The sequence below is a fragment of the Synchiropus splendidus genome, chromosome 14 (genome assembly GCF_027744825.2).
Source record: "Synchiropus splendidus isolate RoL2022-P1 chromosome 14, RoL_Sspl_1.0, whole genome shotgun sequence".
In the NCBI taxonomy this organism is placed as follows: Eukaryota; Metazoa; Chordata; class Actinopteri; order Syngnathiformes; family Callionymidae; genus Synchiropus; species Synchiropus splendidus.
The window spans coordinates 7,393,617-7,512,422 of NC_071347.1; the positions used below are offsets into that span (position 1 = coordinate 7,393,617).

The 118,806-nt window shown below is 40.7% G+C and overlaps 2 protein-coding genes across 10 annotated transcripts; both read right to left on the reverse strand.

The window, feature by feature from the left end:
• Positions 1-11,529: 11,529 nt before the first annotated feature.
• On the reverse strand, positions 11,530-33,833 carry LOC128771076 (zinc finger protein aebp2-like). Of its 2 annotated transcripts, XM_053886205.1 has the most exons (9): positions 33,297-33,833; positions 32,453-32,663; positions 31,353-31,460; positions 31,019-31,205; positions 28,293-28,417; positions 24,475-24,542; positions 15,648-15,761; positions 14,831-14,860; positions 11,530-13,407 (listed from the first exon to the last, which is right to left on the reverse strand). In XM_053886205.1, the coding sequence occupies exons 1-9, from the start codon at positions 33,779-33,781 to the stop codon at positions 13,401-13,403; spliced, it is 1,335 nt and encodes a 444-aa protein (XP_053742180.1). In that variant the 5' UTR covers positions 33,782-33,833; the 3' UTR covers positions 11,530-13,400. The 2 variants fall into 2 exon arrangements, with proteins under 2 accessions (XP_053742180.1, XP_053742181.1); XM_053886206.1 differs by lacking the exons at positions 11,530-13,407; positions 14,831-14,860; positions 15,648-15,761 and adding an exon at positions 18,949-22,611.
• A 334-nt stretch (positions 33,834-34,167) lies between these two features.
• LOC128770374 (pleckstrin homology domain-containing family A member 5-like) lies at positions 34,168-103,656 on the reverse strand. Of its 8 annotated transcripts, XM_053884751.1 has the most exons (29): positions 103,517-103,656; positions 103,333-103,409; positions 102,026-102,083; positions 65,926-66,009; positions 58,395-58,506; positions 58,211-58,315; positions 56,728-56,800; positions 55,638-55,738; positions 54,386-54,501; positions 53,122-53,607; positions 51,062-51,542; positions 50,883-50,966; positions 49,284-49,403; positions 47,874-47,927; positions 47,502-47,582; positions 44,442-44,504; positions 44,288-44,368; positions 42,166-42,315; positions 41,986-42,087; positions 41,687-41,845; positions 41,215-41,370; positions 40,815-40,929; positions 40,503-40,618; positions 37,938-38,153; positions 37,697-37,858; positions 37,387-37,520; positions 36,657-36,796; positions 35,962-36,061; positions 34,168-35,056 (listed from the first exon to the last, which is right to left on the reverse strand). In XM_053884751.1, the coding sequence occupies exons 1-28, from the start codon at positions 103,600-103,602 to the stop codon at positions 35,970-35,972; spliced, it is 3,804 nt and encodes a 1,267-aa protein (XP_053740726.1). In that variant the 5' UTR covers positions 103,603-103,656; the 3' UTR covers positions 34,168-35,056; positions 35,962-35,969. The 8 variants fall into 8 exon arrangements, with proteins under 8 accessions (XP_053740726.1, XP_053740719.1, XP_053740718.1 ...); XM_053884744.1 differs by lacking the exon at positions 41,215-41,370 and having other exon boundaries at positions 34,170-35,056; positions 53,122-53,604; XM_053884743.1 differs by lacking the exon at positions 41,215-41,370 and having other exon boundaries at positions 34,170-35,056.
• Positions 103,657-118,806: the final 15,150 nt, after the last annotated feature.

Sequence of the window (118,806 nt, forward strand, 5' to 3'; positions counted from 1 at the left end):
CTTGGTTAACTGAAATAAAATAAAATTATAGAATAATTATAAAATCATAAAATGAAGAACTAACAAAACTAATCAAAACGAAACAAAATTGTCCTTTGTTTTCATCTTTATTTATTTCAAAAAGAAGCATTTTGAAATGATCTGTTTCGCTCAGCACTGGTTTTGACAACAGCTGTCGGCCAGGTGCAGCATGTTGAGCCTGTGCTGTGGATGATGTGGAGCGTGATGGTGGCAGTTTATATATATATATATATATATTTTTTTTTTTTTTTAAATGTCTTTTGTTGAGAATTTCTTACTATTATTTGTATTTTTTACTATTATTTATGACTATTTTTGTGACCTATTTCAATCTTCAATCTTTTTCCAATAACCCATATTGAAGGAAAACAAAAACAAAGAACTGAAACTAAGACTAAAACAAATAGAAACTAAACTGACTAAAACGGGCCAATCTACCCTCAAAACTCATTTGAGTGAATTTCAAAGACAAAAAATTAAAAACTAAATAAAAAGGAAAACTAATGAAAAATCTATAATAACCTCGGATAAGACGCAGGAAAGCAAACAATGGCGTGTCAATGAAGAGTTCAGGTGTCCTTTTAAGAGCAGTTTTCTTTGAGGGTGTGTTCATCCACAGGACAGACGATAGAAAAGGTGCATTATTTAATTATTTATATTATTTAGTGGAGCTCTTGGAAGTAGGATCCAAGCTCTAATGGTAAGTCTATGCCTTACCTTTTGGAATGTCAACTTATTTTATTGAATTGAAATGAACATAGCAAAAAGAACAACCTTGCAATATCGCAGTCACGGTCATGGGACTCCTGCATTCTTCGTTCTCCGAAACAATAGAGCTTGCCGTCTTGTCTTGTCATTCACACAAGGAGAACCTTCCTTTGAGGTCATCCGCTTTGATGTTTTACTTTGAGGACCATCAGAGACAGATATCTGGGTCCATCCACCTCCAAAACCTATTGATCAACCTGAAGGGGAAGTGTGTAAAAACCATGTCTTGTTTCCATTTTGCCTCTGGCACCTGTGCTGGATCCTCTCATCTGTTCAGTACACAAACTCTCTTCTGTAAGATGCAACAGTTCCCGAACAGTAGCCAAACAGTTCTGACGCCTTTCCACCAGAAACACACAGAAAACTGTTTTATTTCTACAAATACGACTGATTCAATGGGGCAATACTGTGTTTCTGGAGGGAGAACCTTCAAACAGCATACTAGATACTGTAGACTGTGGTCTGTAGCTACAGTTAGCAGGAGACCATTCATTAGCATCAGTAAATCGATACCATTACGTATACTGTACATCCGCACGACGTGAAATTGAACAAATGAGGCAATATCAGTAATTTGGTTGCTCACCTGTCCAGGGAGAGAGATGCAGGCAGTGAATCCAGATTCAGAAAGAGAGGACCCCACCTCTCCAGGCGAGGCAGTGCCAATGTTTATGACCGTTTTGGCTTATTTCCGACACTTAGTTTGGCGTCTCTCCGACCCTGATTCTTTTCCCGCTTCTTTCCGTTCAACTGTAGCTGAAGCAAGCATGATGCCTGGAGGCCTGGACAAAAAATTGTGGGCCGGGGGAGCTTTTATTCAGTCTTGTTCAAAGCTGGATAACAGAGCCCAAGGGATGTGCAGAGGTAAAAAGAACATCCAACCTACCGTCATGAACTGCCCTTCCACAGCAGCACTAATGACACAACTTGGTTTCTCATCTCCCCAGAGTCATGTCATGCTGTAGAATCACACTGACATCTCCCAGTGGACTTTGGGAAAAAAAAAAAGTAACTTGCAAGCAAGGGGCAGCCCTTGCTCGACCCCAACCCTGGCATCACACACGTGAACTATCCACGAACGACTTATCCACGACGACGACTTACATCAAGCAGCTTTACCCCAGAAAGGTTTTGACCATCTGACCAAGTACTGACTCATCTCACGCCCAACTAAAACTACGACTGCCGACAAAGTTGCTGGTGGAGTCCATCCTCACCTCCTCTATCACCTCCTGGTACAGCAGCTCCACCTCCAGGGACAAGAGCAGACTGCAGCGCTTCGTGTGTTCTGCTGAGAAGGTGATCGGTTGCAGTCTGCCACCTCTTCATGACCTGGATGTCTTCAGAGCCCAGAGATGTGCAGGTCGGATCAGAGCCGACCCTTCTCACCCTGGACATGGACTGTTTGTTCCTCTTCCCTCTGGCAGGAGGCTACGGTCCATCCAGACCAGAACCTCCCGTCGCAGGAACAGCTTCTTCCACTCGTCCGTCAGACTGTTGAATTTGTGAACAGCCTTTGTTGTTTATCTTATTTTATTATTTATTTTATTGACAGCACTTTATTCCGAAGCACTTTCCTAGATGGTGGGATCCCCACTGACCATGGCAATAAATTTGATTCTGATTCTCATTCTGAACTTGTAAATCCCTCCCTACTATCTTGGACAATGACACCTCTGCAGCTCATCCTGTGCCCAGCTGCTCACTTGGCCTTTCACACTGACATGGTTCAGGTTCTGGAACTGGCGCCATTCTGGAGGTCTCTGCTTTCTATCGCACCATTCCACGTCCATGCTACTTTAAGTGGAACTAAAGCACAGGGCGCTGAAAAATCTCACTCAGGTAGAAGTAAACAGTAGGCAAAATCAGTCACAACTATAGTCTGGAAACGTTAGTTGCTTACTGAGACTACGCTACTGTTTTCATCCAATTATCAAGGATGCAACGACTTTCAATGAGGAGGTGGCTTAGACGGCGATCACGTCGGCTGCATCTGGGATGTAAACAAGTGTGCGTTTACTGGCCGATGTATTTTGCAGACATGGCTATCCTCCAAGTTCATGTAGATATCTCATGAGAGAGTGAATATTTCAATGAATTCAATTTCCAGGACTTCCTTCCTTCTCACAGAATACAACACACCCACAGATGATGTCACCGTTCGCTAACTGTGAACCAACTTTTCAGGTTCCCAACCAGTTATTTTGAAAATTCTGATCTGGAACTGGAACCGGCTAAGTCTCAGTGCGGCCAAGCTCTAAGACAGAATTGCTCTGCTTCTGTCATGAGCTTCCAATAGCTGCTCGCACCTGAATGTAGACCAGACCTGGGCCAAGTGCAGCCTGGGGGCCATATGTGGCCCTTTGCCTGTGTGTTTGCGGCCCTCGTGGGGTCAGGCTAAAACTATACAACTGATAAATTGTCATTTTCTGTCATTTTTTAAAATCCTGTTTCTGATTTAGGCAGTACTAGTGGAAATACAACACACTCATGACTAAATTTGATAGTATTTTCCTCAAAATTCGTTGAAATGAATTGCCTTTTTATATTCGACGTTTGGTCAATAGTTTTATTATGACTTCTCCTCTTTATAGGTCTCATGCCATATTTACACTTCTAAATATCCTTGCTTCCATGTGATATGGTTAATTTCGTCCTTGTTACTTAAGTCTTTTTTTCAGTCACGTTTCATAGATGGCCCCTCACAACAGTCACAGTTTAGAATGTGGCCGTTCAGGAAATGTAACTGCCCACCTCTGATCGAGACTCTGGTACTTGCCTACCTGCCTGCCAATGGATCAGGTCCAGTGTGCGTCTAGAGATGTGGTTGAACCTTTCATCCTGCCCAGTCACTCCATTCAGCTCCTCCTTCAGTGAGAAGACCATCTTGTTTACAGCATGTCCAACGGCTTGGCTCCCAAAAGGAGTCAAGACCAACTTTTAATATTCACACTATGTAATGAGGCTCCTCTCACGCCTAAAGCAGTAGGGGTTTCTCTATAAGAAGAGAGGGTGAAAAAAAAACGCAGCAGTGAGACCATATGAAGAGAGATCCAACGTCCATCCTCGCGGGACAACTGCAGTGGAAACAATTAACGGTGCAGATCTGCTCTATAGATTTATTATTTTTCTCTTAATTGAGGTAAAAGAAGCGCTGATGCGGTGAATGCTTAATGTTCCTCCACTAATTGGTTCTCCCCAGGGTGCAAGTTCTGAGTACAGAGAGCCTCCCTGACCATTTATTTCTGCATCTGTCATCACCACACAGCATGCTACAACAAGCGTCCACTGCCTGGACCCTCCGAAATGCTTCCATGCCTGAGTCATCACAACGGAGTCATTTCCGTGAAATATCAAGTAGAAACTTCTCCAAAAAGGTCTCTCACATCAAAAGCAACAGAGCAGCGAGAGTTGCCACAGTTACTTTAAGTTACTTAAAAAGTAACTTAGCTACTTTACAGGTTACTTGAATTCAAAAGTAGCTAAGTTAGATCACAAGTTACTTGTCAAGTTACATTTAGCAGCCGACTACAGCTCTCATTGCCTGAACAATGTCTTTAATGTCAGTTTTGAGGTTGGAGTTCTTGGGGATCCAGTGTTTATGGTCATTTTTTTTTAACACAATCTCAGTTATATGAATGTACAGTCAATGTTTGGCTTTGACAGACTCAAACCCAGTGGGGCGAAAACCACACACAAAAAGCAACAAGAAACAAACAAACAAAAAAAAAACAAAGTTATACATTGACATTTATATAATAAAATGCCCCACTATTTTTGTTATTACTTTACTTTCTTTTGCATTTTTTTAAACTACAAGGCAGAAGTTTAAGTCTCAGTGTGTCATGTCTCCTATTGGCCACCTGGAAACAGTAGTTGCATTTTAGTGGCTGCTGTAACTCGTCTCTACGCTCCGTCGCACCGAGGATCATTTATTTCTGACTTTCGAGAGAAAATGCCACATCAGTACATCACATCAGTACTGTTTCTTCCTGCACCAAAGAAAAAATAATCTATAAAAATCTAAATATCTATCATAAGTGTTTTTTTGATTTAGAAGATTTAAAAAAACTGGTACATAGTTTTTTGAGTCCGCACTTTCGACACATTTGCAAGCCTACTTTATTTCACTCTCTGTAAGCGGTGATTTCTGCGCGTCTGTGGACCCTGCAGGGTTAATAATAATCTATAGCAGACACTAATTCAGTTAGTAGTGGCTGTATTTTCAGCTAGAAACGTGCACCTCACTCCTCACGCCTCTGTTATTTACTGCAGTGTAGCCAGCAGCTTGACACGTGAGCTGCCCGTGTGTTGAAATCGTGACTGGTGTGTCCCGCACATGACGCCATGCACAAAGACGCTATTGTAGAAAGCAAATGGTAAAATTTTGCTTCCCGGCAATGGCAACAATAGTAACGCATGGCGACTGTGTTTTTTGTTTTTTGTTTTTTTGTCACTGGAGCATCTGCTGAGGCCTGCTGTGTGTGTGTGTCATGGAGGTTCTGGAATACCCGTGAATACCAGTGTTCCGGAACATGCTCGCTGTCCTACTGAGCCCCATATCAGTGAGATTTCAAATTCAAGGTATGCAATTATGTGGGACAACAATATTGGGAATTGAATCAAAATAAAATCAACATAAAGAAAAAAACACCATCTTCCAGGAGGGACCAGACCATAGAGTTGATCCAAGGCCAGGTAAGTGCATCCATGTATCGCAGAAGAGAACTGTATTGTCTCTGGAGGTAGTTGAGATAATATTGAAATATAAGTCAGCGCATAAGTGAATCATGCTGAAAAGTTCTTGTCATCAGTTGAAGACATTACAAGTGAAAAAGAAAACACCCCAACAAGCAGTGTTTCTCTTCGTCTCCGCACAGTTGCAGCTCCTCAAGTGTGGATGACACACTGTAGCGCTGATGAAAAACCATCATCTATAAATAAAAGCAGATCCCATTGTTCCCTTGCAGAGCCTGATGGAGGGAGTGGAGCGGCAGCAGCGAGGCACTGGGTGAATGGCCAAAGGGCCATTGGACAGAGTGGCAGAGCGACAGCAGTGAGTAAGTGTTTGGGAGGCACAATGACAGTGCCTGACATTAGCTCATTAATACAGGCCTCTCTATCGCTTGCAGGTCGGCGGTAATGGCTTACATAACCTCCACACACTGACTTCCCCTTCACAGGGCTGCCGGTACATTCACACAGCCTACTGGGACTCTATCAGACCACTTGTACTGGGGGAGCTGCCATGGGACATGATACATGGATGTGTTAGGTACCACACTGCACAATCTGGCCACGCAAGGCAGAAGAGAAGGGAAACTGGGTTAGGGTCACACATTCACTTGAAACATGAATAAAGTGAGGCTTTTAATCCTCACCTCATAAAGACATCTGGGGGAGATTATAGCGGCACTGTCCCTCACCTGGAGTCACCAAGGACTCCACGTCGTGCCTCAAGACCGTCATCCCAACATGTCGGCAGCACAGTCTTCCAGTGCGAGGTGAGACACAGACTTCCTGTCATGTAGAAAGTCCTAACGTTCAACAGCCGAGAAAGACAAGGCAATGAGAAGTTAGAGGTGGACGCAACTCAAAACAAAAAAAAAAGTGGCCACCTACAGCAATATCAAACCACAGACCACCAATACTATCCAAGCATGATTGGCAACCATTCACAAAACCAAGAATATCATCCATAAATCAAGCGCCAGCATGTATCTTCCGTCGACACTTGAAGGGCAGTTAAATATTTACTCTTCACCTGTTTCTCTTTTCCTTCCATTCTTTCCATTAATGGCCTCCTCAGGTATTCGTCAGCGATGTTAAGATTACATAAGGGATTCTCACTCTGCTGCTTTTATTCATTTATGGATTTTTTTTTCACGGAAGAGTGGTACTCCAGAAAAGTATACCTTGGTTACGTAATGCTAGTCAAGGCTATCTGAAAGTGCTATGAAGAAACAGACAAAACTTCTACATCACATGGGTTATTTGTATCTATCTATCTATCTATATATATATCTTATGAAACAGTATTGCAGGGTTGATGAAACCGTGTCATAATTTTCAGAGGCCACTAAAGTAGATGACACCCTTGGTTTAGAAATGATGTGAGGTTGAATCTAGTTGTTCAAGCCCAAACAGTTTATAGCAGACAGTGCCATCTGGTGGCCTCTGAAAATTAGGAGACAGTTTCATGAAACCTCATGTAGCCATCACTGGTTATTTGTATATGATACTTAGTTTGTCACAAACAAACCGAATGCCATACACAGTTTTTAAACAAAAAAGGAGGAAGATGATGTCAAGGTATCAAAACGGCAGCGTCAAAACACGCTAGAGAAAAGGGTCAATTCCTTATTTATGTTTTAGGCTCTTGTTGGTGTTCACTTATAAGCTCATGGGGGAGGCAAACCTTTTCTCTCCACTGAAACACCTACAAGGCTCAACATAGAGCGCACAAGTCACTTGATTGGAGTCACTGATGTCTTGTGAGAACGGGCTGGCTTTTGTGGAGGATGACACATGTAACACGCAAATCTGCCTTCGATACACTTGCTAGAAAAAGGTGAAGCTAAATGTGTTTTGTTTATGGGATGCATAAATCCAATTCATTTCCAACAGTCATCCTGACAAAAACACACACATTGATCATCCGCTACAATAACACCCTGCCCAGGTCAAGCTAATAACATGTCCAAGTCATTTCCTAACACTTCCTTATCTGATAAAGGAGAAAAACAACTTGAGAGGAGCAGATCATCTCGCTTATTCCTGAAGCAACGCGTCCATTCTTCACCCTGACAGCAGCACAGATCCAAATGGAAATGGGGGGATTTTATTCAGACGGCTGAAAAGCGTAACGGATGATTCAGGACCAGGTGGATCAGCAGACAGTCGCAGAGACCCAAGTTCGAGCCGAGAAGCAAAAGACATCCCTTTGAGTGTCACTCATGACAAATGAATGGACAAGTTTCCATCCAACTGTACAGAATGTTCTCGCACTGATCTGACAAACAGATTAATGCACATTGATGCTTCATCTGAAAATTACATCAGAGATCAGTCAGTGTTGAAATCAGTCACTTTTGGGCTGAAAAGCTCTCACCCAGATGGTCTCCATTAAACAATCTGCTCAAGAAAAAGAACCATCAACAAGGTTATGACTACTGAACGGTGAAGTAGGTCATCTAGTTGTCGCGATGGACCATCACTCATCCACAAGTTGACATGTTAAAGGCAGGAGTTTAAGCCACTTCGACTAGAGAAAGCGTTGGATGACTTGGTATCACAGAGCTGCAGCTGTTGTTGGCTTGTCTTGTTCTATGGCTTTCACAAGTGGTCTATAGAAGGATTAGAGGCGAAACAGTGACATGGTTGTGGGCTTAGTGATGCATGTGGGGAGCTGCTCTATGTCCAGTCCCACCGACAAGACACTGCAGCTCAAGTTGCTTGAAAACCAAACGCTAGTATATATATATATATATATATATATAAAATCGCAGTTAAATGGTATAAGAAAAAGCCACATTTTTCAATTTGAATGAACTTGGTATATGACTGAATCAAATGATGGACCCATACATACATTTAAACAACAAAATATTGTTTATTTTGCATCAGTTTGACAATAGAACAACAAATCACGATGGTGACTATATTCAAGTTTTTACATCACCTTATATAAACTAAAGCTCTTTTAGTGTCTTGAAAATATTTGTATAATAATTTCAATTTTTTAAGAGTTTCAAGTACATTCAGAGTAGTAGAAACACTGACCATTGTGAAGTGAAAGACATCCCTGAACAAAAGCAAACAGATGCTTTTGTTTGCTTTTGTTCAGGGATTCCTCCATGTTTGTTGTTGTTGTTATCATCTTAGCTGCCACGTGGCTTGTGCATCAGTGTGATCAGTGGAGCAGGAACTCCTGCACTTAGGTTCTGGGTTGTCTGGAGAGCAAAATGTTAAATAAAATAAAATAAAAATTAATTGTTTTGTTAAAATTATTTAATTGTAATAATGTTACAATACATTATATATGTACATACATATATATGTATGGCAACTGACAGCCCGGCCAGGGGCAGACAGAGAAGGGGCGCACCACTGAGGTAGATATGGGGTGTGGACACGGCGAGGAGGCAGCTCAGCGTTTCCTTCACGGCCTCACGGATCAGACAGGATTAGGCTCCAGAGGCCGCACTGCTGTCCACACTCCACATCGGACTGACAGTCAATCAATTCTTTAGCTACAGTTGAAAACACATGAGGTCACACGGTGGTCAAGATCAAGCTTTCCCGACTATCTCTCCACTGTATGTAATGAATGAGTAATAACAGCACATGTGTGTCCTGGATTTCATTATTTGTTACATTCATTCTTCTTCTGCTGTGTAATTGGATTATATTTCATCAGTGCAACTGGCAACTGTCCTGATCATACAGCGTTTTGCTCTTTGGCAATTATCATATTGAAGCTATTATAAAAGACAAATGCAGATGAGGAGCAGCAGGACGTCACTGACCCACTCTTGGAGCCACACTGCTGACATAACTCACTTTCTGTTGTGTTTGTCGTAGAAAACAGCCTGCAATGAATTAGTTCCGAGCTGTGAAGAAAACTGTGGGAATGTTGTTTGCTCTCCACTCACTCAACCGACTCTATTCAACTGTCTCGCACTCAGGAGAAAATGAAGAATGGTGAATATAATGACGCCAACAGTACACGCTTATCACTGAGAACATCCTGCACACTTTGGCGGAGAACGACTTTCTTCCATGCAAAACAGCACACTCTTCAGTGTCTCGAGATTTGCTGTGTCCAAGTGTGGCTCATACACAAATACATTTCACTTCATCTTTGATTAATATATTCATTTTGCATAAGGTCTTGAATCCACTCCATCTTTGAGTGCGAGTCGGCATCCTGAACAGACCTCAGGTCCCCGCACGGAAGAAAGCAGAAAACAGTGCTTCAGGTCTGAAGCTGGCTGACGCCAGGAGATTCATTTAAGAGCAAGGATGGGAACCGAGCCATGTTTTTAAACCAGAAACTAAATAGTCATTTCAACTGTAAATGACATTACAGGAACATTTACGCTAAAAATAGCCTTAACGGCCCACTGAATCGTATGAAGAGGGACAGCACGAGTTGATCTGAAAACATCCAATCATGTATCTGTCCCTGGCCGATCATGACTCGACTACAGACAAACAAGAAGAGCACTGTGACAGTGCAAACCTCCACCTAGAAATACGTGGAATACGATCAAAACAAAGTACCCTTTCACCAGGTGATGAAAGCGGCAAGGAGAGATGATCCAGTGGGTCACTTCAGGAAAAAAATGTGACCCATTCAGCTGCTGTGTTGTTTGAGGGTGGTGTATAGAATGAGTGACAACATGTACTGTAAGAAGCTGGAGGAAGAGTAGTGTTCCATGGGCCGAGGCTTTTGTTACAGATCATTAGGAAGAGGGCGGGATCATTTCATAATCTTTCAGCTTTACTACATTAAATGGCTCATTGACTAGAGTCAAAGTGTGTTTTTATATTCCTGTCCTGTTAAGGGCACAGTGAACAATGAGAACAAGTGCACCACAACAGTGCATGAAAGCTTTGAAAACTTTGTTTCAGTATCACAGTTTTTAATATAATTTTACTAGAGGAACCTCGACATATTGATATTTGCATTTGATACCGCCTCAGATGGTGTGACACACCCACGGATGGATCATTTGTCAAGGCACTACTGAGCAGGCAATGAGCAACCTTAAAACCATGCTGCATGAAAAACAATATTTTGCCACTACATTCACAGCTGAATTGAGTCATTTTCAAACAAAGTCAAAGAACAGTGAGCAGCAAATTAACTGATGATTCCTCCTGATCCTAGTCATCCCCATCATCATCTCCTGAGAATGTCTTTGAAGACAGTGAGTCAGGACATTTGTAGGTATCAAACAGATGAAATACTTACGACCACGGCCAGTGGATGCATTTTTTTTTTTTAATTCAATGTCTGGCACTGCAGCACGTAGCAGCCCAGCAACACGTACAACAGTTACGGCAGCACAGTATCCCAGCATCTCACTCTCACACAGTGATCTACCACTACAGAAGCACCTATAACCCTTGTGTCGGCTATTTTGAATGGCATTCGACTTACATCCAATCTGACTTACGACCGGTTGGTCGGAACCGATCCCGGTCGTAAGTCGGATGTTACTTGTCCTACTTCACACAGGCGGGGGAGTACACTTGTACCTTCTATCTGAGCACCATTTGTGGGCATGTTTATGTGAATATTTTAGGAGGAAACGGAGATTGAAAACTGCTGGTAGCGGAGCCTAGGGTGTTTGTAGTTATGGAGTTGGGGAGTAACAGAAAGCACGAGAGCCAATTAGATGGTATCAGATTCAGACACACTGGCGAAGACTGTACAGACGAACAGAAAGTGATGTCAGCGGAACGCATTACTAGTCCCTTTCCCAGGCCACATGGTGCATAGATGGATGCCAATAAAGACTTTGGGGACCCAACAAATCTGAAACGATCCTCCCGTAAGGGCTTGGACATAGTAGCTGGCCATGAGCCGACGTCCTCCATAGGTAGTGCTGGAGTTATTGAAGAGCAGGACAGAAGACCTCTTCCTGAACTCTGCTTCCCCTCTGGCATGTTCACCAACAGCTGAGACCGGTTGGGGTTTTGTCCCACTGGCTGAGTCATTAGCTCCTCCTCAGCACGCTTCCAAAGCTGCTCTGCTCATCGCTGCCAAAGAACTCCTCCAATTCATCCAAAGCAAACATAGGAACCTGAATATATGTTCCCACAAACGCACCGTTGTGCCAGGTTGACACCTCGCATCATCACCTGTACAAACATCCTTAGAACGAGGTTTCACCATTTTATTGCAAAGGAAAAAAGCAACTTTTAAGTGCGTCAACAGATTTGCATGTATCATCCAAGACAGGAAATAAACACTTGCTGTTAGCAGAAAAAGGTACAGTACATTGTTCAAAGTTGGAGTGTGAACACTTTGATTCTAGACAGTTTTGTGCAAGCAGGAATTTGACAGTACACACATTTAACAAAACACTTTGATAAACAGCACTGGTGTCAGCCACAATATAAACAGTGAGACATTTTTAGCATACTAGGCTGCAAACTATAACTTGAATTTGTGTATAAAAAGGTATACAGTATTATAAACACGTTGAAACATTTTCCATGTTTAAAATAGAACAAACCTCTGAGATTCCCATTCAAAACTGTTTACTGTGACCTCAGTTTATATATATATATATATATGTGAGTTGCAAAATGCGCCGTCACTCTGTTATTTAAATAACGTAACTTTTTCCCCTTGAAACATCGATACCCAATCCGAATATCCAGACTAAATGTGGATATTTATAATCTGTTTCTTTAAACAGCATAGTATCATGTGTTCTGACATCAACACACATTATTGGTGAGCTAGTTCAAACTTGAACTGGTATTTAAAGCTCTTGTGGGCCACGCTTATTAGTCCACAGGTGCCTCTCTGACCTTCTCAAAATCATCACCTGCATGACTCTGCCAGGGTGTGAGGCCATCCTGGGCCACAGTGTGTCCCATCAGGACAAGCCTGGAAACACTACCAACAGGGTTCAGTTATGACCCAGAGTTACTCATGTCAAGGTAACATAAAAAAAAAAAAAAACCCTAAAAATGGAAAGCACTGCTTTGCAAGTCGAGCTCATAGCTCAACCAGTGTCTGTTGCGTTGTTTTCTGATCCGTCCCTCCACTGTTCCATCAGTGTTAAACACAAACTCAGGACACCCATACTCTATATGTAGTAACAGCAACACCACCGTCACATTTGTACGTGTAAAACATGTCCGTGCCAAGTGCAAATTTAGAAAAGGAAAAAAAAAATACACATTTCACTGCATACTGATTGGACAAAACGGAGTTGGTTTGACCTTTAAAAACCCAATAAATTAAGGCTACACTCACTGGAAAAGATGTCAGTTAAGACATTCACAACAAGTTCTTCTTCTTCACCGTCAAGGTAAACATCATCACTGAAGGTTAGAACCCGTATGTGAAATGACATGACAGGCAGCCAGGTTCATAAATGTACAGTTCAAAATTTGTAAAGAGTGTGAAAGTCATATCGTAATTACAAGGATATTTTCTTAATAACCAAGCGCAGCCCATTAGCTAACAGTCAAAAGCACATATGCAAATACATGATATTCACATCGGAAACTGTTATATAGAAAGTATACACAGTAATCAACATTACAACACAATTGAACAACGTAGAAAAATAAGTTACAAATCTGCATAAATATACACAAACAGGTGAAAAATGTCTTTTCTTTCCTGATGGCGGTTGTTTTCGATTACTTTGAAATTAGCACCAAAAAAACAGTCCTGACCCCCACTTCTTAAGGTCTTCGTTTCAAATACTTTAATTGAGTGGAAAAGACGAGAAATTGTCCAAGTGTGACTTGACGTAATTGCCGCTTTACTACGAGACTAAATCAGTGGAGGAAGATGAGTGTCCCATCCAGACAAGACAAAGCCCCCGTGAGCAAGGATCAAGTCCGCTCTTGACTTCTTACAGGCTGAACAAAAAGACAGTAGGGGGGGAGTAAGAGAGAGAGAGAGAGAGAGAGAGACGGGGGGGAAGTTGACTTGTGTTACTAAAGAGACGGTAGCTGGAGAAACAGTCTTCATCTTAGATCAACAGACAGCTGATTTGAATTGCTTGGTTCATGTAAGATTAGGGCGGCGTCATAGAGTAATGGACAACATTCATAAATAACCTTTGTTTAAATCAAACAGCATGTGGTTTCAATGCTGTCAAAAAATGAAGCCACTGAGTAGCCTGGAATGGGGACACTGTCAGCGAGTTATCCGTGTCGCTGATGTTCCGCCACTGTTTAATTCTATTGATGTGACCATGTGATCAATGCGGCGCTGTGCACTGTTGAGTCTGTGTTCTGGAACAGCAGCTCATGTGAACTAAGAAGCACGTGGCCTTTAAAGTCAGGTTAATGATCAGGACGCGACCAGTGATGCTGTTCTGTGTGTACAAACGCAACTTCAGGACGTGCGCTGACAATAAAGGAGGCAGCAACTGCCTCATTAAGGCTTCTTCTTCTCATGTTAAAGCCCAGTATTCCTTCACATCTTCAGGAAGGAAACACGTCTACTCGGGGGCAGTTCTTTACATATTGTCTTGTTTTCACAAGGTTGTTTGGTTATAAAGCGATCGCATTATAATTTTAATGCAGGTAGCTCAGGCTCACTTTGACAAAGCCTTACAGACGACACAGACAAACACGTATACTTCCGTCTGTCTGAAGATTGTATGCATATTTGGGCAATTTACTTCAGACATGAAAGAAAATTCTTCTGGAAAAAACACATATAACACTAAGACAGATAACGTCCTTTCCGGTAAAATGATTAAATTCTCACTTGTTTCCAAAGTGAAATGTTTTTATTCAAGCAGGACACAGCTGCATCTCAGAGTTGAATCTTTCAGCAATGAGAAATGATGTAACATCACATTATCACGACATGATAATATGATCAGTGATTACTTTCACGAGGTAAATAGCCATCACTTTCAGTTTGATATTTCAGATATAAAACTTTTTTTCAGGACAGACATTTGATGTCACAATTTTTGATAACACTATTTTGGGATATGGACTGCATTTCCTTGCACAATCACTATCACTATCACATATTTTTAGCTGAAAAATAAACATTCACAGTTGTGCTATCATTCTGAGAGGCAGAAAGTGAAAGCACTTTTCTAGAAAAAAAAAAGAAATTCTCACGAGTGCATGAATTATGATTTGGCATCTGGGGGTATGGCGCCCCCCCGAAGCAGCCGCTTAGTTCATCTAATATAGGGCTCAGCTCTGACTGCCCTAATGTGCCTCTAGTGTTTTTTCGGTGGGAAACCCGGGCCTGAAATAAATTCTACGGGAAACACTGAATTTCATACACAGTCCTGATAAAACGTTTTCTCACCTCTGCCTCAGACGCTTTTGAGGAAGTGCTCTGAAATAAAAGAGGAACAGTTGTGAGGCAAAAACACAGAGGGCTTTTTGAAACAGTAAAAATAATCATAAAAAGCAAATCAGCGAGTTTCCATTGTGTCACCTACAGGCTTTCACGCACTAAAACAACCTTGTAATGAATTGGCTGACAGTGAGCTCCACCTCTAAAACCAAAGTCGAGCAGCACCCCAGGCAGTTACTGAACCTTCGAGTCCAATTAAAATCAAGCAATCTGTATGCCGCTTAGCTCGGCTGGGTGCGGGACCTCACCTATAAGCCGGCTGCACCTTCTTTAAGGAACCAGCTACAGGAGTCTACTAAAGCCTCTATATAAATAAAGTTGTCCCTTTTCTCACTACAAACTCAGTTTTATTGACATACAAAAGCTGTGATAAAATAGGACTTGGCTTGAAGGTCCAATTGAAGGCAGAAAAGGAAGCTATTTCTCTGTCAGTTAGTGTAGAGCAGGTTTCATTTTTTTCTGTCTGGGGCTGGTGCCATCTGGTGGTTTAAGAGTTTCACACAGACACAGGGTGGGACCCTGCACACAGGTCACTTATAAAAGTTCTGAGGTTCACATGCATGCAGACTTGTGCATATATTTTAGACGTGTACATACGAGACGCACAATTCCCGGTTAAATTTCATCAACAAATCAAGAAGATTTCCAAAAACTTGACTCACAAATAAACGCCACCATTAAGTAGCAGTCAGTTGACTAGCAAGTGCTGACACTGTAACTGACAGTTCCGTGTTTACACAACATGTGTGGGGCGTCTCACGCTCACCTATAGATGTTTGGGTCTAGCAGCATGGCCGTGTCCTGAGGTAACTGGGATAAGTGCACCACTTTGGTCTTCAGCTGAGAGCGCTCCGTTTCGTTGACCCACACATCAGGCAGTCTGGAAGAGAGGAAGTGAGCCCGTTTGGTTTGAGATCCAGTAAGAAACGGGGAATGAAAAAGAGGGGACGGAGCATTGCCAAGCGTGCAAAGATGAACAATGAGCTTCATTGATTCAAATGCACATGTTAACACCTTGCTCTGAGTACATTTCCATAAGCAGCGTGGCCTTGACAGAAGAGACACACGAGAACGTGTGGGTCTATGCACATGTTCAATCATGAAGTAGACAAAGCAAACTGTCTGCCGATGTTGGAAATGACCATGTAGCATTGCATTATGAAAGAAATAAGGCTTTTATCCAGGTAGGGTTTCTTGGCATCTTAACTCAATTGATCTCATATATGCAAGTATGTCTAGCCCCTTGTGCACAGACGCATAGCTGGGAAGTGCTGTGTTTGGTTAGCACATGTCTGAGTGGGTTTTAAAGTTTCATTTCCATATGTGCTGGTTCGGTCATGTGTGGTCCACAATAATGGATTCCTGTGCATTGGCAAAATTTGAATTCCACAGGGTCGACCCATGGACAGTCTCAGGTTATGTTTAAGACTCTTGTAAGGATGGAATTATACATCACATATCACCGAAATCACATGCAGCCAAAGACAGCCTTCAGGAATATTTCAATTGGATTACATTTCATTCAAGACATGAGTCCCACTGTTATGTCTGAAATTTTTAAACCCTCATCTTTTGCTTCAAAGCAACAAAATTATTTAAGATGGCTGTATATTATATATATATATATATATATATATATATATATATATATATATATATATATATATATATATATATATATATATATATAATTTCATATGTTTTTTATAGCGCCTCAGAGCTGACATGGTAAAATAAAAATGAAAGTGCGCGCACGATTAAGTAAATGGTTCCCACAGAAACAGTAAAACGTGCATTCGCTTTGGTAACACGAGGGAACGAAATACTAAGCTGCATTGTAGGTCACCTGGAGAGTATGTTTACAACATCTGAGTTTAATGACCAATAAATATGAAAATAAACATAGCAAACGAAAGGTCAGAGTGGTACTATCAGTGCATATTATTGATTTAATATTGTTCTCTTGTTCTTTTCATTATCTGCTTTTGTTCTAAACAAAGAAGGAGACTACTTTTAGCAAAATGTGGATTTTGGATGCATGTGGACGATAACTATTAGCAGTGCCTGAGTTCATGTGATCATCATCTGAAAGCGGAAACGGTAAAGGCAGAGCAGTTTCATGTCCCTTACGGTCCAACGTATTTCAAGAGGAAGCCTTACTATGTCAAACCCCAGTTGACGGCATGTCGATAAAGCCATTTGAATTTATATATATATATATATATATATATATATATATATATAGAAGATGCACAGGTTTTCATTGGGAGTGACTAGGAAAGACATTGGACAAAAGAGCCACGGGAGACCAGATTCAGGTGGTTTGGACTGAGTGACGGAGACGGAGTTGAAAGACAACCATTGACTTATGGATGTAAAAAAGAAGCCATGAAGGGGACAGGTATGACTAGGGAGGGTGGACAACATAGGTGAAGGTGGAGGACGTAGCCTTTCTAAAGAAGAAGAAAAAGTTAAAATTGATCATAATACCATTTTGTGATATTGTACTTTTAGACATTCAACTGCCGGTAAAATATTAAATCTATCTTCTGCAGTCGCACTTGTTTCCACATAGCAAGGTTTCTGGGAAGAAATTGTGGGGAGGATTTGCACAATTTTCAGCCTGCGTCCCACCATTTGAAAACAGGACCTGGCCAAGCACGAGAATGAAAATACAACTCTCCAAATCTCCAAATCATAATAAACTTGAGGAAAAACATCCTCACCTGATCCTTGAACAGAGAAAAACAAGAGAAGTACATGCTCAGGTCGCACTTATCAAGAGGCTGCACCTTACTGTACCTGCATCACCATTCCCCAGTGAATGACGGGGAGTGTGAAAGTCGAGGTGCAATAGAGAGAAACAAAGAGCTTAACAAATTGACTGTGCCTCCCCCTGCCTCCTCCCCCACCTCCCCTCGCCATCACTCCCCTCGTCACTACGTGCGTCATCGCAGGAGCCCCCAGAGACACGCACACACACACAAAAGCCAGCGAGCAAGCATTCACCGAGCCAAATCACTTATTCACACGCCTTATCTGCACATTCAGAGCAATGTGTGCAGGTAACGCTCCACAGGCGCCTCATTCAGCACATGTGGATGCCGGTCAACATCAGGGCTTAAAAACACTAGGGCCGGAAAAGGCTGAGGGAAAGAAAATGGGATAGAGGAAGGCGCTAGTTAATGTGAAATCTGTATTCCCTTTAATGGAAGAGAGACATGAAGGAGAATCTTGAGAGGACGCAGTGACGAGACGAAAAACAGATGCTTTCAAGCTGTGGAATCAAAGTTTGGATTTCTCTTGAGTTATTGTCCTCTGTGACGCAAGGCATCATTATTTAATACACACTTTGAAACCAAATGTGAGTGGAGAATCTTTACACAAAGAGTCACGAAGCACGTCACAACACCCAGCACGGTGCCACCGCACTACAGCAGGACACTGTGCCATGAAGGATGCGCAGAGGCGCAAACTTCAGAAACAAGTGCACACACATGCACACAATACCACAAGATCTGAAAGCAAAAATTGATTTTCAAAGCCCTAGACTTTCACAGTGAGCTGAATGAAGACAAATAGACTCGGTGTATTAGAGTCGGTCTCATAGAAGAGGTAATTTAGTTCTCGTGCTTGAACCAGAATGCAAGTCTGCATGAATGGAAAGCTGAGTGTTCCAGTCAAGACAGATTCAGTCCAGAAATGTAGTAGTTCAGAGGAGAAACTAGTTAATGAATCCTTTAACAAAAAGCATAAGTAGGTGTATTGATAATAGGCCTGGAATCAACCACAAAATTAGACTCTTTCTATTCCATCGCTCTCGCCACAAGAAGCTTGGGAAACTGGACCCAAAACGTCAAAAGTAGAAGACCATTTCATCAAAGGAGGACACAGCAAGGGACACATACCTATTCCACCACATTTTAAGCAATGAAATTACATTTTTCTTGTGTTTTCGAAACAGCATATAAGACTCAAGACACAAGTACATACATACATACATTTCATTTCTTTCCCTTCATAATGAGACATAATAAAATCATCAACTGCAAGCCTAATTCACAACAAAAAAAATAATAATAATAATAAATTGGCTCTGTCAATTAAGGGGGCGCAATGGTCATGCATATAAGGCTGCAACTACAAAATCTCTTTTAAATATATGATTTTAAATACAGCCAGCGAAGATTTGGATGTAGAGGTTTTGGAGGACAAAACAAAAAAAAAAAAAAAAAAAGCAAAGTGAAATTCTACCCTTCTGTTTTCCTGAGAAACAAAATGTTTTGGTAAGAGCGGACAGAAAAATAAATGAGGAGAATTAGAGATGAGTTACTTTAAACAGCAATGAAGTTAACTACAAAGGCGAATCCTAAATATCCACTTGACTACCAAAGCAAGTCATGGCCAGAAGCACAGATGACCCTTTCTATTTTTACTTCAGGCCACAGCAAAACGTGTCAAATTCGGTTAGTAACTTTTAAAAAAATAGTTGCGAAGTGTCAGGTCTTCAACCAGCATGATTCCACTGTGCGGAGGAGAGAGTGCGGCTGATTCAGTTCCTTGCAAAGGTCAGTGGCAGCAAACCCTGCCAAGGAAAAATACTGAGACTTCATGACTCCTGAATCACTTTTCTACTCAATTTCAGACTGGTGAACTAATGGTCACAGTTCAGTTAAGGAGTTTCTTATGGCTTGGAAAGTGTTGCGCAGTGATCGTCGTGTCATCCCAAATCTCAAGGGGACAAATCCCAATTTTAATATAAATGGAGTTCATATTAAGACACACATAGATAACCCACCCTCAGATGGTAAGCAACTTTTTATTCACACGATTATCAACTCCTGCTTGGAGCGAAGTGTTTACTGTCACAGGAATTATGTTTATTTTCATATCTCTGAGGAAAGTTTACTAACAAGGCATAGACAGAACTTTCACCGAAATAGTGATCCTGGATATAAGACTTTTATGCGTCAATATATTTCATTTCTTCAGGTTAAAAAAAATGGCTTTCCTGAGCAGGGTGGCTAGGGCTTTGTCTTAAATACGAGGTAATGTTATTAAACATCCTTCTGACAATGACTGAAACCACGAGTTATTCAAGTAGTATGTCCTGCTGAGAGACACTATAAAAGCTCTTATAAAAGCTAGTAAGGCTGTTCCATTCTCAGACTCCTCAGTGACATTTGGACATGTGAAATTGAATGTACGTAAAACACTCAAAACATTTCTTAACCATTTATTTAAAAACATGCCGTTTTGGTTTTCAGACTCACCCTCCATCACCACCCACAGCGTTCACCCCGATCTGTGGTTCACCATTTGTCAGTTAGTGATTAATCCAAATGGAGTTAATGAGTGTCAGGCAGAAAGTGACTGGCGGGCTTGAGTATTAATAAACATGTCTTCCCACATTCACCGGGCTAATAATTGATCTGGTGGGCGAGCAGCGGGCATGTTCACTGAGTTCCGCACTACAGATTGACCTTGGTGTGGGGAGTCGCAATGAATCGCAATGTTACATGTCTCAACAGGGAAATAGTAACAGGCCCACCAGAAGCTAGCCAAAATGCCTTTAGAAATAAAAAGACTGTGCCAGGGCGTTTGACGCGTCTGACAAGGCTTATGCAAATATTTCACATCCTAGTCCCTCAATAGGACCCGCAATTGGCTGCCCCAGCGGATTATTTATGGCTCCTGACCAGTTATCCCTCGACTGACAATAGTGCGCTGACAACATGATTTGACAAGCGCGTTTTAAATGACTTTAAATGACTCCTCGAAGGCCTATGTAAACAAATCAAATACCATCTGAAAGAAGAGAAGCCAACATCTACGATATGCACATGCATATTGAAGGTTAAAAAACAATGCAAAGTGCACACGTTTCAGCAATGAGTTCACTGAGAAGGAACAAGACAAACAGGGATGAGTGCTGCAGCATGATTTATTAAGTGTTTATTAAGGAGGGAAAATAGTTGGGAAACTATTTTATTTAAGTCAGAAGGCTAGTTTGGGATTTTTTTTTACATAGTTTTCACTAAAGTCTTGCTAAAATAAGACCATCAGGCTGCTCAACTCAAACTACCCAGACCCAGCTAAAAAGCCAGGCAAAAAAACAATACAAGTCCAGGGTGAAGGTTCATGATCGTAAATATGTAGACTGATTGACAGTTCACATTTCTCATCTCACTTTGTTTAGTCACAACATGAAGTGTTCTTAGCATGTTACAATGTTGAAAATTCCAGTTATGTCATTAGACTTTCTTTCAGTAAAACTGTTGAACAGTGATTGTATTGTTTGAATAACTGACATCCAAATGTACAGCACGCATTCACGCCAGCATTACTGAAAAAGATGACAAGTTCAAAGTTCAATGCTAAAGGAAAAGTGGACAGTGCAAATAAGCTAGACAAAGATGAAAGGGCAGACGTTTGGAGTAGTACATCATATCACCTGAAAACCTCAATTAACAGACTGTTGACTTGTTGAAAAAAGAAAAATTGTGGCCCTTTAACATGTGTACTTGAGTGCTTGTCGACTATATTACGAGGTGCACATGAAGTGGTTAGCAAGTAGAAAATATGATGCACAGTGATGGGTTAGGTGAGGCATCATGAAACAGTATTGCAGGTTGATCAAATGGTGTCCTCATTTTCAGAGGCCACCAGATGGCGCACTTGGTTTGAAAATGATGTGAGGTTTCATTGTAATAGCTGTTTCGAAACCTCAGCAACCCATCACTAGTGATGCGTATTTGGTTTCAGTATTATGTCATATGACACCTGAAAGGCCTGGTATCCAAAAGGGAGACCTCGCCCTGGAAGAGCACGTTGGGAGCACCTCACCAGGGGGAAGCATCAGGTCTAGTCACCCCACATAGCACATATTCTAGGCATTTTCCTCGCTAGACCAGGGTTTCAGCTGGTACAGAATCTCACCAGGATTAAGGAAGTGACTGGAGCAATTTTATCAAAGTTTGAATAAATACGACCCAAACCACTTTGCATCAATCCCCAAAATACAACCAACAAATTGATAAACAGAAAATAAATTCTGTTTCTTGCACTGGCCTATGTGCTCATGAGAGTATCTTGCCCGTCCCTTCATTGGAACTGGGCACTAACCGCCTGCTGTCATTTACTTGACTTGTTTTTCCTCACATATTTACCCACTATGTTTTCTAGTCTAACCATAAATCTCCATCCATGTCTCACTGTTAGTTCATGAGGGAAGACTCTCCGGATTAATTCGAAACTTCATTTTTCTCCCCCTCATTACTTCTCTAGGCGCCAGATTAAACTCCCACACACGGGGCAGGAAGGATACAGCAGAGGTGGATCAGAGAAGGAGGAAAGAAAGAAGAGGAGGATGGATGACAGGAAGAGGCATTGAAGTGTTCAGAACAAACATTCTACTTTTTTTTTTATTATTTTGTTAAAGTGAACGTCAACACGTCAGGATTCAAGCTTGTTTAACCACTTTGTTCACCATATCCTTTTTATCTTTCACCACACAGCCCAATCTCATGTACATTAACAGTGTGATGGACTTTCTCCCTCGTTGGTCCACATTCTTCTTGTTATTAGCATGTGGGCTTTACTCCGCTCCCTGAACACCATCAAGTCTGTGCACTCAAGCTCTAAAAATCTTTTCAGCAGAACCGCACTGAAGCATTCCAGACGACTCTTTGAAAGAGCTGGTACCAATGTTCACCTCCACTGAGCCACCACTGGTGAGTCCAAAGTGTGAAAAATGAATTGTGACAGAGATGAATTCTAATGTTCAAAGCACATTCTGCCTATTCTTTTAAAATACGGGTTCAAACTGAGGTTACTCCAAAATAGGTGTTGAACTGCAAAGGTGATGAGTCGGAAAATGGCACGACACATTATTGACACGTTTAGAGCTGAATGAAAGTCTCATAAACAGAAAATGGAATTGAAATGAAGCGGACCATATATAGGTGCATTTCTAAAAGGTCATTCCTAATGCCTTTAACACTTTGGTTGTTATCATGAGTTAGTTAACACGGACTCCTCATATTAGAACAGAACTGAACGACAGACTGCACACTGGAATAGCTTCAATCAAATGGGAAGATCAGAGACTGATGTGGTGCTTTGCTACCATTAACTAGGGCATGTACACATCCCTGCCTCTGAAATAGGAAGTACTGGTGTGATGCAGCAACTTGAAAAGTGTGTACAGAAGGTTGATGTACAGGCAACTGTGTCTAATTAACACTCCTTCATAAAAAAATAGTATAAAATATTACTTTTATAAATTAGATTTTTATCTTCAAATTTTCTATGAAAACAAAAAATATATATAATACAAAATATGCTCATAAATGCAGTGCTTTCTGTCTCATAGTCCCGCTACAAGTGGCCAGTATGTAAATATTTCACGGACATAGTTAAGTCTCGAGAGATTCACAAGTGCAATGTCTCATGTCGAATTAGATGTTTTTCAGTTGTCCTTTTGACAGAATAGTTGTTGCACGCAGCAAGGTTTTTCAATTTTTTGGCTCCTTGAAGAGGTATATAAAAACATGTCTGAATTAAAATGATTTTTTGGTTCATTTTTTCACATGTACACAGAAGGTCTCATTATTTCGATAACAAATTAATTGTCAATCCATGTGATCTGTATCGGGGATCGGCAGCAAAAATCCTGACACACACACACACACACACACACACATATATATGTATATATGTTTGTGTGTTTTTTTTCTTTGTCACTCGACTTAAATTGAGTTTCGGGTCCCCAGCAAATGAAATTACCAAACAGATAAACAGCATAAGCAACAACCAAACCAATGTATGCATACACTACATATCCGTACATAGACCATACTTGGCTGCAGGAATACACAGCACTAGTATGAAAGTGCAAGGACAACAGCAGGTTCATGCTAATACAGTCACTGATTAATTTATCTAGGTGCATTTGCTGTGTCCTTGTGTGCAGGCATCTGAGGTGGAGCCTGCATGCGATGAGAGTACAGATTAATGTTTGGGAGAAGGGGCGACACGGGGCAGTGAACTGACTTTTTAATGTTTGTTGCACTTGTATCGACAATTTAGATTCTGCATTTCTTTCATTGGGTAACATGAAAACTCAACAAAAAGCAAAAAAGACAACCCCGGAGATGTTGGCCTGAACCACTAACCACAACAAACCGTACTGTCCAGAGTACATCATGGTTACTCAATATTGAATTGAGTATTGTAATTAATTCATGAAATAAATTTTAACTAAATCAGAATATTGGGAATTGATAGCGCATGCGACACCTGATACGATGCCATATTTTGAATAAATTTCACTTCACACATGCCCAACATGTTCTATAACACCAGCACGTGAACATAGGAATAAAAAATGAAATCGAGAGTTACTGTATTTAGAGGAATTTGATTCATTTATATAGCGTCTGTATTTATTTTCGTGTATCGAAAGAGTTAACAGGACCCCACAAGGTTGCCTCTCACAGAATGAAAAAAAAAAGTCATAGATCAAGACAATTTTCCTTATTCGTTGATGCAATTATTATAAAGATGACGAGAAAAGAAAAGGATTCACTCACATGTCCTCAGGTGTCCAATGTAGAAGGACTTTCACTTTCCCTGTACCCTCTTTCCTCCGTGCCAGAACCTACACAGATAGACAGCAGGTTCAAAAACCAAAAAGTGCTTGTTTACTATACCCTAGTTTGATGCATGTATCAATGTACATTAATGTTCACTGGATAACAGGAAATATGAAATCTTAATTCTGCATGTAGTAGTGGCAGAAATGCTGCAATGGTGAGTGCAAATAAGCACAAAAAAACATTTGCAGACATCCAGGTTCAAGACCAATCCAACAATTCATAAAGCGAAAGTCTGAAAACACGGTCCGACATTTGCCTCAGGATAAACGCCTGCCCTTTCCAAGTGATTTTTTAAAACTTCACACTTAGAACTACTTCAGAAAAGAATGGAATAAGAGCCAGTAGTTCCGACCAAATCAAAGACCTTTGCACTATTTCAAGAGCACCGCATTTGCATAAAGTTGTTTTACAGTTCTTGCAACATGCGTGGAGGCCTCTGAGAAGAAGCTTCAAAAGCTGAACCCGAGTCTCGGAGATAATGAGGCTTCATGATTCAAACAACTCAAGTGATAAAGTAGGAGATCATTACCGTAATAAGCAGCGTAGCCTTCTTAATAATGCATGAAAGAGCAAAGTTAGACTTCTGTTTTCCGGCGAATCAAACGTACATGGAAGTGTAAGTCAAGCAAACATGTTTTTGGCAACACATTGAGAATTGCTCACAAACGTTGACAATGTTTTGGTGTGGAAGATGTGCTCTTCCTCCGTGCGCAGTCTCCACAATATAAACACAAATTACTGGAGAGTATCATCCTGAGACAGTATAACACGTCAGTGGACACATACACATGCTCTTTATTTGAATTGTATTTTTGTTAACTGTCATAACTTTCTGCTGTGAAAAATGCAGACTAGATTAGCCACAACACACAGAATCAAACATCCAAGTCTCTTTTGTTATGTGAAGTACAGTCGAGACAAAAACAGATTTCCTGGACGAGTTGGCTCCTGCTCTGCGTGACCAATCTATCATGCTGTGTTGGTTTATAGTAAAACTAGTCTGGAATTCACACAAATATTGTCTGCGGGGAAAGAGAGAGCTAGACAAATAACCAAGGGAGTCAAAAATAGCCACAGATATAACCTCTTGCGTCAATTGGCTCCGTTATGCTCAGAATGTCTATTTTTAGGATGTTGAATGAGCTCACATGAGAAGAACTTCTTACGCACATGAATATCTGAGATTATTTTTATGACTCCAGGGACCAGCTCAGGCATTGATGGAAAGTGGTTCGAGGACAAGAGGGAGGAGGCTCCGGTGTGACAAGAGACAGTCCTCTGCGTTTAACACTTTATGACCCCCCTCACCTTCCAGATTAGGGAACATGTCATCGATTCTAATACACGGAAAGACTTTTAATTGTCCTGTTAAATCCCCAAAACATGGAAATATAATCTCACACACCTCCTCATTTTATCATGCTAAACCTAAAAATCACTTGATGCCAATTGTTTAATTGACTTCCTTGTTCCAGTGTAACAACAGTAGAAGGTCTTCCCAGAACACAACCAAGCATCTTGAGAATTAAAACTCACCTTTATTATCTGGGATCATTTCACATTGTTCCATATTTCGTCCCACTTAGGAGGAATGATAATAATAGTTAATCTGGGGCTCCCTGCAACGCTGAACAGGACTAAGCAGTGGTTAACTGAAGATGCATGTACTGTATGTACAAGAATAATAATAGTCATTATCATCATAAAAACGTGACACAGCAGTGCAAAAGTGCAACGTAACAAACCAATTGTAGATACTATACTAATAATTCAAGTGCAAATGTGTAATTTGACACATCACTTGCTGTATGTCTTGTGCCACGCCACGCTGGTGGCGTCACCATCATTCGGTTGGGCTCAGACAATTAAGCAGCAGAATATCTAGAGGGAAGACTCTTGCGTGCCCTCTACTGAAAACCATATCCCTCTGGTGGATTTCGATCTCATTGATGTTGACCTACTGGTAGTTTCATTGACTGCAAAAAGTGGTGGATCAGGTGATCACCATCATCATCACCACCACCCACATGACATGAAGAAACCATGCTTTTCATTGGTAATGGCTTGGCCAATAGGAGTCCAGCAAATAAAATCAGTACTACCAGCAGTTGTTCATTTCAAACAGACCGAGAAATACAGTGGAGGAGGAGGGGGGTAACTTAATTGAGGTGCCTAATGCATGTCAAAGGGTCAAGCAGTTGATGACGCAGATAGGTGCAATAACAAAACTATCCCACAATAACAGCACTGAGTTGCTCTGGAGTGTCAGAGACCCGACTGGCGAAACACACCAGAACCCCTGCAGCTGCACTCAATGCAGGATGGGGAGGGAAGTTCCTCTCAGCTCTGACGCAGCACCCCAGTTCTTCTCAACCACAATCCTCCACAGTGATGAGAAAGAGGACCAAAGCAGCAGATCTCCCTCTGACTCTGACCCTCACTTAACCTCTTTTCCCTGTGCTATCTCTCATAGCTTTCTGAATGTTTGCCTGCATTTTCTAACCTCCTGAACTTGTCTGGCTGCTCCAAATATAAAGTTACCTCCCATAACCTCTTCCCAAGCTTTGAATTTGCAGCTCTCTCATCTGGAATTTCAAGACTTTTTCACACACTGCGTTTGGTCATATCTTTTTAATGCCTGATCCCACAGGCAAAACACTGAGATAGAATTAATGAAAATGTTGGACTCTGTTTTAAGTTTTAATGTTAAGCGACGTGAAACACAGATTTAATGTTTTAAGAAACAGCGGAAAAATATTTCAGCTGTGATGCAAAGAGGAAAATCTAAATATTCATAAATTGCAGCAGGAGATATGCTCAGAACCAAAAACAACCAAATAATAAGTGACTACTTGCCGACTGGCTGCATACTTTGGTGAAGATACAGCCATATGTTACACTCACCATTTGTGGTACATTCTGTCATGTAGGAAATAAAATGTGTTTTTGTTGCCATTTTAAAAGGGAATTGTCTTAAAGTGTAGAGACACCGCAATGAATGCGTGAATAAAAGAACCACCTCCTTCCATCAGCAAATCATCATTTCATTTTGAGGTGATGAACGAATGAATGAATCCATTAAAGAAAAAAAATGAATGAAACGTAAAAGGAGACACAGTGCCCTCTAGCGGCAATCCACGGAAACGCCACACAAATGCCTAAATTAGAACAGCTGCTTAACTCGGTTATGTAAAATTCGGGTAGTATGCGGAGTTGAAAAGTGTCCTATTTCACGGGGGAAAAAACAAAGGCTACGTTCAGCATCAAGGTGCTTAGTCACTGAAGGGCTCATCAATTATCGATCAAGCAGTGAGGCTCGAGGCTGCAAATGCAACACAAGTGAGAGGAAAAAAGAATCCAATTGTGTCTTCAGCGACGCATGATTGAGAAAATAAAAACAAGGCCAAGCCTCGAAGCGATTCACTAGGTTCAACTCAAGTGCACTGAGAGGAAAAAAAAAGTAGATCCAAGGCAGACTACGTCATACTGCCCCCTGCTGTCGATAAATAAAATGACGTCTGAAAAAAGCACAGATTTATTTGCTGTTAAATCACTCTGGTCTTCTGTGCGTTTCTGCTATCTACTTCAGTAATTTCATATAATTTCTTGCTAGACACATATAGGCATTCAGTGTTGGGAGAAAAGGAGGACAAATTATTCCTTAAACATGCATGAATTGTCTCCCCGAGTAGAAACAGATAAGATCAGTAGAGAACTGGGCGCACGGTGGGTCTACAAGTGCAAAGACTCACCGTGCTGTGAAAGACCACGCTGTGCCCGTTGCCCACTCCCTCAATGTGAGTGGCCAGGTTCAGGCAGATTGCCCGGTGCCGGATAGCGTCCATAGTTTGGGCATCAAAGAAGTCGTGGGGCCTCGCTGGAAGGAAAATGTAAGATCAAAAGGAGGAAGGTATAGTAACCAAAATAGAATCTATTATACCAAGCAGGAGTTTTCATTAATAAGTTGAGAAATGCAGCACCGCGAAAAAAAGAAGCTTAATCTTTGAGCATTTTGGCTGCCGTCTAACACGTTCATGGTATTCAGACTGAAACATCTTAAGTTGAATTTTCACATGAAAACATTTATCATCAGAATTCAAGTTAAGAACTATGGACAGGAATGAACACGTACTGCTGATGAAAAGATACAACAAAATATTCATTTAATCTAAAGCAAAAAAGGGATGCTGTGTCAGCACTGCTTAACAGTATCTCTCCACCAGGTCCACTCAGCAAAGCTTGCAACAGCGAAGTAAAGCCCAAGCATCCTTCCTCAACGAGTGTTCTTGCCTACTGGTCCAGGCAGTACAGAAAATAAAGCCTGGTTTATACAGGCAGCAGCATAGAGTATGGTTGCCTCAAAGATGAAGCCATGTGAAAGGACCAAACACGAGAGTCAACATGTGAATGGCTGCTTTCTGCGGCTGTGCTTTGCCTCCATGCCAACTCTATACTCTTACTTCCACAATGTTTAATTTTTATTTACATTGCTAGTAATTTCATTTGCACATGAAAAGGGAAACTTCAGGACCAACAAAATGTCCCTGGATTTGATAAAATCGAAACGAATTACCGTAGTTTCCGGACTATAAGCCGCTACTTTTTTCTCGCGGTCTGAACCCTGCAGCTTATAAAACGATGCAGCTAATACATTGATTTTTACAGGGATATTCCAATCAATCGGCCACCGATTATGAAAGGCTGAACTCGTTGTGATCTGTGAATGGCGACCACTGCCTGTCATTGCCGGTCACAAAATCCGATCACATGTGACAGCAGCCGTTCTGATGAGGCACCGGCCGCGGTTTGTGATGTGTCCGCTCCTCCCTCCCGACTCGCCACTCGCTTGGCAACGGCGTGTCTAATGCGGACGCTTTTTTCAGTCTGTCATGTCAAGTTTGCATCCTGCAGCACATGCACGTTAAAGGGCGTCAACGCCACGAATACGATATTTAAAACACCAGCACTTGACGGAGCACAGAGAGTTTTCTGGTGCTCATCAAAGTGAAACTGCAGGAACCAGCGGTCACTCGCGACACTCGCCGGTCTGAGCGTGACGTTCAGAACGCGAAGCATATTGCCCGAGAAATAATCATTAATTTCACCGCGCCAGATGAGCAGCCTTTCTCAGGTGTCGTTTTAAGACGGAATCAACCGCGGCCAAATCCGCTGCAGTCTTCTGTGTGTCAGATGCAGCGTTCGCGGTCCACCACCTGAATCTGAAACGTTTGCAACCGTCCAGAGTGAGAACTTTCATGAAAGAGGTTGAAGACAGCTGCTTCAGCTGAGTGCTCTCCCTGTCTCTCAGAGCATCCCGAGTTTTAAGAGTCTAATGAGCATGCTCTTTGCTGGCAAAAATATTGAGCTTCGTCAGATCAAACGGATGACATCACGGGCGTTTTATTTACCTTTAAAGCGCTCAAATTGCGCTGTTTTCGCCCGCGTGTCCGCAGCTCTGCTAACAGAGACGATCTACTGGAGGGTGAAAACAGCGCTTTCTTAACACTTTAAATGTAAATAAGATGTGAGGAATTCATGACTGGAGTTCAGAACACTGGCAAGATTGTTTCATGAGTCAGTCTCGACATGGACCCCGTTTTCAAAACTAGTACTAGAGGATCGCTAGAAGTGTTCCTCATGCATTTTCTGTGGCACAGACAGCAACGGTGCACCCGCGGCTTATAGACTGGTGCGGCTTATGTATGAAAAAAATAATTTTCCTTCTTAGATTTGGTGGGTGAGGCTAATATTCCGGTGCGCTCTGTAGTCCGGAAAATACGGTAGTCTCAGCCTAGTGATGGGCTGATGAGGTTTCATGAAATAGCGGCTTGTTTTTCAGAGGCCACAAGGTGGCACTGTCTGCCGTAAAATGTTTGGTCTTGAACAACAAATTCAATTAATCCTCAAATTACTTCCAAACCAAAACGTCTTCTAGTGGCCTCTGATTTGTTAGGACACGATAAACCCTGCAATACTGTTTCATCATACCTACTCTACCCATCACTATCTCAGCCCTGATCTACATGGGTGTAAATCTCAGCAATGTGGACTAACTGCCAGATAGACACAGTAACTCGCCTTGGAAAAAGGGACAAAAGAACGCAAGGTGATTCCTGTATGAATATGTAGTAGATAAGGGGCTAAAGATTAAATCAAAATCTAGGCGCGAAAAAAGTCAGTTACATTTTGGACAGGGATTACTGTTGAAATGTGTAAGAATGATTTGAGTAGAACTTTGAGTGTGCACTACTGTAAGGACCGTCTCAGTCCTGTATATTCTACTATTACCATAGAGAAAAATGTGAGAAAGACCCAGGCAACCAAACAGTTCAAAAGACTTGTTCCAGCAGTACTCAATCACGTACTTTAAAACTTGATCAATTGAAATTTCATGCCACAATGTTGACCACCAACCTAGTACTGAGCGAACAAAACCGGATCAGAGGGGAGTTATTCAGTGTGTCTGTTAGGTACGTACGTAGGGAGCACCTGCGTTTGTTTTTGAGTTTCTTCCTCTTGTTGAGGCCAGCTTTCGATGGCGACTCCTCTTTGAGTTTGGCCTGACTCGACAGTTTGGACGAGCTCTGCTGGCTGAAGTGGCTGGGAACATGGCGAGCCAGTCCTCCCTGAGATGCAAAGCTAGCAGTGCATCCACCAACCACACACTGCAGCAGAGGAGAGGACAGGTGCTCATGATCATGACGTTGAGGTAAAATATGAATAAAACATATCAGCATTTCAGAATCAAAACAAAATCTGATCAGAATAAATGAATTTGGGTTAAAAATGAGGTTAAAAACCCCAGTGTCTACCTTGAAGGGCTTGTCTCCACTGTGAGTTAGCATGTGTCTCTGCAGCCAACTCTGACTGGTGGACGGAGTGTTATACACTTTGCAGCCTTTCCACAGACACACAAACACCTGTCAGAGACAGACAGAAATTAAGAATAAATACATGTTTATTTATTAGAAGAAAATTAGAAGTTATTCCTGAATCGCAAATATTGCTCCATGAATCTGGGTTTTGCATTTGTGAATCACTTAACTGGTAAATATTGTAAAACGTAAGAGTTGTTTGTAAAAGCAAAGGAGAACACAGGAGAAAGTTTATTTCAACGTGTGTCACACAAGCGTGGCCCGTGTCTCAGTAAATCTCACATGGACTATCGCAGCCTGTCACTTAGACCAGATAAAACAGCAAAGCTTTTCCCCCATAATTATCGTCTCTGTCTTTGTCTCTGTAAAAGGGCTGACTTTACACAGCAACACAGGAAGGGCAGCGACCACAATGAGTTCAAAAGGTGTGAATCGAAAACGAAACCATTCTACTCACTCTGTGCCTCGGGAAACAAACTGACAACATAGTTGCAGCACAGAAGATTACAGTAGTAGAACACCTTCGTTCTTGTAGTAAATTGACCAGATCTGCATACATTTAAATGAAAATCTCGCGGCACTCTGCAACTGTGCACTATAATTAAGCTTTGAATCTGATATTTGGCAACTTATGAGACAGGAAGTGCTTATGACTACACTAAAGGACACATCAGACCTGGGAAAAGTGCAGCTCGGGCCCCTGCATATACTTATCTGGTCCTCATGAGGTCAGTAAGGGGCTATAAAATTGCTCATGAAATTGTGTTACGGACAGAGAACTCACAACTTCATTCATGACTGTCAACTTTATTCCGTGTTTTACCAATGTACTGTTAGTTTTTATTGCCTTACCCAAAAAAAGTCATTTACACTTTCTTCACCAATGTTTACCTATTTAGAAATGTAATTTCCCACTCAAATTCCAGTTTCAGCAACAACCTTTCTTTGGTTTACTCCTGAAGAAAAATATTTTTTCATGCAGAAAAACATTTTGAGGGTATTCACAGTAAACTCATAAAAGTAGCCTGTGTACTGACCCCTCCTCTCTGTCCATCCACATGAATGCCTCTAATGTGCTCAGCCAGATCAGGACTAGAGTTGAAGTACTGCGGACACAGATCCCAACAGCAAGCATAGGCCACCGTCTTCACACCAGAGGAAGCGCCACTGCTGTGTCCGTTCATCATGGCAGGTGTGGAGCGTCCACTGGACACAGTGCTCTCCATCTCCATCAAGGTACTGCTAATACTGAGAGGCGGGTGAAATGGGTTGGTGAAAAACAGTTAGGAGACACAAGCAATCCCATTGAGATGTGCACAGCTGCACAACAGCTGCAGGCAGTGTCAGAAAAAGTCAGCAGTGAAACTGATTTTTCATGGTTGTCAGTTGCTCAGCAGTTATTAGTCAGATGGCACGAGCGCACGCATTTATGACTCACCTGCAAATACCTTAAACTATTTTCTCATGGTCCGTGTCACCAACAGAAAATGCAGGGGTCACCCGAAATGTATTTCTTAAAAGTTGTATCTTTAAATGTTGAGCAAAAGAAAATAATAATAAATGCTATAGCAGATATCATTTGAATGTAATCTATTAAATGGTGTGGCGTTAGAATATTGGGTGCGAAAGTATAACTGAATGAAGAGAGTATAAAAACATTGCAATGAATGCTAAAACTTGTTAATGTTAAAATACTTTTGTGAAGTGAATTGTCTTTTGAGGAACTACATGACGGTGGACACCTGTACTTGGCGGAGGGATATTACCGCTGAGGTTTAAATGTAGATGATGTGATTTGTTCGCCAGGTAAAATGCCACTGTCACAAGACGGAAGTCCGTAATTCCAGGTGTGATTGTCGTAAACAACAAGAATGTCCGCACCTGTCTTCAGAATCCATGCGGCTCAGAGGCTCTCCGTCCGAGGATGACATCTCCACGCTCGGACGCCTCTTGTCGCCCAGCTCCGCGCTGCCGCTGCTGGGTTTGTCAGCCTCATCACTGCCCGCCTTGCTCTTCTCACACTCGACCACCAAGCACCGGTTCTCTTCAGCGGGCTCCGCTTTCGCTTCTTTGGTTGCACTTTCACTCTCTTCCGAAGGAATGTTGACCTCTGGCTCTTTGGAGGCGGCCACCTCCAGGTTGGCCGCTGGAGCAGCATCTTCTGCCGCCTCGTCCGCGGCCTCCTCTGCAGCAGCTACGGGCTTCTCTTCCCCGGCCTCTGCCAGCGAGTCAACCATGTTTGGCTCACGACTGTTGCTCTCCTGTTTGTCTGTGGGGCTGTCCTGCACTACCTCCGTCTCCTGACAGGGCGGCAACTCGCCACCGGGGCCCAGAGACTCCGTCTCTCCTGTAGCGACAGCTGCCATGATGAGGCGGGACCACCGAGCGATACTTCCCGTGCTTGAGAACAGTGGCAGCCGAGAGCTCCGCTCGGCGCGAGGAGGCGGGACATCACAGTCAGAGCCCTTTTGATTGGATTGTGCCACAGGCACACGAGTGTTCTATTGGTTCCCCTTTGTTTCCGTCAACAAGCCGCTGACGGAAGTAAGCGTTGTCAAAATAAAAGTTTTTTCAATTACTGCTCCTCGACACTTTCTACATTTGCTAATAAATTTACAGCTAAATACAAGTTGATAGGAAAACAACAGCTCTTTATCAGCGCCAGATTTTCACACCAATTTTTTAACTAAAGAGCAATCTGCAAAAAAAAAAAAATAGTTTCAATGAAATCCAACAACTCACCACACACGTTTTCAGGAAAACATTTATTTATACAAAACTGATGGGATATGATTATTTGAAAATCAAATCCAGCATGTAACCACACGTTGGGTACAGCCTCCCATTCTTCTGCGGCATGTACATTATATACACCGTATAACTTTACACTGTACAAAGAAAATCCTCAAACTCTTATTGCTTTTTACAATCCACCCGTCGATTAGATGTCAACATTTGACAACATAGAACCTAAAGATAGATTCTTCTTTCTCAGTTTAAATATACTGTACCTCTCTGCCACTTAAAAAAGTAACTGGAAACTCTCACCAGAACAGAAGAGTCATTAACAATATGACTAGAGAAGACTTCACTTTGAATAATTACAACCCAGAACTGTAAAAATACACACAAATAATGAAGTCTGATGCACTCAGATAGTTCCAACTCTCAATATAGCAGATGAATATATCTTCAACAGATTTCCTGTTGACTGACGGACATGTTATCTTAGCCTCATTGAAAAATGAAATGGGAAACACTGTAGATGAGAAGCATATCGCAGTCAAAACCATTTTACAGCAGTCGTGTAATCAAACAGGAAACCTTGTAAAACCAGATAAATAAATAAAAAACTGATGTAAAAACCCATTAAATGAACTGAAATGATGACAAGCGTATGCGCTCTCACCTGAATGAGTAAAGCGCTGTGATCTACTACCGGCCACTAACAAAGATATCAAAGGGAAGAAGGTGCATTATGGGGTAAATGAGATATCACAGTGAGGGGAGGAGGGAGGCCGAAGTTCAGCATTCCAGAGGATTGAGCAGACAAGTGAATTCCCTCCAGACCACGGCCCCGGAGCTGGTGTGCTTGATGCCTTTCCTTCATGTGTAGGTCTTGACAGAGGCCAGAGCTTGTGCTGTAGCAAGAAAACAATTATTAGAATGAGGTCAAAGGTCAGTGTCAATGACAATATTATCAAGAGAGAACTTCGAGTTCAAAGTCTCTTTTATAGTAAGAACCCCCCACAGACCCCTTCAGCCAAATGACCTTCCAATACGCAGTCGACAATTCAACTAAGTCACAGTATTATGTTTCACCAGCAGGTGGCGGTAACGGTCCGCGTCAAACCCAAGTACCTAACGTGCTCGATGAGTCATGGTGCATGACCAATTTCATTTGAGTATATTCTCTAAAATGCTGGAAGTTGTGCAAGTATATGTTGAAGTGTTACATCTGCAAGGTCGGATAGAAAACCTCTCCATCTATAAAAACCACAATGTTCCAAAAATCGTTTTTTTTTTTTTGGCACATATGAATGACTTTTATGCGTTTTTAACACGAGGCCAAAAACTGTAAGTCTCTAGGGAAAAGCTAGGCAGAACAATAGTAATAAAATCAGCATTATGTAATCGAATAAGCTCCATGCACAATTGGAAATAAATCTAATAACGGTGGACAAGGATCAAACTCTTATTCTTTCCTTTCATGTAGCATCCCTAAAATATTCACACAAGAAGAGTTATTTCTCTCCAACTTGCAGCAACATGCCTGGGGGTCCGTCTCTAGCAGAGACAACAGCATCCGTGCTTCAATATTGTCAGACACCATCACCTGTTTCATTTTTTTGTGTCTACTCTGCAGCTTTCCGAGCACAGAATTGTTTTCTAATGAACTATAGACACCATGAACTTACAAAACACCTCATGTTGAGAGCAAGCTGTCAAGATTCTGCTTCTACCACATATCATCATGTGTTAGTTGATACAGACGATTAGGAAAACAACATTATAATAAAGGACAGATCAAGATGAAGACGCTTACTGGTGTTATTACACACACATGAAGTGAGACCCGTCAGTGAGCTGGGCGGGCGTGTTATGTGACTGTGGAGGGGGTGGGGAGGACGGCGACAGGCTGCTCACTGCAACATAACAGAGCACAAATGGTGAATTAAACAAGAAATGATGGAACGTTAAACGTGAGAGGTGTATTAGACATAGATTTATCACAGTGGTTAATGATACTACAGGTGACTACGAAGATGCACAACACACATAATAACCAAACCCCTGTAACTATGGTTCCAAAGTAACTCATAACCAGGTTCAAACCAAAGACAGGCAACACAAAATATTATGAGTGATGGAGACAGGTGGAGAGGGATAACACACCGTGGTGACCTCTAGATGAGGCAGGCAAAAATGAGATTATGCAGTCTGTCAAGAACACTTCTGAGAAAAACCTCAACCATCAGTCAGTTACTTCTGCAGGTCATCCTACAGACTCCCAAAGCGACCTGAAGAGGCCTCCATGAGCAACAACTATGGATGGATTTGTCTTGAGAAGTCTCAGCAAAATATAATCAATTTGATCCCTTCAGAGACACACAGCGGCATCCAACACCATAAAAAAAGACACCGATTGTGAAAGCAGCTGCGCCGATGCACTCCGCACAGCCTTACAAAACTTCTCCCCAAACACAGCAGCAACTTTCCCACCTCCCTCCAGAGACTCACCTGCGACCAGCTTGCTGCGTCTGGAGGCCTCTGCCGCCAGCTCATAGGAGATATTTATCATCTTTTCCTTCTCCTGCACAGTAACCTCCTCTTCAGTCTCCTCTGGGCTGAGAGCTGTGTTGGGCAGAACATTCTGCATGCTGGAAGAGGACACAGAATCAGCAAACATCCTCAGGACAAATCTATCCTTCAAATCAATTCAAGGGAGATGACATTTTCCTTTAATTCCCCTGTGCATGAAAATGTATTTTTGTTCTCCAGTTAAAGAGCATTGATGTGTGTGAAAGAATCTTTTTCCTGTCGCAACAACCCGACACGACCTGCTCCTCACCTGCTCTTCTATAAATGAGCCTTTATCGTGACAGAAATATGCAGCCACTTGACTGGCTGAATGGTGATATGTATTTACATCCATCCAACTGCTGGTAGCAGATAGAATGCAAAAAATGTCATTTGAACACTTAAATATTAAGAGTGAAAACAACCTTTGTACAAGGCTTTGTACAACACTTAGTTGATCAGTTTCATGAAACAGTGTGCTAACTCGCAGAGGCCACTAGATGGCACTAGCTGCTGTATGATCTTCAGATGTGAAAGACAATTTCAATGAAAGCTCATATCATTCTCAAACCAACATCGCCACCTGATGAAAGTCTCTGAAGGACACTGTCTCATGGGACCTCATCAGCTCATTCCCAGTGTTTATTATGTTATTTCAAATTATTTATACCTGTTTTTAGCAATGAGCGCTTTGATGCGATCAACCTTCTTCTGCTTGTCAGCCTCCTCCTCTGGACTTAGAGCTTCTTCTGGCTCTGACTCCAAGTACCTCTCAGGAATCAGCACTTTGTCAGGTACAGACAGCTGGGTCAAGACAACAGGTAAAAAGATTAGCAAGCTCCTATCACATTTTTACAGAGACAGAGTGGCTAGATGAAACAAAATATATTCAACGCGAACATAAAAATTGAAGTTAGCTGCAGTCAGTTTGTACTCCATTGACTCTCTCCAGGTCTCTATTATTAAAATAAAGTTCGTACTTCTCGGTCCACGTTGAATTGGTCAGCCTGCGACGCCTCCTTCAGTCTGGCAATCTCCTCTGCAGGCGTCTCCTGCTCTCTCACCACATCCTGTTGTCTCAAAGAGGCTTCCAACGCCAAAATGTCACTGCTCATCACCTCGTCTCTGCGTCTGCTTTGAGTCTACATAACAGTGATAAAAGTAATATAGTAAAGCCCATATTTTAAATACACGAATCCCAGACTCCGGTTGTCCTAATACCTGCAAACTGCGGACATGGTTGTCTTTGGTAAACGAGTGGTTCCGAGAGACAGCGTTCTCTTCGTTGTTACCGCGAACAGCCAGGTTTTTCTTCTTGTCTTTGAGAGCAGCCTGCTGGTGGCGACGAATCCTTTCCAGCTGCTCCTCTACGCTCATCCTTGGCCGGCCATTCTCTGAAACGCTGGTCTGCTGCTCCACCGCGCTACGAGGTCTCTCCTACAGGGACAAGTGAGTCACGTGAGTTAATCCGTCCGGGTACTTCATGATGTACTGGGCTCGGTGTGAGAACTACCAAGGACATAAACGTGCCATACTATGTCACCACAAGTAATGACACCTTATGAGACTGTAGCCTTTTCTTTCATTCATACACATGAAATTGCATTTCATATTTGACAGCAGAATGATCAAATTAAGTTGAAGCAGCCTGGAATTGGTGCAAAGAAAAAACTGCTCGCACGATTAATCCGTTTTGTGTCTGTAATGTATTAATAATCAAAATCAATATTAAACTGCTGAAATCCCAGCATCCCTTCTTTGATGAATTACACTGTGACAGTAGAAAATTCAATAAAAAATTCACCCAATCTGCTACTACACTATTATCGTCACCATTGTTAAAAAAAATGAAAAAAAAATTCAACAAAAGAAAATTGGAACTTAGAATGTCGCATTCATTACCACACCCAAACTTCACCAACATAATTGCATGTTTAATGCCTGGTTAAGCTTCATCTTTCTCTTAAAACCCCTCGCAATTACATTTATTTATGATTTTGTTTCTCAGCAGTTTCCAAACACAAACTTTCACAGAGTTTTGCATCCAACTTTCGAGCCTGACTTGTGAGCTGTCGGTATTCAGGAACGATCCCAGACCACGATGCAGCACTGTTTGGAGGGCAAGAGCCAAACAAAGTCTCCAAATGACTCTCTAAACTAACTTGAATGTGAAACAGCCTGACCAGCTGTTGTACAGTGGAAATCTCATTGTGAAACACAAGAAGGCACTTAAAGTGACGACAACAGGATGAGAAGCACTAAGTGCAGAAGTAAACGGGAATGACAGGAGTGCGCCTTGCTCCAGGGTCTTGCAAACCTGGAACAAGTCCAGGGCTCCAACATGCTGCCACCAATGTCCAGATTGTCAGGCTGGATTCCAAAAACCTAAAACCTAATACACTACAACATGCAAATGGTTCAGTCGAGCGACACCAACAACGTGGGATTCGTGCACAGCAACTCACCCGAAAATAAACAAGTTCATTTAGACGGAATTGCCTTTCTCTCCGGGCCAAAACGAATACACACAAACTGAAAACAGGACACACCCAGCAGTGTGGCAAACTAATAACATGGTGAGAGTATTTAAATGATCTTATGCAGGGGAGGAAAGTATATAAACTGAGCTGCTATTTATTTCATGGAAGCCTGGGTTTTAGATTGAGAGTTACACCCTGGCCACATTAGGAGCAGCTGCCTTTCCATGATGCTCAACTGTTTCGTAACCTGAAGACCAAGACCGCCGACTCACAGGCCCATCAGATCAATTACTGCGCAGCAATTGGCCGGCTTCCCACATTGATACTTGCTAATTGTGGTCTATTGTGGTCTGAAAGAAAAGTCCTTTAATTTGCACTCCAAGAACCGTGACAACGCAAGAGCCCATTGGTAGCTCCTGGTCTGCAACAACAAGGCTTTGGTAGTGATCTGTTTAACCCTAAACTGCCAACTGCCAACAGTCAGACCTTTGAGAGTCATAACTTGGAATAAAAATGAATAACAGAGAAAAATAGTGGAGCAAAAATCTTATCACTAATAGTGTGCAGAATGCAGGAAAACACACAGACAGGTATGCCGCACTATCTTTGTGAGGTCCGCTCATTGCCATAATGCCTTCCCCAGACTCTCAGTGTAACTGTAAAGTTCAGAGCACACTGCTGCTATAGAGATGTTCTTCCTTTTACTCTGCCCGACCTATTTTACATGACTTGATAAGTAAGGTATGAATTTGTAGAGCATATTATTAACCCATAAGGCCTTGTCTTCACAAAACTGAGAATGCGGCATTGAAACAGGTCCAGCTGCAAATATAAAGTCCGATGTAGTTACTACTTGACACGAGTCGATGGCAAACACCTGTACATCAATCTGAGGAACATTTGTGGGTATGTTTCTACCAAAGCTTTGGAGCAAATAGAGTTTGAAAACCGTCCTCCTGTCAAGGAGATGAGGGAGGCTGTTACAGGGTTCATCGAAGACCAACCTGAAATATTCAGCCTCTGATGAATTTGATTTTTATTTATATAACGGACCGTCACTGGTTTTGCTTCACTGTGTAATGTAGATGTAAAAAAAAATAATGCGGAAACAGAGGCAGACACAGTAGAAGGGAGAAAATAAAACACTGGTTAATACTGGTGGAGGCGGAGGTGTTCACCAGTTATGATGCCCAGCCATTATAATCATTCTTGTTGCTGGAGAGATGAGGAAGAGTATCTATAGTGAATCATACAAACATCTACCAAAGTTAGGTAATTCACTATGGTCGACGCCAATCAAACTTACCATTCTTGGATCCAGCTTCTTTCCCTTTCTTAAGGTCACATATGAAGCAATGGATGACGAGTCAGTGACTGGAGACTTGGTCCTTGGTGGGACAATACCAACTGGGTAGGACATCCCTTTGAAAAAAGCAAGTTCTTCTCAATTCACCATTCTTGAGTCAATAGAATATATTTCAAATATTCCCAAAACAACAGCCATGCTTGTTAAAAGGCAAACTTTCTGTTGCATTTTTAGATAAAAAAATCCATTTCACATCCTACGGGAGATTTTAAAAATATTTAGTATAGCGAGAGTATGAAGTAAATGATGTACCTTTGTTTCCATTGTAGTCGGCAGGGTGTTCAGATCGGTCCTCCCCGTTGTTTTCATCCACCTCAGCCACTGTTGTGAGCTCGGGTTCACTCTTGTACAGCCTGTAGTCTGGGCCCTTTAAAAGTGAGGCAAACCCATCAAGAATGAGCTTTTAGTGGAGCCAAAAAAATGTCCAAGTATATCTATCATTTTCAAGTTCAGCTAACTGTTAAAAACAAGCACAACCAAAAAAAAAAGAAACGAACTAAACGGTAGAAATATATACAATAATCGGATGCAAAATAAATGGATGATCCAAATTAAAAGTGGAATTCCCATTGAATGAGAGCAAAAACAAATCCAGGGCTCAGGCTCAGGTGATGAATTACAACACAGCTGACAGCAGCGTCGACAAGCTTACGCTGTTGGTGCCATTCCTGTGATTGGACTTCCTCTCCTCCGACTTGTGGAGTGATGAGGGCAACGTGCCAGCATTGGAAGATTTAGACGGCACATTGGGGGGGCTGGGCTCATAGGAATGGGGTAAGGGAGGCCTTGGGGGAACACAATCCTCTTCCTGGGATACAGCAGTGAAAGATGAGACGATGACACAGAAGCCACCTGGAAGCTTTCGGGACCAACGATCACCTCTGAAGTCTTGTAAAACCGCTTGTAAAGAGCTGATTAATAAATCCGTCTGATCATTGTGAAACTGAATCTATCAGCTTTAAACCAACCTGATGATTATTAATTCATTTTCTAAGAACTTTGGTGCCACTCAGCACACCACTGTGAATTACAACAAGCTCTATTCCGACACCGGAACAGCAGCACATCATACCTACTTTAGACGTCAGGAACTACTGTTTAATTCACAGCCTCAGAGTTCTTACCTCGGTCTTCTGTTTGCTGAAGTTTGCCTTGGGCCCGTAGAAGCCCATTCCATCAGCCTCATGTCTCTGAGCTTTGTGTTTATTCAGAACCTCCATCACGTCCTGGATCCTCCACAGCTCTTTCTGTATGCGCATATGCTGTTGGCTCGGGGGGTCAGTCTGGGTGACACCACAAACGTGTGAGCGAAATGTACAAGGCAACTAGTACCTAATGTGTCACTTGCTGCCGGCAGGAACAGGACAGATGAAGCGGTGGAGGGAAATTAGTGCAAGATCGAGTTAAACAGAACACCTCGTACCTGAGGGCTCCCCAGTGCTTCCAGCTGCTCCAGTAGGTTATTCTTAGCCAGAGTCACATCTCCTTCCAGCCTCTCATACTCTCTCCACGACCGCTCTATCTCCTGGTTTGGGACAGATGTCTTATGTTGAAACATGCGCGCAGAAAATGGCTGCACATTCCTGTTGGAGCGTGCACTTACAGCTGTAGCTCGGGACAGCTCTCTGCAGGTACTCAGGAGGCCGCTCTGCAGCAAGTCTCTCTGCTGGATCACGCTCTGCATAGCAGCAGGACTATCAGAACCCATCTCTATCTCCTGGCTCGCCGACAGCAGAGCTGTTTCCAAGGTGTGCTGCAGGAACAGGCAGCACATCAAACGCAGCCAACCATGCTAAGCTAACATCAGTCAGTCGTGAAGGTGCTTTGGGTTAAGAAAGGAGTCATCGCAAGGGTTCAGAGACCACTCAAGTTCACTGTTCTTAAGCATTAGGGAGTGCAGGATCAAACGAAAAAATGCAATCTCATCACCTTCTGAAGTGTCTATTTTAATCCAATTAGCAAGTTTCTGGTTAGTGAAACCAAAACTAAATAACAGACAACCTCGGCCAAAGAACCATTTGTGATGAATAAGAAACTATTTTTGGTATAGAGTGCCTGATATACCTTCTTTTGCATAATTTCACTTTGGTTTGGTGGGTAAATCTTCAGCATTTATAAGCTTAGCTCGCTGCATGACGGAAATGAATCTTGGGGCGTTCACTTTTTGAGGTGCAGTTATTTGGGACTGGGATTTGTCAATAAAGGTTTGAAATAAAACGTCATGACAGTTGCTAGCTTTGCAGTGCAGACAGTATTTGGTGTCAAGGGTCAGACAGGAAACACTGCATCATCCTGCCGTCACAGTACGAGGTTGAGTTTGCATTATGTCAACAATTCCAAGTTGCGTTTTTGACCAGCTAGTTCGCACCAACTGTGAGTGTGAGGACAACATGAGAATTTAGTTAGTGCTCAGCACTTCTGCGAGTCTACATTTATCATCCTTCACCATCTTAAGTTGTCATATCGCACTGCCCTACTCACAAAATAATTGTGAATTATTGAAATATGACACTATATGGTGTCATCTTACTAGATCATCATTGTTAAATTGAATGATTGTCTAAGATTATTGAGGAAACACGGTTTTATGTCTTGGTCAGTTAAAACACCATGAGCCCCATTTTAACCCAAATTTGTCGTGACCAACACATTTATATCATTGGATCAGACTTCGGGGTGACGGGGAATGAGTCTTATAATGTCTCTGACTAGTCATTTGTTCTTTGAGATTTTCAGAAATTTCAGACATTTCATGAAACAGCCTGAAAATGAACATTAAAAGTGTCTTAAAAACGCATCATAAACCTGTGATTGCTCAAGAAAAACAAAGTCATCACTCTCTTTTTGAATGACTCAAGCAACCAAATCTGTCCTGAAAATTTCCAGGAGAACAATGAATCAGCTATTAATTGGTTGCGCTAAGGCAGACAAAGCCCAAAGTCGAATGAGGAGACGTGTGGTTTGTGCAGTCCAGTGGAGCGAAGAATGTCAAGACAGAAAAATGGGAATCTAAAGAACCACAGTGTAATTGCATGGCACAACACAGAAGAGCAAATTCCACAATACAAGACTCAGTGGTCCACTTACATCTAAAGGACAAGAGACACTAATTTGAAGGTGGTAAATAGGCACATTTAAAAGCAGAGAAACCGTATGCCTTATTTGCAAAACAGTGGAAAACCATGATGTTACAATTTCACTTTGTCCAATAAAGGATATATATATATATATATATATATATATATATATATATATATATATAAACAAAACTCATCACTGCCTATGTTATTGCAATCCTTCCATTGCATTTTTAGAAGCTTCTGTCAGAATGGGTCGATCTATCGTCTCGCTCACAGACGACAAACAAAATGCTTAAAAAGACTGAACTGGCTTGTCCTCTCCTAAAGCCTGGAAATAAAGCCTCCAGTTTGGTCCAGCTAGGTAGTGTGCAATATCAATTACTGATGAATAACGACTTTTCAATGTCCGGCTTAAAATACCTAGAAGTAAGTGACATACAAAAAGGTCAAATTTTTAATACAAGTGAACAGCAGCATCGGAGTGGAGTGTCTTGAAAATAAATGCTTGGGACTGTCTCAAATCTGGCCCACATTATAAAACAAATCCCAGCTGTGTTTCCTTCTCGGTTTATTTTTCTTCTCATTCCAGATGACTGCCACTCTCTGTTAACCAGACGCCACAACGGAGTGCGAGGCAACACTCACCTTCTCTCGGTACAGCTGCTGAAGTTTGTCCTCCTGCGCCCTCACCACTTTTTCCTGTTCACACAACCTGCTCAGTTTAGTCTGAGGACAGAAGGATAAACATGAGTGAGGTAATGTGGGTCTGAAGCCAAGTCATGGGTCTGACAACACTCACATCAAGGTCTACTTCCTCAGGCACATACATGTAGGTGTGTTCTCTGTAGTCGTCAGGACTCATCTGCACAGAGAGACACTTTATCAGAAACAAATTGAGCAATAATAAAGGTTGTTGATGCATCCTCTTTCGTTTCTTTTCTTGCTCATGTTGCTTTGAATTCAGCCAAGCTACGATCGCTAACCTTTGAATAAGCTGCTGCATTGTGCCACTTCAGGCCGCAGTCATTTGTCTCCATCAGCACATAGCCGTGGTTTTATTGGAACCGTGAGTGGAAGGCCCGTAACACCATTCTGCTTAGTGAAGTTCAGAGTCAGCATAACAGCGGTATTTACCAACTAAGTTTTTTCTGCACTGCCGATGACGGAGATTAGTACATAGAGTCTCTGCTCTTTGAGTAGCAGCGCCAAAGATGTAGGAAATCCAATACTGCTTACAAGGGGAACCACGACAAAACGAAGCACCACACAGGGGAAGCAAAAAATCCTAGGATACGCACTGTAATACAGGTCTTCTACAGGCACTGAACGTTTAACAATAGTTTATAATAATAATAGTTAATTGTACACTACAATGGATACTTTGTCAGGACTAGTTTGTCTGGAGAATCTCCTGATTTTAATTACTATAATATTTGAAACAATTTTTCATTTGTTTTATCTTTTGTTTGTCGATTTTTGAATGATTGCCTGAATACAGAACAGACATATGACTTGGACTCAAACTTAAAAAATAACCCACTGTTAATTCATGTGTGCGTTTGTCTATTATTTTTAGTGTTTTTTTTTTTTTTTTTGCAGGTACATTTAAAGATTGTTGGATAGGCAGACATGTTCCACTCGCATTCCCCCAATTGAGTGGCATGGTTTGGGGAAAGAAGGAAGAAGTTTTGGCAGACAGCAAATGAAACTGCGGAGAGTGGTGTCTGGCAAAGTAGAAAGACACACAAGGCGATCTGGCAGATAAACGGCAGCCTAATAGCGACCAACGCTGAGAGATCCAGCAGTTCCGAGCCTAACTTCAGTTTCCTGGGGTTTGAGCTGCCCATGTGAAAGCAGTCAAGTTCCAGTCAGGTCGCTGGTTGGCTTAGACAAGCTTGAGCAAGCTTGATCCATCTTCTCTATATCACTCTCCCATTCTTTTTGGGGACACTGCATCTGAGTCACAACTCACGCATTTTGTGTGTTTGTTTGTTTTTGGATTGTTTAATGAACTGCTAACTATTTTATTTGGTTTGGACTTAGTTACATTGATATCATCTTCAATGAGTAAATCAATTATTGGGCAAAATGTTGCTCAGGGTCCTGCTCAAAGGGGTTCATAGAGTCTGCTGGCTGCATTTATAAGGACAGAATCCCTCGACAACAACTCCTTATACAAATGGAGAAGCTACTCAAAAGGGCAATCACTAAGATATAAACCACTAAAAGTAGATACCCGGAGGTTATGGTAACTAATATGAACTTTCACTCGTGCCGAGTCAAAGCAACAAAAACACCAATCTCAGATCAGAGATCGTCAGTCTGGACAGCTGGACCTCACAGTTGAAGCACAACCCACACTTAACATGCACAGTCCCCCGGAGTAGGACAGCTACAGTGCTGCTGACTGGCACTGGTGAAGGGGAGTGGGACAAAGACTGGTGTGAGAATGCAACTGTTCATCAATGAAAATGATAGGTCGGGGTGGCGGAAGGGGACAGTGGGTCTTTGACAGCACTTTTGCACCTCAGGCAGGTGCTCACAAAAGTGGCAAAGACGTGTCACAGACAAGACAGACTCTTTGTCCTTTACAGGGACGGTCAGAACCAAAGAGTCTGAACAGGATAAAGAAAACATAGCCTAAAAGATTTGACATATTGACGTATACAACACTAAACGATCTCTGCAATTTACACCCATCGAGCTAACAGTTGAGGTTGGGATTTCATATTTCTATTTACAATACTTGATGCACCAAATGTAAGAAAACATGTATTTCACACTGAACTTGTTTACCAGGAGTTTTAACAATCTATATCAAGTCATAAAAACGCCAAAAACCAACATCTGTTTTTAAGACAGGCCACATGTTTGGAGTCCTAAAAGTCAGCATCTTTTACATTTTCATCTGTCAGTGACATGTTAGCTCCACTTTCTAAGCTCATTTAAGCTTCTATTGCTCACAGCTAAAGCTCAGGGATTCAACGGTGAATTACAACAGATTTGGGTTTACATGCAGAATCATGGTGGCTCACAAAATGAAAACAAACAAAGAATTTAATTTGGCACTTCATTGGAATGCCCGATTTCTATTTCTATACATTCGAAGTGACCGCAATGTGCTTCCTGAAGCCATAAAGTATGGCTTTTAAGTTAAAAAAGCATACACTAAAACCATCTAGAGCACAATCTAATATCTGATTTTTTTCATTTTAACGCAGATGGGGGCTTTTAATTGTTGTTTTACATCATGATAATGGGTTCAAAAATGCACGTGAGTTGGCATTTAATGAAAAAAACAACAACAATGTTGCTAAACTATACCTTAAATTAAGGCAATATGAAACAGGACTGAGTTCAGCCAGAGCGATGAAGCAGGGGGTTTGGCTTTACTTAAATGAATAACCCACAGGTTGCGTTCTGGTAGCAAGAGGATGATTATTGTCATGCCTCAACAGTTGTGTGGCCAACTACTAGTGCTACCAAGAAAACAAATACTCCCTGCCACTCTATTGGGATAGAAAAGACTATGACTACTTATGACTGAACTCAATTGTACTCACAAAACACACAAACGTGAAAGTGCAAATGAACTGATCAGTGACAGTTTCACAAGTCATGTCCATACAGCCATGACTTCTCACGATCGGAGAACAGTCAAAGCGGTGGATGAATTGGTGCCGGCAGATTTCAACCGATACCAAGTGAGATCTCGGGGTACGTAAAAGATGGATACCATCTGGATACCATCGAGATGTGGGTACTAAAAAAGGAAGCATTGCAAAACAGACCAAACAAAACAACCAAAGAACAGCGACTCATGAAGATGAGGCGGAGCAAAGCCTTCGACTGGCCTTACTTGGTGGTACAGTTGTGGCCTCGGAGCAGAGCTCTCAATCAGAGTGTGAGTCATGACGATTAAAGGGTCATTTTCCTTCATCTAGTCCGATATAGAGAGGAGTCACAAGTATAGCAAGCATCAGCGTTAAGGTTCAAGACAGAGGATAACAATGGTGATGTCAACTAACTGTAATAAGTCAGACATGAATGAAAGTTGGAACTAGGACAGTAGCTGCTTTAACCGCGGTTCGTCGATGGCTAACAGTGTCATGCACCTTGTTATAACAGTTTCCTAAAAAAATAATCTTGGATAAACAAGCTTACGGTAACCTGTGACACTTAATCATTAAGGTCTAACGTAGCAGGAACATGCAAACATGCACTACTCCACCTGATTATCCAAATACATGAGAGTCCTTTGGAGGTGATGCGAGAGAACGTCATTCTGACATCAGCAGCAAAGAGGAGGGAAAGAAGAAAATAAGATATTGACCACAGGCGTTGAGAAAAGCGCCTTTTTTATCAGTCTCTCATGCAGGCTTAAAACAGACACACCTACAAACCCATACACACCGTGTGAAAATATGGTTAACAGAAGTAAAAGAAGTAGATAAAAATGAAGAATATAAAGAAAGTAAAAATGTAAGTACACTAAAAACATATCTAAAAAATGCTTGTCATTTATGTTAAGGTGACGGTGCACCTTCTGGTATGATAACAACTAAGCATCGGCTTGAATTCCAATTTCTAACTCCTATTCATGAAATGACAAACAGTCTTCTCTGAATATTATATATATATATATATATATATATATATATATATATATATATATATATATATATATATATATATATATATATATATATATATATATATATATATATATATATATATATATATATATTCCGGGACTTGAGAGTCCACTAAGTTCACCGCTCTTGGAACCATCTCGGCGCTGCCCTGATTCAGGCAGTTAAACAGTTAAACCGCAAGGTCCCACCAGGTCACAGTGCCACCCCTCATCAGTGTGGCCCAGAAGCACGCAGTAAGACAGAGTGACCCAAAGCAGACTAAAATGAATCAGAAATTTCAGTGAAGCATAGCAACTATTATAACCAACTCTGCAAGTGCGAGCAAATTGGGAAAATAAAGTAGATGAAGTGACTATGGACCCAAATCCTCAACCAGACTCCCGACTTATCGACCTACATTTGACTTCTTAAAGGAGACTTAGAAGGTAAAAATCCTGATTTCAACTGACGCCAGCAGCCTAAACTCTCTTAGCTGGTCCCTCTCTAAGATTACCAAAGTCTTAAAGCCTTATTTGCTGATAACATCTGTCTGGAAGTAAAATAACCGCAGACACATAAAACTTATCGTCGTATTGTAAAAATAATTTGCATTTATCAATAAATTACAAAGAAAAAAAATGGAATACTGAGAAATCAAACTTTGTCTTTTATAACCAAAAATACATGGTTAAAAAAATGAAATAAAATTAAAATTGAATGGAAACTCGACTCACAGAAAGGGCTGCACATCATACCACAGAATTCAATGCTAACTGTATCTTTTAACTGACTTTAAACTCCAGTTGTAGCCAAACACTATACAGTGGTTGAATGTACAACATTTAATTTCAGTCAATAGTAAAGGGCTAATACTGCTAATGTACATGATGCTATAAAAGAAGTTGAATAATCGCCCCTCCTTCTACAATGCCACAGATACTGTAAGTGCAGCCCTCCACACAACACTCACGCCTGAGGAGGTAACTCAGAATCTTTTCGGGGCTGACCTTTGGGTTGTCACCATCGGCGTTTAGTTGCATAAGCTGTGCTACAGTGTGCTCCCGGATACTGTTAAGCTCTGCCTGCTGCCGTCGCAGCTTTATCAGCAGCAGAGTCAGTTCCTCGGGCTGCAGGGGAGGGAGCGGTTGGGGAGCCACAATGAAATTAGCACACAGCAGAGGGAAGGGAGACAGCAACGGGACAGGTGATGAGGCTTTCTAATAGTTGAGGAGCAGCAGGATCCAGGTGTCATGCTGTCACGCGGCTCAGGACAATAAGATTAACGGCAGCCCTGACGCTGTCAGCGGCATGCAGATTTTACACATGCACTTGAGACAGAAATGCAGCACTTCTTCCACTTCACAGATTTTCCCAGTTGATGGGAAGCTCTGACACAAATTCCATCTTTGACTCAGAACCTAGTAAGTTGTCAGTGATGTGGAACGAATCCAAACAGGAAAGTGAGCAAAACCTAGGTTTTTTTTTGTTGGTTTTTTTCAGTCTCATATGATGTACACAGTTCATTCAAAATCCTTTTGGAAAGCAAACAGAACTCTCTAAAGGAAACATAAAAGTACCGGTGAAAATAATAATACCACAGATGTCACCTTCATTTTACATAACTGTGAGAAGCTATTTAAATAAAATAACATTAAAATGCTAAATTATGTATGAATACATTTTCATGAGTTGATGGGGTTGAGCTATTTAAATACATTTTTTGAAAGGTATGACATTTAGGACTGCACAGAACAGCCAAGATGATAATCATGATTACCAAACACCATATTTCATGATGTTTTGGAAAATGTCTGTATTTTTATTGCTTGACATTGCGAAAACCTATCAATAGATGATAATTAACATTGTATTAAATATGCTGCTATAAATACGTTATTACAGAGTGTATCAAATAGTGCAACTCAGTGGAAACAATTGCAGAATAAGGGAGCAATATTTCCCCAGCATAACCATTTAGCATGTGACTTTGCTGGCATAAACCTAGTAATAATGTTGGCAAGAGGAAAATAATAATGTGTGTTCCAATGTTAAGCGCATTCCATTTCGAAAAGTGGCACTTACTTCATCACATTCCAGTTATCGAACAAGAGAGCGACGTCAAAGAAATGTCTCGATAAATACACAACTTCGCAGAATGTGTTTGATTCTTTTGACATGTTTCATCAAATATGTTTGGGAATGTCCTTTTTGGTTTGTGTACTCAGGGTGGTGAGGATTCTCCTACTTGGAAATCCTACATCAGGTGACGCAACTGGAGAATGTAACGTAAATTTCTGAGTTGTGCTAACGGTTTGGTCATACAGATCTGACAAATCTCAATGCTTATATCGCCAATGATCCTAGTGGTTTAATGGTGGCAGCCAAAATTGTGATCACGTTTACAATGTGATTAATTGTTAACCGGAAGTACGTCTAACGTGGTGGTATATAAAGGCTACATTTACGAGATTCACCAAATATAAGCTTTAACAGCAGGAAGTAGAGCCCAATGACTTCTGACATGCTAAACTTCAGAGCTCACACAGACACCAACTGAGTGTAAAACACGGTCACTGGGTCGAACGATAACAGGGAAGAAGGATTACCGTTTTGCCATGAAGTGACTGGGCAGTGATGGTCTGGATTGGAAGTCCGACAGGCATCGACCTTCTATCAGGTTGGTAGGCATACTGCAGTATGAGAGAAGTACTGAGTTACTTTTGAGCTTGGCCTACATCTCCACAGTGAAATGTAAGGTGAACAGCATGAGGGTTTTTGCTTGTACCTTATTCATCGGCGGCCTGTGTCGCCTGTCGATGCTCATGTCTCTTTGGTACACTGGAGAAGAGATCTCAGACCTGGCGCTGCTCATGTTGTAGGACCTCATAGGTGAGTAACCGCCATACATAGACAAGGACCCGTGAGACGGTGACGGTGGGATCGAGTAGTTTGGTCCTGCATGCTCAGACAGGTTAATCATAGTTTTGGGACTGGCGTTGTTGCTGTACAGCCCTGGCTGTCGAGCGTACGCCTGGCGCTGCTGCCATTCGTACAGCTGCCACATGGTGTCGTCCCGCATGGAGCGCCGCTTGTCGGGCTGGACTGGACCCATGGCTTGGTCATATAAGAGCGGAGACATGCTGCAGACACTGTCCCGCTGCGCCATACTGTTACGGGGCATGCTGCGGTAGCCCTCGCCATAATGAGGCATGTAGGACACCCGGTGGTTTGGCATGTTTCTTGGCAGTGTCTGGTACGAGGCGATGCTGGAAGGAGAGCGAAGACATGGAGTCAGTAAGGAAGAAAATCAAGAAGAAAAAAACAACTTGGCTGAAAAAAATTATATAGACAAAACATTTAATCGAAATGGACAAAATGCTAAATATGATTTATGAGGCAATTCTATAATTCTATTATCTTTTGTGGAATATAAATGACAGATTTTGATTTTAACAAATTATTCTATTATATATCTATCATTTGTTGTTAAAATAAATAAACATTTCAACATAAATTGAACACACCACAAATGTTAAAAATGACACATCTGATCTGACCTGATATCACACACCAGTTGATCCTTTAATGAATGAATACAACGAATGCTGGAGGGTAAGATCAACATCTATATATTCACAGAGTGTGTAACGCTGATGTTTGGCACGTCACTCCATGATGCCAACATGACCACCTCAGGAGTTGTTCGACCTTACTGAAGACAACATTTAAATTGCCCTCGCGTACACAGTAGCAGCAGCTGGAATCAAGAGAGCTTCCCCATTAGCGCTCCCTGACAGACCTACGGTGCTCACTGGGCTGTGAAACTATGTAGCATTTTAAGAAACAGGAAGCCAGCATTCCTGAGGCCTTGGATTTAATGTCAAAGAGACAGCAAGAGGCATTTCTGAAGAAGACACTGTAACGAACAACCTTATGATACACAGTGTCTCAAGTCTCTTCACTATTTAAAAAGTGCATTGCAGAAGCAATTGATAACATATTTGAATTGATTTAAAGTTTTTAATCACATTGCATACATCTGAAATAATAAAGAAAGGCAACACACCAAGTGAGAGAGAAAGCTTATATGTAACACATTGGATCTTATTACTTCACTCGTACCACTGGGTTGTATTAAAAACCTGAACCATTTGCACAATATATTGGAATAAGTACACAACATGGGAAATTAGATTGACAAACTTTTTTCATTTGTTTTGTTATGATAAATGGCTATGAGACTTAATAGACACCCTCCATACACAGGCACTGAAAGGCTATTATAAGACTGTATAAATATTTAAAAGTTAAATAGTCTCTTCTTCTGTGCCTCTTCAGGTTCTACGCTACAACGAGATGCACCTGTTTAGACTGACTCGACACAAAGTTATTCATGACACGCAATGCGAGCACAAAATGTCCTATAAAGGCTTTTCATATTATTATCATGATTATTATTTCACATCTACTCCTATTATTCTTCTCCTATTAGGTAAATACAATATTTACTCTTCACCTACTGCATAAGCTAGTCAACCATTAATGTCAATTTTTTAATTTCTGTTGTCATATTACTTCATTACTACTTGAGTAATTTCTTTTTACATGACCTTGTTCAGTTAAGCAGTGGCAACATTTTTCCAATACTTTCGAATAGTTTTGAATCACACAGAGAAAATACGGCGGCATGTTGACATTGCCTCGAGAATTAAAATACTGATGAGTTGTAGTATGCATTAAGAGCCTCCGCCCTCCTTTTAAAATGTGCGATGAGGTCTGTTTGCATGTTTATCAGTATGACTTGATTCAATATTTTCTGTTGAACAGTGCGCAATGAGCACCAACCTTCGAGTGTCATCATCCTGGTTCCGCCCTCTTTGTGTCCGAACCCACTGCTCCAGCTGCTGCATGGAGCTAGTTCTACTGAGAGTGCGCTCCGGTTCGTATGGCGGCTGTGAGTTCACCCCGCTCCCATCCATAGACCGCTGATCACCGTTTCCATTCAGCTGGGGGCTTTGGTGTGACCCGTCTACTTCGGCCGGCGTTTGTGGCCCAGCTATTTTGCCGGTTACTGCAGCAGCTTGTGCCGGCTGGAGTTTGATGCTGTTGATCTTGGTGAGCGGACGGTCGGCGCCGTCCTTCTGGAAGCCGTAGCGCTCGGCGTCTTTCTGCTTTTTCTCTTCTTCAGGTGTGGCTGTGGTGACTGGTGCCACGCGCTCCCCGTCCACGTCACCATTACACTTGCTTTGGTTTTCAGGCTGAGTGACTGTGGGTCTGTGGTTGGACACGTTATTGCCCTCTTGAGGTCCACACTGCTCCACTTTTAACCTGCTGTAATCAAAGGCAAAATGTAATGTAGGACAATGCTGTATTCAAGCAGATGACTAGCAAGAATAATAAAACAATAAGCAGTGATCACTGCAACGGTGCTAACGGAGGGAAAAAGAAAGGATGAGCAATGTTTCTATTGGAAACAGCCCGGCATGTAAAAGGAAATATGATATTTCCAATAAAATTCTCCTGCAGGCAGGGCATCTGCAGAGACCCCAGTTAAAGATTTGCTGCATCTTTGCCTCAGCTCTTGGCAGCTGTGAAATCCTTTGGGAGATCTGCCGGTGTAATAGGACACCACTTACACTCTGGCTTCAGAAGAGTGGAAGGTCACAGCTTCAAAGTTCAACTTGATCACCTTAGCAGCCATAAAAGGACACCTTTTCCCTTAGTTATTTTCTTTCAAAAAGCTGCCCCTCGCAGAGTGCCTGAGTGTGCAGCACTGGGGGTAACAAAAAGGCTGGAAGAAGAACATCGAAAAGAAAGCTGAGCTTTTTCAAACGACGTTGTTTTGGGGTACAGCGGTGTCTATTGGAATTTAAGTGACTAACAAACATCTCTCTTCCTCAGAAATAGAAGAGGAATAAAAAATGTTTCAACTCTTCAATTGAGCTTGAATTTGTTATGCATTTTAAACAAGGAAAACAACAATTATCAGCTACATTCTGGGTTTCAACATGCCACCTATAGTGACCCTCAAATCTTCTAATCTAGACACGTCTTAAAAACATTCATATTGCTGGCGAATTTACACAGAATCATAATTTCTCATACAAACCTTTGGACTGGTTCTAAATGCACTAAAGCTGCGTCAGTCATCACCCTCATCCAGGACTCCATCTCTTTGGCTGTGTCCGTGCAGAAGTAGTACGTTCGCATGTTTGGATGTGTAGCCTGTTTGATGATGAACACAATGGGGGCACATGGCAAAGGTTATCTGCAAAACAAGATGAATATTAGGAGTGAAGCCGACTTTTTTTGTACAAGAACAGCTCCAGTCTTCAGATCATTTAAGCCTCTGCGGGATGACTAATATTTAAATAGATGATGCATGTCGGCTCGCATAATGGGGAGAAATACTGGGTGATAGGTTGAGAAATATTTGGGCAGCTGTGTCATGCGCATAAATCAAAGCGTGAGTCAACGCTTTCTTACATTCCATTACATTAGGGTCAGTAAATCTGCCTTAGGTAAGACTTACCAGTGACTTGAGTTGTCGACACATTGCTCCATATTTTGTTTTCAGAACCGGAAAAAAAAGAGCAAGAAAAACATTAATAGAAAAAAAATACAAAATAAAGAAAATTAAAAATAAAACAAGGTGCATTACAGTCCTCACTCCAAAATAAGCCAGCAAGATAAGGGTCAGTTATTTGCATGATATTTCCTTCTACAGCAAAACAACAGAGATTAAAATAAATAACAGGCAGTCAAAATGAAATCTCATTCCTGAGTGAATCACTGTAAACAGAGGAGGTCATGTCCCTGCTCGTGTGTTTCTCTGTCGACCTCAGCTAAGATGGAAAACAGTGGTCTGTGTGGTTGGCGGGACCTTGAGCAGACTCCTGGGCGTCTGTGTTCGGCTGTGCTTGGCAGGATAACTTTGTTGTCTCTCCGAGCTTATGAAGGACTCACAATCAAATAATGCACACACCATTGTAATCCCATAAAATGCGCCGGTTGCCCTGGAATGGAATGTCAGCCTGAACTATTCCTACGTTAAAGCAGTACATCACTGGTAGCGGCTTGTACAGACAAAAGACTTGGAATGTGCTTCGTCTGCTTTCTTAGAATCATGAAGAAGAGATTCCGTTTCATAACAGCTATCCGTGATAAATGTATTGTTAAAACTTCTTGTTGATGTGTGCGTTGGGAAAATGCATTTATGTTTCTCCAGCGGAAAAACTGTCACTAAGTCAAATATGAAATATATTTGGAACATAAAGATGGTGGACCCAGATTCTGTAAACTACACAGGAGAATTTTGCATCCAAATCTGGATAGTTTTTCACAGCAGTGAAAACACTCACCTTAAAAGCATACTTTCTGTTGATGTGGTCATCAACCGACAACATGGACACGTGGAAGCTGGGCAGGAGGATGCTCCCCAGTATTCCCTCCTCTTTCTCATCTGCAGGATTAAAGGGGACGACATTCGTCAGGATATCTGAGAGTCGCAGTACAAAATGATTCCAAACAAACCAATCTGCTAAACTGACTATAAACTTTTTTTTTTTTTTAAATTGTACATGCAGCATGAAGCCTCCACATAACATGACCGCCAAAAATAAAAGGGAAGTATTAAGGTTCGGACGTGTTGAGTTCAGTCACTGGAAATGATGCGTATTGATTTAACATCCTGCGCGGCTCATCGGCTGTAATCCTTATTAGGTTGGCAGACGGGGTTCCATGCCAACTATGAGGTGCTCGCCGCAGGGCGGAATTAGACTGAGCGCTTAGTTTAAATCACAAAATTGCTTAATCTCCCAATCTGATACAAGCAATCAGCATCAGAAACACTAATTGGAGAGAAAATCGGTGTGAGGCACGCCGTATGAGAGCATCTCATCGCTGCTGCCTGCAGCACATTACTCTAATTTACTGTTCTGTTTGAGTCCTTACGCTACTTTCCTGCTCTAATGATTTCGACATCATCACTTTTCAAATCTAATCTGTGAAAGGCTTCATCAAGAGATATATCTGACTTGAGCATATTCTATAGTTTTTTGTTTTTTTTTCAGTAGGGCACGAACTACAACAGTGATGTACTGTGTATGTACTACCTTTTATCAATAGGGAAGCGATGAAACAGTTCCCAGAGGCAGCTGAGTCAATATTTATTATGCATGGAGCAGGCAAACAAAGCCCATCGATCCCTCAAGCAGGTATTGCCCTCTCGCAGAGACAGCCGGTCTCATCTATGTATTTAAGCAGATTTTCACTTAATATAGGGAAATGAATTTGTCATGTGATGATAAACATGAATTAACAGTTTATGATCCAAATCATTTTAGGCAAGATGTACAATGCGACAGCCGTATAAGAGACAAAAAGTCAGTTTGTTGTTGTTTTGACTCCACTGTACCCATGAGAGGCACAACAGACGTATTAAAAACTCACCTCTGTAGTAGAAGAGGCACAAATCCGACAGCACAAACCACCTCTTCTTCCACAACTTCATGCCTGTGCTGTCCTGAAAACAGAAGAAAGCTTGAGCCACGCACAAGTTTAAGTGAGTCAGCTCCAAGTTTTAGAAAAATAAGTTACATTCTCAGTGCGTCAAGACGCACGTGCTGCAATCAATTCAACTTTGGACACAACTTCATATGTCATGTCATGCTGAGATTGCTGCTCAAAGCTGCACACTATGCTGTTACTCAGTGAACAGGTTTTAGTTCACAAGTTTAGTAGTTTCTAGTCATTACTGCAACGCAGTCATCTAAAGACTTTTCAGTGTGAAAGAGGAGGAGGTGAAGGATCGGGTCACAATTCCCTGTTTCTTTCATAGGAAAACTTGAGTCTTTAATCGAATACTTCACATGCAGACTGAAGTGCGGGGAGGGACGTGAAATGGTTTTGTCATTATGGTCGAGCTCCATGCGGGCTTCAGCAGAAATGTAAATCCAAGACCATGAAACAGCAGGTTTACCACTGAAAGGATTCAATCCAGCAGATGTTTTTGTTTGTTCGTTTTACCAAATTAACTTTTGTCTGCATGCTTCCCTAAACTGATCAAAGGACATATTTCACAGCAAGTTGAAGGAAAAAGAAACAAAACTTCTGTTCGACTGTTTGGACAGAGGCTCGGAAAAAAAGGCTTTCACCGACACATCAATCACGGGCACTTTGTTCTACCGATGAATCAACTATAAAGTTGCAGCTCTGCCTCAGCTCAGGACTTCAATAGCCTTCAGTTTCAATGAGGCAGGAAACGAAAAGTGCAAATCCTCCTTTTATTCAGGAAAGGAGATTTGGGAGTCCTTCACTTGAGCTTGGGTTGGGGTCCCCAAAGAAAAGGAAGCTGTTTTAAAGAACGCCTCCGTCAGAGCGTAGACTTGCGCCAAGAGGCAGCAATCACAACTAAATGAGTTTTCCACTTCCTCACTCTGGTTGTGGACTCCCCACCGCCTCTTTTTCTGCACGTAACTAAAAGCTGTCATGACGGTCCAGAACTCAAGCTGGCTAAGCAGATACCGGACAAAGAAATACAAATCCAGCAGCATCAAAAAGCTTCTTTAATACTCCTATACAGCAAATCTAACAGCGAGAGAGAGCGCTAATGCAAGACTAATGACCAAGCAAGAAACAGCATTTGCATTTTACACTTCAACTTTCAAGCTCCCACCACTAAGCAATGGTCCTTTAAGTAAGACATGCTCCAGACGGGGAGACAATTGAGGAATAAAAACACAAGATTGTCAACCTCTTGATCGTTTTAAACCAATACCAGGAGCAACCACAATGTATAATCAATCTCAAACAAATTTCTTTAAATAATGAATATAATAATGAGATTATTAGTCTGCAAGCAGAAGGGAAAGAGATGATTTTGAAAAACAGAGTACAGCACGAATGTACTGCTGGAGAAGCTACACTGGCTCACCTGCTTATAAAGCCAGTTCCTCTTGATAACTGGTGCACTGGGATTCCTCCTGATGGAGTTGGACCTCTTCCCAAAATTATGAATTTTTTTGGCTGGTCTGGATGACTAAAAGAGAAAAAAAATTCAACAGAAAGTCAAAAGAATAATTTGAAAAAGCAAAACAGTGTCCAAGTTTGTCACTTACTCTTGCAGCCGAGCCATTTGTGTTTTCAGTTCCGGGTGAGAAGGTGGAAGCCTCACTCATGGTGTTCACTGGTCGCTCCTTCTTCTCACTCACTGGCGCTTTTGAGGTTGATCTTAAAAGGGTACCCAAAAACAAAACAGTGATAAGAGGAAAGCTGCAAGTTCACCGACTGTTTTTATGTGTTCAAGAAATGCTTAGTTGAAGCAGTTATCAAAAATAATAAAAACTAAAACAATAATAATAATAGTTAACAATACAAAGTTTTATTAAAGACATTGCCATGTAGACAGTAGACTGTAAACAGTATTTGTCTTATTTAAGTTCTTGCACTAATTCCCTTAATGCACACGTGTCAAACACAAGGCCCGGGGCCAAATTTGGCCCAACAACTCATCTAATGGCCCGCGAGAGATTCAAATTCAAAAAGTTGATTCAACATCCTAGTCAACAGTCAGTTCAACAGTTAAGCTGTAGAAGAAAAGAATAGTCACTTTTTTCACCATTAAAAGGATGGTGGCTGTAGGTGTGTGAATCATGTAAATTCATCATCAAAACAAACCACAGAAAACAAGACTTCAGAATCTTCCCAAATCAAATCAAAACAAGCTGATATTATTTGGGGATGAACAGTTTCTTTTTCATATGCTCATCATGGGAGGGAAAATGCCGACGGAGGCTTTGGGTTTTATCTGTTATATAGTTACTGTGGTTTGTTTTCATCATTGTGTCAGTATGTGCAGCCTTAATGAGACCATTAAACACAACCACTTGCATTGATTCCTTTGTAGCTTAAAGACTGCCAAATTGTATCTCCAACAGTTACTATAAAAATGGGAGGGATGGATTCTCGATTTTTTAAGATCGTTTTCAAAATGCCAATTTCTGTAGCCTTTGTTACAAGAGAAACTACAGTTTGGCTTTTCACATGCAACAAAGCACACTAAACTTACAAATTATAGATACAATGCATCACAAGAAACCCAATGTATAAAGACACAACAGTTCACTCTTCAACAACAAAGCAAACAAAATAAAGTAAATACAACAATACAAGAACAATCTGCACTCAGAACAATGAGTCTGAGTTGCATGCCGTGTTGAAACCAGCTAGCTTGGTGGCTAATGCTACAAACAGCCTAAGGTATCCTCAGCGAAAGATTTAGTATGAGACATTTTTGTTAGAGTTCACTCCTGCAACAAGAGAAAATACAGGCTATCTTTTGGACTGGGACATTTTCCAGTCTTCACCGTCATCAGTCAGATTAAGAACACAACCCCTGGTGGTGATGAAGGAGCTCTAGCATGGGGTCACCAGTCCATCACAGTGCTCAGAGGAACGTGGAAGCAAACCCGAGTGAGTCAGGGTAGGCACGCTGACTTACACTGCACAGTCACCGTATTTGATGACAAACCGTTTTACAACGTAGTTTCCAGATGTGATAAATCACAGTCCTTAGGTGTGGGCGTGACTGATGCGCCACTGAATCACAGAACCCCCAACGGGCGGCTCAAAATAGCAGCATGTGCAAAGTCATGAACACGCCGCGAGATTTGCATTCATTACTGCAGATTATCAGTGTTGCAGTGAAAAGCAAAACCCTGATTGGACCATCATCGATTAGACAGGACCGACACACTTTGTTGTCTTCAGAGCTTCAGGGTGTGCGGAGGCTTGGTTGGCAATTAGTTTGGGGAGGTCAATCAATCTGTGCGCAGTGAAATTGAAAAACACTGAGTGCGTGAAATCAGGCAGTGAGACATTAAGCCTCCAGACTGAGGGTGGATGGAAACACAGCGCTACATTTCGACCTCGACAGAAGTCACAAGAAGAAACATAAAAGTAGACAAATGGCATTGTCATGCTGCGCGTGACATGTTTGTCTGAACACTCACACGTGAATGTGGTCAGAGCAATTGTTTACTTGTAAAGTAAGAGGGATCAAATAACAATATCAAACATTCAGGGTAACAAGTGAGGGCGTTGACCAATCAGAGCCGAGACTTCACAATAATACGTGCAGATGGGGAAGATTGGTCAGTTGCAGTAGCTGGCATTCCTCTGCTGTATGACCCAAAATGCCCGCTCTGGGCCAGGGGGTCAAAAAGATCTGGAGAGTTGGGCCAGTCACATGTGAATTTCATCCTGTCAGCAAACTGTTCAGCATCTCCCAAAACTAATTCAAAGTGTATTTTCTGTGGCCACTATGTGAATGCAATGTTAGAGGTCTTGGTAACAGGTATTGGTGGAAGAAGAGTCAGCGGATGACTCTGAGAACTATTAGAACCAATGAAAACATTCAAGCTGAGAAGTGGCCAAGCAATTCAAACGAGGAAAAACTCTTTTTATGAACTATTCATCCATCCAGGGTTATGGCTCTACGAAAAGCTCAAAGTCCAGGGCTAGTTGTCCAGGATCAAATCAGATTCCATCGCTTGGAAACTTCAAACCATCATCTTTGTGTTATGAGATGTCAAGAAAGCCATGAACCTAAGGGTTCAAACAGACCTTAAGAAAGCTGCTCACAGTGGATGTAAATCAAAGCAAGGCTAAAGATATGATAAGGGCAACTAATATCACAGCAAAAGCTGCTGCAGTGCAGGGATCAGTCTGTACTTTTGGGTTTGAGCTACATATGATATGAAACAAATAGAGTTGAAACCAAAAGACAGCGGTCGATTTCTTATTATTTTAATTTTTTAAAATGAATCACTGGTGCATGTTGTTTGCTCACATCATCACAAAATGGATGGGAAAAACTACCCAAGGAGCAAATACGTTAGGGCTGATCCAGATGGGAAAAACATGGAAGCCCAAAACTCTGACACACAGGGATTCTATCCAATGGATCGCTACAGCAGAGAGTCAGTCGATGGAAAGCAAAGTGGATCCAGTAATTTTTAAAGTGGAACACTGTATGCAGTCTTCCAATCACACTTTACAGTGAAGTATCACCATGACCGGCGCTGACCACACTTATTACTAAGACACCACGGACAATGAGGAGAGAAATAAAAGAGAGAACATGAGACATGGGTTGGAGAGTGACGAATATCAGCAGAACATGTCTGATTCGTCGTCCTTGTTTCAACTTCATAAACAAGTCCACAGACGCTGTTTTCGTGCTGATGTGTGAGCCACATTTGTGTGAGTAAATGTCACGTCTCTGCCTGGTCCGGCGTGGAATTTGTGTGGCTGCCTGTTAAAGACTGTGTGTGCAAAAAGAGAGCGTGAGGGGATTACACCACCAATGATGGCTGGCGCCCGAGCCGAGCAGGGGAGGGCCGACTGAACGGACTGGCTGAGGGTGCATTTTTGAAATGACCACGCAGCAGTTCTAAAGAAATAAGTGGGCTTTGAAACTGTTTTGACCGGAGGGGACCATGATATGAGGCGAACATTGATCAGGACTGAAACCATCTTTCATTTACACAGGCTGAAAAGTTTGCTTTAGCACCTGCTACTGGAGATCAACACAACATTGTTATTTTCGTCGCGGCCAAGACCAATGAGGGACCGATTTATTTTAAAACAATGGCTACCGCATCTTTTGCAGTAAGAATGTGTCCATATGACCGAAGAACTTATGCCTCTGTTTTCTGTATTCAGCGTGGGGTGGTCTCCCCACCCCCTCCGTGGTATTGGTCTTGAATCGGGTCCTCAAACTCTTGGTTTTGAACTTCATCTCTGTATGAGCTGGTCTTGGACTCAACTCATTAACACAAGCAAAGATGAAAGGAGCAATAAAATATCTGCCAGAAAATAGTGGTGCATCAACAGAATGAGCCCACCTCGGCATAATAGTCATGTCTTCCAAAAGCAGGATTGTGAGAAAGCACCACTTTTTATTCACCCAGCTCATCAAACTCCACGAGAAAAGCTGCCCAGGAGGTTGTGTTACTTGTCAGTTTGTAATAGACAGTGGCAGCAAACTGATGTACCGTGACACTACACACGAATGTGGACAAATAGACAGGAAGGAGTCAAGTTTTTGTTGCAGGATATCAACTTTGTCATGTCTCTCAGTGCACCAATAGTTCATCATCAAGCGGTGATAAATCAGACATGTGAGCCCCGCTAGGACGGAGAAGAAGTGGAAACGATTGTGTGACGACCCACTCACATTTCTTCACTGATGAATGCCATGACCTGAGGCTGAGGAAAAGTGAGTCTTCATGTCCTCGCAGCAAGTGACTCACGAGGGCTCCGGTGATAACAACAAAAAGGTCAGACACATAAGTGCACCTTTTTAGAACACTGGAATGCAAATGTGTGACTGGCCATCAAGTCCAAAACACCCACAGCTCGCGTGCAACACGACACATTTACCAGAAAGAGCCACGGATGGATTTTCTGAAAACAACAAAAACTATTCAGTAAACTTTAAAATGCATGAACTAATAAACAACACATGTACCAGAAAGAGCCACGGATGGATTTTCTGAAAACAACAACAACCATTTAGTAAACTTTAAAATGCATGAACTAATAAACTACAGGTTATAAAATAAAGCAGAGGACAATGACAAGACTTGGTTTTAGAAACTGAAGTTTCCTTCAACCTTCAAAATAATTCTCAGAACCCTTTGAATTACGAGTCAGCTGTATTATGAGTCACAATGATAGTACAGCGTAATGTGACATGAAGATTGTCAGCTTACTGATACTGCCTTCACCTCAGATCATACTTTGTCCTCATCATTTGGAATCTTACAACAAGGAAGGGGTGTTGTATGGATCCTTCAATTTCATGAGATTAAGCTTGAGAGCAAAATAGAACGAGACGTCAGCAGTTCGCATAACCAACAGAATAGTTTGAACAGTTTAAAGAAAAATGAGTCTCATAATATTCCAACTTATTTCACACAAAGAGAAAAATATTGGAAAAAAAGCTTCAGTTCTAAAACTTGCAGTCCTTCGAAGATATGCAGAAAGTGGGTGCGACTCGGGAGGATGACCAAGCTAGGTCACGATGGAGGAGGTAGACTTGTTGTGGCAAACCCTGATGAGAACATGCTGACAGAAGATGAGATTTATCAGTTTGTTTGCCCAGAACATTGTTTAGACCATCTTGTCCTTCAGAACGACATTCCAAATATTTCTGATTTAGGTAGACATGCTCAAGAAACATGTTTACTATTGCCTGACTTGACCTGGTCCACCAAATATTTCCTGTCAGCACGCACTCACCACATGGACCCCCCTAAAAATAGGCCCGACGTGGACAGTTTGACAGAAGAATGCCAGCGCTGACATTCACGGAAGTGGCTCAAGAAATGTGAGCCGTAGACTGTAAATCCACTTAATAAAAGACTGACCAAGTATGCAAGAAGGAAGAGAACACTTCAAGCTAGGCTATTTCTTAACATCAAGTGAAGAAGCTGAAAGAAACAAGGAGATTTCCTTGTCAAACAGACTGGGAACACCAAGTGACAATGACCAACACGCTTGCAGGTTGTTGTTGTCAGAAGACTGCTTGTAAAGCACAGTGACACTCGCAAATGTCAGCTCTGATGGAGGACAGTGAAGTAAACAACACACTACTGCAGAGCAAACAGTCGTCTTTGTGCACCCATCTAAACTGCTGCACTCACGCCTCATGTTATTACACCAGCGAATGACTGTATTGAGAAACTAACCAACCAATACACATGTTGTTTCAGTCAACTGACCAAGCAAACCACAATGACTCTTTTTTTTGTTACTAACTGCAATGCCATTTTTTTGGTTCATTGTTCAACCGCAGATTAATAATAATACAGAAAATCTGATTAGAGTTTTAGAGGTTTGGATGGAATTTAATGGACAAAGGTCGATTACTTCACTCAACAATGGTTTTGTGTTGTTTGAGCAACATTGCAGTAATTGACCTTGTTTGTTTTGTACAGCGAATATTTATATTGTTTAGAGTTAATGTCATCTCTTTTTCATCTTTATTCTATGATGAATAAAATTAGGTTTATCATGTGCAAACATATCAAGTGTATTATAACATTTTAACTCATTCTAATCATAATAATGGTTGTCATTATTATTATTATCAAGAAGGATGCAGATTAAACAAAATAATAATGCTCAGATCCTTTGTTAGGAATCCGGGAAAAAAGAACCTGAACTTAAAGGATGTCAAATATCGGATTGAATGAAACCAGGAAAGCAAGTCTGACAGAAAACAAAGACCTTTCATCTTTCCAGTTTGCTTCCCAAATGTTGGATAGAACAGATGATCTAACTGTGATGCAGTGCTAATTGCTCAAGTCGATATTATCTCCCACAAGCATGTTGTCGCTCAGTGTGAAAAGAAGCAGAGCTGTGAGAGGAACAGTGTGGAATGTGTCAAGAGTCTGCCATGGACGGTTCCCACTGAAGAATCCTCCACTGATAATGTTATCACAGCTTCAATTAGAAGCATTGTGTTACTTTAAAAATAAACCTGAATCTATTGTCTAACTCTCCAAGAGCCTAAATGTTGCTGTTTGGAAAGACTGAGGAGACCACATTATAACATGTATTATTTCATAACACTTGCGCGTTGGAAAGGAAAAAAAACAATCCCCTTTGTCAACTTAAACAGCCAAAACCAAGCCAGAAACAAATGACTTTCTGAAGATCCTGATGTGACTTCAATTGCGAGCATTTCTAGTTTTTGCCAGCAAATGTGTACAATGTTTGAGCACATGAAAACATTTCAACATTGCAGCACACCCCATCGTAAGCAATGGGAAGAGAACATGTTGTATATCTTTGATGGTCCTCCACCATAAACAGTGGAGTCCTCTTTGACTGACAGTGACGTGAAGTGAGTCACACTTCACTACATGTTGACAATAACTGCTTAAAACTCCCCCTATGCTGGAAGAGTGCCAGGAGGGCCTGGTGCTACTAAGAACCTGTCAATACTTATCAAACACAGCGGTATTTTATTGTAGTTCAGCTAGTTCATGAATCAGTAGTTGATCAAGGTCATGCATATCTGGAGGTGTGGGAGAGATATATGACTATTTGATGATGGGTCTTTTCTCACCGCTTCATTACGAGAAACATTCACTCACACTTGAAAATAGAAGTCAAATTCTTAAAACAGAAACTGACAGGAAGTTACACCACAAACAGTGCAATGATTCATGTAGAAGTGAAAGTTCAAGTTTCCATCACAAGGGCTGTCATGAGGTAAGGTAAAATCCCAAAGTCCAATAGTAAAGGGGAATCTCACCCAAAAATACAAGAAATGAAAAGGTCACAGGGTCGAGCAAGTGCATGTGAGTGCATTCCTATGACACACAATAGTTCTTTCATTTTCAACCATGAAGATAAAAAAAAGAAATTCATGACAGCTACATACGGGGGACAAAAAATGACTCAAAACTCAAATGTATCTCTGAATTGTTGATGTCCAATAGGGGACTTGTGCTCTGTACTCTTTGGAGAGCTCTTGGTGACGTTTTTTTTGGTATTCAGATTCAGAATGTAAACAACAGGATGAAAAAAATGCCACCAGTCAACATTCTGGAACAAAAACAACAAGAGACTTACTGTTCGTTGACGACAAAGATGCAGTTGTCTTGAGAGGGTGAGCCTGAGACAGGATGCTTGCAGGTCACCTTTCGTTCATTGTGGCTGTCAACATGAAGAAAAAAAAGTTAAACATCTTCGTCCTGGTAAAAGCAAGTTCTAGCAATATGACCCGGAAGAGCTACTTTTGAGGATGGTTTTCCATTTGAGACTAAAGCCCAAAATAAGCAGAAATAAAAACTGACCTGTTCAGAAAACTCAGGAAGAATTATTATTATTATTTTAATAAGAAGACAACATGAACAAAACCAGACTGGACGACCCTGGTGTGTGTCCTGACGGTTTTATTTTTGAGTTTAACTGTGTATGTTTGAGATGGAGAGTGAGAACAACTTGTACTCTGATATGCTGCCTGTTACTGTCAGGTGACGTTTTTTCCCGTGAGAATGTAAGCAAGGCGGGAAGCAGTTTTTGTCAAGGCAGCCAGCCTGAACGGGAGTATTTCAAAAAGTTACTTGCCTTCTTGACTTCTGTGGCATTGAAAATAGTCTTTAATTTTCAGATTACTTGGATGAATTTAAAGGTGATGCTCATTGTTGGCAGGACAAAAAAAAAGTAGCAGATAAGAAGATGATAAATGTGGACAATGAGAGTGGCCATGATGGTTCCATGAACTGTCTTTCAACTCAAAGACGGATTATATTTGATATATTTGATGAACTGAGGGCTATTAAATAAATGTTGGCAACCTTCTGCAGGGTGAGTATTAGTAAGGACATGAAAGCCACATTGGTTCAACACACCTTCAATATAATCTTCAATATAATCATATAACTTCCAATTATTCCACTCCATGTCTACTGTTTCAATACATGTTAAATATGTGACGCAAACTCGACCTCCAGAACAGTACCGTTGGTTAGAAACCTCCTTCATTCTCAATCATTCACAGTCATCAGCAAAGCATCATTTCAGTCCAAAAATAACACGGTTTTTAAACATGGGGTACCGAAAGGAGCGAATACCAAATATGAAATGGGGTGTTTAGTTTCAGCTAAGCCTGGAGAGCTAAAGTCTCCACAGCTCCAGCCTATAATTACAGAAGGTTCTGTTGGCAGCGGAGGGCTCTGTGTGGTAGTTGGGGCGGACCGCTGGTACCATTTTTTTGGTGTCCGCGCACACATCCCTCTCAAACACAAAGGCTCGGATAGCAAGTTTGAGAAGTTTGGATAGATAAGCATTTGCAGGAACACAGACGGAATTTCTTATTTTTCAAATACACGCAGCCATCTTTTTAATCTTGTGTTATCCGTTACATGATCTGAAATTGGCAGCGAGGCCTATTAAAATGAGGCTGTAGGTTGAAGTATTTAAAGACCAGGACATTAACCCAGCGTTCTGTGCGTTCTGCATTCTGTCAACTTCGAGAGGACAGATAGCGAAAGCCATCATCAACAAAGAACTAATTATTTTTGACGCCTGAACAAACCACATCACTCTGAACTGAGCACTTGTTCAAAACAGCTTGAGACGATCCCACACTCCTCAGCCGCTCAGTTTTACACACTCTATTTACAGTTGTTATTCAGCACCATTTGAAGGAGCCTGGAAAAAAGGCTGTGAGGGAAACATCTGGTGCAGCACACTGAGCTTCAACAGGCTACTGCTGGGCGTCTTCCTTTGATGGTGTTTTAAGAAGAAATGTATCACACTTTCTCCAAATGAAGTCAGTCCGTGTTTGCGTTCAACTCTGAATTTGTTTTTTTGGATATGGTGCAGGTATCAGAAAGTGGAAAAACAGTTTGGATTAAGGGTGCAACTGTTTTAGCTTTGAAATTCAGCTAAACCTTTGAATTACAAACAAAACATGGACGTGCGATCAGAATGTTGAGTGCACTTTCATTTGTGCTGGCAAACAAGAAGTTTCTGGGGAACCTGCTATGAAAACACGTTTATCTAACCATTCAATATTACAGTAAATTCAAGCTAAGATAAAAGATTTGATTACAGCATAATGTTGCAATGACGTTTACGCTGGCTTAAAAACAAAAAGTATTGATTGATAATGTGACTGAGCAGAGATGTGGCGGTGGCTTGGCTTGTTGTCAGTTTTTACTGGACATTTCTTCAATTCAGCTTTGCATTCACTTGAATTGATTGAGACACAGACGGGTGGCTACATTTGTTTGTCATGATACAGTCTTGTAGTTGTTATCAGCAGCTGGATTTTCATGGAATACAGGTCATTGCAAAGCATAAACTTCTCTTAATTCAAGAATAATGTATGTCAGTGACCAATAGAGGTCAACTGGTCTACAAATGCAGAGCACAATTGTAAAATCCTTCTTCAAATTGTCACAATGTCTTTGGTGAAATCTATCATTCGGACTGCCATCCTTGAGTAAAGATTTGGGCTGATGTGTTGACTGACACGACTGCGGGGTCAGGCATTTAAAGAGTAGTCGTGTGGCATCAAAGGGCCACACAACCTATGGACGGAAGCTATTAATAGGGTCTTCAACATTCCTTGCGTGACTTGTGCAATATAAGAGACCAGTCCAGTTGTCAACCCACAGTGGAAAGGGATATAAAATCACATACATAACTGAACTGTGCAGGCAAGAATAGAACCAGGATGTTTTTTTACAGGACAGGTTTGTGTTGTCCAACACATTGAACACAAGATTTAGAAAAATTTCCAATCTTATGCCGAATATTTTTTACACAATATATATACCCTATTTCAGGTTTTACTGTAAGTAGTGGGAATACTATCGTGACTTGTCTCCTAGTTCTCTCAAAGGCACATTATAATATGGAGATGGAGATGTTATTTCAGCAGAACATCGTGGGTCAAATTTCCATCTCACACTCAAGAAATCTCTTCTGAAACTTTTTCTGCCAACTAATGTTAGCTGCTACACCATTTAAATGGTCACACATGCTCTGGAGGATGTGGTCTGTGGTCAGTCCAGATTCAGTTAGCATAAAATCATGGGTCTGTACAAAAAAAAAGGCAGCAGATGGTAGCATTTTCTGCTTTAATACACAGCAAAAGATGTCTGCATACTTCACTTGGTTTCAGGGTTTCTGATTGTTTTATTTAAAAGGGAGTGTTGGTGTTCACTGTTGACCTCAGATGTGGGGAGAGGTGGGCAGGTCAGAAGAGGCAGTAAGAGCTGACCGCCCCGCAGAGAGGAGGGAAGGGCAGGCTTGAACTGTCTTCAACACAGTCATTAGCAATGAGCTCCAGTAATGAAGGGCTTACATTCTGAGGGTCAACAACTGAGGAGCTTAGTTTTATTGCTGTCAGTGGGGCTTTGAACCCAGTAACTGCCCACCACTTTAGGTTTAACCATAAACAAAGTAAAAGGTTTCCCTTAGATGAAGTTCTTGCGTAATTGTATGATAAATAAACACATGCATTTTCTTAGTATAGAAATAATACATGCAAGAATATCCAGGAGCACAAAAGAGATCATAAGCAACAGCCAGCATTCCAAGCATCTTAGCAACATCAAACACTGTATATTCTGGCACCCCTTACGGCTTAAACTTGTTTTCCACAGCTCATATGGACACAATGTAAGCAGACAAGACAATAGAGTCATTCATGTGTCATCGCTCAAGCAAGACCATCAAACATATGTTGCATCATACAGGCTCTTGCATGTTGAGCGAGCCTCTTTAAAGCAAATGATGTTGACTCATATTCCAGTTGAGCTACTGAAAATACACTGAATTAGCTATACAAGACCGTGATCATTCAGTTGCTTCGACAGTAATATTCCCAAGTTGATCAAGTAAAATGTTATTACACTTTCAGAGCAACAACATGCATTATACAACAAGTACAACCTAACAACCATCGGTGGTCAACAAGCGCACCAGCGCCACACTGACACTAGTCAAACATACCAGACCTCCTCTCCAGCGTAAGTGAGCCCTTAACCAGAGATCAACAAATAGTTGAACCAGTTTGAAAATAAACTAATGTCCCTATGCAAATACTTTTTTACACTGTTAAGGCAGGCACAATGCATTCGCTGTAAACAAGACCACAACATGAATTGGATACTTTTCCTTAGAAGGGCTTATGGGTAAAAATAATATGAAAGTTAAGAAATTCAAAACAAGTTAAAGAAGCAACATGCATGTGAAAACCTCCAACACATATGCTAAACAAGCTCATAAGGAGTACTGCTCTAGAAATATCAGGCCTCAGAACTGCATGTTATTGTAATACTAAGAAAGGTATAGGAACAGTTACATATCTTCTTCTTATCTGCGACTAATTTATTTATTTTAGAGCCTTGGTTACCAGAGGCGATGGCTCAGTAACACTTTCTCCCTTTCCGATACCAACACTACAGTCTTGATCATCGGTCAATACTGATCCGATCCCATCCAGTTGTCACACAAAAAGTAGTAATTGTGTTTATGGATGTGGACCCCTAAAAACACCACACCACTGAAGTTCTGCACAACTGCTTTGGCATTATTAAAACGTGAAGCTTTTAAAGGCATAAATAAAAGTGAAATGACATGAAATTCAGGTCATCTTCACACTTGGATTTGCATATTACATATTTACCATGTACTTCTAACATTTGAATGATCATTAAAATGGAGCACCAACCAGTGACGTACGGTAACAGCAAGAGAGTAAGAGTTACACTCCTTACTATTTTTGACTTCTAAGGAACCATTGCGATACCTTTTCTATGGCGGCAATGCTCTCTGAAAGAGAGATTTAAATTACCCCTTTGACGCCGACAGCATGGTACACATTCCAGTACTTATGGCCCATATCATCATTACCAATAAGCAAGTGCATTTCCATGTGACCATGTGGCAACATCTAAGACAGCTGCTCACAAGAAGCATCAATGTGTCGGTTATGATGGATTATTCATCATAGTGATGAAGCCTATCATTAGCATCATGCAGTTTAAACTAACTTCATTATATTTCTAATTATTAACTTCTTCATAACAGGGCGTAGAGATGGGTGACACAGACACTCAGTTCATCATCATTCCAAATATTAGTCAATTAATCTGGAGCATTTTTAGAGACCTATGTTTTTGGAATCTCACTTCACAACCAATTGGTTTTTATGTTTATGCGTCACATAATGATGCAAAAGCTAATTAAAACCGGAGGCATTTGTCGGTTAAGATGCATTTTTGCTGGTGGAGAACATTAATACATTTTTCATGTATTAGTTGTTTAGTTAAATCTTAGCTGCCTTCTTCGTCAAATTAATATACACAATCCAAACAGCAATTTCATGTATTTCAAGAGAAAGCAAGAAACCAACAGGTGAATTTAAAAGTTTTGGTGAGACTTTACTCTTTAAACCTTGCTGCAAATCTCCATCAAGAGCCTCTCTGTGATGATTAATTCAGTCATTAAAGCTCAAAAATCTAATCCTATTACACAAGACGGAAGCTTTGGACATAATACTGGAGAGGACCAGTGCGGGCTGATTAACACCGTGAAATAGTACCCGGTGTTCTAAACTAGAATCATAAAAAGCATTGTGGAGGAACTCCTCACAGCGACGTGGACATTGACTGAAGGTATGAATAGGCCTGAGCACAAAAGCTGAGCTGAAGAAAGCAGACTAGGCAGTTTGGAAGAGGGCATGTGGGGGGCAGCTTGGGGAAGACAAAAAGAAAACACAGGGTTTGCATCCCCTCACCCAGAGGGGCTCCACTTAAAGCAGCATAATAAAGAACCGTGCGGTCACTCTCCTGCAGTATCTGGACATCAATACAGTATCTGCTCGGGCATCTTCAAAGATGCGCTGCGCCACGACGCAGACACATTCAAGCGCCTGTAAGGCTTTGACTTCACCAAAACAGCTGGCCGTTGAGGCTATAAATCTGACTCCTTTTCCCTCAATTAGCTCAGCCTGAGGCAGCTGTGACTGTGTGCATATTGTGTCAAGGTGACGCGGCTAAACAGGCCTTTCAGGATCATTTCAGAGCCATGCAAACAAGCTGTCTGAGCTCGGAAGCAATTGCAGAAAGTAAGACGTGACAGTCTGTCAGAAATAATGGACGTTACAGGAGGAAAGCCTTAGATGGGCTGGTGACTACACTTGGATTACTTCCTCAGTGGGTGTCAGAACTTTAGATTCAGAATAAATGGGGTTTTCCCGATTAAAAATGAATCAGAAACCAAACAGCTAAACTTGCCAATGAGAAAACCAATATTTCTATTTTGAACTTTTCCTGTAAATATTAAGTGTGAATAAATCCAGTGCATGTTGAAAGGAGAGTTCAAGTCAAGGCCACTTTCTTAAAAGAGGCAGACGGAGATGATACATTCATATTATTACTTGAAGTTGCTGTTTTACTTCAGATATAAGAATACAGATTAATATATTGCAATCAGCTCTAAAGTACAAGGACAAACAATAACACTGAACTACCAACCGCTCAAAAGTGGATGACCAAAAATAACGTTATATCGACTATGAGCTAAGAATGACCAACTAAGTACATCAAAGATGTTGTGGATGACAAAGTGCCCCGCCTTCAGACAGAAGCATCAAAACTTCCAAGTCGCTCATAAACACTGAGCAGCGTGACACTGGTCAGTGGATGAGCTCATCGATGCAGTAATAACTGCCGACATCTTACTACATATGATTCCGCCTGTGGCTTTATGTTCATAGACAAGAATAGAATGCAAGTTGGTGACATCACACACATGTCCACCCATATAGCGTGTGTGTTCATTATTGCGAGATGATTTGTCGTCATAGCTTTGGTGAATAAAACCGACCTCTCTCCAAATAATCAAATAATCATACCCTTCACAGTTTCAAAGAGCTGGTTGTTCTCCCTTTTCTCGAGTTTTGGCATGAAGTGAAAACACCACTGATGATCTGGACAAAACAGGTCACCAAGTAAGGGCTTGGTTGAGGATAATTGTAGGTCTGGGAGCACAAACCTTCAATTACAAACTGTAAATGACAGATAAAAGCTTTTAATAATTATCTCCCGTCTCCATGCGGCGTGGACATGGAAATGTGGGATAAAAATAGAATCCTGAGGGTTTCACTGCAGACCCTTGACAAATCAAGTGAAGAACTGGATGTTAAATAATAGAAATATACAAAACAGTTTGGCTTGTTTAATTTTAATAACAACGTGTTCCTTAATCCAGAGATATTGTTTTGCCAAGGCCGACATAATCATCTGTTTAAAAACACTTGGAACAATAAACAACAGCGAAGATAGAGGGTGTTCAAGACAACGAAGGGTATTGCAGAGAGAATTTAAACTACTAAATGCAAGTGTTAGATATGTATGGAAGCAGTGTAGTCTTGATTGATGCACCTGTTTTCACAAAGTGACATTTTACACATTTACAACAGCAACAGAGCTGATAACCAAATAAAAATATACTGTCTTCATCAATCAAATTTGACCTTTCAGTTTTTATACAAGCTTATATTGCACTTAAATTGGCTTTGATGTTCAACATGCTCATGACTTGCTTCACAAGAGAGATCTGGTTGAGCTCACTCACTCTCATCAGCACAACATATGTGATAAATTCAATTGACAGCAACTGAAATGCGCCACTTAGTCACCCGTGAATGCACTTCAAAGGACACAGCTTTAGCGTATGTCCCCAAACTGGCCCACACGTGAAGCATTTCAACTGCTGTCAATGCGGTCATTATCACAAAATACAGCTTCATTTCTTATTTTCCAGGCACGGTGTGGCGTCTCAACCACAAATCGCCACTATTGTATCGTCTGTTGATGTTGTATAGACGCACGACTGAAGAAGCCTCCTGAAAGAATAAAGGTGAAGAGGTCCGGACGCCTTTTGGAATCCTTGATGGATGAGAGCCTAAATAAACACCTTAACGCGGTGCTGTAAAAGAGTTGTATTACTCTGTTCGCAGCAGCCTGATCCTGTCGCATTTATAAACAGAGACAGTAGATTACATGCGCATCCAAAGTTTCTCTGTAGTTTCCATCCTACTGCGTCTCCGTTATTGGCGAGAGCAGCACGATATGCGTCTTCCGAACCATCTGTTTAGTTTTAAATCTCTAAGAACTACACGAGTCGAGATCCGGGCACACTTAGGAAACAACCAAATCGAAGCGTTATTTTGACGTGTAAAAGGGTTTGACTTACAAAGACAAGGCTCCATGAACAGCCACGCGCGCCCCGCTGACGCCGAACACGTGCAGAAACAAGAAAGGTTTATCCAGCGGTTGGGTCAGTCGCCGGCTGACAATCGCGATGCTGAAACAGCAGCGGTAGCAGTCGCTGGTGGCTCTCCGGGCAGAAGCTCCTCAACTGACTAGCGTGTGTGAGCAGCGTGGGTCCGCACTAGAGAGACGCGCTGAAACGCGAGAGGCGGTGACGTCACGGTCCGGATGTGAAGCAACAAAGGTGGCGAGTGGCGCTTTAAATGTTCCAGGCGACTCCCTCGCTGACAAACTCCGCAAACATCACAGTGTCAACACCATGACGGCACACAATCGCTCAGAATTACGGTCGGAATTCGACACTGCAAATAAATAAAACCATAAACTTACATTTAGTTGCGAAGAGTTCACTGTCTAATAAACTGCTATTAATACAGTATGACTGGAGAACGTTGTGTCATAACAAAAGATGGAAAATCAAAGTTTCTCGCCTGTAATGTCGTCATAAAGGACAACAAGATTTTTCTAATCTGGTTTACTTGTTCCTTTCATTCGTTTTATTGCAGTTACTGTAAACTTAAGGCCAAAATCATTCATGCCCCTGTCAAAAAATTTACACATTAGTATTTCACCCTAGATTTGACATAAATAATATATGTGGGCAAGTCTGGAACCGTGACCAGTCATGTTATGTGAAGTAACACTGTGCAAGGTGTTAAATTAAACTTCAACAACAAAGCCAAAATTATTCATACCCAGTGATACTAAGATACTAGCCCCAGGATATTCAAAGAAATCATCATCTCTGAGGGTCTGAGTTCGCATTTTGCTCTTTAACCAGTTTTTGGACTATAAAAGTTGACTTGCTTCTGACATTTCAGTCATTTCCGAGTCAACACAAGACTTGTCATGGCAAAGAGGACTTGAGAACACGCATTGTAAATGCTAAAACAGAAGCAAAAGGGCACAAAAAAATGCCAAACAATTTCAGGTGTCAGTCACAACAGTGCAAAGTATCATCCGGAAGTACCAAAAATTTCACACAGTCAAAAACCTCAATGGACGTGGACGGAAGTCAATAGTGTCACCTCGGCTTGGTGGGACGTTGAATACAATCCAACGACTACTACCAAGGCTGTTCTCTGAGGGAACTGAGTTTGAATGGTGTGACTCTACCAAGGCAGACAACAAGGCATGTAAAAGTTAGTCTGACCTTTGCAAAGACACACTTGATCAAAGCTTGGTCGTCTGTTCTGTGGTTAGATGAAACAAACATATTGGGCACAGATGATGCCTTTAAACCAAAGAACACACATGTTAAACATGGAGGTGGAAGCATAATGCTGTGGGGCTGCTTTTCTGCCAATGGACCTGGCAGGTTGGTTAAAGTGGAAGGAATCGTGAGGGAAGAGCAGTACATCAAGTTTCTTCAAGAAATCCTCAAGAAGGCAGCCGAGAACCTGGTCTTGGGGGAGCATTGGGCGTCTCAGCAGGACACTGATCCAAAGCATACGGCCAAAGTGGTGAAGAAATGGTTCCAAGACAATGATATTAATGTTATGAAGTGGCCAAGTCAAAGTCCTGATTTAAACCCCATCTGGAACCTTTGGATGGAGCTCAAGAAACGGGTGGCAGCACGGACACCCTCCAACCTCAAAGATCTGGAAACATTTGCAAAGGAGGAATGGTCCAAAATTCCTACCGATACATGCAAGAAACTTGTAAGCAATTATAAAAATTGTTTAGAGGCTGTGATAAAAAATAAGGGGTTTGCAACCGAGTATTGAGGCAGGGTATGAATAATTTTGGACAGTGTGATTTTTTTTTTGTTTTCAACCTGTTAAAGGTGTTTATTTACTGTACACTTTCTATCTTTAATAAAATGGTTATGGCTTCAGTCTTCCTTGTGTGTCCTATTTGAGTAACATCTGAAGCGATGTACTAATGTGTAACTGAAAAAAATAAGGACTTGTTTGTTTTTGACAGGGCTATGAATAATTTTGGGCTTAAGTGTACATGTTAATGTACAGTACATCTTCACAAAGCTTGAAGTCAATATTCTCAGTAATTATATAGTAAAAATCAATTCAAAAGTTCATGGTGTTATTAGATTATTCATGTCAATGCAAGGATCAGTTTATATCATGTCATCATTTGTAGACCTGGTCTATAGGGAAGAGGTGTTTTTACGTAGATTGTATCACATTTAGTGTTGAATGTTTTATCACTTATGTTCAGTGATTAATGCAGCTGAATTCGGCTGAATCCTATGTCACAGCTGGTATCCAAAATCATAAGTACACTGCAGCTGTTCTTTTGACTGCACTAACTGGGTACATGTTGAAATGAAAACATGAATCGCTGACCATCGGAGGACATGGTCTGCTTCAATGAAAATTTGACGTTAAACTCCCTGCTATCTCAACAATGTGGGTGGATGACTTCTGCATTTCCACAGTCCATTTTTAGATGTAGATTGATTTGAATGAAAAACTGCTAATGTGTATAACAATGAACACACCTGTAAAGAACTTGCATTTGGACATCAGTACTAGCACGCCTCTGTGTTTGGGTGCAGTCTTCTTACGTAATTCCCAGACCCCCGCTGACATGGACACATGGATGGAAAATCATCTTTTTTGGTTTATTTTCCCTGCATGTGTGCTTTTTTCATGGTACCACAAAATAACAATGGAAATCCCTTGAACTGACCTGAACATAAAAACACATATTTTTTCTCATTCTAATGAGTAACTAAAATTTACGCTTTATTCTGTGTTCATTCATTATCACCTACGTTGCTGCAACAATGTTAAAATGTCTCACAGAGGACGTTGTTGTAGGTTTATCTTATCTCCTTTGTCTTTTTGTAGGCTGACAACAAACAGCCAACCCCTTCAGGATGTACAGTGTCTCTAGAACAATGCCTACCTAGATTGCCGACACGCCTCTATTTGACCCTGCCCAGTTGAGATTAACAGTAAAAGTGAAGGTAAAATATAAGATGTTCTTCATTCAGAAACAGTGAACAATAGTTTATTTTTCAAGTAATATTGAGAATTGAGTCAATTCTAAAAAGATAGATTTTATTTGGTAACATTTACATAATTACAATTAATGTATCTCAATAATAAATATGATGATAATCTAATATCTAACTGTGCTTGATGTTGCAACTGACACCGCAGAGCTACACATGTTCAAGGGATATAAAGCAAGAGCATAACAGAAACATGATAAATAAAGACCATGACATTGATATAAAATGTCCCATTTAAAGATTAAAAGTTGTATTTTCTGTTTGGTAGACATCGGCTATCTGACTGTGTAGACACACCTCCCTCTGCTCATTCTTCAACAAGCCCCGACAGAGTGCTATGCTGAAGCATATCTTTGCAGTTCAGAGTAAAATCGGTGGCTCATCAAGAAACTATTTTTCACCCCGACAAAGCTTCCTTTTGTGAAGTCTCTTGACTACGACTCTTGTCATAGTAACGGAAGTCTTGCTGTTGTCCTTTTTAGGCTACTGGAGCTAAAACGCCTATATCATGAAGACAAAATTGAATGTTAAGTTGTTCAGCAGGCAGCCTAAAGTTGAAGTCATGAAAGTCTGGACAATGACCTCAGCCCTCGACCCACTAGCCAAACAGTTCCTCCACTCATCAACCTGCTGGGTGTCGTCCAATTTGCAGGAACTCACACAGAGATAATAAATATACACCAGTTCCCACCCTAAAATGCCTTCCTAACAATTCTTCAGAGGACCTTGGCCAGCTTGACCACATCAATAATGCATCCCATGTCCATTAAAAAGTGGGGGTGCACTTGGTTCTTCAGTCCGTCTTGATTCTCAAGAGGGATCAATGATAGCTTGAAGGGCCTCCATTGTTTGGTAGCCTCATGGGAGATAAAGAAAAGTGCAAGTAAAGAGAGATGTGTAATGACTATCTGTAGGACATATGATACCATGTGTACAAGGCCAATCCATAAATGTTGGAGCGCTGCGAAGACAGAGGAGATGATATTCTGACCAAAAACAAGGTGTCAGAGGGGAAAACCAGGGAAAGCTGTTCATCCATCTGTGTACTTAGGTAGGTCCTGCCTCAAGAGAGAATATTAATAAAAAATAAGATCAACGTTTGTTGTTGACACTCAATAAAACATGTCACAGTCTAGTTATCTATATACACAGAAGCTGTGTATTCTGACAGATAAGTCAGCTTCATATTGTGATTGGACAATGCAGTCTGGAGATAGAAAATTGATGTTTACGAATAAATTTTTTGACTTAATGTACACTGATGGGACACACAAGAACATGAATTTGTTCAGGCTTAAGTCAGAAGGCCCGATCTAAATCAGAAGATGCAATAGAGCATTCCTGGCCAAGCTGCAGCTCCCGAACCGTGTGCGGCTCATTGCCGAGTTTCATGCGGTTCTTCTTCACATAAGCCGCAAAATTTAGTCAGAGCTATTCCAGCAAAATTTCAAGATATTATCAGATCAGATTCACGATTTAACAAGTCTTAGTTCCCCGTTTCAGTTTGTCATGACAAGAACTAAACATCTGGCATGTGTTTCGGATATTCGATGTGAAGTCCGTTGAATTCAGTGGAGGGAAGAGTCGACAAGAGACGCTACAGTCTGCAGCGTCGCTCACACGCACAGACCGGAGCCACGTTATTGGTGGCATGAGCCACGTAACAATATACATAAATGAAATAAATGGCACGCACATGTCTATCTATGCCACTTGTTATTTCGAAGACCATCACGGTAAAATGCATGAATTTTAAAAACAGAAGCACAAGAGACCTACACCGGACGCAAACCGACAACCTTGTGACACGCAGGGATGTGCTTTAACCGCTATACGGCCACAAAGTCACGTGACTAGCTGTTCAGGTGAGCCTTGTCTGCCACACCAACATATTTGTAGCATGTGGCTCTTAGCAGCAACACAAAAAGAATTGTGGCTATTAGCCTCTGAGTGGTTTGCCACCCCTGAGAGAAAATATTGTTAAATAAAGTAAGATAAATTGCAAAGCATGGCGTGATTAACATGACAGAGTTGAACAGAATTTAGTTTAGCATTTCTCATCTGGTGACTGTACAATGGACAATGCTTTTGTTGCCACGTATGACACCATCGCAGCCTTAATTACAGTGTATCTACCTCACAGTCAGACTCCGCCACATACCGAGCATTATTTCAACGGTGGTTGTCGACTTCAATGAAGAATGGTATGCAAAATAAACACCTGTGTTCAGCATGAACATACTGCAATGGCCTCCATGTATCCTTGAACACTGAGTGAGAACAGTGAATTAACTCTGATAATAATATAATAATAATCCTACCCTCCCTCCAAAAAAAAAAGAATATAAAAGTAAGTATACCTTGGTGCAATATCATGTATATACAAATATTTCAAATATGCATTGGGTAAACATATAGACTGGATAACAGTAAATATTAACGTAGCAAATACCCTCAAGTCGGGTAGGGTCACGCCACTGTTGGGAGAATTGCAGCCTCTTATCTACTTTTATTAAAGAGACCTTCAGCGATACAATGAACTCAGAATAGTGGTGAATGTCAGCAACAGCTATTCAGTTCCTCTTCTATTTTGCTTTGTCTTCTCGATAAATTTTCCCTCTCTGCAAACGTTTCTGGATGAGGCTGTTCCTGGTTAGTGCACTGCAACTTACCGCTGTAGTTCAGATTTTCTTTTTTGGCTTACAAACAGCTCCTTTACCAAGCTTAAATTGATTAAATATCATTAAAGATGTATCATCAAATATTACAATAAACACATATTTAATTATTAACATTTTTTGGAAACTCAATGTGACATGTCAATGTGCATTGTCAATACTCAAGGTTGGCAAGAGACTAAAACAGTCCACCGCAAAGGCACTTTCCTCAGAATCTAAAAGGCAACATGTATAACTGAATATATATATATATATATATATATATATATATATATATATATATATATATATATATATATATATATATATATATATATATATATATATATATATATATATATATACTGTCAATATGAATAAAATTTGTCAATTTTGAATTACATCATGTGTCCAAAATTCGGAATCGAATCGTGAGATAGTAAAAGATTCCCACGCCTACTTTGCAGCCACCCAAAATTAATATTATACATGCTCAAACAAAACTACACCCAGTGCCATGATGAGAACTACTTTGTTGAGCAGTTTGTCTCCACTTCTCTGGCCATCATGAACAGAACAAAGCATGACTGACTTAACTTTCATGTGCAGTATCTGCTGACTGTCACCACAAAATATAAGCATACAATCAAGGGACCTTTTACTACAGGATCTTGCTGCTGTCTTGTAAACCTCTGTCCAGTTTAGTGTCAGAAACTGCAGTCTCGCGCTACAATGCATTAAGATACTTCTAGTGACTTCATAGATAGTTATTCATATTTGCTCATGCACCTTAATATAGCTCCAAGACCAACGCGTAACGTGATATCGGACCAAACAAAATGTGATTACATGATATAAACTCCAGCAACGCAGCATATAGAGGTCTCTGATTCTCAGGGTGGTATTTATTCTCCCACTTATTCATTCAAAAGTATGTGTATGTTATTAGTATGCACAGTATAACGTATTATGTTCAGGCCCTGAAAGTGCAGAATGGAGCTAAAAAAAAACCAAATGACACAGTAAATGGTTTCCTGTCCAGCATGCCAATCATCAATGAGCAATTGAGTGTTGCGTTTTAGCTACAGCCTGCACTAGAGACTTCATCCGGTTCTCAGCTGACAGATGCCACGGCAAAGCTTTCAGACTCATTAACTACCCACACACACAGAGAGACTGAAGCGAGTGGAGCATTGCTAAAGTGGTCACATTTTATCTGCTCTCAAGAGGTTCTCTTTTACCTGCCCACACGCTCTCTTCACTTTCCTCATCCACATTAACACCTACGTGTTCTTATTCATCACAAACAAGAAATGTTGTTGCAGATGTAGAAAGGACTTTAAGGCGGGGAACACAGAGGGGTGTTGCGCCAGAGCTTGACTAACATTCAGAGGGAGTGTTAGCTCCAAAGCGAAAAGGAAGGAATGCAGCCACAAAAAGCTCTGTATTCAACTTGTCCACTCGGAGCCAGTGATACTGTGACCGCCAACAGTGTACACTGGGACGTCAGTGTAGTAATAATGCCATCTTGATTTCTAAGACTGTATTTTAATACATGGCAAGGGATTTGTGTATAAATATGAAAATATGATATAACTAAAATGCTGACGTTCCACAAACGATTTCTATGGAGAATCAGAGCTTTATTTTTTGAAAACCAGTGGAGGCATGCACTGTCTCAGTGCCTTTCTACTCAAACAGTGTGTATTGCCAAACCTCAAGAGGTGAACCAATTAACCCCTCAGAATAAAGGAGTGATCAGATTATTTTAAAAAGTCAATTGTGATTTGTTGTTCAACAGCACACTACTGCATACTACAATACTAGAATATCGTTCAGTTACAAGTTTGTTACTGCGCCTTTCCTCCGCTCTTAAATTATTAGTGAAAAAAACAGTAGCTCCTAGTGACTCTAATGTGTCACTTACTGTTGTACACAAAAGATGAAAGCTTATTGTCTTTCTCTTTCATGAGAGACAGATTCAGCTACAACTTCTATCAAAGACAAAAAGAAAAGAGCATCCCTATTCTTCACAGTACATTTTTTGCATAACAAAATTTAAATTCCTCACAGCCCATGAAATCCAGATTTATGTGTTTTTTAGTGAATGTGTTTCCACCAGCGGAGAAGCTCGCATTATCAAGCTATCTAGCAGATTTGGCAGTAGTTCTGACATGGATCAATTGATGAGGAACCCACAGTGCTCATCCCTGAAGGCAGCCAGGAAGTTTCAAACAGCATGAATAACAATGCTCCAGTGACCATAATTATAGATGCTGGCTGAACCCAAATGACACATTCGCAATCGATAGTCCGCAGTGCAGAAGTGTCTCATGCAAGAGGACATGCCCGCGTCAGTGAGGCTCAGTAGATCCAAGTACCTGGTGAAAGCAAAGCCAGAAAGGGTAAGGGTGATGTCAGGACTGCTGATCAATGAACCGAGTGTGTTTTCCAAGACCAATGACCCTGATTAGTGACATCATAGGGAGGGGGTCAGCCAGTGTTGCTTCACTGCCCAGACTTCTCAGTAATCTTTGGCAGCGGTGACAGTTACAAATTCCTCTGCGCGCAATGCAAAACACCAGCAGTGAGGCGCTCTAGTATGAGTTCTCTTTTTGCCCACTGTTAAGATCCTCTGTCCGCTACCTCGACATAGCCTCCAAAGCCCAGCAGAGTCCTCCCTTCTTCCACATGCATTAAGGACAGACTTTTATCTCCTCTTCTATTAGCAACGATAGATCAGCAAAAAGACTCTCTTGGGTATATCCTGAAATATTTATAGACGCTTTGCATGTCAAAACTTGACAGCTTCAGCTTGTCAGCTTTGCAAACTGAGGATCAACCACAGGCATGCAAATATACATCTTTGCTCCATGGTTTCTGCATTGACTTATATTTACAGGTATGAAAAAAAAAAACAACAACCGTTGAGGAATGAGATAGGAATAGCAGCGCTGCAAAGTACACAAACAAGACAACACAAGAGGATCCAGCCTAGCAGGCATAAAGGTCATCCCTTTCTGCTCACACTTTTCAGACAAATCATTTACACCACATCTCCAACCCCACCAAACCCCAAGGTATGGCTCTGTTTACAGTTACCTGTAGTATTACACTACTGTCAACAAAAGTATTTCACATTCATTTTTATCATTGAAGGTAATAGCATGCATTAATTTTGATGGTTGGATAAATAAAACACAACATTGTTTAGTTAGTGTAAAGAAGGAGGGATGACATTTCTTCTCTACAAGTCAAGATCTTGTTTGTTCATTTTGTGGCAATGCCATCCCGACTTCATTATTCAATTGACACTTATTTATATGCATAACAACATAATTATTCACCGAGTCGCATATCAATTGAACTGTAGTGTAAATAAGTGTTCCAGCGCATGCACAAAAAATTGCAATTGTCAGGGGTGCCACCTTTTCATTAACAAATGGTCATTTATTTTAAAGACCATTTTCATAAGAAGCGTGTCTAACATTTTTGGTATCGTTTGACCTTTAATTGTGTCATAAAAAAGCATATAAAAAAGCAACAATTCTGAGCCAGACTCATGAAACTAACCCCCAAATCTAAATGACAGTGAGATATCCTACTGACACACACTTGAAGTAAATGTTAGTTGACAAGTCTTACAGGGCGAGTCGGTTATAACCTAGTATTTTCCACTTCCACAGTGCACAGATGATAAGTGCTATTGTCAACTGAATGAATGAATCAAGCCCTGTCTTCAGGTGTAGTGCGCCTGCTGTGTGAAGATAGTGGCAACTCTGAGGTTCATGTGATACGGTCAAGAACAAACACAGCCAGGAACAAAGTCAGCCACTCAATTAGAAAACAGCTCAGAGGAGACCAAACGATCTGCTCCTCATTTCACATCCACTGTAGCAAACATTGAATCTTGTAATCTTGAAACAGAAAAATAGTTCCCAAAAGTCAAAAGTTCATGTGGCAAACAGGAATTCATGAGGGATAATTGGAAATATATTTTTTATTGACTCTATGCTGTATATAAACAGCATCACACTCACATAGTTAACTACTGTATTTAGTTAAATATACAGCCATTGCTAATCAGGACTGGTTCAATTGAAACCATTATTATTTGAATCCTGCCACCCAGCCTTAACTAAGACATTGATTCATTGCCTCATTAGTCTGTGACCTCTTTATCTGGAAATCGTAATGTTGAAGAATAGGTTAAAGACTCTTTTCAACTCATTTGTTAAAGGGCCACATCAACAAACTCTGAACAGTCAGAGGCTGAGGTTTTATAGCAGGACTTATTTGGAGACTAAGCTAACTGACTGTGAATGACAGTAGAGATGGCAGTGCCGTGGTAACCAAACAAACTCTTTAGCGTCACTTCATCTCAGTTGAAGATCTGCAGCAGCAGGTGAAACCAAGTTCTGTGTACATGATAGAAAATGACTTTAACGTTTGACATGCAGTAGATCTGATTGACACATTGGATCACGCTCCAGCCTCAACTGCAACTTCCTGACAACAATTTTGGGTCTACAAACTTGACTATTCCTCTGGCTTTTTGATCTCACATAGTACTTAAATGAGACAGATTTAATGATCTACTGTCCTCATTAACAAAATAACAACACTGAAGGTACACATTAACCACTTGCTCCTCTTGAATCATCCTCAACATTCTCCTCCTGACAGGTTTTGCATTCCTCCCACTGTTGTGTCTTACTCCTCCTGGTCAAACTTTCTCCCTTTGAAGTAACCTTCAAAAAAAGATATCTCCCCTTGAGTCCTTTCATTTCCACCACTGCCTCCTGCACTGGCTCAAAAGAAATGTTCCATCTTTCACCTGAAACAAGGACGCTCTCTTGTAACATTAGTCACTGAGAAACACTGCAGTCTGACCTCGTACTTGTCATGCCTTAATAAAAAGAAAGAACAGACTTTCTGGGGCTGTCACAGTTAATTTGGTAGAAGAAAGTTACAAAACGATGATGAAAATGATTTAATTTCATCACTGAATCCTATGACCTTGAAGGCTGTCTGAAGGACAACATACATACAGTACAGGCCAACACACCAAGCATGAAATTAAAATTACGGTCGAACTAATTTGAGAAAAATAACTCAAGACAACACAATGAGAAATCAAAGTGCAGTATTACAAGGGGAATGCTGGTCTGTACAGGTGGACTTGAGATGTGATTGAAGGTCAGTGTCCGTGTCCTGTTTACGTGGTTAAAATACCTAATTCCCATAAAGAACAGACAGGCAGGAAACAGGAGGACTGGAGTGTTTGGGAGGATCTGTGGATTTTAAGAACCTCCGCAACACATAAATGAGCAAGGTCAGTGCTCTCTTTGAAGATGATGGAGGCAGTGAAGCTGATCGAAGACTAGGGGGGGTGCAGAAGATGTGTCAGGGATGACGTAAGTTTTGGATCAAATGAAATGTATGCAGGGTTTTTGCGTGTTGAACATGATAGTAGAAGAGAAATGGAAATAAATAATGAATAACTTATTATGAATAACAGCTCTCTATCGGCATCAAGAACACTTGGTTGGATCTGGACTTCAAAACCCCCAAATCTTGTGTTAAAGCAGTCTATAACAATACATCATTAATGTACATAGAGTTAGTGTGTGGTAGGGCAACACTCCATCATCTGGGTTTTGTCATAACAAAACAATAAAACAGAAGTATGACTCACACAATTTTTGTAATTTGTGCTGCAACTTATATGTAAATATTTAGCAAATCCAATCCTTGCTGGAACTTGATGATGGATAGCTGACTGTACTTTCCAAACTATATATATATATATATATATATATATATATATATATATATATATATATATATATATATATATATATAACGCACTTTTGTCATGTCCAAGTGCATCTGAAATACTGTTTTATGAGTTGTTATTGTGGCTGAACAGATATAATAGTGGAGGTTGTGATTGAAAAAATAAATGAATTTAAAAATTGATTGAATCCACTAGCTAGCTCTGAGCTTTATTGACCGAACATCTGGTCCACTGTCCTAGTTCTGATAAAACCCACTGTGTCATGTTAAATGTCTGCCCAGTGTTTTGTTTTTGGCAGCCCATAATATTGGACAGAGTCAAACGCATCTATTGACACATATAAAAAAAAAAACATTTCATAGACAGTTAATGGTGAATAGAATTCACAACTACATGTGTGGCTGCAGGAATTATTTCCACAAAAAAGAAACCAAGTTTAGTGACCGAAAATGAGCAAGGAGGACTGAAGTCACTGCAGGAAGGTTCTGTTAAGCTCCAGTTCCTCCAGTCCTAAGGCGAAGATAGCTGATAGCGTGAGCAGTGGGAGAAGCTGCACTGACACAAAGACATTGGGTCAAACGATAATAGAAAAGATGACCAATAGAACTAGGTCAGGCACTGGAGTGGCACTCCATGATACTTAAAGAGACAAGTGGAAGTAAACTAAGACAGTCAGAGGCAGACGAAAGCCATGCAAATGTGCCAGCATGAGTTTTTTTTTTTTTTTTTGTGGACATGAATGTGAGATGTGACTAATACCGGCAACCAAAAAAAAAAAAAAAAAAAGGATAGAGCGCCACGATGATTAAGAGAAAGATTGGTGGTATCATAACAGAAAACATTTCAGAAGATTCGAAAGTTAATATAATAAGTGAAAAAACTGACTCACACTGTAATCTTGTGTGTAGCATCACTGAGGTTTTTAATATTGTTTTAAAAATAACAATTGTTACATTCAGGAGCCATTTTAAAAACAGAAACAGAGATAGAGTATATAATGACCGCACAACTGTGTCAAAGGTTTTCTGTTTGGAAATTTGAGCGTCAAGATTGTTGGTTTGAAGAGGAAAGGTTTACTCTTTGCAAAGACATATTTATTCAGAAGGTCTTTTTTTTTTTTTACAGCTATATTTATTTAACTAACGAAGCTATCTGACTGCGAAGACAAAAAAAAAAACATTTGTCACGAGCAGAAGATTGTCAAATATTCCTGTCTTCTGTCAGCACAAAAGCAAACAGCAGCTGACTAAACAAACAGTACTGGAAGAACATGTCACCGTTCTTGCACAGTTCCAGTCATGTGAATGATAGCAAAGCTACTCCCCTCACCTGGAGTATCAGAAAGTTAGCTTAGGAAAAACATCAGTTATGAATTGGCAGAATTACAGAAACATTCTATCCCATTAGCTAATGTCCACATTTGCACAATAACAAACCAAAATTTTGTTGTTTCATGATGTTCATTTTTACTGATCTATATGAATATGAATGTATATTTACAAATCAGGCTGCCATCATGTTGTTACATGAATTCATTCATCAATATTAAACAGTGTTGTTATTGACTGGAGCTCAATAGCTTCCACACTACATATGACAGGGTGTGGCTCAATGGCAATTTCACAGTCAATTCTCCCGATCAATTTTGGAAACAGGGACAGTCAATGACATTCTGAAAAAACATTGCAGGCACTTGCTGGGAGAGTCGCTGTAGACAAACTGGGGACACGAAGCAAAGCACACTGCGAGTGACACATTAGCACCAGTATCACGTTTCAATTGCGGATTATACTGCTTCCCACAAGAGAAGCAGTGAATCAAGAAGTCACTCTTCCTGGCAAATGAAAGTCATCATTTTAACTGACTTCATAAAGTGTTAAACTGCCTTGTTTGTTACGTACTGCTACTGTTGAGAACATTGAATGGTGCCTACATCTGAGCTTGTCTCTGACCAATTGACAGACATCTGAACAAATGATGAATATATAGAGTGCATTGCCAGGAAAAAGATGACTTTGTCTCAAAAGGAATTTAAATAGCACACAATGCTGACATATAGAACAGATTAAAGCTGGACAGGGTAAAAAACAACATTACAAATCTCTATAAAACTGAATAGAATACTGCCTCCTGTTGACACTGAACTCTGCAGACGGCCCAAGGTGAAATCTATTGAGTCATCCTCCAACTCAGACTACAGCCAAGACATTGTTTATTCTACCTATTGTAGACTTACTTACCCGGACTGGACATATTAAGATGAAGACGGTGAGCAAGGTGAGATGACAGGAGAAGGAAAAGATGAGGTGTTTGGAGGACAGTCCAGAAGAAAAACAAAAGTGATGAAATAACTACATACTCAAGCAAGGAATTCCATTTGAACACAGACATTGTGGTCAGTATTTCAGACAATATTTGCCCCCTCATTTCAAATTAAAGGAGAATCGAGTCTGCAAAATCAATATCGCCCTCTAAAGGCTGACATGAGTAACTACAATGTTTAATACCTGACCAAGCTTTGATTTTATGAATGTTTGGTGAAAATATCATAGTCAGCTTTAAAATCCTTGTTTAGTTATTATTGATAACATTTATTTTACATTGATCATCCACTTTTTTTTTCACCACTACAGCATGAATAGAGGTTCCTTCCTTGACTAATATAATCAAAGGGGGTAATAGCAAAACAATTAAATCCCACCCTAAATTCATTGAATCATTCAAGAATGATTGAGATGATTCTAGCTTGTCTGTGGATTGTTGTTGTTTTCCCCTGAGCAATTAAAATCTAACACACATTTGGTTTAGTATCTTATCAGACAGGATACGTTGCAAACAACAATAAAGTGAATGAAAGAAGATCTTTCTCCTGTGCTTCAATCTGTCAGGTGAAAAATGCTGAAGCCAAGGTGCTTCTGGACTACTAGAACACCATCATTTATCATTGCTATATTATACTCGACCACTTCAAGGTAAAACAACGGCAGTCAAGCAGCGTCAAACAGCCAGTCTCAGATGACTTCCTGCAGCTTCAGGGCCCTCTGCTGTGCAAAACTGGTAATAACAAAGGATGGATGTGAGGTGTATGAGAGGTGAAATAAATATACACAGTATGCACAGCATGTGTATTAAAGTCATCACACATATCAACAAAGTTGCACTGGATCACAGTGATCAAGCAAATGAAACATCAATCTGTTTCATAAATGAATATTAAAAAAATACATATCTAATATGAGTTTTTGGAAAAGGTTTAAGACTTCAGTCAGTAGCAAAGTTTGCTATATTTGGCGTGAAATTCGAGTTGTAAACACTAGAAAGAATCGCTTTACTGCGCTAACTTACTTTGTTCTCTGATTGTTAACTTCCAGAACCAGAAGAAAACAAATGAAAACATGCTATAAATATGATCATCATTTGGACACAAAACATTCATATTCAAAATCAATTGTATTTTTTTCATATTAAAGCAATGACATTTACGAATTAAAGTATCAAAATGAAATCAGTGGCTCTGGCTGTTCATCCTGACATAATTAATCGCTGTTAAAAATTGAAAAAACTCTCGAAGATTATGTAATCCTTGCATCAGACAGTGCGTCTCCTGAAATAATCTAAATCTTGCCTCCCAAAGTCACACGGAGCTGTTTTTAGATCAAAGAATAGACAAGTGTAGAAATCTCCATTAGGCGAAGTCTGAAACGACACCTTGATGAAAGAAAACCCTCCATATATTATTTGACAAAGTAATATCCACCTAAAAATAATTCAAATCAAAGCGCCTTTCATCGCTTGGCGTAAATTCCACTCCTCCTCTGCCCCATGTTTCCAGGTATGAACAACAAAAAGGCTAATTGCAGAAAAGATTGGGTGTGAAGAATGTGTTTTCGCTTCTAAAATAGATTCAGTGGTAAAGTAAAGACATAAAAGAGTGTTAAAATAACCGTATGTGCCAGCTAGTGCAGAGCTGGGTTGCTCAGAGGGCCATTTCTCTCTGCAGCCTGTCATCAATAACAGCCACTATTTCCGACTGTCCTTTCCCAGATCTGGTTTCTGGACACTGGGGAAGGTCAGCACAAACGCTGACTCAAAATGGACTCAAAAAAAGAGTCACAATGCTCTTCATAAGAGTGCATCTTCATGACATGAAAGCACAAAAGTGTTGGATGCCATTAGATCTTTTCGTTTCTTTGAAATTGACTGTCACAGTTGCATCCGAAAGAGAGTGAAAGAAATTCAATATATAATTTCCGATAAAATAAATCTGCTAGTGCTACACGTCTCCAAGAAAGGGATTCTAAACCAGTACTATTTCCTGTTGGATGGATTAAAAGTCTCTTCTGAAATCGCCTATCAATACCAACTTCCTTCGGTCACTGCATTGCACTCACCAACGCACAATTGTTGTGGTGTCGGCTTATCGGACACTTGCTAACAAAGGCAGCCTGATGGCTCCTTATGTCTCCTCTAAAACAGCTTCATTTAAACATAACCAAAGTAAAAAGAGTTACTCAACTTGCAAGTGCATCCTAGTATTGATGTTTTTATACAAAGACACAAAGAAAAAAGGTATGATTCAATCTCTGCAATATTTTGAAAAACTCGCCACAAAGTAAAGAATAGTAATTTTTGAAACTTATTAGATTAGATTTAATGGCCTTTATTATCAAACCAAGACATGGATGTCAGAGCCCACTGGAGCATCACACAAGGTCATTATTAATAAAATACAATTCAAGTTATCATCAGGAGAATTTTCACTTTTCTCAGCTGTGACTGGTTAAAGGCAGAGCCAGGTACAGTCTAGTGAACATTAGAATGGAGGTGGAAACCATGACAAAATAAATGTTTTCCAGTCAAGATTAAGGCTGCACAAACTGCCATCCTCCTGCGACATTTCTCACATTCATTTATCTATCCCAAATAAAAGATCTCCTCTTTGTACTTCAACTGGGAAGACGAGAGAGCTACATCTTACGTGTCATTGAATTCAACATTTCAATACCATATATATTTCAATTGCAGCTATATGGGAAGAAAAACAGACACGTAACCTAAACCAGGGCTCTTCAAAGAGACAGTGCTGATTTCTGTTACAACCAATCCAGGAGATGCAGTTTAACCAAATATAACCTAATATATCTGCTTTCTACATAGGAAACTGAAGCTGCTCTGCACTCAGAAATCGGTGTATAACTCATAACTGCTATGTCACTTTTATTTTGTGTTTTGCATTTATGCTGAAGCACCTCAGACCCAAGTTAACAATCCAAAACCACAACATGTACTGCATTATAAGGTTAGTAAAAAAGAAAGAAAATAAGAAAAGGCATCCTCGTAGCACGATGGTACAGGCTTCTGATTTTCTCCGATTTACAGCATGCTTCTAAGCCATTAGGATGAAGTGAAATAGACTCAGAGTAACTCGCTCTAATGCACAAAATATAACTCTGATTCCTTCCTTTTGAAATAGAAAGGCATGAAGCATCCGTAAACTGCGCGGAGAGACAACAACATTAATGTTGCATTCATCAAAATCCCCAGTAGAGGTCTAACAGTGAGTGGGAGCTGGAAAGCCCTGCTGTATAAGCTTGTGGGAAGAGTGTATTTATCCTTGAGCGAGTGGCAGTGATATTTAAACCACACTCTCCACTTCCCCAGACAGTCATCTCACCTACTTCAAAAATATTGCAGAGTGCTGACTGCTGATTAGAGAGATGGATCTCCACGAGGTGCAGCCATTAGTGTTGATGCATGAAACCTCTCGGCTCACAACAGATTGTTCTCATTGAGTGTACGCACACAGTTAAAATTGGAGACATTTTTACTACTTAGAACAAGAGTGAGCCATTCAGGATAGGCCACGTCCTCGGGTAATTTAAATGCAGCTTTATTGTTTCTATGTCTGTATCAAACATTCACGATTTCAAGCCTATAGGATAAAACTAGAGATGGGTAGATGAGGTATCATGAAACAGTATTGGAGGGTTGATGGAACAGTCTGTGATGTGACTCTTGGTTTGGAAATGATGTCAGCGTTCATTGAATTCAAACAAGTCCTAACTGTGACATGTTGCCTCTGAAAATCAGGACACTGTTTCATGAAACCTCATCAACCCTTCAATACGGTGTCATGAAGCCTCATCTAGCCATCACTAGCTAAAACCATCAGTTAAAATGACGCAAGATAACAACTGTAGACCCTAATTATGGAAGGAATTGAGGACCATAATCCAAATTAAAAAGCATTTCCTACTAAAGCTGCATTTTTGTTTTATACATAAATGAAAATTCTATAATCCAAAGAGCATTTTCATTTACTTGTTTAGAGGTGCTTTTTCTGTAACATAATTAAGATAAATAAACAGTCATGAAAAAGGAAATAAAAATTCAATTTTGAAGATTGATTATTCACTTTACTGGTTGACTAAAAGAAAAAAATAAAAAATAAAAAATCATTCATGTTAATGAATTTTACTTTGGATTTGTTAATGAATGGATACTTTGGACTTTGGGCATACAATTGCTCCCAAAAGTCATTATCATATACCCTGAACTTTGTCATTTTACACAGAGGAGGTTATAAATATTGATACAAAATCTATAAATAATAATAATGTTGCACATTTAGGGATAATTTCAGCCAATAACAAGAGAGAAATGGAACCTGCAGGTAATGAGGTAACTACATCCCTGCAGTTATTTAGAGGTCTTTTAGTGGCTGTTTGGGGACAGAATGATGGAGTGGGGTAAGTAGATTTTTGAGTACCATGCTCTCATCATGCTTTCTTTTCTCTGGAACATATTCCCATCATTTCTGGTTGGCAGCCTACCGGTGAATGGAGCACATTCAGACAAGCACAAAGACACTTTCATCTGGTGGACAATTAGGTGATACAGACTATAATATTAATTATGAGTTGCAAAAGAAGACCATGCAACTACCATGTGACAAGTTCAAAGCCAACCTAGAAGCCAACCTAGAATTGAGACTCAAACCTGGAGCCATTTTGCAGCACCTTATATTGTTCTATTATCCTGCAACTTTCCTATCAGATAGTGTTAAAAGATTTTCAGCAAGAAATGTGTTGTTGTTTTGAATGACCCCGAAAGATCTATTTTAAGCGTGGCTGCTTTCAGTACATGTTTACATAAGTGGGAAAAAACTGCGTTGATATCACTGAATTATTTTATTAAAAAACAAAAACAGTAACATTTGTTATTGGGAACACATATTAACTATTGACAAATGAATTACTTGTTTATTAACAGTTATTACTTGGTAATTATGGTGTTGTTTAGAGTGTTTCAATCTATTCAATTTAAACCTAGACACTAATCAATACTATATAATGATAAATTACTGGCTAATACACTTCAAATTGTTCCCTAATCTAAAGTGACCAAAACAACCTTTGGGAGTCGTAATAATAATGTTGCCAAATTGCCAGACAAAGCACACACCACTTTAATAGTGAGTAGTCCTCTGGTAACCACTCAGCGTGTGAAAAACAGCCATGAACAATATCAATCACAGTATGCATTATTTAAGAAGACACTTGGAAGAGTCTTCAAATATTTGCTCAGTCACAGAAAGAACAGTCGGATCCAAGGACAGAGCGTGGGAGAGGACTCTGACAAGTAGCCCCAGTTGGGCCATGAACATATTATTATTCGTCAATCACTGCTTGTCGCTGTCCACCAGAAAAGAGGATTTAATGCCTCATCATGACAAAGGCTGTACAGAGTGTTCAGACCTTATCCCCATGTTTGTCAGAGATTACCAAGAAGAAGTTTGATCTGAACTCAACTGGAGGGACTTGCTCTTGCTGAATCATTTCTGACAGCCCTTTTATTATTTATATACGTCTACTTATAAGTGAGCACAGATAAGTCTCAGACTGAGTTGCACGGACCAAAAGTTTCTGGAAACTACAAGAGGAAAGAAACTGCAGTTTAGGGTTAAGAGGGAAATGCAATGAACTAATGGATGAAAGTTCAAACCACTGTCAGTAACGGAAATAGGTGTTTGTTCACTGACCATCTGCATGGTCAGATGTGAAAACAAATGAAAAATGGTATTCTCTGAGAGTTTGGAGAACCAATCCTACCATGAAATTGCAATGTGCTGTCAGGCTGATGGGTGTTAAAAGTTTCAATGGTGATTTGGCTAACTACAAATGCATCAGCATGACCCTCACTTCAATACTGTTTCTATGCACATAAACTAAAATAAATTGGCATTTGCACTCTCCTGAGACACAACTGATGCCGACATTTCCAGAGGATTAATAACTGCGACGAAATATACTAGTCAACTATGGGGACAGAAAAAAGTCAGTCATCCTTGGCATTGGAATAAAACTTGAAAAAGAAAAATGAATAACTAGCTAAGAAAATAATATTTTAAATGTCATTTTTTCTTTTTTTTTTTTTCCCTTTTTTTCCAAGTATTACTGACCCTTCTCTGGCACCACAGTCAATTTCCAGGACATCAGCAGTTATCTCATTGGGGAAAATCCTAGAATGAATACATAATTTCCAATTTTAAACTATTCATTTAAGCCATAAAAATATTGAATATGGATAGCAGTGTGTCTGTGACATGCATTTAATTTGAGTGATGGCTTTCAAAATGTGATGTTTTTTTCTTTTTCCTTTTTTTCCAAGAATTACTGACCCTTCTTCTGGTCAGTTTCCGGGACATCAGCAGTTATCTCATTGGGAAAAGCTTAAAATGAATATATAGTTTCCTATTTGAAACTATTCATCTAAGCCACAAAAATATTGTATATGGACAGTAGTGTGTCTGTGACGCGCATTTAATTTGAGTGATGGCTTCCAAAATCTGATGACCAATCCCTGCAGGAAACCAACCACACATGAAGCACATTAGAATGAGATAGAAGGGAAAAACCGGGATGGGAACTGAACATATTGCAGATGGTCAATTAGAATAAATGTATGTGCAGGATGGTGAGATTAAAGAAAGTGAGAGTCTTAAAAGCAAAGCCCTCAAGCAATATAGAGCAGTGGCCAGTCAATTCCAACAGCAGCAAATGAAGTCGAATCAAAATCCAACTGGATCGAGGAGCAGAAATTCCTCGCAGACCAATGTGACTCCAGTGAAGGAGGTTTTGCCTATGATTTAACCTGGCCCCACATCAGCAACGGACAGCTCACTGCAGATTACAGAAGGGATTACTGAATTTCAACAGCAGTCTCAGCATTATATGAAAGACACCACACAACTAAGAGGCTTTGAGACCAAAGAATTACTCTAGGCTAAATGATCCCCTGTAAACCCGAGAGGTGGACCCACACTCACTCAGTCTACTTTCTAGGATTACAGTTCATATATACAGGATGGCAAGTGGTTCACGGGGTTCACATGTCAGAGTATGAAACAACAAACCAGTCTGATCGGACAAGTGCTCCACCAACAACAATTAAAACATTTTATATGTACCAGGATCTAAAGCAGGTTACTTTCTCTACACTCCGCTTTCCTCCCACAGTCCAAAAACAAAAAGAGAATGATTGAGAAATCGCAAGTATGACTGCGTGTGCGAACAGTTGTTGCCCTGTGATCAGCTTGTTCAGGGTGTATGCAAAGTGCCTGGAATAGGTTTCAGCAACCCACAACAACCATAATAAGCATTGGGAAAAGAATTCATTTATATTTTTGTTTTTATGCCAATAGATGTCAAGAGACAACAGGAGAAAATATACTCTGCAGATAATCTTTATTTGCCAGTCAAAAACGTATGTAACATATGTAACAAAAAAAGTCAATATCAAAAATCCTTTTGTAGTTGAAAAGTCAAAGTCAACACCTGGCATGAACTGCCTGTGATTGGACTTTCACTTTGTGTTAGATATTCTTCTATGTTTGATTTGGGATGCAGTTTCTCATGAATACATTTAGCAGTTGTTTTTTTTTTCTCAGTGCCTAGGGGCTGTTTCCATTCATGGGTGTCCACCTGCTCCTGACAACATCATGCTTCCAGGTCGGGAGCATGATGTTACAGAGTTTGACCATTCTTCAGAAAGCCTAGCAAAAGCTACTTCTTCCCATAACTCACCCCGTGAAGAACTAGGAGATCAGCAAACGCAAACGGGAATGTGGAAAAACTGAAACAACACAAACCTATGAGAAATGCTCCACAACGATAAATCATGGCTTGTTTTCATCAGCACCAGAGGCCACCACTGACACCACAAGATCTATGACACACGTGATAGAGACCCACTTTTGTCATTGCGGCATCCAGATGGCAAAAGCCTCACTCAGACTGAATGCATGGGTGCAGTGTGGCTATTACAGCCTCTCGAGTTTACTGTCCCTTCTTAGTCAGCATCCAGCTTTACCACTGAGAGTTATGGAGACAGAGACCAGAATGATGAACAGCAGACACATCCACTAGTCTCCCTTCTCAATCACATTACACAGACCAGTAAGTCAGAGGAGTATCTAACACTCGCAGGCTCTTTCCCTTCATCAACACAGCCAAGAAGTGTATGCCGTCCTCTCAAGATTTGGATTTTGAATAGGTATTGTTTCTATCTACCATTGTTCCCTCTCACAAAGTATGGAAATCCCTTAAGTGGCATATAGAAATACATGTACAGTTCACTCTTCCTCACTATCTTTGTTGCTGACGGACTACTGCCTCAGAACGATGGCATCTTTCTCATTTATGCACTAATTCTGGATGGCTACCAAAAGTTTATTGGCACAAACATATGTAGCATTAAATGAATAGACAGGTTTACAGCCTTGTAAATGACGATAACTCCGCTTATGAGTAGGCAATACTTTCATAACCTCATCATATATTATAACACTATATCGGTAAAAAATGAAGATCCAAAATGAAGACAATTCAATAATCTTATTCTGATATGCAATAACAAAGCTGTGATTAGTGCATAGTGACATTTCAGCTTCAAGCTTGACTCAAAATTATGGCACACTTCCATCACAGAAAACAAAGACAAAACAAAAGCACAGAAGTTTCAAGAGGGTTAATAAATGGGAGGAGATGTACCAGTGGTCTAAGGAGACTGAAGAGAGTAATACTTGGCAGTGGAAAAAACTGGCATTAAAAAAAGGTTTTGGTATTGGAAAAATGAATAATTATTTAAGAATATTTCAAATGTTGTATTTTTTGATTGACTCAGAATGACGGCACATTGCGATCAAAGACAAAAGACAAAACCTTCCAAAACGACTCAGTCTGACCAGAAAAAGTGGGCAAAGCCTGACACAATTGGAATGCACTATAACATCTTTAGATTATTATTTTGTTCAGCATATTACACACGTCATTACAAATGGCCGAATCAGAAAAAAAAAACATTGTCGTGCTAAGCAACAAAAAGGTGTTAAGTAGTGTGCCACATATAAATCTGCAATAAAACATCTAAGGAATACTTGTATTGAAACATTAGACAATACATCACAATGAAGTTGAAGAATTACCTCAAACCGAGACTTATTTGCTGATAAATAGTTCATATTAGCCCATAACTTTTCTTCTATATTAATTGTTCATGGGCTGTTCTACCAAAAGTAGAAATGACAAAAGCACAGCAAAGTAAAATAGCTAAACCCAGACATGACCAAATCTTGAGACTGTTGCTTTTTAAGAATTTGCTAAATCACTACAATGAATCTTGCAAAAGCCAGTGGAAGGATTAATGAAAGTGCTGGCTGCAGAGCAGACCAGTGCAATATTTATGCCGCACTTTGTACTGATGAACATGTGGTGGGGACAAATTGCCCTCGAAGGACACTGACGGGACGTCATCAAATGAAACATTATAAGTAGGATGCAATTAAAGCAGACAGGCCCACATAACTGTGGAGGTCTGTTCTCATTACTGACTTATTTGTCTGCAGTTCCACTTTGTGTGGGCTCCCTGTAATGAGCTTCCACTTAGCTGCTGGTGTTTTCCTCAATTAGCAGACCTAAGGAAAGAAAGTGGCTGAAGCCCTGAAGCTGCAGGCATCATTGATGGAAATATATTCGCTTGCTGGCCTTAGCTGAGGATATACTCATCTTTTCAGCAATGCAAATGAAGGCGATGGCCCTCTCTTAAACACCACATTAAGGCCCCGAAATCATCAGACAGCATGACCGAAGAGAATCAGACAGGAACTGTGATTCATGTCTGACCTGAACCTGCAGATTTGTTTTCACCAAGCAGAGTCACGCAGACACATCTCTGCCCACAGTTTTCACACCATTCGGCTAATCGATAATGGGTGGCAAAATAACAAACCACAGCAGTCAGAGTTACGGACGTCCAAAGATTTCCATCAGGTCTTCAACCTAGATGTTGATATGTCGGTGGAATACACACACGGAGGTTGCACAGATTAGACTTAAATAAAAGCAACATTTCTATGCTTTTAAATCACTACAATCTACATAATATCTCATTAGGATGGCAAAGATTTTTTTTTAACTCTCACCAACACTGTGAGCTTTAATTGAATTTTCTTGGATATCAAAGACAATTTTGTGAAACGTCTAGAGGGTTTCCAGCACTCTGTGTCTTCGGAACAAAATTGCTCCAAGCGCCAACAGCTCAAAACAACATGCTCACATGAAGTAGCAGGAAGGGAAATGGGAAATAATGGTAATGGCAATGGAAAACAGCAGCAATACATTTTATATGTGACCAAATCCATGTCATTTTAAAACATCAATAAGTTAAAAAGAGTCAGGCCTACATCATTGTCGTAATTGCACTAAATATAAGGCTTTAGTCACATAATTATTTGTGTTTTTCTCACAACTTTGTGTAGATCCAGATACCCAACGGACTCCAATAATAATGTTTAAATATTCAGACTAAGACCTGAGGACAACAGCTTACATTACCATTGATGCATGCATTTCATTGATCCTCTGTTCCATGCGACCTACAAACAGTGACGGGAACAGCATCATTGCTGTTGCATCATCATTGGCTCCTAAACTTAACTGCTACATCACCCCACAATAATTGAAAGTCCATGAGAAATTAAACAACCTGCATGTTGGAAGGGCAAGTCTGATGTGTTCATAAAGAACTCAATCGAAAAATGTATTTAATGAAAACAAAAACTCCTATTTCTCATTTGTGATGCAGACAATGCTTCAAAGTTCCTCTGTGAAAATAGGACAACAGGATTAGCGCGCAGGAATCCTGAGCAAAGATTATCACTGCAAGGAAAGAGACGAAAGAAGCAGAGACCTGCACTGAAAGGACTCAGGTGAGGGAAGAGCTATAACGCCCTTATTATGTCGGCTAAAATTTGCATAGATTTAGGAAGGGAAATGGCTGACTAAAAAGCATTTTATCACTGCGGAGATTCTTCATGTACATTAAGATGAGGACGTCCTGTAAAGTGCCAGCGATTGAGCCCACAGTATAACACAGATGACCGGTATCCTCTCTCACACACATCCATCAGGGGACTGTCTACATCAGCACAATCGCCTTCTTTATGTCCACAGCAAGGTTTCTCATAGATCACACATCTCAGTGGACCAAGTCCTTGAAGTGGCACTGCTTATTTCCAACCTTTGCACGACTGAATCCCCAAACGGTAACAAATTGTGACTGGGTCGCCGCCAACAATTATGGATGTTGAAGAGTAGAAGAAGCTAACAGTCAGTAATAGCATCGTACTGGAGACAAAAATGACTGCAAAACAAAAGATACATACAAACACTCATATGCATTAAGTGAAAGCCACCAGCAACTTTCCCAAGACGTCTATCACTCAAGGAGCATATGACCAACAATATAATCCCCGACACATGGAAAAAAATGTTTCATTTTAACTGAGGTGAAATGATTGTGTGGTAATATGTCCTCAAATGGCCAGTGTGGTGCAGGTTTTTTGTTCCAACCAATGAAACACACACAGTTGAACCAGTCAGGTGTCAACTCAAACAAGCGGCGCCAGACTAACAGCAACAGATTACAGTCTTCAGACACCTGACTGGTGAAGATGACTCGAGAGCACCTCACTTGTGGTGTCAGAAGACCCATAATTTCCAGGGTCAGCAAACATAGCATCGAGATGTCATTAGATTATGAGCAACTTGGTCATATTGCTTCACAAACAGGTTAAAATCATCAAAGACCACATGGAAAAAAAACAAGAATTCCATTGCTATTTTTGCTTGATTTAAAATTGTGTTCATGACATCGAGCCAGAGATCCAAAGCTTTTATTGGCCCCCTTTCATGCAGCCATGGAACGTCCCAAGTGCTGACTGCGGACGTTATCACATTAACTTGTCACCAGATCTCTAAGTGAAACACAGAGACGCTGCAAAATTAACAAGCACAGTTTTATAGAGGCCACACGGCCGTTTTGAGTAGATCAACCAGATTGCTCCTGTCATGATCTGGATTCTGCTACTTAAGCAATGCGTCCATGTAGCTTTATGACAAAATAAAACATCTGGGACTGGAGGACAACAAACCCTTGTCTCTGGAGGCAGTTGCTGTAAACAGTCCGGGGAAAATGAGCCTCGCTGAACCTGTTTACAGCAGAAGGAGCTTTTGGTCAGCTGTTTGTTTCCTACTCTGACAGTGTTTCATTTTCTTTAAGTATATGATGAAATTCCAAAAACAGTCGCTGATCCGCTGTGGTGAAATTATTTACAATGACAAGCATTTTGCTTTGAGCAGCAGGTCATTTAGTCGGTAGTAGTGATGTGTAGGTGAGGTATCGTGACACAGTGTTGCAGGGTTGGTTGCTGGGACCAAATTTCCAGCGGCCACTACTTTTTGTTTACTAAGTTTTGTTAGTTAGTTGTTCAAGTTCAAACATTTTATAGCAGACAGTGCCACCTGGTGGCTTCTGAAAGTCAGGACACTGTTTCATGAAACCTCATCGACCCTTCAATACTGCGTCATGAAGCCTCCTCGACCCAAGTTACTATAATAATAATAATAATAACCTAACAATAAGAAGAAGCTCTACTTAAAAATGTATTTGTCTAAAGAAATGTAGCAGTAAAATTTGTCTTCCTTAGAATTTCTGTTGTTTCACTACTGAAAAACTCAAAAATAAGTAACATGACAAGGCTGCGATTCAACAATTACTAAATGGCTTTGTGAGGTTGCTAGTTTTGATTTTGCTTGTTTTGTCATTGCACAGCTGGCTGTTCTATCATTCATAATAGTACAGTACAAACCGTCCTGTCATTGAGTTTTGAGATGGTTAATCGTTAGATAGACACTATCGCTCTTCAGCGTGCTTACCAGTGAGTGCTTTAAAAATGACAAGGAGTCCGAGTTTGACTTAATAAAAGACTACGAACAGATGAAGCGTGACACCAAAAGTTAGTATGACCCAAATCACAATGAAAAATATTGAACTGATAAGTCAGACTTGAATTTAATAACAACGCTCCAGTGAAAATAGAACTCTAAAACCATATACCACATATACTACATATGGTGGTGGTGATCCGGTACAACAACTGCAACATATCTAATAGACAGTAATCTGGGAATCAGATTGCGAAGCATTTACTTCTGTATTGACGTATGCATGCGGGCAATAACTTGAGGGACTTGTTCCGTCACATAATCAATAAGCATCTACTTGCATGCTTCATGATCACATGCTCCTATAGCAGTATGATATATGTGGCAAAGGCCTCCTGCCATACTGTAAAGCTGACGGTCATGGACAAGCTTCCATTTGGATTTGAACTTGTAACTAGAGTATTAAAAGAAGCAAAGAGGTTATTATTTTTGCAGCTCATGTCACTACATCACATGAAATGTTAGAAAGCCACTAACATTGATTGACATGATCAGATTTTCCAGTGGCTTGATTCAGCTTCTAACAGTGAAGCTTAGGGAAGAGTACGCATTCATAAAAGTTATACTCGAGACTGACCATTGGTTACCAGTGAAAAACATCATTATCCTTTAACCAAGTTATATTGATCAGATGGCTAGTATCATAGGCGTTACACAATATGCTGACGTGAAAACTTTGATGCTATTTTCTAGAATAGAGAAGAAAAAGGAAACACATGATCCGTCAATAATTGCTTCGAATCCCAAACTAGGCGCAGCTTGCATGAGTCAAGACTAAATAAATACAAATGTCTCAGAAGAAGACAGCAGCCTCACTGTGCCCATGTCTGGGTTGTATTTGCTCAGGCTTTCGGGCTAATTATTAACTTGTGCGATAAGCCTCCTCTGTACAGTCATGAGGAGTAAAGGTCCCAAACCGACAACAATGAAGTGGACTTTGAAATTTAATTGAAATTGTATTTTTGTGGATTTTGATGACCTGGCCAAGTGACCGTGCTGTTAAGATGCAGTGTTTGAAGGTCAAGTGACAATGTTTGAAATGGTAAGCATGTTTGATGGCGGTGTGAATTGTCGAAAGACGGTGTTGAACTCACTTGATGAAGCACCGCGCCCCTTCGAAAGTATATCCTTCTTCCCATCCAGTGGGGAGGCCTGGGAAAGGAGGGAAACACGTCAACACAAAAACATAGGGAGCGGACACACGTTGTCATGAGGCAAGAGATGAATGAATACGTTTGAGGCTGTCAAGCTGACAATTACATAGACTTGTTCTCACGTATCATACACTTCCCCAGAAACATGACAAAACGCACTGAATACACAATTGAAGTAAGGTCATGTGATTGAAATGGATTTGGCAACATCATTTCCTGAGTATATATTTTTAAATTTTAGCCCTATTTTAATAACCACTCAAAACGAGGGCTGCAAGGACTAGTCAGGGTCACTAGTCGGCGAGTCGTGACGTCATTGTTCTCTGCACAGTCTGCAAGAAGAGGCTATCAGGGGATGAGGCTACGTGACCATTGAGACCCAAAACATCAAAAGTATGGGAAAAGGAGCTATATATATATGTGTGTGTGTGTGTATGTATATATATATATATATATATATATATATATATATATATATATATATATATATATATATATATATATATATATATATATATATATATATATATATATATATATAGTTTCAAAACGAGAAGTGTTTCAAACTATTCTGGAACTATTTTATGCTTTGTTGTAAGGTTGAAAAAAAGACATTATTACTTTATGATAACTAAACTAATAAAAGAAAGCAATGTCCACAGATGCACACATTCACATTATTATCATTGTTATTACTATTATTATTCTCATTATTATTGTTATACTTGTAATTATTATTATTCCACAATTCAAACCAGTTACAGGACTTTACATTGCCCTTCTAATTCTCTTATTCACAATTCTTTGCAGATAAATTTGCAGCTGAATACTTCATTTAGTCTATATCATCCGCATGATAGTTGAATTCAATCGTGTTAAGGATTTTGTCTCTAACACGATGCAGCTGCTTAGACCTTTATTTGCATTTATAATCAACATGCTCCAAAATAGCTTGTTCATTCATTGTCAAACAGCATCAATTCAATTGAACGAAGCGTCCTGTCCACGTGTGAGCAGGTGTCAGGAGTCCATCTCGACCATAGTCTCGGTGTCGGGCGTGTGAAGTGAAAGTTATGACGGCGCAGCTGACTGGTGGTCAAAGTTGACATCAGCGGGTGCACGAGCCTCAGACAGAGCAGCCACGCGTGCGTTACCAAACACGCTGCGTATGTCATCGTCACAGAAAAACGGCCACAACACCTGACGAGAGGCCAACGCAAGCGCAACGTGAGCGCTGGTGAGCTCACCTGGACTTTTCCTGTGGCCGGTCATCAGCGCCTCGCCGCTGACTGGATGCAGCCAGGTTGTGCTCTGGGCTTCCTCGCTGTTGACAGAAGGAGGGAGACAACGTTCACTACCGACATGGTGACTTTGGGCAAATTCCCAAACGAGCACAAAATGTTGAAACAGTCGCGCCGGTGGAAGAATTACTTGGAGAAGAAGACGCGTCCATCCCGAGTGACGCCGTAACTCCAGGAAGGAGGCAGACTAATCCACTCGGGTTGTAGATCCGCCATGTCTGCCAGCTCGGGATCCGAGTCGCGCGGCTCCGCAGCAGCGACTACACGGAAACCCTGGCAACGGCTGTCAGGGAGGGGGGAGGAGCGGGGGAGCCGGGCTCCATTCACCCGTCTTCCATTGACACTTCCGTTCAACTCTCTTCATCTGCTCATGTCAACGGACGTTTGCCACGTTTAATGAACTGCAAAGATGAATTAAAAAAAGTCAGAAGCAAATTTTACAATCTAAGAGTTAGGTCTATAATTCTTAGTGCCTGTTGAAGACACAAATAAGGTGAAAGTATATCACATAATAATGTGCTATACAAACAGTGTAGCAATGCAGTTTAATGTTACAGCAAATCCCATCGTATGCAATAGAGTTTACAAGTAAAATCACTTACGTGTCAAACCTTATAGAGTGTAAAAGAAGTTGGTTGCAAACATCTTGAGCAGAGGTAATTGGCTTGACAGTCAGAAAATAAAACGTCTGGTCTTAGTCAGAATCAGAAAAGCTTTATTAATGCCAGGGGAAATTTTGTTCGTAACTCAACATGCACCGAAAAGAACAAAAATATGACATGTAAAATATAAAATGCAAAATACAAAACACTCTTTTTAACATGATGGCTTCTGTGGCTTGTAAGTGTCTCCGATACAGTTGTCAGTTCTCTATTCTTTTATCATAGTTTACTTACATGTTATTAATCTATCTGCCACGCTGAACATTCTCTTAACCAATGCCAAGGTGACGCTCAGCTGTTCAGCCAAGCTCCAATAAGCATACGCACTAGCTGGACGTTTAGAATTTCAGACATTGAAATCATTTTTGCCATTAAAGGTTTAGAATTACATAAACTCCATGATCCTATGAACAAAGAAACCTGGGAGCATGTGAACAACAAAAGAAGCGTGGCCAGATTATACAGCTGAGGCGCCCTCGGGCAAAATGCATCTTCTGTGTCTCTTGCATCTGACACCGTATGTCTCTCTTGTCATACAGTCGGCAATGGTAACAGGAGTAGTTCATGTATCATACAGTGAGTTTACACTGGGTCAATGGTGTTTGAGAGAAGATGAAATAACGTCTCGCTGCCGGACTAAAAGTATGTAAATTGCATGAACGACTGCTGTCGCTGTGATAGTGATCAGGGACAGCACCCGGCCCCGAGGGGTTAACGGGCCACTCTGTGATCAATGCTCAGCCAGACTCTCCAGTGAGCATCAAACAACCTCTAAATGCGGTCAATACACTGACATGAAATATTCTCAATTAATTTGATGAATCCATGCACCACACGAAAAACACATGCACATTTCTTTGTGAATAAACACAGTGTCTATAACAACATGATGACATGGTTTGATAGTTCAATTTAGTTATTTAGAAAAGCCTCTTCTTCTTTGTCTTTCGGTACTGAAGTCAGGCTCCGCTACTCAAACCTAAGTTGATCATGCTCCATAGTCAAACCTATTCTCATCATGTCCAGGAGGACATCAAAGATTATGGCATCCATGAACCTTGATGGTTGTTTTTCGCTGCTTTTATGCTTACATTTCCAATATTGTTAATGGAACATGTTCCCTGTCTCTCCTCTCTTTGTGTCCAACACTTCAGAGTCTGTCTAACATCATCAACCTCATTTTATGACCTACACCGAGGAGGTTAGGTTTTCGACTGCTTGGTTGTGTGTCTGTGTTCAAAATAACTTAATTTGGGGAGTGATCCAGGTCATTTTTATAGCCATCGAGTCAGGCAAAAGATATACACACTATCAAGGTCAATACACCGTGGTGGTCTATGGGTTTCCCTCACTGTGGCTCAGGTGTGATTTCTAGTTAGTGAAGTAAGTTTTACTTCTTTAAAAAAGATTCTTATGATTGAAAATCCAATTGTGCTAATCACTGTGTTGTTTTTATAGCACAATCAAGTAATTTTTTTTAATCCGATTATTGGAGCGTTAATTCCCATGAACAATAAATGAACAGGGCAAAACAGTTTAATGAAAAAAAAATACTGCATATTATTATTATTTCAACATTCTGCATTTCTGTTGATATTGTACGTATCTCTCATCCACTACAGTTTAAGGCAGCTAAAGGAAGTATTTGAGTTCGAAAGTTCGAAATTCAACATGATGCTAAGTCATAAGCAAATTTTACAGTCTTAGTGTTAAGTCTTCAATTCTTAGTGCATACCATGTAATAAAGTGGTATACAAGACAGTGTAGCAATACAGTTTAATGTTAAAGCAAATCACATGATGCACAATAAAGTTTACTAGTGAAATCATAATTTATTTTCATTTGACAAGTAATGTATTATTCTACTTATAGAGTAAGTACCTGATAGAGTCTGAATAACATCATGAACTTCATTTTAAGACCTACACCAAGGAGGTTATGTTTTCGACTGCATTTGGTTTTGTGTCAGTGTTCAAAATAACGAATATTTGTGCTACCCTCTGTGTTGCTTTTATAACACAGTCAAGTCCATTTTTAATCCGATTATTGGAGCGTTAATTCCCATGAAAAATAAATCATTTCTTCATTCACATTTTGCATTGTCATTAGTCTATTATTTCTACGCATGAAGCAAACTCATCTTTAATGCGTTCTTCTTTTATCTTCATGGTTCTAATCCACACTGTCGTTACTTGTGTGCAGAGGTTTCGATGTTATGTAATAACATTCCCTCTGTTCCTGTTTTAAGGATTTAACTGAACTGATGTGTGTGTCTGTGAGAGTGTTGTGCTCTGAGCACGCACCAGCAGGTTGTTTGTTTGTTAGACTAAACTGCAGAATATAAAGCAGCTTGACTGACATCTATTGGCATCACAAGCATTTTATGATTAGTAATGACCATCAGTGTTATTACACATGGCCTGCTCTCCTGTGAGGGACCTCTTGTACACCGGGTACAAATGAGAGTCCATTCCAAACACTGTTCGCCCACTTCCACCTCAGCCTTTTAAGATTCCAGCTCCTCCTTTTGTCGCCGAGCTGTGAAACTAAAGCAGAAGCTTTTCATGCAAACACAAAGACAAGTCACCCAACACCCCAGTACCTGGTCTGTTTGTCCGTATTGTTTGTGGTCTGTCCGCAACACATGGTGGGCTCAGAGCGGGGTCAGCGGTATGAGGGGTGGGGTGACAGGCGTGTCTGCCAAATGCCATGTCATCTAATTTGGCCACTCCACAGCCAGCTTCTGATGACTGGCCTGGCTGGGGTTGAAAACAGGGGCCCCTTTGTGTCTGGTTGGTGCTGTTTCTGGTTGTACAGTAGACAATAGGTTTGCCTTCAGGTGTCGACAAAAAAAAACCAGACTGCACAGAAACAGGCCTCCTGTGGACACGCTCACTTCATGATTATTGTTTAAACAGAGAGTTTTTTTAAGTATATATATATATACATATATATATATATATATATATATATATATATATATATATATATATATATATACACAGTACGTTTGTCTGGTTAGTGTTAAGCTTTAGAAGTGAGTCTAGTTGGATGAGGGAAAGAGACCAAAATATATATTTTTATACATGGATATTCCCTTTGCAACTGAAGGACAATTCTTGATTGTTGGGAAGGACGCTTTAATTCAGTGGAAAAAAATATTTGTGTTTTACTATTATTATATATTTTGGAGATCCATTTGTATGCCACTGATCTCTAATGTAATAGATTTTGGAAGGTCAACGTTGTTTGATTTATTTACTCTCTGTGGAAGAATACATATCATGCACATGGTCCATAATAGTCAGAGCTTATAGTAGTCATACTTCTAATTTATGTCAAACAGAAGGAGGTCAATTTCATATTTCATCACAATGAGTTAAGCAGACAAAGTTATCTAGAAAAAGGAAAGTTAAAAAAGAACCTCCATGTAAAACTGGGCCAGCATCTCAATTATTGAAGAAAAGGAAAATACTAAAAACGTCTAGTTCAACCCTTGCTCTGGGCTTCCTTTCGCATGTGACTTGAATTTGGTTCGAAAAAATGCAATTACGTTAATGTCAGTTTAATTGTCCTTCTGAGAATCCTCCTTTCCAACAAGTTTGAATTTCCCTAGAAGGCTGAGTAATGCGATGCATACATGATGTCATCGGCTACTTAGAAAAAGCCACCAGCAGTTTCAACTGACTTCCATAGAAAAGGAGGTTGTTTGACTTGGCCTGTAAATATAAGTCAACAGACATGCATTGAAATCAACATGTTACATTTGGCAATGGTGCGCAAGTTCAAGAGCCAAAGTAGGCAGCACACTGAGGGTGGCAACTGGAGTTCAGGACAATCTAAAGACCAGCATTTCAACAAATGTTTTCTGTCTATCATCTGCACCAAAGAAGCTGAAATACTGTAGTTACCATACATTAGAGCAATAACTCACATTCATCATGAGAGTAAACAACATCTGTTTCATTATTTATACACAACTCTCCATTAGACAAAGCTCATTGAAAAAGCTCATCCACAAAAGTCACTCTGCACACCCAGGGCATGACATCACTTCATCCTCTGGAGAGATCCTCTTGGATGCAGCCCAGATGTTTTTCTCACAAGGTTTTATGAAGTGATATTTGACATTAGACTTGAACTGGTGGGAATGTGACATGTAATTAGATCATGTGACGCGGCTCATGGAGTTTGGCTTGACTGATTCCTCAGCTGAGTCCGAGTGTATTGGTCATTTACATCATGTGAAATGACTTTGATAACACTGTCCACTGCCTCAATAAAGAGGTCTGACGCTGGAGATCCAAGGGCAGGGGAAAAATCCAGGTGTAGAAATCAGTGTCTGAGCTGTGGAATGGGATCCAGCTGCGCTGCTGTGAAGCTGAAAGAAGAGAGGGAAAAGGAAACGACACACAGGAAATAACAAAATAAAAGCACAAGAGAAAGGAAACACTCTGCCCACTAACTCACAGCACATCCCGTTTGTGATGCGATGTTTTGCTGTACTGCCAAAAGAGTTGATGCAAGTGAATCAGAGCACTCACTCTGTCCGTGTTGTCCCTTTTCTGGTTCTTTGCTGCTGCACTGTGCAGCTAAAATATGACTGAGTTCTATTTTTTTTAGGTGAAACACTGCACTGCTGGTCTAGTAGGGGAAGAGAAGGTCGTTGACGTGGATGAAAATTGATAAAAGTAAAGTGTGTCAGTTCATATTCAGAAAAAAAGCTTGATTTGTTAACTTTGTATCACGTTCTACACTCAAAAGTGGAGCCAGCACTGGCAGCATATGCTCTCACTCTATACTTGAAAACATGGTGTTGAAAACATAAACAACAAAACATAGCAACCCATCCTCACTCCCATGTCATAGTATATTGATGTTGGGAAAGTAGACTTTTGCGTCCTTTACTGACGGCGAATGCAGCCTTCAGCTTTGCATGTTGATGCATTCGGCTTTCACTTGTCTGGCTTCCGCAGTATATCCTGACACCGTGGGCAGTGTGACACAAAAAAAAGAAGACAAGAGCATTAGCAATGTTTACCGGATTGCACTGTGATTCGCACCCTCCGTCTGGAACGCTACACGGGAAGGAAACGTTTTTTTTACTCAGTTAAAGTGCCTGTTCCTCAACATGCCACGCGGTGAGCTGCCTTTGATGTCAGTATAGAACACAAAAGTTCACTTTCCCAAGAGAGTGGGGATGGGTTGTGAAAAGGAGAAGTTGTCTGATACACCACACGCTCATCACAGACATGCGACAGATTTGTCATGTCATCTTTCCCTGGAACATTCGTCTCTTAAAATGTGTCAACGATCTAGCGCTGTCGCAGCTCTCGCTGGTGTGAGTCACCACAACATGGGATTCAGTCCGAAGCTGCATAAAACTGCAGTCGCATTTGGCGTGAGTCTGGGGAAAGCCATCTACATTGGCTGCTCAGCACGTGTCAGACTGATGAATGAAGACCTCGTGTGCACAGTACAATGGATGTCTTCACCTCTGCCAGAGAAAAAACAGACCACTCATCGTGTTTATCTTGCGCAGCAACTCTAAGTTTCGTTGATGCAATAAACACCCTGTCTGTCAGGCTTCAACTCTGATTTGCATGTTATGTAAATGAAATACACAAGTTCAAAGCAGCTAAAAGTCTTCAGATCTGCCATCTGACTGTGGATCGCTGAAGGAATCTGGTATCATTCTGCGTCTGCAAAACACAACAAACGTGCACAGAATGGTGCGGATCTTTCCATTGAAGCTGCAAGACTGAACTGACTTTAATTCATGTTTGTTTAATGAGGGTCATAGCTGTAGATCATCCATATCATTTCCTGCTTTTGCGAACGGTCATGTTCAGCCACTTTTTCTAATGCAGCTTTATTAATTAGGATAAATGACTCCTAAACATTGATCCCTGTCTCAAGCTAACGTTGACCGCATCAATTACCAGTGGGATTCCTCAATATATCGCACTAATTCAAGTTGAATACACGTGCTGACGCCAACAAATTCTCTTGGCTTCATTTTCATGAGTGCCGGCCGGTGTCTTCACCCTGGAGCGCATTTATGCTTAAGAAGCAGATTATAGATCTTGGAGTTCCTCTGCAGGCAAAGTGCTTGTGATTCTAAATGTGCTGCCAAGAGTGAGGTAAGAGCTCTTAGTTAGCTTTTCGAGAATAAATTGACAGCCCAACACATTTTCACACACTCTTGATGTACATCTTCAAATACTGCAGTAGTGTACTTGTCTTGCAGCGTTAAACTGGTTCAATCGTGCGCTCCCGCCCTGATGACACACACTTCCTGTTTCTGGTGGGAACGCTGAACACCCAGGTCATGAGCGTCTTCTGAGGGCAGCGAGCAGTTTGTGAGAATCTGCAAGGAAGCATTTGATCTAGGAATAACTTCAGCGCTGCGATGATGCTCCTGTATGTTATCTGGAACAACAAACATACGTACATGATGTTTAGTTGTACTTCTATCTTCGAATGTAAGAAACAGAACTATGGCTGAAACTTCCTCAACAAGGAACAGCAAAAGACAGATTCAGAATCATGGAAAACAAGGTTTTGATCTTGACCAGATGGGACCAGGTCATTCACACGTCCTGCTTGAGAGATTCTTACTATAAACAAAAAAGTTTTTGAAATTACAGATTTAGTTCCATGCAAGTGCATGAGGGTTTCCCACCTTCATATTAAATACATCTAAGGTTTGAAGAGCATGAAGAGGAAAGTGCTACCAAGAGTGAGGAATCCAAAACACGTTACATACTGTACGTCACAAAATTGGAAAACATCAGTCATTGTCACCACTTGGATGCTTAACGTTGTGCCATTATGATTTGACTGATGGGTCCTTGTCAAAGACTTGCTGTTGCGATTTTTGTTTTTTTAATTCATAGTTGTGGATATTAAAAGTTTCACACGTATTTAAATGAGAATTTGCAGGTAGCAAGGTTTGTAGCATAGAGCTCTGCACAGAATCATATTGATATGATATAAGAGGTTTTGACACAAGTCGGCTTCCAACCTGGGACAGCACGGCATTCAGGACCTCAGACAGCACTTCTGAAGAATGCGAATCTCAGTTGTAAGAGCTGTGGTGCAATGAAAGAATCATATGCAAAAAAAGGATCTCACAAGGAGTGCAGTCACGGAATTACTTTTCATGGCAAAAGGTTTGTTGACATGCCTGAAAAGCAGACCTGGAGACAGAAGTAGTACAAGGCGACCACACACCCTCCTCATCCAAATCCTCAAAATCTGTCTCAAAGTAAGTTAGGGTTTAGTTAGTTGCGACGGTGTGTCCATAAATAAGTGGAATTTAAGTATAAACTAAAATGCATGCTCTGACCCGCAGTCTTTCATGTTGTCTTTTATAGATGCACTAACCTTCTGCTATCACTGCAGCCATGCATGAATGCCAGGCTGGGCAGTGGAGCAGGATCCAGTGGTGCTCCACCGCCAGCCTCGGTGAAAGTTCCCCTTTTCCCTTCTTTCTTAAATTCTTAAGCAAAAGACCACTGTTTTTCTCTCATCCATTATGCCTAAATTTAGCCACCAAGGCATCTGGACAATTACAATCACCATATGGGTAGTCTTCAACCTAATCTGGCTCCTCGATGGTGCCAGAATATCTCAGCAACTAACAAAAATATACCCTTTTATTACCCTTTGTAATGAATGAATCATTCTTAAACTAAATATTTGACACCAGACTGATCAAATTTAAGTTTAATCTGCACACATAAGGCTGATACCACTGATACCAGTGCTGCAAAACGTGCTGGTATTTCCAAAATTGTTCTCCAGGGGTCACTAAATAAATGAATTTCCCAGAACTGTCAAATCTGTGAGTGTCCCAAATTGTCTGTCAATAGTAGTGAGAGTACTCACTGGGGAACACATGCTAGTTGCACTACTAAAACACACAAAGCATTGCATGCTCTCTTGAGCATCATAAGTAAGTCAGGAAGTAAGTCAACTTCATCTGTATAGCACCTTTCACAGAGAGGGCTCACACAGTTTAAAATAACAGTCCAACAACAAGATTAGAATATTACCAAAAATCATGAAAAAAAAACTGTTAAAAACATAACAATACAAAGTGAAAGTGAATCGTGCGTCAGTTGGCGTTCTAGTGTGTGCAAGTAAACACAGCCCTTTAGTGTATTTAACACACTGTGGTGGACAGTAGCAGTGAGTTCACTCCATGACTGAGGCTGTGGAGCGAATGAAATCTGATCAAGAGACGGCCCCGGGGCTGGACTTTAGCCATGCCTGCTCTAAATGAATTCAATGGCACTCTTTATGTCGAAAAAGGAAAACGGCTTTTTACACTTTTGTCCAACAGACTTGCCTTTTTTTGTCTATTTGTTTTGCTTTTCATGTTAAGTTATTGTAATGTGGCTTTGTGTAGCAGAATAACAAAACCCAGAGTTGTGTATCACAACTGGTGTAGTGATACACAACCCTTTCTTTATGAGATGACACAACTTTGCAGAGCAATGCTGAGCAAACATGTTTTTATTTTAACACAATTTAATGGCTTCATGAACCTCAGCACCCTCTCTCCAAAGATCTGTGATGCATTTTTGGTCGTCTGTGATCGTGAATAACCTTCGTTGTGACTGCGTATGTAAAGCAGCTTAAACTAAGAGTTCAGAGGAGAGGGAAACATGACCGACCCCGACATCACAGCTCACATATTTATGTATGAACAGCTGCTCGGCCCGAGGCTCTATTGGACCTGGAAAATTTTTAGAAGTCAAGGTCAAAAGATGACGATGAATTCTTCTACTTTAAGTCGACACGTACTGAAAGTTTTGTTGTTGGTTTCTTGCTTCTGGTCTGAAGGAGAGAGGGATGCTGCTCCTGAAGTGACCAGCACTTTGTGAGTGTAGCAAAGAGAAGGGAAAGACTGTAACGCAAACGTTTCCACCAGTCATCGACATGCAAATGCAGGATACTTGAACGCCACACCAGATGTGGAGCGTCTTCAGTATTTCCGTCAAGCACAGAAAATCATCCATGAGCACAGATTGTTGAGCGGAGTGACAGAAGAAAACAGTTTAAAGGTCGGCCCATTAATTTGGCTCCGCATCGATTTGTGGGAGTGATGAATTGTGGGAAATTGGTATTCACTTCTGTCCTCAGCTATGAGCCCCAGAATCTGTCAACAATTTGACATGGTGAAGAAAGAAAGTCATCATCCCTGTGTAATTCCATCCCATAATAAGTTTTCTGGGGTTCCACCTCTGCTGAGCAGGAACCCTGATTTTCCTTTGATGTCCGTGTTGTTGTCAGTGTATCACTCTGAAGTGATTCAGGGTGTGAGGGATGCAGCGAGGACGCAGCTGAGTCCCGTGGAGATGTTGTGCCCGGGCCACTAAACACGTCACGTGTGCTAAGCACCATCTGCCTCCTACAGCAGGATGCTGAGGCAAAGCAGCCGGGGGAAAGGGAAGCGCCTCTCGTGGCAGCCCTGCTGATCAATAAGTATTGATTTAACCACTTATCTCAAATCCAGCCTGTATCTGGCCCGGACGCTGCAGGTGGACCTCTGGATTATGCATGCGCAGATGCAGCTCACCAGGGAGCTCGAGCAGACATGAGATGTCCCACCGCTGAATGAAACCCTGACATCCACGTGGCAATAATATTCCGTCTGGCCCTGCTCTCCTCCCCCTTTTGCTTGTTGAAGCCCATACAATTAATCAGAGCGTTGTTGGCCGACTGGCTCACACACATTGACCGCAGTTGCTGTGCTCAGCAGAAAGGCAGAACAAATAAAGCGTGAACGCACCGTCCTGTTGGACGGCCGCGAGGATGTTATGACAAAAGATGTTTTGGTGGCAGCATCCTTGTTTTGAAAGCTGTTTTTTTTTTGTAGATGGGATCCCATCAGGTTATTTTCTATTCTAAAAAAATATGTCACATTTATATCGCAAGTTCATACAACAGTTGTGTTTGTGGATTCAGCACTGATGATGGGCAAAATCGTTTTAAAACACTACACATTCCCCATTTGTACTTATTTGAAGACGTTCCATGATCTCAGGTCAAATGACAAGAATTATTTATTGATTTATTTGAAGTTGGAGTTGCAGATGAAGTTTCTTTGCAGTTGATATTATTTATTTCTTCTCTTAGTCAGTATTTTACCCACCTTTTGTGTCTCATTCTGATACGGTGTGGCACTGAGGCCACATGCGGTTAGAGCAAAACTACACAAGAAATATTGAAGAAGAAAGCTATTAAAGATAGTAAAATAGTGCCTTTCTACCTTATCATAACATGTTTTTTATCCATAGTTATGTTCCAAATATATTCACCACTTCCGTTATTTATTTATATTGAGAACCTAGATAGATAGATAGATAGATAGATAGATAGATAGATAGATAGATAGATAGATAGATAGATAGATAGATAGATAGATAGATAGATAGATAGATAGATAGATAGATAGATACTTTATTGATCTCCGAAGAGAAATTCCCATTTCCAGCAGCATGACAGGTGGAACTCTAATAATAATAATAATAAAGCAACAAAAATCAAGTACAATTTACTCTTTTTATCTGTCCAGTCTTTTGGCTTGATGGCCCCTCACAACAGTCTCAGTAGATAATGTGGCCCCTGATCTATGTTGAAGAGTGCAGACCTCTGCCAATCTACCCAATGAGAGTTGTCTAACCCGATATTATTGTCCCGCTTTAATTTGTTCTGTATAATGGGAAAGCTTTTTTAGCATTTGAAATATCATTGATTACAATGAGATCTACTGGACTGCAAACTGAATTAGCGTTGAGGAACTCGCTCACTCAACACTCATAGTAAGAGGAAAGACCATTTGTTTGTGGCTCACTTCTTCAAAGCGTGACAAAACCTTTTAAGGATAACCGTCTGGATCCAGATGGTTATCCGTCCCTCATTTCATCATCTGTTCCCACGTCCATTTTTCAGATAGAAGACAAACACAGATGATCACAACATCTCTTTGTGTATGTTACAAAGCGACGCCAAAAAGAACAAGAAAAGGAGCTAAAATGTATGTTCAATTAAGAGTTTGACGCAGCTGTATCAACACAAAATGAGACGGAGCCAAGAGAGGAATTGTCTTTGTAACCAGCCTGCAATTAAATTACTCAGGCACAGAAAAAAACAAGGTCTCCGATTCCTAATTTGCAAATCCTGACTGCCGTGAAACACAATTAAATGATTCCTGATTTAAGCAGTTAGGCCTAATAAGTGTGTTCCTCTGAGGTCAATGCAGAACATTGCATTCATCCTGACACCAAGTCGGCGTGTTCTTGGATGAAACAAGGGAACGAAAAAGTCATCTGTGTCATGTGATCTTTCTGTGTAACATTTTTGAAAATGAACTGATCATCAGCCATCACTGAAACCAGCTGTCAACAACTCCAGTCGATTCATCATCCATATGTTGGACTTGAGTTATGTTTTTTTTGTCTTTGAAGTAGATCAACTTGGAGAACACAATGGCAAATTTAGCTCAACTGACTGTATTTATTTATTTCAGACTTCGAAGTTTTGATCAGCCTTTGTTATTTTATTTTATTTTGATGACAGCACTTCCATGATCCATGACAATAACAATGTAAAAACTGACACAGACATGGGTAAAGTGCATCCCATAGTCCACACACAGTCCTTTGCCTGTATTGCCATCATGGTCCTCATAAGGTCAGGGTTATAATTAAATTATCCTTTAGGTCATCATTCATTTATATAACACATAACTTGAATAGTTATTTTAATGTCTTTATTTTCTCTTTAAACATTAATGCTCATTACATTTTTGTGCCTCAGAATAAATGAATAAAAATATTGGAAAAAGCACCTCATAATTAGGCGTCTTTAATTCACAGCATATTCACCACTTAAAAAGAACATATATGATTTATATTGGGATTCTTTAAATAATAAATATTAAATATTAAATTATATCAAATAAAAGAATGTCTTTTATGTAATGTCGTGGTGTTTATAATATTTAACTAACCAAAGTTTAGTTTTTCTTCTATTAGTCAAAGTACATAATGTGGCCCATCACGAAGCTGAATTGCAAAGCTCTGAAGTCAATTTTCCAGTAAAACACGGAGACACAGGTCAGGCTCCAAGAATGAGCAGCCAAAGGCAAACAGCAGTAAACGTCACTCACAGATCTTAAAAGAGTGATAAGGAGTGACAGCTCCACCCATGAACCAAGGTGAGAACTGGGGAGGTGCTGAGGATATAAAAGATACAGCACGACTTATAAAGGTGATCCAGAGCTGTGTTAGAGTCCAGATCTGTTCTTGTGGGGGCAATGAGTCCAAAAGGCAAGATGCAAGAATAGCAGGATCAGGAGTGGGCCGATGGTAGGAGTCAGGACAACAATGACTCATGTGAAAACAAGGAGACCAGCATTAGCATTTCCATCTTCAAAACAAGCACCGTACCAGCAAGCCATGGCTTAGCTTGCTCATTTCTGGAAAAAAAAAAAGGGCCCGGCAGTGTGCTGAGGCAGGAGAGACGGTAGATGGCCATGATCTGAATAATGCTGGGCCAACACCTGCTCGCCAGATTTCATTCTGGCTAATGGGAAAACAAACAGAAAACATCATGTTGCAGTGAATTTGTATTTATTAGGAAAATATATGAGTGAAGCGTTCCAAGCAGAAAAATTTATTTCTTCATTCTAAATCAAGGACAAATGTTCAAATGAATTTATTTCTCAATAAAGAAGCACAAAATATGCAGTTTCTGAATTAACCCCAAAGTTTTTTCTCAGCAACAAACAAACAGCTTCTGTTTTCTCTTCCTGGAGTCGTCAGTACAAACGTTTACTTCAGCCACGATGAACATGAATGAGAGCAGTGACTCCGCCCCATTGCCGTAAAACAATTTGGAGGTCACAGTGGAGCCTACAGGAGAAGACACGCAGCAGACCCCCGGGGATGGACGGGTCGCCCTGAGCCAGTAATGCTGTCTGGAGGTTTGCTGTGCCAGTGGCTAGAGAGCCATGCTTCTATACGAAACCAGTCATTGAAATTCATAGTGCTGCTTCAACTAAAAACATTTTCAATAACTGAGAGCTGAACATTTTAGCATGTACAAACATAATCCCATTAGTTTAATAATATTCACCTTTATGAAGTATAATGATGCTACATGTGTTTGTGTGGATCTCAGCGTCTCCTTCATTCCTTCAGGACCACACAGAACGAACTCTATTTCGACCAGAAAAAAACTCCCACATCTGCGAGTACTGGACCAAACGGTTAAATGGAGCCCAAATGGACGACTCACAAACAGGGCTCAGCCAAAGCTGGTGTTTGATGAACAAGAGGCACAGCAATGTTTGGAGGTCGGGTCACTGTTAAATTAAATACAGCAGATAGTCCCCATCCAGCTGGAATGATAAGGTCAGGCTCCGCGTTGTGCATCAACTGAAGCACGAGTCTGAGGTCAATATGACTGTGAGTTCATTGGCTTGGTTTGAGAAGCTACTTGGACCATGAGTCAAAGCTAAATGGCCTGGTTGTCTGTGTAGTTGGAAGCAATTTGCCCTCATTGCTGGCAGTCACTCAAAACAATATTAATCCTCTCGCCGATTGCCAAGCAGGTCGACGCAGAAAATGACTGAACAGTTTCACGACGGCTGGACGTCAACTCAGCACCGCCGTCATCTGTGAGGCTGCTAATTTCATTATTTCGCTTCAGCGTCTTGCACAAGTGACACAAAAGAGGCCGAGTCATCAGGCAAAGCCCGGTGTTAAAGGATGGCACAAACCGCAGCGTAAGATTGTGGCAGCTCAGTCAGCTCTAAACTCACATCTCCTGCCAAGAGAAGGTGATAAAAGCAGGTATTAAAAAGCTATCTGGAGGATTGTGACTGCAAAAATATCTCCTCCACTTACTTCCCAGTTTTTTTGCATTTATTTATAGCTGGATCCGTGTCGCGTCGGCTGCCAGGGTTCTTTCAGGAGTTTATCAAAAATCCAGCCAGATTTTGTCACTGTTCTACTTTGCAGAGCGTCAGTGTCTCACGTCTCTGCTGTCAGGAGGAATTCTCCAAATAACAAGCCTGCCTACCGTCATCACAGAGGAAGGACGGCGGAGACTTTTGCGCTCAGACAGCTGTTCGCTGCAGGCCATGGAGACGTCTGAGGACGGGACGGGAATAAGCGTAGGAAGATCAATGAATTATGGTCGTGTTGATCATACAGCACTTTATAAAGGAAAAAAAAAACGAAACAAAAACAGTTAATTCTTATACCGCCAATAAAATCTATACACAGAATTTGGTTAAAGTGAACTATTCATGCATTTTTTGTTTTTTTTCCAAAGAAGTTCATATGGTTATGGAAGTCTAGCTACAGTAGGGGAAGGGAATAAAAACTTGAGAACGGAATCTGCATTCGTGAAACACCCATTTATGTAATGATATTAGTGTCAAAGTACTCCAAATATTTGTGTCCATTTCACCTGAAAGTATCAAAACTACCGAAGCAAAGAGGCCCTTGTGGTCTGTGGTAGAAATAGAGACTCTTCATCCTCTGCTGCCGCTTGTATGGACAGGACTTTGTACTGAGATGCCTTTTTTTTTCAGTTATAATGATATATACCTCCTCTCCTCTGTACTGTACCCGACTCCAGAGCCATAGCTGAAGTCCCATCGTGAACTTCATTGGAAAAAGCAAAAAGCAACACACTCAGAAATTACAATCTTTCATTTCAATACATGAATTGC

What these genes read in the sequence shown, in the direction of transcription:
- LOC128771076 (XM_053886205.1), bottom strand. Translation starts at nt 33,781, where the DNA reads ATGGCAGCTGTCGCTACAGGAGAGACGGAGTCTCTGGGCCCCGGTGGC. An exon ending in GTGGAGACAAGCCCTTCAAG is followed by an intron (nt 31,206 to 31,352) that starts GTAGACACTGGG and finishes CCTCTGCTGCAG; the next exon opens with TGTGTGGTTGGTGGATGCAC. An exon ending in GCGTGGTCTTTCACAGCACG is followed by an intron (nt 24,543 to 28,292) that starts GTGAGTCTTTGC and finishes CTATCTGTGTAG; the next exon opens with GTTCTGGCACGGAGGAAAGA.
- LOC128770374 (XM_053884751.1), bottom strand. Translation starts at nt 103,602, where the DNA reads ATGGCGGATCTACAACCCGAGTGGATTAGTCTGCCTCCTTCCTGGAGT. An exon ending in TCAGCAAACAGAAGACCGAG is followed by an intron (nt 41,371 to 41,686) that starts GTAAGAACTCTG and finishes GCTGTATCCCAG; the next exon opens with GAAGAGGATTGTGTTCCCCC. An exon ending in ACCATGTCCGCAGTTTGCAG is followed by an intron (nt 37,859 to 37,937) that starts GTATTAGGACAA and finishes ACTGTTATGTAG; the next exon opens with ACTCAAAGCAGACGCAGAGA.